This window comes from Heteronotia binoei, chromosome 4, assembly GCF_032191835.1.
Source record: "Heteronotia binoei isolate CCM8104 ecotype False Entrance Well chromosome 4, APGP_CSIRO_Hbin_v1, whole genome shotgun sequence".
In the NCBI taxonomy this organism is placed as follows: Eukaryota; Metazoa; Chordata; class Lepidosauria; order Squamata; family Gekkonidae; genus Heteronotia; species Heteronotia binoei.
In genome coordinates, this window is record NC_083226.1 from 88,570,972 (window position 1) to 88,715,150 (window position 144,179).

A 144,179-nucleotide genomic window follows, 5' to 3' on the forward strand; every position below is an offset into this window, starting at 1 on the left:
CCATGATTTCTGCATTGGGTCACACCAACAGAAGCATCAAATCACATATCCTGTCTGTGGGCAAAGTTTGCACCACAGAAATCGTGTATCTATGGCATCATGGCAACACCATGGAGCCTAAATATGGTTTTGAAGCACAAATCCTCATGGATACTCATGATATCTGCATTGGGTCACCCCAAGCTCACTTATCCAATCAAATACTGTGTCCAAGTGCAGAGTTTGCACCACAGAAATCACGGATCCATGGCTTCGTGGCAGCACCATGGAGCAAAAACACAGGAAGCATGGATCCTCATGGTTTTTGCTTTGGGGCACCTCAAGATCAGCATCCAATCTCATTGTGTCCATGGGCAGAGCTTGCACCACAGAAATCATGGATCCACAGTTTTGTGGCAGCACCATGGAGTCAAAACACAGTTTTGAGGCACAGATTCTCATTGATCCTCATGATTTTTGCTTCAGGCCACCCGAAGCTCACCATCCAATCACATATTGTGTCCATGGGCAAAGCTTGCACCACAAAAATCGTGGATCCATGTCTTCGTGGCAACACCGTGGAGCCAAAACATGGTTTTGAAGTATGGATTCTCATGGATCCTCATGGTTTTGCTTTTGGCCACCCCAAGTTCACCATCCAATCTCATATTGTGTCCATAGGCTGAGGTTTCACCCCAGAAATCATGGATCCACAGCCACGTGGCAGCACCATGGACCCAAAACATGGTATTGAAGCATGGATCCTCATGATTTCTGGACTGGGTCACTCTATGCTCACTACGGTTGCCAAGTCCAATTCAGGAAATATCTGGGGACTTTAGGGGCAAAGCCAGGAGACTTTGGGGGTGGAGCCAGGAGCAAGGGTGCGACAAGCATAATTGAACTTCAAGGGAGTTCTGGCCATCACTTTTAAAAGGACCGCACACCTTTTAAATGCCTTCCTTCCATAGGAAATAATGAAGGATAGGGGCACCTTCTTTTGGGGCCCCCTGGTCCAATCTTTTTGAAACATGGCGGGTATTTTGGGGAGATGCACTAGATGCTATACTGAAAATTTGGTGCCTCTACCTCAAAAAACAGCCCCCCCCCCCCCCCCGCCCAGAGCTCCAGACACCTGCAGATCACTTCTCCATTATTTCCAATGGGAATAAGTCTCCATAGGGAAAAATGAAGTGCCAAGCAGACATTTCCCCCCCCCCCCCAGTTTCTGATGACCCTGAAGTGGGGGGAGGGCCTGCAAACTGGGGGATCCACTGCCCCAACCTGGGATTGGCAATCCTAACACACACTTGCTCTGAAACGAAAGCAAAACAAACGGAGGGACTACTTTGACGAGGTCTGCTGCTGACTCTTCCCAATGAAGTACTTCCTGCTCTTATTTAAAGACACACGCAACATTTTAAAACGGAACCTATTTGCAGTTTCTAAACCTGCCCTAGATCTAGCGGGAAGCCTAATGCTCACTATCAAATCACACATTGTTTCCATTGCCTATGGACACGATGTGTGATTTGATAGTGAGCATTAGGCTTCCCAATCCCTAGGGCCCAGCGGGGGATCCTCCGGGTTTACAGGCTTCCCCCTGCCCCCAGCCAGCTGGCCGGCAGGGGGAAGCCCCACCCCCCACAGCCACCACCTACCTCTAGATCTAGGGCAGGTTTAGAAACTGCAAATAGGTTCCATTTTAAAATCTTGCAACCCAGTAATCACAGATCCACGGATCCTCATGATCTTTGCTTTGGGCCACCCCATGGAACTTAAAGGTTTTTGTATTGGTTCAAGGAAAACTCAGCATTAAACCACATGTAATGTCCATGGTCATAGCTTCTGGAAAACTATCACACATCCACAATTTTCTTGTTCACCACATTCATTATCCACCCAGATATCGTCTATGGCCCGGGTTTACAACATACAACATTTTGAGCACTTTGTGCACTGTCACAGTATGCAGACCTACTTCCAAACAACAAATCTTCATGGATCCTTTGACTTTTCAACTTTGAATCCTTAGGTTAATCATGCATGGTCCCCCTGAAGTCTCCTTCAATACCGTGTCTTTGTTTGTATCCTTCTGGATAAATGCTCAAAACTGTCACCAAGAAAGCACCATAAATTAGGAAGTCTTTATTGTAAAAAATTTCCCAAATTAAATTATAGATAGGTGTGGAAGACCATTCTAGTCCCGGGGTGTCGAACTCATTTGTTATGAGGGCTGGGTCTGACATAAATGTGACCTTGTTGGGCCGGGCCATGGGTGTCGTACAATGTAATCCCAGGTAGTGGAGATGTAAAGTTTATAAAAGACACCGGCAAACATAATTACATATATTATATAGAATCACAGAATGATAGAATTGGAAGGGACATCCAGGGTTGTCTACTCCAATCTCCTGCACAATGCATGAATTCCACAAATATCTCCCCACCCCACACCCATGACTCCTGCTTTTTTATTTTAAATACAAACTTGCTTAAAACATTTAACACTTGCAGTATTTTGTTGCTGATGCCCTCATGCTGACTAGAGTGGGGAATCTGCATAACTAAACTGGAGTGGTTGTCTACAAAACTAGAGTCTTCCTCAAAAAAATAACTACAACTCCTATGAGGCAGTACATTAATGGAGAGAGAGCAATGTATAGTGGTCAGCCTATTATTTGGAGGGCTTAGGTTCAAAATACCCAGTGTATAAAAGGAAATGTGCTGAGTGAACTTGGCCTGCACAGACACTCTCAGCCTAACCCATCTCTATGGCTTGCTTCACACACACACAGAGATGCTCAGTAGCAAGGCTAGGGGGAGGGGGAGGCAGACACAGTTGCAATCAGAACTGCAGCGTAACAAGCCCAAGAAAGACACAGATCGGAACAAGGAAAGCCCATACCTTGAAAGAAATGTTTTTAGGTGCCAGCTTCTCTCTCTCACACACAGATGCCTGAGAAGGGAAGTGGCAGGCGGGGGGAGGTGAGGAGAGTAGGAAGCGGAGCTGGCTCATATCTGCAAGTAAATGTCTTTTTTAGTGCCAGTGGACTCAAAACTTAGCTTGTCTCTCTCTCTCACTCACACACACACATATGCTGGGGAAACCAAGGGACAGGACCACCAGAGAAGAGGCAGGCAGGGGAGGAGGAAGGGGAGGAGGAAGAAGAGCTGACTCATATTTGCAAGTAAACGCTGTCTTTAGTGCCAGTGGTGAACTGAAAACTTAAGTTTCTCTCTCACACACACCCACACACAGAGATGCTGGGGAGGGAAAGAGGCAGGTGGGGGGGGGATTGGGGAGGAGGAAGAGGAGCCGGCTCATATCTGCAAGTAAGTGTAGTTGTCTTTAGTGCCGTGGTGGACTCAAAACTTTAGTTTCTCTCTCTTACACACCCGCACACAGAGACGCTGGGGAGGGAAAGAGGCAGGAGGAGGGGAAAGGGGAAGAGGAAGCTGAGCCAGCTCCTATCTGCAGGTAAATGTCATCTTTAGTGCGGTGAACTGAAAATCTAGCTTTGCACAGAGAGGTGTGGGGCAGGGAAGAGGCAGATGGGGGCTGGGCGGGGAGAGGAAGCAGAGACAAAAGTTGTTCTCACCGCTGCCCAGAGAGTAAGGCTAAACCGTGGCTGGGCAGTTGCTTTCTGGGCCTTTGGCTCCTGTAGTTCTCACTGCTGAGCAGAGCAACATTAGACTTTGTGCCCCATTCCCTCCCTGTGTGGAGGGGGGTTGTGTTCTCCCCGCGGGCCAGATTGAAGGTCTCGGCTGGCTAATTTTGGCCCGCGGGCCGGATGTTTGACACCATGATCTAGTCTATAATGTCATTTCACACAGTGGCCATACAACTGTCCTGTTTGGCCAACAAATGCAGTAAAGAAACAAAGTTCTGTATCTGGTGCTGCCTCTTGGCACTGGGTTTCTGTTAAATAGTGGGTTCAATGCAGTTTCCTTAGCTACGTCATGTCATTTTAGAGATAATGCATCCAAAAGTGCACACACTGTTCCAAATAGGACCACACTACAAAACTGTACAGGGGCATAACAACAGCGACCATTTTCTTTTCATCTTCTGCCTCGATCTCCAGCATGAATTCAGTTTTGTTCAATGCAGCTTCACACTGAGCTGATAATCTCTTCAAGGTACCACTGCACTACCAGCCTAAGTTTCACCATCCTGGCATAATTTGCAAATTTATTTATTTATTTAGAATTTATATCCCGCCCTTCCCACGAATGGCTCAGGGCGGCTTCCAATAATGAATCCAACATAAAAATTAAACAATATTTAGGCATGTAAAGGGTTAAACATTTAAAACAGATAAAACCTTAAAATTAATAAATAATCCATATGTATATAAAAGAGATCTGGCAAGTACGTTAAGTTCTCAAGCTAGGTATAGGCTAGCCGGAAGAGGGTCGTCTTACAGGCCCTGCGGAACTGGACAAGGTCCCGCAGGGCCCTCACCTCTTCCGGCAGCTGATTCCACCATGTAGGGGCCATAACAGAGAAAGCCCTTTCTCTGGTGGATTTCAAGCGGGCTTCTTTCGGCCCAGGGACAGTAAGGAGATTTTGTGTTCCCGACCTCAGTACTCTCTGGGGAACATGCGGGGAAAGACGGTCCTTCAGGTAGACAGGTCCCAAGCCATATAGGGCTTTAAAGGTGATAACCAGCACCTTGTACCGGACTCGGTACATCACTGGAAGCCAGTGCAGGGTCCGAAGGCCCGGCTGAATGTGTCCCCACTTTGGGAGACCCAGTATGGCAACTATATTGCTCACCACTAATTCCTGCTTATATGCGAATAAGTGAAATAATAGTGTTTTTAAGCCTTGTATGGGCACCACCATTCACTATCTTCCAGTGAGATAAATACCAATTTGTTCTAGCTCCCTGCTTGCTATTGTTTGACCAACTTGTGATCCATCTGAGGGTCCAATCTCCCATCCCATGACTGGTAGGACTACTCAGTAGCCTGGTGAGGTTCCTAGCCAAAAACCCCTCTGGAAGTCCCAACACATTATGTCTACCAGCTTACCTTCACGCACATGTCCGTTGACATTCTCAAGGAACTCCAAAGTATTTCTGGACAGGACTTCCTTTTGCAGTGAAGTCATGGAATGCACATGATATGTCACAGTTTGAGTCCAGTGACATCTTTGATTGTGTATGCACATGAAAGCTTATACCAGGAATGCCCATGAAAGCTTATACCAGGAATAAAACCTTGTTGGACTCAGAAGTGCTACTGGACTCAAACTTTGTTCTGCTGCTTCAGACAAACATGGCTCTCCACTGGGATCTATGATATGGAGGCCAATCCCTCAGAGGAAAGGCTTGGGAATGTTCAGTCTGGAGATGAGGCGATTGAGGAGGGACATAATAATAATAATAATAATAATAATAATTTAATAATAATAAATTTTATTTATACCCCGCCCTCCCCGCCGAGGCAGGCTCAGGGTGGCTGACAGGACATTGCAAGAGCCATATTAAAACAATAAAACAAGATTATACAGTTCAATACAGTTAACAATTAAGTATTTAAATAATCTAAAAACAGTCTAAAAATATAATCTAATAGTGCTACTATCTCAGTTATATTAATGATGGCGTGATGTTTATTCCAAGCTCCATCTTAGAAGGCTAGCCGGAAGAGGGCGGTTTTGCAGGCCCTACGGAATTGGCCAAGATCCTGCAGGGCCCGCACCTCTTCCGGCAGCTGGTTCTACCATTGGGGTGCTTTTATAGAGAAGGCCTGTTCTCTAGTTGTTTTTAGTTTGGCCTCTTTTGGCCCAGGTACTTCCAGAAGGTTTTGTGAACTGGATCGTAGTGCTCTCTGGGGAACATATGGAGAGAGGCGGTCCCTAAGGTAGGCAGGTCCTTGGCCATATAGGGCTTTAAAGGTAATAACCAGCACCTTGTAACGAACTCGGTAAACAATTGGCAGCCAATGCAGCTCCCGCAGCCTAGGTTGCACATGTTCCCACCGAGGTAGGCCCAATAGCAGTCTGGCTGCTGCATTCTGCACTAGCTGCAGTTTCCGAGTTCGGCACAGGGGCAGCCCCATGTAGAGGGAATTACAGTAATCTAGCCTCGAGGTGACCGTTGCATGGATCACTGTTGCCAGGTCATTGCTTTCCAGGAAGGGAGCCAACTGTCTCGCCCGCCTCTCTTTAATTATTTCAAAGGTTGTCACTTAGAGGAGGGCATGGAGCTGTTCCTGTTGGCAGCAGAGGAGTGGACTCACAATCAGAGTTTAATATAAAGTTATCAAGGTACCAGCTGGACATTAGGACAAACTTTTTAATCAATAACAGTTGTCCAATAGTGGAGTCAGCTACTGAGGGAGGTGGTGAGCTCCCCTGTCACTGGCAGTCTTTAAGCAGCAGCTAGAAAAACACTTGTTGAGGATGCTCTAGGCTGATCCTGCATTGAGTGAAGGGGAGTGGGTGGGGTTGGACCAGATGACGTCAATGGCCCCTTACAACTCTGTGATTCTATGATTCTAAGTTAGTATGCTGCTGTGAAATCAAGTGGCAATAATGTGATGCTTCAGAAGATAAAGAAATTGAGTCTGTTTTGGAATGGGAGGGATATGAATCGAAGGTAAATAAATAAATAAATTATATTTTACTGTAAACTTCAGCAGACACATGTCTTCTGGGCCTCTCAATGGGAATCATGTATGTGCATGTGTGTGTGAAGTGCGATCAAGTTGTTTCCAACATCTGATAACCCTATGAATTGTTGTCCCTTGAACTGTAGTATCTTTAACAGGCATACTTGGGTCTTGCTAACTGAAGGCCATGTCCTCCTCAACTGAGTCAGTCCAACTCATGTTGGGTCTTTCTCTTCACCCACTGCCTCCACTATTTCCTAACTATGTCATAGACGAATTTCACAGTAAACCTTTAATCCTTGTTTAGCCCTGTCCACAAGTTGACATTCTACATTAGAATAATAGAATCAGATAAACCAACTCTACGATTCTGTGGTTTTAGTGTAGAATGTCAGCTTGGGGACAGGGCTAAACCAGGATTAAAGGTCTACTGTGAAATTGGACATATTTTCCAAGACTCCTGTCTTCTCATAAGAGGATCCATGAGAATCCACGCTTCAAAACCATATTTGGGCTCCATAGTGTTTCCACAATGCCGTGGATCCATGATTTCTGGGATGCAAACTCTGCCCACAGAAACAATATATGATTTGATGCTGATGCTGGCATGACACAATGCAGTTCATGAGGATCCATGCATTGGAATAATAGTTTTCTTGCATGGTGCTGCCACGAACCCATGGATCCATGATTTCTTTGGCGCAAGCTTAGCCCATAGACACTATATGGGATTGGATAGTGAGCTTGGGGTGGGCCAAAGGAAAAATCATGAGGATCCATGAGGATCCTGTAAGGAAAGCCCCCTACTTTTCATACATATGGACATCATGATCACCAGTATGGTTGCCAGGGTGCCTGGAGTTTTGACTCACACATCTGCTCTAAGAAGTGGACTTTGCTTACAGTTTCTAAGGCTTATGTGGATACTATAAGCCTCAGCTTTGCAGCTGCATTCTACATCTCTGATGGGTGTTAGCCAGAACTACAGACGTGCTCCAGCTACTCCTTGTGTGCCCAGTCTTGGCCGCTGCAGGAAAGGAAGCCATACCACCATGAACTGTACAAGCAAACAGTTTCCAGCCTGTTTCCATGAACCAAAGACTAACACCACCAGAATCCATTTTGTTTTCCTGATTCCATCTCCAGCATCTGCTTCAACTTTTGCATAAGGCAATCAAGCTTATCCAGGCATGGATCCTGCCAGACCACTCAAGCCTTTGTCTAACGAAACCCAGGACAAAGACTGGTGTCAGGAAGAAGACTAAGAAAGAGGAAGACCATCTCCTGCATGAGCCAAGTCTTTTGTCTAAACCGGGTGATACCTAGGTCAATATTTGATTCTCTGTTGTCACCTTTTCAGATAAGCCCATCTAATCTTAAGTGTTCCCCACTCAGTAATCACTTCTATTCTGTCACTTTGGAGCCTGCCCCACGGCCTGTTTCAATCTGAAAGTTCTTTCAGGTACACAGGACCCAGGCAAAGTTCATTGGCCAAGAGCAGGTACCCAATTAGGTGCTACCAAGGAACTTGCTATTGGCTCTGCAATAGTCCAGCCCTCCTGGTCATTGCAGAGCCTCCCCTTTCTCCTCCCTCCCATCCCTTGAGGGCTCAAGGGAGTCCTTATAACCTCTGACCCAACTCCACTCGTGTGTGCTTCTAGCAGTATCCCAGTTCCGCTGTCTAGATCCATCCCCAATTCTGACCACAGTTTTGGGTCCATTTCCCCCGTCCTCTTTTGTCGCCATTGGAGCCTTCCTTGAAGACTACGATAGGTAATATTACCCTGTGTGTCTACCCTTATATGTTTCCCTATCCATCTATCTATATTTCTTAGGACTGTGTGTGTGTATGATTGTATGTGTATTTTTATCTTGTATGGAAGACTATATGTTTCTTAATAAATTATAATTGGTTTAACTAAATTAGAGTCCCATTATTTAAGCATCACTTTTCTGGACGTGTATTCTTGTACACATTGGTAAAAGATTCCTAGTGAGCCAGGTGCCCACCTAACTAATTCCCCAACCTCGTTTGGAGGGCATTTCGGCTTACAATCCATGCTTCAAAACCAAGTTTTGGCTCCACGGTGTCACCACAAAGCCATCGATCCATGATTCTGCCCATGGAAATGATTTGACCCAATGCATAAATCATGAAGATCCATGAGGATCCATGCTTTAAAACCATGTTTTGGCTCCTTGGTGTTGCCATGAAGACGTGGATCCATGATTTTTGTGGTGAAAGCTTTGCCCATTGACACAATATGTGATTGGATGGTGATCTTGAGGTGGCTCAAAGCAAAAAACATGAGGATCTCTGCTTCAAAACCATGTTTTGGCTCCATGGTGGCACCACAAAGCTGTGGATCCATGATTTCTGGGATGCAAGCTCTGCCCATGGGCATGATGTGTGATTGGATCGTGAGCTTGGGGTGACCCAATCCAGAAATTATGAGGATCCATGAGAATTCGTGCTTTGGAATAATAGTTTTCTTTCATGGTGTGAGCAAGAACCCCCTATTTTATTCATATATGGACATCGTGATCACTGGCTTGGTTGCCAGGATGCCTGGAGTTTCAGGTCGCACACCTGCACTAAAAATCTTGGTTTTGGCCAGCTGCTTTCTGACAGGCCTATGTGAGTACTGTGGGCCTCATCTATACAGCAGCCCCTTCTCTACTGGGTCCTTGTCTGAGTGAATCTACCTCCTAGACTCCCCATGTGTGCAAACCCCTGGCTGTTTCAGTGAAAGGTCGCACTGTCACCACGAGCTGTCCATGTGGTCTTCAGCTCTCCTTGATGGAAGCCATTGCTAAGGCTAACACCACCAGTGATCATTTTCATGTACTTCCATATGCCATAAGGGAGAAGCGGGAGCCCCACGTATTCAGCAGTTGCTTCAGACATTTGCATAAGGCAATCATGCTTATCTTAGGCATGTATTCTGCCAGACAGCTCATGCTTATTGTCAATGGAATGTCATACAAAAGACTGTGCCAGCCTGAAGAGGAATAAGAGGAAGGCCAACCTGGAGCCCTGTACTTTTGTGTAAGTCAGGTGTCTCCTTAGATATCAATTCAGCCCTCTATTGCCACTTCAGATAAGTTTGTGTAGCTTGTTTTAATCCCTTCATACTATGTCACTTTCTGTAGCCTCCCCTTTTTCTGAGGTCATATACCACATGTTCCAGCATCATGGCCCACCTGACCCCGTGTCACAGGTCCTCGGACCTCCCTCCTTTAAGGGCTCAAGGTAGTCCTTAAAAGATTTGACCCAATGATCCCCAGGTATGCATCTGACAGTACACCTACCTTGCTGTTTAGATACACCCCCAAACCTGATCAGTTAGGGTCCTCCAGGGAGACTCACGGGACGGTTCTCCCTACCTCCCCATCCTTTTTGTCACCATTGGAGCCTTCCTTGAAGACTACGATCAGTAATTATAATTCTGTCTCTCCATCCCTGTGTTACCCTTGTCTATTTCATGCTTTATTTCTTAGATCTGTATGTGTGCTGAATGAATTTACCTTCTTGTATGCTTGCCTTATTTTTTACAATAAATACTATTTGTTTAAATTGACATCTCCTCATTATTGGGTGACTTTCTTGGGAGACATCTCCTGTATACATAGGTCCTGGATCTCGCTAAAGCCTTAATTGCTCACCAAACTAATTCCCCAAACCTCTCTTGAGGGCAATTTGGCTTACAATGGTGAGCCATTTTGGTGTAGCAGTTAAGTGTGTGGACTTATCTGGGAGAACTGGGTTTGACTCCCCACTCCAACACTTGTACCTGCTGGAATAGCCTTGGGTCAGGCATAGCTATCGCAGGCATTGTCCTTGAAAGAGCAGCTGCTGTGAAAGCCCTCTCAGCCCCACACACCTCACGGTGTCTGCTGTAGGGGAAAAAGATAAAGGAGATTGTGAGCCGCTCTGAGACTCTGAAATTTGGAGTGGAGGGCGGGATATAAATCTAATATCATCATCATCATGGTGCTGCACAAAGCTGTGGATCCATGATTTCTGGGGTGCAGGCTCAGCCCATGGACATGATATGTGATTGGATGGTGAGCTTGCGGTGGCTTAAAGCAAAAATCATGAGGATTCATGCTTCAAAACCATGTTTTGGCTTCACGGTGTTGCCATGAAGGTGTGGATCCATGATTTCTGTGGTGCAAGCTTTGCCCATGGACATAATATGTGATTGGATGGTGAGCTTTGGGTGGTCTGAAGCAAAAATCATGAGGATCCGTGCTTCAAAACCATGTTTTAACTCCATGGCGCTGTCGTGAAGCCGTGGATCCGTGATTTCTTTGGTGCAACCTCTGCCTATGGACATGATATGAGATTGGATGGTGAGGCTGGGGTACCCCAAAGCAAAAATCATGAGGATCCATGAGGATCTGTGCTTCAAAACCATGTTTTCTCTGTGGCAGTCACAAAGCAGTGGATCTGTGATTTCTGTGGTGCAAGCTCTGCCCATGGACATGATATGTGATTTGATGGTGATGTTGGCATGATCCAACACAGAAATCATGATCTGTGCTTCTAAGCCATATTTTGGCTCTATGGTGCTGCCACGAAATCATGGAGCCACGATTCTGTGGTGCAAACTCTACCCATTGGCACAATACGTGATTTGAGACTGAGCTTCGGGTGACCTGATACAAAAACCCTGAAGATCTGTAATGATCCCTTCTTCAAAACCATGTTTTTGCTCCATGGTGCTGCTATGAAGCTGTGGATCCACGATTTCTAAGGAAACTCTGTCCATGGACATGATATAAGAATTGATGGTGAGCTTGGGGAGATCCGAAGCAAAAATCATAAGGATCCATGAGGAGCCGTGCTTTGGAAACATGTTTTCCCACTGTTGTGGTGCCACAAATTTGTGGAGGCATGATTTCTCCGTTGCTGCCTATTAGGGATGGGCACAGACCAGAAAATGCCCATTCAGTTTGCAAACCAAACCAGTCTCCAGACCAGTTCACAAACTGAACCACAGCCTGGTTCGTGAACCGGTTTGTGAACCAGTCTGGTTTAATTAAAAAGCCCCCCACTGTGCCTTGAGGCTCCAAAATGGCAGGGTGTCTCCAGATCACTCTTCTCAATATACTCACCGAGTTTGGTCCACATTGGACTTTGGGAGGCTGAGTTTTAGACCCCTGAAAAAGTCACTCAATATAATGCTTTTCAATGGGATGTCACCTCCGCTGGTTCAAGAGTGACAAAAACTGACCTGAGTGAGCTAGAGGCCTTCAACTCACACAGTTCCTCCCTGGGGTGACACTCCACATGCCCAACATGTTGCCTGCATGTCAGATTTTGGGGGTTCAAGTAGCAGACCACCAAGCAGGGTTCCCCCAGTAAACTATTTTTGGGATAGTTGTCCAGCACCAGCTTGACACACTACACTGTGGACCGTGTTAAGCTACAGAGTACCTTCCTAGGGACCACCCACATGGTTGTAGGTGGCTGGGAGCAGCCCCCCAGAACCAGCCACCCAGGCCTGGTGACATGATGACTGATTGGGGCCAAACCTCCCATCCTACCTGGGAAGGCGACAGGGACAACCAAGCCTGACAACCGGAACTCAAGCAGTGCTGTGGGAAGGGGCACTGGTGGACTAGCTGAGGGAGTGTGTAGGTCCCTCCATTGGGGGAACTCACACCCAATCAACCAGACTCCCAAGCTCCACTTTTGAGATGGAATGCTGATCTACAACAACAGTGCCCTCAATGAGGCCAGACATGCATGGATGTTGTCAGGCTGGAGACCAGCAGTCTTTGGAGAAAAGATTGGAGGAGTAAGGTGAGGCATCTGTGGTTCAGACTCAGACTAGAAAATGGGAAGGGTGAGCAAATGATGACCTTGAGGTGCACAGGTTTCATGGCTTCCAGCAGACTCTTTGACTCAGGTCCCACCGACCCAGAAGCATAGTCTGGTTGTGGTGGCCTTGTAGCTGGGGTGGAGGGTGTGTGCAGCTGGGAGGGGGACCTGGGGTGACAGACTCATGCTGAGTACAGTGTCTAAGATCATCAGAAGTCTTGCAGATGGCCAAAACATTAATGATGTGAAGCACGTCCAACAAACTGGTTCCCTGGTGTTTCATTTACCCTGGGCAGCAACTGCAATAAGAGGAGGAATCAGAGATGGCATCCATCAATGTTCATTTTTAGTTTTGAGGGTTTCCTATGGTGGAGAATGGGCAAAGATGTAGAGGACAAGGATTGCTTCTGACAAGTGCCTTTGCCTAGGATGACCGCTGCATGCAGCATCCAAAGATGGGAAGAGTATCACTCACATCCATCAGTGTTTATTTTTAATTTTTCGGAGAGGAGTTTCTTGGAGTGGAGGGAGCATGCAGAAAATTTGAGGACAACGGTCACTGCAGACAGACATGTTTTTGGGTTGCCTGGTTGAGGGAGCATGCCAAGAGGGGGAGGTCAGTGGTCACGTATATCAGTCTGCTTTGAGGGATTCTAGGCAGGAAAAGCACAGAGAGGGAGAGAACAGTTGTTACGAATGACAGGTTTCCTTTTGGGTTCCTTGTGGGAATTCAAGAGGAGGATTGTGATCCCTTTTTTTTTTTTTTGGAGCAATGTTGACATCATGGGTGTTGGCTGTGGGGCAAGCCCAACACCTCCTGGCAGAGGCGACCCTCCTCCCACCCAAGCGCCAAAGACACACCCTGCAGGCAGCATGCTGGGATCACCCAAAGAGGAAGAGAAGAAGGAAAGTGCCAGGGAGACACAAGGAAGGAAGAATGAAGACCACAGACTTACTCCACCCCATCCAGAGCAGGGTAGCCTGCTTCTCCCAGATAAGAGTCCACGCAATTGATAGATTGACCTTCAAAAAGGACAGCTCATCCACCCTGACCGGATCAAGGCAGGCTCGATGTGGACAGAAGATGTCTCCCAGATGTGAAAATACCCACTCACTCTGGACATTTGTTGGAGGGTAGGAGAGCAGATTGATAGCCACACTGGCAAGATCAGGCCATATGGTGGCCTTGCAGACCCAGTACTCAAGTGGGTCTGAGTTGGCAGGCTCAGGAGGCTCAGCCAGGAACTCACGGACCATCACATCAGCAGAATCCTCTGCCATTGCATCTTTGGCACCCATATCAGTGCTCTGTACCTCCCACTTCACAGTGGACAGCGAGAACTCCTGATACTCATTCCCACATCTCCTCACCGCCCCTGCCTCCCCTGCTGTGTCACCGTCCTTGTCCTCCTCACTCTCCTCCTCCAGCTGCCTCCCTTCCTCCTCATCCTAACCCTCTGCACCCTCCTCCTCTGCAGATTTATACCCTGCCCTTCTCTCTGAATCAGAGACTCAGAGCAGCTTACAATCTCCTATATCTTCTCCCCCCACAACAGACACCCTGTGAAGTGGGTGGGGCTGGGAGGGCTCTCACAGCAACTGCCCTTTCAAGGACAACCTCTGCCAGAGCTATGGCTAACCCAAGGCCATTCCAGCAGGTGCATGTGGAGGAGTGGGGAATCAAACCCGGTTCTCCCAGATAAGAGTCCACGCACTTAACCACTACACCAAACTGGCTCGGTGAAGAATCTCAGTTCCTTCAGGGCCTGGCCGCAGCACAGACTCCATTGCCCAATCCAACCTGTGAATTAGGGGGATGACTTGCTCCAGGCTGGCTGTATGGTCACAGAGCACATAGGTGGTGTCCAGAAATGGTTTCAGGACATGCAGCATCTGGGAGAGGGTGAGCCAGTCATTGGAGGTGATACTCAGCTTGCCCTTCCCCTGCTCGATGGACACGAAGGACAGGACATCCTGCACCACACTCTTTTGCTCCACCAAACAGGCAGTCATGGCATAAGTGGAGTTCAACAGGGTGCCAACAACCTGGAGGAGGACATGTTCTGTCTCATCCATATCACCCTGCCTCTCTCTCAACAGCTGTGAAGCCCTGAAGAAGTGCCCTGCCAAGCATCAACAGTTTTTCAGTAAGGACTTGATCTCAGAGGCTCCCATTCCAGCCCCAATATTGCTTCCCATCTTCAGGGAATCCCTTACCACTAGATGAAGCTTGTGTGTCATACAGACAATGTTTTTGAGTTTGGCTTCTTTGGCAGCCTTACGCATGTTTGGGCCACCATTTGTGACCAAAAAGCCATGGGTGATCCCTTTCCCTCCAAACCACTCCCTCAGGCTACTTCGAAGGGTTGCTGCGATTTTCACTACTGTGCACTCCACATCCATACCCTGAGCATGGAGGAGCACCACCTTGTAGCCGAATGGAAGCATGCCTGTCCCTGTCTTCCATTTGCTACCAGTAAGGGATAGGTAGCCATGTGGTAAGGGATAGGTAGCCATGATGCTGGCTGCTGTCAGGTGGACGGTTCGGACTCATGCCTTGGCTAGCTCTGTTTTGGCCAGATGCACTGCGGAGCGATACATGGAAGACACTACTCGCTCATGGTGCTCCTGAAGGGGATGGTGTACCAAGGAGACATGCACTGTAGAAGCCCCCAGAATCCCACATCCTCCACCAGAGACAAAGGCTGACCATCCAGCACGATCATCTGCCCAATGTGCAGAGTGATTGCCTCATGAACCCTGGACCTCATCCTCTGCCCAGTGATGGAGAGGACCCCAGGAGCATGATCTCTTGAAGGGTGGCTTGCCTGAAGGAACTCATGGCAGAGGCTGGGGACCCCATTGTACTGGCCCGCCCCTCCTGGCTCTTCTCTCCACTTTGACTGGGAGTGTGCAGCCCATGCCCAGCAGCAGACTCTGGAAGTCCACTCTCCAGTGGTGTCAAACTGGGGTGTGATCTATGCAAGTGCCTCTGTAGAATGCTAGGGGTTAAGTGATGTGGGTCTCGCCACCTACGAGTTTGTGCCTTGCATTCCTGGCACTCTACCATGCAGGGATGCGAAAGTACCATATTTCCATGCAGGAGACTGGAGCCGTGCCTGAACTTCTATCGCTGGGCTACTTTGCAGGATGCTGCAGTGGAAGTTGATGTGGAGGCCATTGACAAGGTACTAGGGGAGGAGGCCACTGGTGTGGGAGACGATTGCCTTATCCCTCTATCTGTGTTCACTTTGGCCAGTCTTCCCATCTGCCTGCATCCATGAGCACGACCCCTTTTGCTCCCCTTCATGACTCTGCACATCGGACACTAGTAATAGGGACAGAAAAATTATATCACAATATGGAGGGAAAAACAACAATGGTAGGTTGCTGCTTATGTGGCAGAGGAGAAAGGATGCTTTTTTGGAGGAGCAGAAAGGGAACTCACAGCCAAGGGAGAGGCATCCAAGCCTCCCAAATTCTGTAGGTAGGTTGGGGGCCTGAGTGGCAGATGATAGAGGAAGCCTATAGTCTAAGACCTGATCTACAGTATGATGGTGGTTTTATTTCATTTCAGTGTAAAAATGAATTCATGAAGATTCGTGTAGATCCAACTTTTACTTATTTCCATTAAAAAGTTGTGCTTGTAGAAGCGGGGTCCTGACACCCCATACACAATTTTTAAAAAATCCTACTAATAGTGGTCCTCACTGTGTTCCCAGCCCCTCCTCCCTAGGCACACCATATATTACCTCCATAAGCTGTTGGTCGATCTTTTAAATAGACTGCATAAGAAGGAATTGAGAAGATGGTGAACAATATATAAAATGCTTGTTATCTTCAGCTGGCAGCCCTAGTTATACTAGGGGAGCAATCATAAACAGGCTTACAGTGAAATAAGTCCTATTATTCAGTGGGGCTTATTGTACTTACCATTGTAGCCTAAAGGGATCAAAAGCACTATATCTGTGAAGTGCCACCTGGATTTATCATTGAGCTGCAGAGCAACCTAAAGAAGTAACCTTGTGATTTCTATCTCCTTGTTTGTGGATGATGTAAAACGTAAGGAGAGCCAGTTTGGTGTAGTGGTTAAGTTGGGGACTCTTATCTGGGAGAACTGGGTTTGATTCCCCACTCCTCCACTTACAGCTGCTGGAATGGCCTTGGATTAGCCATAGTTATCACAGGAGTTGTCCTTGAAAGGGCAGCTGCTGTGAGAGCTCTCTCAGCCCACCCACCTCATAGGGTGTCTGTTGTGTGGGGAGAAGATATAGGAGATTGTAAGCCGCTCTTAGTCTCTGATTCACAGAGAAGGACGGGGTATAAATCTGCAGTCTTCTTCAGTCTTCTATAGGAGTGGGGCTATTTGTTTTTGTTATATTTCCCACCAACTATGATACAAGCCAATGCAGAAAACTGGAGGCACTTGAAATGCATTAAATTAAGTGTAATCTATTGTTTTTATTGCTACAGAAGCTCTAAATTTTTACATCTATTAGCTTGGAAGGTTAATCGTTAGTCTAATGAATTACATGTTAAAGGAATTAAAGATTCCACAGGTTCACTTCACACTTCCACCAAATCTATTTTATCTATTTTTAATCAGTTTTTCTCTCAACTATATCTACCACAAAACCCTTCTCCTAAATTAATTAAAACTTTTTAACGATCATTTCAATTTCTTAATTCATTATCTCATTCACATAATAATTATTTAGATCATCCTGTTGATAAACTGGAACTCTTAGCAGCTTTTAAACATATTAAACTGAATAAATCGCTAGGACTTGACTGTTTTACTTTAGAATTTTATAAAGCATATAGCACTTTACTCTCTCCTTATTTATTAATGTTTAGTTAGAATGTTTAGTGTTGGGGGAAAACATAGACATTGTGGGAATTTCAGAAACTTGGTGGAATGAGGAGAATCAGTGGGACACGGTGATTCCTGGATATAAGTTATATCGGAAGGATAGGGAGGGAAGAGTTGGAGGGGGGGGCGTGTGGCTCTGTATGTCAGAGAGGGTATACAGTCCAGTAAGACTGAGGTAAAAGAATTAGATTCCCTTCTAGAAATGCTTTGGGTCGAAATAGAGGGCCCAAAAGGAAATTTAACTATGGGAGTTTGTTATCGCCAACCAAATCAAAAGGTAGAGGATGATTATATTATGATGGAAGGATTAAAGATAGTGGCTAAACGTAAAAACTGTGTCGTAATAGGTGATTTTAACTACCCGCAGATTGATTAGGTCAATATGTGTTCAGGTCGAGAGAAAGAGATTGAGTTTCTAGATGCTCTCAATGACTGTGGTATGGAGCAGATGGTCTCAGAACCTACCAGGGGAGGGGCTATTCTGGATTTGGTCTTAAGTAATGCCCAAGACTTGGTGAGAGATGTAAAAGTGTTCACACCGCATGGGAGCAGTGACCATAACATTATTGATTTCACCATTTGTATAAATAGAGAGTTGTCTCAAAAGACCTGCACAACCACATTTAAATTTAAAAGGAATAAATTCTCTGAGATGAGGAGGCATGTGAAGAGGAAACTGAAAGAAAAGGTAAATACAATCAAAACCCTTGGGGAAGCTTGAAGGCTATTTAAAACTACAATCCTAGAAGCTCAGATAAAATATATAGCACAAGTTAGGAAAGGCACAAACAGGTATAAGAAAAGGCCTGCATGGTTAACAAACAAAGTAATGGAAGCTGTAAAAGGTAAGAAGGACTCCATTAAGCGGTGGAAAGCTAGTCCAAGTGAGATTAATAAAAGGGAACACAGGCTGTGGCAAATCAAATGCAAGACTGTGATCAGGCAGGCAAAAAGGGACTATGAGGAGCATATTGCAAAAAACATAAAGACCAACAATAAAAATTTCTTCAAATATATTAGAAGCAGGAAACCAGCCAGGGAGGCAGTGGGGCCCTTGGATGACCAAGGGGTCAAAGTATTACTGAAGGAGGATAGGAAAATGACTGAGAAACTAAATGCATTTTTTGCCTCCATCTTCACTGTGGAAGATGAGAAGTGTTTGCCCATTCCAGAACCACTAATTTTGGAAGGGGTGTTGAAAGACCTGAGTCAGATTGCGGTGACGAAGAAGTCCTACAACTGATTGATGAATTAAAAACTAATAAGTTAGGATGGCATCCATCCAAGAGTTCTGAAAGAACTCAAAGTTGAACTTGTGAATCTCCTGACAAAAATCTGTAATCTTTCATTGAAATCTGCCTCCGTTCCTGAGGACTGGAAGGTAGCAAATGTCACCCCCATCTTTAAAAAGGGTTCCAGAGGAGAGCTGGGAAATCACAGGCCAGTCAGTCTGACTTCAATACCGGGAAAGTTGGTAGAAACCATTATCAAGGACAGAATGAGTAGGCACATTGATGAACACAAGTTATTGAGGAATACTCAGCATGGGTTCTTTAAGGGAAGATCTTGCCTCACTAACCTGTTACAGTTCTTTGAGGGGGTGAACAAACATGTGGACAAAGGAGACCCAATAAATGTTGTTTACCTTGACTTCCAGAAAGCTTTTGATAAAGTTCCTTATCAAAGGCTCCTTAGTAAGCTCGAGAGTCATGGAGTAAAAGGACAGAACCTCTTGTGGATCAAAAACTAGCTAATTAATAGGAAGCAGAGAGTGAGTATAAATGGGCAGTCTTCGCAGTGGAGGACGGTAAGCAGTGGGGTGCCGCAGGGCTCAGTACTGGGTCCCATACTCTTTAACTTGTTCATTAATGATCTGGAGTTGGGAGTAAGCAGTGAAGTGGCCAAGCTTGCAGATGACACTAAATTGTTCAGGGTGGTGAGAACCAGAGAGGATTGTGAGGCACTCCACAGGGATCTGCTGAGGCTGGTTGAGTGGGCGTCAATGTGGCTGATGAAGTTCAGTTTGAACAAGTGCAAAGTAATGCACATTGGTGCCAAGAATCCCAGCTACAAATACAAGTTGATGGGTTGTGAACTGGCAGAGACTGATCAAGAGAGAGATCTTGGGGTCGTGGTAGATAACTCACTGAAAATGTCAAGATAGTGTGCGATTGCAATAAAAAAGGCCAACGCCGTGCTGGGAATTATTAGGAAGGGAATTATTAGTATCATAATACCCCTGTATAAATCGATGGTGCGGTCTCATTTGGAATACTCTGTACAATTCTGGTCACCGCACCTCAAAAATAATATTATAGCATTGGAAAAAGTCCAGAGAAGGGCAACTAGAATGATTAAAGGTTTGGAACACTTTCGCTATGAAGAAAGGTTAAAACACTTGGGGCTCTTTACCTTGGAGATAGAGGTTTACAAGATTATGCATCGGATGGAGAAAGTAGAGAAAGAAGTACTTTTCTCCCTTTCTCACAATACAAGAACTCGTGGGCATTCAATGAAATTGCTGAGCAGTCAAGTTAAAACGGATAAAAGGAAGTACTTCTTCACCCAAAGGGTGATTAACATGTGGAATTCACTGCCACAGGAGGTGGTGGTGGCTACAAGCATAGCCAGCTTTAAGAGGGGATTAGATTAAAATATGGAGCAAAGGTCCATCAGTGGCTATTAGCCACAGTATATATATATGTGTCTGTGTGTGTATATGTATGTATATGTGTGTGTATGTGTGTGTGTGTGGCCACTGTGTGACACAGAGTGTTGGACTGGATGGGCCATTGGCCTGATCCATCATGGCTTCTCTTATGTTCTTATTAGATATATTTAACCACATTTTAACTTCTGGCTCCATACCTCAAATGTGGAACATGGCTAAGTCTTATCATCCAATCTCTCTTTTAAATGTTGATTATAAACTTTTTACACTATTTTAACCCAAAGATTAAACTGGATTATTGGTCTCTATTCCACCCCCACCCACCCCCACCCCCCACAACCAGACTGGATTTATTCCTGGTCATGATTTAACAAATAACATATGGAAGACTTTATATGTAATACACTTTTGTCGGAGTAACTCTGTTCAAAACGCTTTCTTTCTTTAGACATCAAAAAGGCTTTTGACATGGTTGAGCCTACATATCTACAAATTTTGATGCAACATAAACTTTGGGCCTATATTTTGACAAATAATTGCTTCTTTATATTCAGCTCCATCTGTTTTCTGGAAAATTAATAATACTACCTCTTCAACTATTCCTTTATCTAAAGGCACCTGCCAAGGGTATCCCCTTTCACCCTTACTTTTTGCTTTTGCTGTCTAACCCTTAGTGATTTTGATCAGAGATGAATCTTTGAACACTGGCATTATCATAAATAATGAACCAATAAAGATAAATCTGTTCACAGATTATATAGCTTCATACCTTTCTAATATTCCAGTCTCTCTTCTGGTAATTCATTCTCACTTATCTACTTTTGCTGCTATTTTAGGACTTCAAATCAAATCAAATCAAAAAACCTTTAATGGCATAATAGTATTAAAAGATACATTACAACATACACTTCCAGTGATTAAAATCCATCCCAAAAAAGTACAGTTCATATAAAAAGCCTATGTCTAAGAACAACTGCTTTTGCTAAAAATTTAGTTACCATATTAGTGGTTTCTGTGCAAATATTATTAAGCCAATATTGAACTGTGGTATATTGGTTTCTAAATAGGTCAGAGTATGAGTAGAAGTTTATTGTGAGACTCTGTATGTAATTGGCAATTGAACATAATATGGGAAATTGAGTCAATATCAATTGTGGGGCAACTGCAGAGTCTTTCTTGTAAAGGAATGTTATGAAATCGACCCAACAGCATATTAGAGGGGAAGACATTCAGCCACGCTCATGTAAAGGCACTATGATAGTCGAGGTGGCTGAGATTACAAAGGTATCGGGCCATCTGGCCATACTGAACTGATAGGTTGAAGTGAGCTTGGACTTAAAATCAATCTTGATAAATCTCATATCCACTTAATATAGATACAATTATAAATGGGTACGAGACTCTTGGAAATATCTAGGTATCCACGTCCCCTTAGAATTTAATAACATTGTCCAAATTAACCATTTAGAGATCACACACTCCCCAAAACTTTTGCTAAGGCAATGAGACTTCAAACCTCTTTCACTCCTGGGAAGGAGTCATATAATTAAATCATTGATACTTCCTAAATTTTTTTTTTTTGTCTCTGGGCCATTCCTCTTAGTATCCCACTCTCTTTACTTAGATCTTGGCAATCGCAGCTCAACAGGTTCATTTGGCACTTAAAAACCCCCAAGATTAAACTTCTCCACAATTCACAGAACTCTTTCTGAGGGTGATCTTGCGGTTCCAGTTCTTGTTCTCTATCATGATGCAATTATTTTAACTAATCTAGTCAAACAGTACTGAAATTCTTATTATGCTGATTTGAAGTAGATAGAAGGTGCAAGCCTAGCTCCTATAATCTTTTTTGAGGAACTTTGGAAAGTTACTACACATTTTAAGGTTACTCAATGTACAATGCATTCGTTGCTTCTACATTTCAGACATGGAATAGATGTCTTGACTTGCTTGCCCTATGAATATCATTAACTTCCTTTCTAGGCCAAAACTGATTTTTATCAGGTCAGTCTCCTCATTCATTAATAAGATGGAGGCAATCTTCTCTGACTCATTTTATTGATATTACCTCAAATGGTATACTGAAAGAAAAATCTCAGTTGGAACCTGATTGCCATATTCTGTTGCCTTGGTATGAATATTTTTCAGCTTCAGCACTTTTTTAACTCCTCCTTTCAAGTTCTTTTAACTGATTTTGAGAAAATCTTTACCATGAAACTATTCCACTCAAAGACTTGATTTCAAAAATTTACAAAATTCTTCTTTATTCTCAAGCTAAGCACTCTAATTTTTACCAGAGAGCATGGCACATCAATTTATGAATTTAGCAACAATCAATGGTGTTCAATTTGGGAGTCCTCCATTTTTAAATCCAAGGCATTAAACTTACAATTACAGGCATACAAAGTCCTTTCCCACTGGTATTTAACTCTGGTCCAAGTTTCCTATTTTACTTCCTCTACATCTCCCTGGTGTCATAAAGAATGTGGTGCACACAGTACCTACTTTCACAATTGGTGGACGTGCCCATTTATTCAACACTTTTGGAAGCAAGTATGTCATGAAATCCCCACTATAACTGGTTATACCCAACCTTTTCCTCCAGAACTTATTCTTTTAAATCTATGGGAATCCTCTAAAATCCCCTCTCTGATTCAAGAACTCATCTCAGTTATGTTAGTGGCAGCTATTGTGTTGGTATAGAAGAAAAAGAATCTTCCATCATAAGTCACTGGGTAAAGTCATTGGGTAAAGTCATTGAGAGGGCAGTGGTAGTACAGCTACAGGGATTTTTGGATGATGCTTCTGTCTTAGACCCATTTCAGTCCGGCTTCTGTCCGGGCCATGGTCACCCTCATGGATGATCTCTTGAGACATCTGGATTGAGGCGGCTCGGCAGTGCTGCTGTTGTTAGATCTTTTGGCTGTGTTTGATATAGTTGACCACCAGCTACTGTCCCATCGCCTTGCCAATGCAGGGATTCAGGGGTCTGCCCTTCAATGACTTACTTCTTTTCTCCAAGGCCAGGGATAAAAGATGGCTATAGGGGAGCAATTGTCCCAGAGGCACCAACTTGTATGTGATGTGCCTCAGGGAGCGGTTCGCTCCCCAATGCTGTTTAACATCTATGTGTGTCCCCTTGCCCAGATTGTCTGGAGATATGGGCTGGGTTGTCACCAGTATACGGATGACACCCAGCTCTACCCATTGATGGTAGGCCAGTCCAGCTGTGCCCTGGAAGATCTGGACCTGGCATTACAAACCATACTGAAATGGCTCAGGCAGAGTCAACTGAAATTGAATCCAGCAAAGACAGAGGTCCTGTGCCTAAGTCATGGCGGTCTGGGTAGAGAGATCCCTCTGCTGGCCTTTGATGGGTGCCTATGGCAGGTAGCAGCACTGCTAAATCCACATTTTACCACCTTAGGTGGATATGGCAGCTGGCTCCATACCTGGAGTGCAATGACCTGGCAACGGTGATCCATGCGACGGTCATCTCGAGATTAGACTACTGTAATGCCCTCTACATGGGGCTGCTCTTGACGCAAATTCAGAGGCTGTAACTGGTGCAAAATGCAACAGCCAGGTTGCTAATGGAGCTATCTGTACGGGAGCACATTCAGTCTGCACTGGAAACATTACACTGGTTGCCTGTGGCATTCTGGATTTGCTTCAAGGTGCTGGTCATAACCTTTAAAGCCCTATAAGGCCTGGGACCTGTCTACCTTTGGACCACCTCTCCCCATACATACCCCAGAGAGCATTACGTTCAAAGTCCCAAAATCTTCTTAAGATCCCTGGACCAAAAGAAGCTCGATTGTCAACCACCAGAGCCAGAGCATTCTCGGTAACAGCCCCCCGCTCTGTGGAATGCCCTCCTCGAAAACATCAGGGCCCTGTGGGACCTGCCACAGTTCCTCTGGGCCTGTAAGACCAAACTGTTCAAACTTGCCTTTAACGGTTAAGGGGAGGTGGCTGTTATTCCACAGCACTGACAATCTTACTGAACTAACATGACTGAAACAAGAAACATCAGAATAACTAGAACATCAATGTGCATCTTGGACTTTTAATGACTATATAATGGAAATGATTTTGTTGTATATTTTGTTTTTAATTTTATGTTGTTTTTATTTGTTGTTAGTTGTCCTGAGCCCATCAGGAAAGGGTGGGATATAAATTTGAATAAATAAATAAATGTTTCTGGTTGACAAAATTGTGGGATTTTTTAAATATTGGATAAACTAACATACAACATGGCAGAGGCCCAGTTGAATTCTAATGAAACGTTTTTTCTTGAGAAATGGCATCCATTTATTGCGAATGCCCCTGTGGATTGTATTAATATGGACAGCTTTCAATACGCTTTATACCTCTCATGTATACCTCTACATAAATAATTTAATCTACTATACCCTATCTAAAAATTTCCTTCCCTTCTTTTTCTTTCCTCTTTCTCTCCCCCCATTTTTGTTTTGTTGTTGTTATTGGAGACACAATGTTCATGTTTATAGGACTGAGATGTTATATTTTGCATAACTACTTTATTTTAGTGTATACTATTTTCCAATTTATTTTCTATTGTTCTAATTAAACAATAAACTTTGGAAATTAAAAAAAAACCAGTATGAACTGGCTGGAACTGGGGGCAATCAGACTAGTACTGATTGCCTTCCAGAACCTACCAAGGAACAAGTATGCGCTAGTGTGCACAGTCAATATTACAGCCAAGACACACATCTGTCAGCCAGATTGACAGTGCTCCTCCTGAAGTCCAAAATCCTGTTTGTAATGTACTGCGGTCGGCGCAGTAAGAGACCAGAGTCGGAGAGTGATTTCAGCAAGCTTTACTTCAGGAACACACACACAACACACAGACTGAGCTCTGTTCAAACTTCCCGCTCCTTTATACAATTCTTGCCCCCTTCTGATTGGTCCTTAACTATCTACATGGATTGGCTATTTACAGGGCCCTAAGGGCCTATCAGGGTACGGTATGAGCCTGGATGTTGATTGGCTACTTATGTTTCAATCCTTCCCCTGATTGGGCATGCTTAGGCCTTCTCTGGAACCCTGGTGTGGAGTTCAAGCTCTGGCTTGTTCAGCTTCCCTCCAAAAGTAACAGTTCTCCCATTTGAGCCTAGGACACAACACCCCTCCCCCCATAGTTCCAGCTATCAGGTGACATAGTCCTGGAGATATGCTGGAGGGCGGCGGTCTCGTGTCGAGCGTCGGAGCTCCGAGGGGACTGGGCGTTCTGACTCGGTTGGTGGTTCCGCGGCTGCAGAGCTGGAGACATCTGGGACGGCGGCCCCGGGAGACCTGGGTTCAGCTGCGCGGTTGGGGGTCTTCTCCTGCTGGGCCGAAGCAGGCTCCATGGAACCCTGTTCTGTGTCAGGCTCTCGGGGACTTACGTTGTCCGAATCTGGAGCCTCTGACCTTGGCTCCCCGGCAGGCAGGCGACCTCAGAGTTGGTCGATGTGTCGCCTCAGGAGATGTCCACCCGGCGCAGGCTTGTTAAGAATGCCATGGCGGTTTTGCCTGCCTTCTGTGTCCTTTGTCGGAAGTCCCAGTGCCGGGTGAGCTTGGTTGGCTGGGGCTGGAAATACTTCTCCAGAGCACTGATGATGTCGTCCACCGGTGTCTCTGAGAGCTTCCTGGGTTGGAGAAGAGCCCTGGCTAAGTCCACGGTCTCCGTGCCACACGTACTGATAAGCAGAGCTCTCTGCATGATAGTCTCTGTAATCTTCCAGAAGGTCAGGTATGACTGCAAGCCTTCGACCCACGAGTCCCACAGCTCAAGGCGATCGATGCTAAAGGGCTGTAGGAGGTTGGCTGGAGCCTCCATTCTTGTCAGCGCGTCTGGGCGGCTTGCGAGCGGGGGTGTGTGCAGAGCGGAGGTGCGGACCCAGATGGCTTGGATTTAGCCGCCTTTCTGTGTTCCTGGTTCTGTTGCTGGTTCTTACTGGAATCCCATCCTCGTCGCCAGTGTAATGTACTGGGGTCGGCGCAGTAAGAGACCAGAGTCGGAGAGTGATTTCAGCAAGCTTTACTTCAGGAACACACACACAACACACAGACTCTGTTCAAACTTCCCGCTCCTTTATACAATTCTTGCCCCCTTCTGATTGGTCCTTAACTATCTACACGGATTGGCTATTTACAGGGCCCTAAGGGCCTATCAGGGTACGGTATGAGCCTGGATGTTGATTGGCTACTTATGCTTCAATCCTTCCCCTCATTGTGCACGCTTAGGCCTTCTCTGGAACCCTGGTGTGGAGTTCAAGCTCTGGCTTGTTCGGCTTCCCTCCAAAAGTAACAGTTCCCTCCAAAAGTAACAGTTCCCTCCAAAAGTAACAGTTCTCTCATTTGAGCCTAGGACACAACACTGTTCAATTGGGCAGGGATAAATTTTGAAAGGTCTGAAAGCAGAACACCTTTAAGGTCTTACAAACTTCCTAGCCAGCTTCTTGAGCAGGAAGGATTTAAATTCAGGAGAATAAACAAAAAATTATTTCAGCAAAATCACACTTCATTTCAGGATTCATATCTTGGATTTTTTTTACAACATCAAACAAAAATCAAGTTAGAGGGTTTCTTACCAGCTTCTGCAATCTCAGGGCAAAGAGCAAGGATGTACACACTTGCCGTTGACCCAGTAGTCTGTTGTACACCTTCCCTCTGACCATGCTGATCAGCTGAGGCATGAACAATATATCGAAAGAAGCAGTGGAGATTATTTTCATAACTCCCTTCTGACGCAGAAGTTTTTGGGCCTCAGAACTAGTGAAGATGTCAGTATCTCCACCATAGAGATTGGCAAGAAGATGGGTTCTTGTGCAAGAATCAATTTGCCACCGAGACCCTATTTGATGCTAACTGACAGTTTAGAGATTGAATGGGTGATTTTAGAAACATTGGGCCTTCCAAGTTAAGTAGCTGACATCATGGTGCAGTCCAGAAAACCCACTTCCAGTCATCTCTATAATAATACACAGCTGATGTTGAAAAGTGAGCAAGAACTAAAAAGCTGGATCCACTGAAACCTACTTACAAAGACATCATTCCCTTTCTACACGAAAGTGTATACATTCCTATGTACATTCTTGGAATTTAGTGAATGTATGATGCCAGTCTCGGGGAGGGAGACATTAGGGTAGAATGAAAATTTTGTGAGTTTGTTTTGTTGCAGTTTCAGACATGGGGACATTGCTCTGAGATTTATGCAAGCTGAAAACTAAGGCTACCCGAAACTGGATATTATTGATTACCAGTACAGCTTTGCTTCTTTAAGGTGATCAAGTCTGAAGTGGCCAGAGAAGAATACTGTTGGCTGAGCCACACTTTTGGACTGGTTTGATATTTTTTTGTTAAGAGCAACCTGCATTTGTACTGATTACTGCACTGTGTTACACTGCTTGTATTACTTGTTAGTCGAATTGTCCTTGTTAGAGTGGACTTTGTTACTTTACATATTGTTCTTAATTACAGATGTTAAAATACTTTACAGCAGTGGTGGCCAAAGGTAACTCTCCATATGTTTTTGCCTACAACTCCCATCAGCCCCAGCCAGCATGGCCAATGGCTGGGGCTGATGGGAGTTGTAAGCAAAAAAATCTGGAGAGCTATCGTTGGCCACCCCTGCTTTACAGTGTTTTAAGTATTCTACTCTTTTGTTACCCTGGGGATTTTCTTTTATTTTATATCCACCTGGGAGTTGGCTACCCTAAACCTGATTGCTTGTACTGTTTAGCAGCAGCCCCCCTATAATAGCCACTGTGGCATAGGAGTTAGGGCTTCAGAGTGGGGTCTGCCAGACCCATGTTCTTGCTGTGGAAGCTGACTGGGTGATTTTGGACCAGTCACAGACTTTCAGCTTAACCTACCTGACAAGGTTGTTGTGCAGACCAAAGAGGAGAGAGGAGAATGATGTAAGCTGCTTTGGTCTCCCCCCACCCCCACTGTGGAGAAAGACTGTCTTTTTCCTAGGTAGAGACTGCAGGGAGGGGTAAGGCAATGGAAAGCTGAAGTCAGAGGGGCAGATAAAAGGAAGGAGATAGGGTTGCCAACTCCATATTAGGAAATTCCTGGGGATTTAAGGGGTGGGGCCTAGAGAGGGTGGGGTTTGAGGAGGGATGGGACCTCAGACAGGTACAATGCCATTTCCTCCTAGGGAACCATTGTTGCCAATCTCCAGCTGAGGGCTGGAGATCACTCAGAATTACAACTGCTCATGATAGAGATCAGCTCCTCTTGAGGTGAGGAGGGAGTGAATGTCTTCACTTGGATGGGTGGGAAGTCAGCAAGGGTTGGGGGGGGCACTCACCCAGAGCCCTATGTATTTTTCTTCACAATGGGCCTTATTGCTAGTAACGGTAATAAAGCAATGAGCAGCTTTGCCTGCAAAGTGAAATGCAAGACTTAATTTCCCCCCAAAAAACAAAGATTGATCATGTTGATTTAGAAAAACTACACAACTTGCCTCAGTCCAGCAGCAGGTTCCACACAATGTGCGATCTGTCCAGGCCCAGTACACAATGTATCTCATAGGGTTGCCAGCCTCCAGGTGGGGCCTGGAGATCACCTGCTTTTACAACTGATCTCCAGCTGGCAGGGATCAGCTCCCCTGGAAAATATGGCTACTTTGAAGGGTGGATTCTATGGTATTGTATCATGCTAAGGCCCCTCCCCCTCCCTTCCCCCAAACCCACCATCTCCTGGGTGCATCCCCAAGGTCTCCAGATATGTTCCAACACAGATTTATTTATTTTATTTAATAGACTTATATTCTGCCTTTTCCCATTACGGGCTCAAGGCGGATCACAACATATAAAAACCTACATATCAAAGTTAAAACACCAGTTTAAAATTAACAGTAAAAACAATAAATAAAATGCACCACTGGTGGACAGGGCACAGCATATCAATAATCAGTTGCACTGTAATAAGCATGATGTAATAAGCATAACAAGCACAAGGAGGCCAAATGATGGAATAATAGGATGCCCGCTGCCTCAACCATGGGCCCAGCGGAACAGCTCCATCTTGCAGGCTCTAAGAAATGGCAGTAATTTAGGTAGGGCCCGGATCTCCACAGGGAGTTGATTCCACCAGGCAGGGGCCAGGGCTGAAAAGGCCCTGGCCCTGGTTGAGGCAAGTCAGATGTCCTTAGGACCAGGGGTGGTCAGGAGGTGTTGCGTAGCTGATCGCAATGACCTCTGGGGCATATGGGGAAAGGCGGTCCCTCAGGTATGTTGGTCCCAGACCGCATAAGGCTGACAACCCTACTGAATGACTTGCTACTGCATGAATTTTGCAACTTGGCTAGACTTTTCACAACGGGAAGCTTAAAGAGGGAGAGAAGAAAGGAAAACTGAGAGCCAGTGCAGTGTACTGGTTAGAGTGGTAGACTAGGATCTTGGGAGACACATTTTCAAATCCCCACTCTGCCATGAAAACCTAACCAACTGACCTTGCAGGGATGCTGTAAGAAGAAGAGATGGGATTTATACCCTCTCCTTCACAACCCAAAGGAGTGTCAGAGTGATTATAATCTCCTTTTCCTTCCCTTCCCTTCCCCTCACCACAACCAGACACCCTATGAGGTAGGTGGAGCTGAGAGAGTTCTGACAGAAACTGCTCTTGAGAGGAACAGCTCTGCAAGAATTTGTGACTGACTCAAAGCCACATCAGCAGGTACATGTGGAGGAGTGGGGAATCAAACCCAGTAAAAATAACATGGATCCCCATTGGGGAAAAAAGACAGGATATAAATGAGTGGAATGGAGAAAAGGAAGATGGTGAGGATATGAGGGCTGCCAGGGAGAAACAAAGAAAATAATGAGTGGAAGGGAATACAGGAGACAATGAAGTGACCCTGCAATTGGTTCAGGATCATCATGGGAGTTAAAGTGCCAAGCATGATGATCCTGAAGTTGTCAACCAATTTTGAGAGTCCTACTTCATTTTCAAATGAGTTATATTGGCCAAAGATTATATCTTAGCATCCATTAAGAATAGCATTGGTTGGCTTCTGAAGATTACCCTAGCCAGAAGCTTTGAGTCCCTTCATTTTCACCACTGTAGCTCTCATCATCACCCTAAACTGCATGTCCAGTTCTCAAATGCCTAGCTATATTGTCTTTTATGTTGGGCCTACCAGAGACAACCATTCCTTCCAATGCACAAAGTGAGCCCCATTTTGGGAAAGGGCGGACTATAAATCCGCAAAAATAATTTAAAAAAAATTTTTTTGTGTGTGTGTGTAGGTTTCTGGTGATTACATGACCCAGGTTATCCAGATTCCCTTTATGTCTGGCACTGCAGCTTCCATGACTATCCTGAAACCAGTGGTCAATTTTGAGATTCCTAACTGCATTTTGGGGTGGTTTATGCATGCCACAGATGGATGGACAGATAGTTTTATTATTATATAAGAATATTGTGGGGGGTTTTGCGGGGGGGGGGGTGGAGAGAAAAGGAAAACACAATTCTAAATCTGAGATCCCTTTCTTCCCTCAAGGAAGAAAAATAACTGGGAGCAGTAGGGTAATTGCTTTCAGGATTTAGTATATAAAGGGAGTTGCTGACACATATCAATTGCTGAACTTGAAATATTTTAAATTGCATGTTTATGCTTGAGTTACAATTTCATAGAAAACGTTAAACTTCATATGACCAATATTTTTTCTAAAATACTGTGATTATGCAGTGTTAGAGGTTGCCTGAAAGTCCTCCATAGTGGTAACATATTGTTTCTAGAACACGTTGACTTTTCATCCATCCATAAGCAAGTGTGTTCATCACGTCGAGATGTACACATTGAGAGCATGCTGCCAATAGCATCTTCCCATCATGTGTATGTTGGGAAGGCACCTGCATGGTCTTTGCATGTCTGTATCCCAATATGGTGCCGTGTCAGAAAGACATTACTTGTAAAACAGCCTTCAAGGAAATTTTTCCTTGCCTGAAACAAGATGTGTTAGTTTCTTTCTTGTGTATCCTGGCATCCTGTCCTATTGTTGTGACAATTCTCTTCTTATCTTGTTATCTCAACTTCAGACGCATCAAAGGACCTCAATCCAATGAACCAGCAGTCACATGTGGCAAAAAAGAGGGTTTCCACACAAAAGAAAATCTTATCTGACAAATCTAAGACTTCAGAAAAATATAACAAGGCAGAGGATCAACAATGAGAGCAACAATACAATCTGTGCCACCTTTTCCATCATATATCTTCCTGTGGTGAACTGTGTATAAAAGCCCATAGACTGAAAGGAGCAAACATATTCATGCAGAATATGTACATACTGGTTATCCTTTCTCCAAGAAGCAGCTATCCTTCTGGTCTTTTCTCCTGCCTGAATTACTACTTTCTGCGGATGTGTACTTGCAAAGAGCAGCAGCAAAACATTCATTAGTAAGCAGCTTACTCAGAGTATATCTGGCTGTTAGAGCTCAAGTTTTCACTTAATGAATGCAAGAATGAAATCATTAGTAAATAATTACTCAAAAAATAATGAAATTTTCTCTAGGTGTAATCCCCCCAAGCTCACTTTCTTGAGCATAAACTCTATTCGGTAACATGGGATTTACTTCCAATCAGATTTAAGATTATTCCCTAAATCCTTTTCATATTAGTTATGTATTAACATATACTGTGACTTTTAAAATCCATTCAAAATTCTAGAATCAGGACTTTTTTTGTAGCAGGAACTCCTTTGCATATTAGGCCACCCTAGGGTTGCCAAGTCCAATTCAAGAAATATCTGGGGACTTTGGGGGTGGAGCCAGGAGACATTAGGCGTGGAGCCAGGAGCAAGGGTGTGACAAGCATAAATGAAGTTCTGGCCATCACATTTAAAGGGAAGGCACACCTTTTCAATTCCTTTCGGCCATATGAAATAATGAAGGATAGGGACACCAGGGGCAGCAGGGCCGGGGCAGGGCGGCAGTGGTGGGGCAGTGTGGCGGAGAGCAGGAGCCCCGCAGCCAGGCCCAGCGGCACCGCGGGCAGCCCCGAGGCCGCGGCCAGCAGCCGGAGGAGGTGGGCGGCGACGGCGACGTTGCGCAGGGCAGGGGGCAGCAGGGATACCAGGGGCAGCAGGGACGGGTCGGAGCGGCGAGATGTGCCAGCAAGTGGCCTCGGGGCTGCCCGCGGTGCTGCTGGGCCTGGCTGCCGCTTGCTGGAACATCTCAGCCCAGAGGAGGAGGAGGCAGAAGGCCGTCTCTTTGCCCGCTTCTCCCCCCGCTGCCTGCTTGCTGGGGTGGGGGGGGACAGCGTGACTCACACCGCGGTGCTGCAGCTTCCTTGGGGTGCACGCGGTCTTCCAGCAGGTTCGGAATTGCTCACTGTCTTCAGCTCTTCAACCCTTCAGTGAGGAAGCTGGGGCTGCTGCTGCCTCTTTGCAGCACATCTCGGAGGAGGGGAGACTGAGCTAGGACAGTTTGGGGAGAGAGAGAGAGCAGGCCACTCACGCCCTGCAAACAAGGCCCTCCCCCCACCTCCCCTGGGGACTGTAAGAAGGAAGCTGGCATCCCCCCCTCCCAAGCAGGGCCTGCCCGGCCCATCCTGGCTCATCCTTTGGGGGGGAGGGGGAGCAGCCCCTTGCACTGCACCGCGGGCAGCCCCGAGGCTGCGGCCAGCAGCCGGGAGGAGGTGGGCGGCGGCGACGTTGCGCAGGGCAGGGGGCAGCAGGGACACCAGGGGCAGCAGGGCCGGGTCGGAGCGGCAGCGGTAGGGCGGCGTGACGGAGGAGAGCAGGAGCCCCTCAGCCAGGCCCAGCGGTACCGCGGGCAGCCCCGAGGCCACAGCCAGCAGCCGGAGGAGGTGGGCGGCGGCGGCGTGCAGGGCCAAGGGCAGCAGGGCTGGGTCGGGGCAGCAGCGGTGGGGCGGCGTGGCGGAGGAGAGCAGGAGCCCCGCAGCCAGGCCCAGCGGCACCGCGGGCAGCCCCGAGGCCGCGGCCAGCAGCCGCCCGCACGGTTCGAAGGCTATGCGCCGCTCAGCCCCAAGGGGAGGGGAGAGGAGGCTACCTGGGAGCGCTGTCGAGGGCTGGTTGGTGGCGGTGCGGACAGGCCACTAGCTGCCGCCTCCTCCTCTCCGCTCCCGGGTCTGTTGGCTGGTGGGAAGGCCCGGCCCAGGCGCCCCCCCAGCTCTCTCTCCCCCCCCACCCCCTGCCCCCAGATTTTTGGGGAGCGGGAGATGAGGCTGAAAATTCGGGGGTCCCCCGCCAGAGCGGGAGGGTTGGGAAGCCTAGGCCACACACACCTGATGTAGCCAATCCTCCAGGAGTTTACAGTAGGACCTGTAATAAGAGCCCTGTTCAGTTTCAATTTTTGGAGAATGAACTAGTTGTACTAACCTAAAACAGTCCATCCTTAGCAGAAAACAACTATAATTTCTTTAGAAAAATGTGTGTGCTGGAGATGGGGGGAGCGTGGATAACTATGCTTTATAACAATGGCATTCGGTCTGGATTACTTGTACTGCTTTTCCAGAGCAGCAGTGCAATCCTAAATAGAGTTACACCCTTCTACATCTATGGGTTTAGAATGCCATAACCCAGTTTAGGATTGCAGTGGTAAGCAATATGAGAGGGAGGGAAACCTCTCAGCTAGAGTTGCCAGCTTTTAAACCAGTCTCTATAATTGTCCTTTTAATACTGGCTTGATCTGTAGCAATTAGGGATGCCAGTCTCCAGGTAGGATCTGAGGATCCCCTGGAATTACAGCTAATCTTTTTTTTTTTTTGCTTAAACATTCATCATTTATTGAGATTAGTATATATAACAAATCCATAGTAATAATAAGTATTTAACAATTAAACAAACAAAAATTACGTAGTTCATAATTATCCACTCATCCAACACCCTGTGACCCGTCACCCTTGTTGCCCATACTTATCTATCACTGCCTATTGTATGCCTAATACTTGATATAGCTCTCTGGACCACCTTGGCCCCCACAGCCTAGAGGGAACTATGTTCAAAATCACATCCCGGACCCTGTAAATTATTGACAGCCGCCAAAAATGGTGCCCAAATGTCCTCGAATTGTTGTTGTTGCATCATTCGTCGGTAGACCAGCCTTTCATCCACCGCCAATCGCAGCATGTCCTCTAACCATTGCGCCACGGTTCCTGAAAAATCCGTTCTCCACATCTGCATGATTATCCTCTTTGCCGTCATCAGTGCCCGAAATCCCCAATATCGCTGTGGCGAGACAACACCCATGTTGACGGGAAGTGGTTTAAAAGAACTTGCATGGCTGTGAATCTGTGCTGACCTCCCAATACGCGGTTTATCCACCTGAGTATATCGCCCCAGAAATCAAGCAGCACCGGGCATGCCCAGATCATGTGGCTTAGCCCCGCTTCACTTCCCTGGCGTCGCCAACATGCTGATGAAGTCAAGAGGTTAAATTTGTGTAGTCGAACAGGTGTCCAGTAAATGCGAAAATGAATTTTTTGCTGAATTAATATCAAGCGTTGATCTTTAGAAACTTTTCGGATCGCCCTGTTGATTGTGAACCATTGGAATGGTAGAATATTAAGGTTCAGTTCATCTGCCTATTTTACCCGTAATTCTTCAATTAGCTGTTGTTGTTGCATCCCATATCGAAAGTACGTGTACAGGGCTTGCACTGGGTTATCTTGTTGCCATGTCTGCCTTAAGACAGCTAAAAGGGATGGTGGATCAGGGGCAGCCAAGGCATCCGGACCCAGCAACTGCGTCAGCGCCGTCTTTATTTGGTAATAATGTAGCCATTGGTTAGATTCAAGATTATACTTGTCTTGAAGCTCCTTAAATGTCCAGAATTCTTCTCTGTTTGGGTCTCGTAGATGATCAAGAGTTGTTATCCCTTTTTCGATCCAACCCTTCCAGACCACTTGGCACCCTCCAATCCTCAATTCTGGGTTTCCCCAAAGAGTCATTGATCCATGTAAGAAGGCGTTAAAGCCTTGCTTGGTACCTATTAGCTGCCATAATCACCTGGTGGCCTGAACTGCTGGAAGCAATACTTCCCCTTGGTGGTGCTTCGAACCCAAAACCTCTAGCGTAGAAAGAGGGGCCACTGTTGAAGCCTCGAGGGTCACCCAGTCTGGAGATTCCTTCCCTACATCTTGCCTCCACTTACTAACACTTGCCAACATATAGGCCCTATGGTATGCACTTAAGTCTGGCATACCAAAGCCACCTTGATCAATTGGGAGCTGGAGCCTAGCCAAGGAAAGTTGCGGCCTTTTCCCTTCCCACAAGAAGTTTGTTATTAGAGTATTGACTCTTTTAAACCACTTCTGTGGAATATACTGATGGAGACCTCGGAGAACATAAAAGAAGCGGGGGAATGTAACCATCTTGAGGGCATTCACTTTACCCCACAATGACAATGCGATGGGTTTCCATCGGGTAAAGTCAGCTTGTGTTTTCTCCAGGAGCTTTCTAAAATTCATCCCCACTAAGTTTTGACTTCGATTGGGAATTTGTATTCCTAAGTATTGAATCGAGTCCTCCTGAAGTCTAAACCGCCTTCCCACTGCCTCAGGAGTCTTCTTACCGCCCACTTGGAGTACCTCTGTTTTCCCCCAATTCACTTTGTAGCCTGCAAGTTGGCCGAATTCTTCAGTAAGCTTAATAATTGCTGGAAAAGAGGACTCTGGCTCAGTCACCATCAAAAGGGCATCGTCTGCATATAACAGAATTTTAAATTCGCTGAGACCGTGCTTCATACCATATATGTTCATCCTTTGGCGCACCGCCTGGGTGAGAGGCTCAATGCAGATGTTAAACAGGAGTGGGGAAAGCGGACACCCCTGTCTTGTGCCGCATGCCAGATCGACTACTCCAGACTGCTCTCCATTGACTCTAATTCTCGAGGTCGCATTCTGATATATCAACTGGGTCCACCGAAGGAATTCTTCCGGAAAGCCCAGGTATGTCATCGTCTTCCTCAGGAACCCTCTGTCCACACGATCAAATGCCTTCTCAGCGTCAATAGAGATTAGAAACGCAGATTCCGGCTTCTCATTGTAAGTGGCTATTAAGTCAGTAATTAACCGAACATTATCAGCTCCCGAATTACAGCTAATCTCTAAGAACATAAGAGATGTTCATAGCCACTGATGGACCTCTGCTCCATATTTTTATCTAAACCCCTCTTGAAGGTGGCTGTGCTTGTGGCCGCCACCACCTCCTGTGGCAGTGAATTCCACATGTTAATCACCCTTTGGGTGAAGAAGTACTTCCTTTTATCCGTTTTAACCTGTCTGCTCAGCAATTTCATCAAATGCCCATGAGTTCTTGTATTGTGAGAAAAGGAGAAAAGTACTTCTTTCTCTACTTTCTCCATCCCATGCATTATCTTGTAAACCTCTATCTTGACACCCCGCAATCGACGTTTCTCCAAGCTAAAGAGTCCCAAGCGTTTCAACCTTTCTTCATAGGGAAAGTGTTCCAGCCCTTTAATCATTCTAGTTGCCCTTTTCTGGACTTTCTCCAATGCTATAATATCCTTTTTGAGGTGTGGCAACCAGAACTGTACACAGTACTCTAGACCACAGAGATCAGTTCTCCTGGAGAAAAAGAATACTTTGGAGGGTGGACTCTACAGCATTTTACCCCACTGAGGTCCCAGTCCTCCCCAGGCTCCATCCTCAAATCTTCAGGAGTTTCCCAACTTGGATCTGGCAACTATACCTTCAATTCCTCTGCCAGTGGCCAGGTGAACCTGGCAACCCTAGCAGCCATTCTCAGGTTAAGTTATTTAGGTCCCAACCATGAACAGTTTAAGCTGATAAACTCATTTCCACTCATTAAACCTCTATTAAACAGACAGGACAATTTTTTCTTGGTCAGTTGGCTACCCTACCCTCAGCATAATACAAACATAATTACTATATTTCCATTTATTTATTATAGTATATTACACCCACTTTTTAAAAAGTTGTCAGAATACTATGAGCAATACAATCAAAAAGGCACACACTGTCTTCACATGCAGCTTCATTCAGTTTTCCCCCCTGTACTGTTAAGAAAAATACTTTACATGAAGACATCTTGAGTTAGTGATTGTTGTTACACACTCACGTTCAGAGTATTCATTTATTCATTTTTGAGAATGTAGATGGAAAAGCCTAGTGCTGAAAACTAATTTTAAAAAAGGCTTGTGGCTAAAATACATATATATATAGTGCAGAAGTCATTAAGATTAAAAATCATAAAAAAGTACAGAACATAAGAGGAACCTCTGCTTCAGTAAAGTAAATAATTTGTTCTGCACATCAGAAGCAAAAATTGCAAATTAGTACTCTGAGTCAGAGATGCCTTATTATTGATTTATTTCTCTACCCACTTTTCAACAATTGAAGTATTTATTTTTTCAAAACAATATTTTTATTGTGTAGTATTATAAGCAACTACCATCTGTTTCAAATGGTTACTGTTTCATCCAGTATAAGGACTATATTAAATAACATGTGTAAGATGACAGCATTGTAGCTTTGTTATCCTTTTCTTTAAATACCACTTATGCCTCTCATAACAATATATTGTTAAGTATGATGGCATTCATATGAAAATCATGAGGGATACTGAAGCAATGTTTACAAGAACATCCAGCTATACTATACACTCTAAGAGGTAGAAAACAATTAGTATGTGGTGATGGTCAAAGCACATAATAGATAATAGTAAATAATCATTCAAAATATGAACTATAAAATTTCATTAGTGAATACTCTTACCCAGGTGATCACCTTGGTATATCTAAAAAAAGATTGGTTAAAATTTTGTTATCTCTTGTCATGTAATTAGCTGCTGATAATGAACTGCTGATAATAAATAAACATTAAAGTTTTACCTGCCCAGATAGGATCTTATCATGGAGTTGTTTAGTTAATAGAACATAAGATTTTTTAGAATTGTCCAAAAAATAAAGTGGATCACTGATTGTAGATGGATTAAATCCTTCCCCTACCAGCTTAAATTTTTGTTGCTTGAAAGTTCCTGTAACTTCCATTATTTCCTACAAAAACAGAAAAAGATTTTTATTTATAGTAGAATCACTGCACATGTGGAGTGAAGAACAGACTATTTGGTCTACCAGAAATTCTATATTAGTATGCTACCTGAACCTTTCCATGATGATGACTTCTGTTAAACTTGAGAAGGAACTCTTGAGAAAGATTTCTCTCAGCAGTGGCAGAGAGAGAGAACTGAGAGAGGAGCCTCCCTTCTTCCTCCTTTTTACACTGAAAAAGGCAGAAATTTGGCATGGGGAAAGGAGGAAGGGCACTCCCACTGTTTCTTTGGCTTTCCTACACAAATGCAGGATTGATGTAGAACTGCACAAATACCATGATGATGAACAAAAAGTAGCACAATGAAAGAGCTGCCTTCTTCTTCTTCCCTCACATGGCACCCCCAGACTGCTTTTTTGAAGCTAAACATTGATCTCCAGTGTCCTATTCAGTATAGTCCTAAATTTCAACATAAAACTCACTTCACATTGTAGTCCTCCTACCCAAATTCTTGTGTTAAATTACTGGTTTGAATCAGGTTCTAGAATCTCCTAGCTAAAATATGTCATTGACTAAATCCAGAGGTGGAATGTCTTCATTCAAAGATTCAGGAATCCCAGTTGAGACCTGTAGGAGATGTTGTGTTTGTGCATTCTGGCAATGTTGCCCATAATTGAATCAGAAGCCATCATGGAGAAACTCAGTCCAATAACTGGTCTTTCAAAGCACCTTGATTATTTGCAGTATTTCTATTTCCTGATGTTATTTCTTTCTACCCTGAATCTCATTTTATCATTCTCAATCCATGCTTTAATCTCTCTAATCCCTTTATATTATCTTCCCTGGTACAACTCTTCCCAATTTAGTATAATCTGTAGTTTTCATTAGTGTACCATATAATTCCACCTCATTAATGGAAACAGTAAGTAGGGCTGAAAGTACCACTGATCTCTAAAATACCCATTAGATAAATTCCTCTGAATTTATCATTTTGTTGTTTTTCAGTATGTACAAATTAATAGATTGCTGAGCTGATCAGTGATCTTCTACTAGCTATGAAAATGTCTGTAATGCATAGATAGATATTACCTGGTGTCTTAAAAACAGAGGGCAGGCATAACTGGGTAGATATGTCACCACATGTTGATATAGTTTTTCCAAATCTAAGGATTTATTAGGCTTTAAGATGACAGAGGCCATGCCTGCTTTCCCTTCATAACCTGTGGGAAATTATGATAAAATTAATGCTAAACTGACAGTGATTGATACATTTCCAGTGATCAGATGTGATATTCCCAATAATTTCATGGGGGTGGGGATAGTAAAACTCAGGGCTTTGTTTGTAGAAAAAGCCCAGCAGGAACTCATTTGCATATTAGCCCACACACCCCTGACATCACCATTGTCTCACAGAGGGCTTTTTTGTAGAAAAAGGTCAGCAGGAATGCATTTGCATATTAGGCTACACCCCCTGACACCAAGCCAGCCAAAACTGCATTCCTGTGCATTCCTGCTAAAAAAAAACCCGCCCTGGTTAAGCTGATTAAACTGATCTTTAGTTAAATAGATCTTTCTCATCTTCCCCTTTTCACAGAAAGCCCATGCCCTGAAAGTCCTCTGCTGAGGGTCAAGCTTGTTTAAGCAAATGCAGCATGGCATAGGAGTGGTATGGGGAAAAGAGAGAACTGGACATAATTACTTCTGCCTACCCATTCCACTGATAGAGAAAACATAGGTAAGCTTTCCATTGCCAGAGGGAAATTCTCATTTTGCCAGATTCTCCTCCTTACTGTGCTTCCCTCTGCCACTTCATGAAAGATTGTTGGGACATGCAGGAAGCAGCTATGGGTCTGTTCCAAAAAGATCCTGTAACAGACTATCAAGGGTTAATGCCTAACAGAGTCTGAGAACCTTTAAGTGACAGGCAGTTCAAATGGAATTCTATTAAGCTTCCATTAAAAACTGACAGTTGAAAATGAGACAGTTTAGCACTGACTGCAGACTGGGAAAGAGGCTGAAAGTGTGAGTGGATTACAGTAGATCCCCATTCAAGCCAAAAAGGGACAAAGCTTTTACACAATTTAATTTTAATTTAATTTAGTTATATCTCACCCTTTCCCGCAAGCAGGCTCAAGGCAGCTTGCATCAGAATTCAATACAATTACAAATAAATACAAAACATCCTAAAAACATACAGGGTAGAACAACATATCAGTAATAGGCTTAGAAAGGCATGGCCACACAGCAGCATATACGCTAACATCTGACAGCATAACATAGTCACACAGCAATGGTAAAAATATTGGGGAGGTTAGTTGGTAACAAGAGAAGTAATCCTTGCCCAGTGGAAAAGGAAATAGCTAGAGGTGTGCTAAAGAAGGCGGGGGGGGGAGATTTTTCTGATTCATATGTATTGGACCCAAAAAAATTCAGGATTTCCCTCCAAAACCTGAATTCCTATACCGGTATGGTATTCAGATTTAAAAAAAAAATCCCATTTTTTTCTGGTTCCATTATGGCTTATGGGACCATAGTAAATGAGGTATCTATCGGGATATCCAGGGGGAGCTGTATTTGAGGTCAAGACAGAAAAAAGCAAAGCTCATGGCTGTGATTACTGACAAGTTGATTATATTATAAATTCAGAAATATAAACATAAGATCCCTTAGTATTCACAAAGTGTGGCACACACAATAGATTCCTATTATCCCAGACTTGTTGATGGTCTGCGCTAGGTGGCAAAAAAATCTCCATTCAGTCAAAGTCCACTATGCATTCGTAAATTCTCCTTGGGACATCACCCTCTTCTTAATAAGCGAGTGGAAACCAATCATACACAGAGTACCCCGCACATTTTCATAATGGGGCCACAGGCTGGAACTGGCTGTTTCACACAAAATAGCTATGTCAGATGTTCCAAATGGGGTATGAAGACTATACTTAAATTGTGTCAAAACTTTTACACGACGAGTCAAGATCTGCTGGCTCCTCCTAGACGTCCGGACAATAAAAAAGATTGAGTAATTGACTCAACACATTTTTGTTTACAGAGGCAGTATCTGACTGAGTAGGCTGTCTTGTCAACTCTGCCATAAAGAATGGCAGAGGGCATGACGTTACATCTGGCAAGGGAAAAAGCTCTACACTGCTGTGGCACCTGCAAGATGAATAGATATGAGGCCATTTTTCCCAGTACTGAGAGGGATCTCAAAGCTCAGCAGGGAACAAGTTTTCTTAACCAGACTGTATAGTTCTTGGCTCTCAATATCTAGCAACCTGTTTTTAATTTGTTGGACTGCGGCAGTGAAGGACAGCATGTACAGTAGTTCTAGAGATGTAAGCATGTCAAGAAAAAACAGCATAAGTGAAAGATAAATAAACATTCTTACCCAGCACAGGAATCCCATAAACATTGGCTTCCTGTATAAAATCCAACATACCAATTACATCAGAAACTTCTGTAGTGGCAACATTCTCCCCTTTCCATCTAAAACAACACATTTGCAGATAAATATGCATAGTAACTCATGAAAGCTGTAAATCAAATTTTTAATGTTTTACTCATTGTATAAAGCTAGCAAGCATTTTTCATTTTTCATTTTTCAAATGGGATTGGAGCTAAAATTTCTTGAGAACAACTTTTTAACAAGTGTAGGTTTTGTTGCATAATTGCTTGTAAGTACTGATATGAAATTCAGTAAGCAACATGTAGGATTCTTTCTAGAAAAAAAGTTATAAATGTTATTAAAATTACTATATTATATTGTTTAAATTAAATTGTTCAAATTGCCTAAAAATTGGTGTGCTTAAAACAAAAGTACATTTGCTGTTTTGAGAAATCGGCCCCTTCCCAGCCGCACTGGCAATGCCAGTTATAGGCTGGGGGCTGTGCTTTGCGCTCCCGGAAGGAGGGAGGCTGACGCTGGCTTCCCGGCCATCCGGGAGTTGGAGGAGGGGGCATGGCGTCGGGGCTATAAAGCCCCAGCTCCCGCCCATGTCGCAGCAGTTCTCTCGTGGCTCTCGGTAGGGAGAGCCACGTCGTTGAAGTGAGTGTTGGGCCAAGGTTCGTCAGCGCGAGGCAGGGAATAGTGCAGCACGAGCCTTGACAGCTCCGCAGCTGATTGAGGCTGCGAGGAGCGGCTCGGTGCGTTCACGTCGCTCGGTTACAGGGCGGCAAGCATGTGGCTGTTTTCGCAGCGTCGTAGGGACCCAGAGATCAATTGCGGGGCCGGAAAGAGCCTGCATCGAGGGTGTGGGGCATGTAAGGAGGCCTGAGGGCCCCCTGCCCCCTTTTTTCCTCCCCCCCCCGTGGCTGTAGCTAGAGGGGAGGTTTGAGCAGGGCAGGCACCTTTGTTTCGGAAATCATTTTGAGTTGTGGGTAGGCACCCCCCCGCTTGCGGTTTTGAAAAGGGGCGGTTGCTCGGTGCAGGGCACCTGCTTAGTAAGCAGGAGGCCCAGGTTCAATCCTCGACATCTCCAGCTGTAAAGGGTCCAGGCTAATAGGCATGGAGGGCCTCAGCTTGAGCCCCTGGGGGGGGGCTGCTGCCGGTCTGTGTGGACAGTACTGATTGGATGGACCCAGGGTCTGCTTCAGTATAATGGCAGCTTCATGTGGTCATATGCTAATTTACTGCTCCCCCCCCCTTTTTTTACCTATATGTAAGGAGGACTGATAATTTCCATTTCCTCATAGCGGTAGTATTGTGTGTGTACACAACTTTATACCTGGAGCATAAAACTTTGTTGGTCTTAAAGGTGCCACTGGGTTCAAGCATTGTTCAGAGGGAAACCAGCCTGCCAAGAGGCAGGCCCAGCAACCCAGTTCCCCAGGTGACTTGGGCGCGGAAGTCCAGCTCCGGCAGGTCATTAGGTGCCAGAGGGAGCCTTAGGAGCAGTAGAGGGGCGCAGCAGGTGCTCCCACATGGGAAGGGCGTCGCAGGGCGATAGTCCAGTCGTCCCAGCTAACTTTTGAGAGGGAGGTCCTTCTTCATCTTCCTGTGTTGCAGGGCGGAGCTGGGGATATGGACATGTGCATAGAACGGCGATATCGGGGGACATTTATGGGCCGGGGTGTGCTTATGAATCGCCTCAGGGCCAGAGTTTTGTTTGGTGCACCACACAGTCGCCTCCACCGACAGTTACTAAGGCGTCGTTGCAAGGCGCCTCTGCTTCTCAAGCAGAGCCGGGCGAGCTGTCATTGTGGGGACATTACTAGCGGTTACAGCAGGGAGTTTGGCCAGGTTAGCAGGGGGGTGCATGGAGTTATCTTCTGGTCCTTATGGGGCCGTCCCCTTCCATGTATTCCCATACAGTGATGCGGCATTGCCCTTGGAAGAATCACTTTGCAGTGGCGACCGGGATAAGATTTTGTGGGGCGAATATGTGACGTGTTCAGCCCCTCTTTGGAGAGGTGGAATGGCAGGTTGAAGGGGAACCTAGTTGACAAGGAGAATGAGAAGCCGAAACTGGGAAAGGTGGATAGGACTTGGTCCGATTGGCTGACAGGTTTCCGGATCTATGTTGGGGTAATAGCTAAGGTACAGCCTTTACGGGCCACAGCCGTTTTAGGGGGCGATATACTGCACCGCGTATATATGGATCTCACCGGAGCGATCTGGTTGCGATACGATGAGGCATTCAGGATCGGGGCTGCAGTCAACCCAGGGCTCCCGTGGGACCTGATTAAGCATCAGCTTTGGCTGTAGTTGATGTCCCCAGAAGAACCCAATTCAGGTGATAAGGCCGATAGTAGGCACATAGTGCATAATCTATAGTTTAGCATGGGTGCCCGCAGTTCAGCAGGCCAGGTGGGCAGCCCCAGCGGCTATGTGGGAATTTATGACTAAGGGCGTATGCTCCGGGAAGGCATGATAAATTTAAATATGAGCGCCCGCTATGTGGGGTGTCACACGTCTTCTCAGCTTGCAGTAAATCCAAAATAAGGGCTGGGTCAGGACACCTCTGGGGTGAAAGTAACCAGTAGCCACCGGGAAAAAGAGGACTCAGCCTAATATGGCTGAAGGTACTTAGGCGGTTGTTGTGCAATTACCCCCTGATGGTGGATAGAGGCTATTTGATGGATGGTTTTACCCATGGGTCTAGGATCCCGTATCAGGGACTTGGGGCCCTTGTAAGTCCCCTAACCTTTGTTTGGTAGGGGGACCGAGCACGTGGTTAGGGCTAAATAACTGAGGAGTGTGCGGAGGGCGGTGCCCTCTGCCAGTACCCACTTTATGGGTGCCCCTCCCCTCTGGGGCGGGCACAATGAAGCGCATGAGGTATGGCGCCTGATATACCATTTGGCTTACCCAGGGGCAGAGCAGTGTCTGATTCCATTTTGGAGGTGCTCGGTTCGGTCAGGTACACCTCATTTGACCAATCAGTCAAAGTGGTTCTGGGTTGGGGCGTGTGGGCTGCAATGGCAAATGCGGCATTAAGTCAGTGTTGTGCCTTTTGCCCATGCACCCAAAAGATTTTGATTTCCCGGGGTTTTGCCTTTGAAGGAAGTATTATATGAATAGGGCCCCATCCAGGGGATGCTCAGTGCCAAAGTCGCTTGTGAGCGGTTAGTTCCTTTATGGAGTGGGCACTATGGATCAAGTCTGGGTTGAAAGTTACTGTTCACTACCTGGATGCCTACCTTTCATTGGCCCTGCTGGTTCAGGGCAATGTGCCTAGTGGTGCGGTCATTTGTGGACCGGGTGTGGGAGATTGGGGTCCCATGGGCCCACGAAAGGACAGAGTGCTTGCAAAGTTGTGGCTCCTGGGAGGGCTTTCTTGCAACGCCTATGTGATGCCTGGGGCCCCTGCGGTTCCCTCGCCTAGAGTACGAATGACCGCAGGCATGAGGATGGATCTAGGAGTAAGGGTGGAATTTGTGAAATCCTTCAAGGGAATCTCCTTTTTGGAGGAACGACTTAAGTTGGAAGCTGAGCCCCAGATATCTGTGAAAGCGGCGGAGTATAATTTAGGTGACATTATGCACGGAGCAATAGCTCAGCGTGGTTTGACGGTGGGTGTGCCGGGATCTTACTTTTTGCGTTTCCTATTGTAGCAGCCGTTTAGCTTTCAAGGTGAGCAGTTGACCATCCATACAATCCATTTTTGGTGTTATATCATGCCTGTGGTGCATGTTACCAACTCCTGGTGACCCAGGTCGCCGGTGGTGACGAACTTGGTGCAGTCATTTATTTGCAATGCCGCCGTTGGTTTCTGGCTAGGTATGTTCCAGGGGTGAGCAATGCGGTGGCGGATGCTCGTTCTCATCAACAGATCAAGCATTTGGCCAGCTCGCTCTGGAAGCGGACCTGCAGCCAGTGTGAATGCCTCTGGAACTTTGGCAACCTGGGAGGTGGCAGCCGGTATGGCAATCAGACTAGCATTGGCACCAAGTGTTGAAAAACATATTAAGGGGCAGAGCTGCAGTTCCAGGTTGTTAAGAGGGCTGCAGGGCTCAGGGACACCTGGCTGGCTTCAGTGGTATACATTATCCAATTTGTATCGATCAGAAGGACAGAGGGTTAGGTATTAAGTCAATTAAAGGCCAAGTGGCCGCACTGGCTTTTATTAATAAAGCGTAGGACTTTTAGGAGGGCCCCGGTATTTTTAGAGGTAGGAGGATGTTGGAGGGCCTGGCAAGAGAGCGGGGCCAGGTGCAGTTGCTTTTCAGCCAATACCCCCCCTCTCCCTCCCTCCTCCTTAGTGCTTAAGGGCTTATAGGATCTGTGTCTTCCTGTGTGGCCGCTCTTTTCACGCGGCCTCTTTGGTTGTTTTTTGCTTTAGGTACACTTTGGATTAGCGAGTAGGTAGTGCAATGGAAGACGGACAGCTCGGACCGGGCGTTGGATGCTAGGGATGTTAAATTTGTGGGGTGACAGGTGAGACCAACTCTAGAGAGATTAGAATCGGACCAGCAGCAGAGGGGCTCGGCCATTATGGCTGGTTAATGTGTAGTGGCGGAGCTGTGCCCAATCAAGGCTTGGAGCAGTAGTTACTGCTCGGGGGGGAGGGTGTTGGCCCATTGTGTTGTGGTGGTGATGCCCCCCCCCCCGATGAAATATCATTTCTAGGCAGTGTCAGGTAAGGCACTGGCAGAGCTGTGATTGGGGGGGTGTAAAATTTGGAACACATTTGTTTTGAATTAGAGCTGCATCTCTGGCGGCAGCAAGGGGTACACCCCCCCCACCACCATACGTCAACTTAGATGGTGGCGGTCGGTAGCATATAGGTTATGTTTGCACGTTGGACTTTCAGTGAGTGCGTTGGGGGCACGTGAGCAATGGGCGGCCCACGGGCATGACTTTTTCTGGTTTTGACTGTTTTTTCTGTTTTTCAGGTGCTGTGGCTCGTAGTGAGAGGTGGCAAATTCCTATCTGCGGGCACAGCATGGTTCTGGGTGGTCCCCGGGCCATGAGTTCACCAGCAGGCACCCAGCTGGGTCCCAGCAAGTGGGCGACAGTTGAGTGGCTGGGTCTCTGTGGCATACAATGGCCAGGGATCATGCCTCGGTTGTTTCATGGGAGGAGTGTGCCTCCTCCGCACGTCTTGCTTATCCATCTGGGGGGTGATGACCTGGGGGGTATGAAGGGGAAGCCCCCCCTTTTTTTCTTTGCAGGCACAGGGGGATCTGCGGGCCATTATGCAAAGATAGCCACGAGTCATCTTGGATTGGTGACATTTTTGTCAATAGGGTCTGGCGGTCTGCCCTGTATCCTGGGGGGATTGAACATGCCAGACTTATGGCCCACTGGCGTTAAAAAAGCCATGGAAAGGGGGGGGGGGGTTGGACATATTCTTCACCTTGGCCATACGGGTCGAAGAGGCTGACCTGTATAGGTCAGATGGGTTTTCAGTTATTTGAATTGGGTACCCAGGCTTTTTTTTGAATGAGTTAAGGCTGGGGTTGCAGTCCGGTGGGGCGCTAATGCCTAAGCAGAAGCTTGGCATTGGCGATGGCAGGATGAGGTATTGGCTACAGTCTTTTCAGGGGAGCACCTATGGCTCTGCACCAGTGGGTGCAAGTGGTCTGTATGAACGGTAGATGGGCTTTACGGCTCAATTCTGGGAGTGCAGATCATGACAAATCCTCACCGGGGTGGATCTTTCCTGAGTGATTGATGCCGACAGAGGTGGAGGTGGAGTTTGGGCCTGGCCGCTCAGCACCAGTCAGATGGTATTGGCCTCGTGCTGGGGGCAGGGTGGCTCACCCTTCTAGGATAAGGCGGGGTCTGGTGTTTCGACCCCAGGGCTTGTTCTTGTAGGCCTATAGCTCTTGCCATCCTTATTCGTTCAAGTTATGTTTCAATAAAGCGGCCCGGGTTTTTATCCAACACACTGTGTCAGCCTCTGGGGGGGCAAATTTGTGTGAGTTGAGATGATATTCTAACTCCTCATCTATGTATCTATTACACTTACTCTCTATATACTGGATGGATAGCAGGAAAAAAAATTACAGTACAAATTGTTCAACAGTGGAATCAGCTACTTGGGGAGGTTGTGAGCTCCTCCTTGCTGGCAGTCGTTAAGCACTGGCTGGACAAACACTTGTCAGGGATACTCTAGAACAGGGGTGTTAAACGTACGGCCCTGTATCCCTTAATTATATAATAAGTAAAGTGAAGGTTTTGCTGCTGTTGTCATGCTATTAATTTGCATAATTTAAATTTCTAATGTAATAATATTTTGAGATGTTATTAGTATATCATTACATATTTTCTATTTTTCACTTTAGAATTAAAACTGTCAAAGGTTTTTATTAATGGTTGAACAACAACAAAAATGTTGGCAAATGAGTCCTCATGCTCCAGGGTAACTAGCCACCACTAGTCCCTTTAACTAATTCTTCAGCTAAGAGACCAAAGGATAGAGTCTATATCCCTACTGGGTCTTAATTAGAAAGTCAGCACTGCAATCTGAATTCCACAAACCTGTTCCTCTGCAACTGTAGCCATTAAAGGGCTAAAGTACTGGATTCAGATGGAAGCCTCCAAACCGAAAAACACCACAGAATATTATTAATAAGATTTATTAAAGGAATGTGAGATATATACAATATAAGAGAAGGGTACAGTAAGTGTACAGAAAAAGGAGAAAATAATAAACATTAAATATTCTAACCTAAGACATTTTTACAAACATTAGTTCTCTAATCCAGATGTTATCTGACCAGATTGAGTCCAAACAGAGTTTCAAAGTCCCAAGTCCCAGATGTTCCCACCAGTAAGGCCCCCAACCTGGTCCAGAATCAAGAGGTGACTCAAAGGAAGATACAATCCATACAAAGGGTATGGACTAGAATGAAAGATCTCTCTTTGTGCCAGCTGTCCGTATTTGCATGATTTCAGTTGTCCAATTAAATGTGTTGCTAACCAGGTGACCTTAATTAATCAGGTGCGTTGATAGCAGGGGTCTTAACTAATCACCCATGTTTGTAGCATGAGGTCACATACTCTGCAGCTTCATGCAGACCCAATTAAACAAGCCACCTGCCCTCATCCAGGGGTCCTTGCACTAATAAGATGGATTGTATAGGCAAAACTCCATCCCATTTCCTAGCCTTGAAACTTCCAGGTCCCATGACTTCAACAGCACCTGTGCCACATGCCTATCTCTTCCTTACCTTGCTCTCTGAAACCCCAGTCAACATGACCTCAAATTCTCAGAGAGAGATTTTGTAAATATGAAGTAAGAAGCAGAAGAAGAAGAAGAAGAAATGGAGGAGGAGATTGGATTTATATTCCACCCTTCACCATCCAAAGGAATCTCAGAGCAGCATACAATCTCATTTCCCTTTCCCTCCCCACAACAGACACCCTGTGAGGTAGATGGGGCTGAGAGAGCTCTCCAAGAACTGCTCTTGAGCAGAACAGCTCTGAGAGAGTTATGACTGATCCAAGGTCACTCCAGCAGTTGCATGTGAACAGGCCTGACCTAAGAGCACATGGTGCCCCAGGCAGCCTGGGTGCCCGCCGCCCCATGCCACGCCCTCCTGCTGCCCCCCTCTCTCCCAATTTTTAATGCCCAGGGAACCAGCAGCAAAGCGCCAGCTCCTGGGCCTTGTTCAAGGCGCTCCCTCCCCCACCAATCAGCTGATTGGCAGGAAAAGCCTCAGGGAATTAGCGCTCCTATGCCAGCCTTCTGGCACTCTCCAGACCTTCAGCACTGAGGCGGCAGTGAAAGGATGGACCAGCAGGCTGCTGAAAAAGTGACTGCCACCACTGCTGCTTCCTCCCCATTTCCTCCTCTAATCATGTGGGAGGGAAATGGGAAGGAAACTGCAGTGGCAGCTTTTTCAGCGGCTTGCTGGTCCTTCCTTTCGCCACTGCCCCAGCACTGAAGGTCTGCAGAGTACCGGAAGGCCGGCATAGGTCTGCCAGCCTCCCCATGGCTTTTCCCGCTGATCAGTGGGAGAGGGTGGCACCTTGAAAGAGCCCTGGAAGCCAGCACTTTGCCGCTGATTCCCCGGGCATTAAAAATTGGGTGGGTGGGTGGGAGGGAGGGGAAAGCAGGCAGGCAACTAGGGATTTGCCTAGGGGGTGGGGTGGGGGCTGATTTTGGCACCCCTGCCCTGGTGGCTCCCTAGGCAAATGCCTAGTTTGTCTAGTGAGCAAGCCGGCCCTGCATGAGAAGGAGTGGGGAATCAAAACCGGTTCTCCCAGTTAAGAGTCCACACACTTAACCACTTCACCAAACTGGCTCTCACCAACATTCCTAAAAAGCTAAGGGATTACTAGGCAAGCCAGTCTCTTGACACTATCCATAGACATTTTTATTATAAAATGTTCCTTGAAACAGGAGAAATTATGCATCATTGGCAATTTGTCAGAAAATCAGCTGAACCCAAACAAAAGCCATTGGCATCAGCGCAGTAAGCAAAGTACGAAGCAATATTATATACTCATGTCTGTATTTTGACCAGCCAGGTGACAAATTCTGTACCTGAATGTATCTCCTGTCCTGTCCCAAAAGTAAAGGAAGTTGTTTTGATCTTGGATCATCAGATCTCCTGTATTGAAATAGCAATCTTCCCTCTTAAACACATTGCAGAGTAATTTCTTTGCGGTATCTCTCTTATTGCCAGCATAGCCAAAGAATGGATTCTTTGAATTCACTTTGGATATTAGAAGGCCAGCTTCACCTGTGAGCAAAATTATAGGGAATAGAGATCTAGATTAGATTATCTAGAATAGCAGAGATCTAGATTAGTGCAGTCTATGTGGGGCTGTCCTTGAAAAATGTTTGAAAAAATCAATTTCAGAATGCTGGAGCCAGGATGTTGATATGAGTAGGCTGTATTTATTATTATTTATTACTTCCAATGTGAAATGCACCCTCTCCACAAGCGGACTCAGGGCAACTAACAATGGCTGTAGGGACCATATCGCTTCAGTCTCTAGCCAACTGCACTGGCTCCCAATCTGTTTCCTGACTGGAGGTACACCTCACTAACAGTTTAGGTTCATTAAGGTATAGTTCACAAATAACATTATTAGAACCTCTATTTAAAACTTGTATTAAAGCATAACTATTGTGTTCTTAACACCAAATAAATCAACAGAAACTTATACTATCCATCTTTGTATACATAGATCCCTCACTGCTACACCATAACCTCAGAGAAGATGACAGTGTTGTATTCAGTTGATTTTCTGTGGACAATCCTCATCTCATATAAATATCAACAGGAAATAATAGCTGGTCTCACAACAAACTTAACAAGAGATCTTAACAGAAAGAGATAATCAACTGTTATAAATAATTCTCCTGATGTGGTGGCAATTCTGACCATCCTGATTCACTGGGGCTCAGTGGGACTGTACAGCACAAGCCTTTGGCCTGTCAAACTATCAGGGCTCTTTTTCTCGCAGGAGCTCATCGGCATAGTAGCCACACACCCTGATGTAGCCAATCCTCTTGGAGCTTACAGTAGTCCCTTACAGTAGTCCTCTAAGCAATTGGAGGATTGGCTACATCAGGGAGGCGTGGCCTAATACGCAGAGGATCTCCTGCTAGAAAAAGAGCCCTGCAAACTATCAATCAAGAGTACTTGCATGCCATTTGTGGAGTCCGCTCCTCTCTTCTGGCCAAGTGATCATTGCTAGCCAGCAAAGCTGATTCTGTCAGTAAAATGCAACCAACCTAAGTTCTGGCAGTTACTGTGAGAACACACTATTGGTGCATCACACATCCGTCACCCATCTCTGGCCTCACATTTCTTGACTCTCTTGCCCCTACCTCCTGTAGGCTCAGGGATGTTGAATGCACTGCTAAAAGCAGTCTTACCTCAGAGACAGCCACATATTCCAGCTGTTCTCTGTCAAATAGCCTCAGAAAGGACTGCAGAGCTCCTGCAACTTCACAAAAGGTCCTATCAACAGCCCACACAGACAGCCTCCCAGCACACACAGCCTCCGAATGCTGCTGCAATAGCCAGGGAGTCCGGCACTGCCTCAGGGGGCATGGCTGTCCCACCGTTACTGTCTTTCACTCCCTCTTTCCCTCCTCCCCTCAGCCTCACCCCAAGATGATTGCCTGAGAATGAGATAGGGAAGCCTCACAGGGTTGTTGTTCATAGGGGAGAGGAGTGAGGATATTTCAGATGCTATCCAGATGGCAGGGATAAGCTACCCTTTAGGTGGTGAGGGGAGCCAATTCCTTCACTCTACTTAATACAATTTTATACATTTTACAAAACAAATTGTAACAATGCAAATGATATTCCTTCTGACTGTTTTAATGACTACATAGTTAGTTTCATCCCTTCCTCAGGGAAATATGAATTTATGATGTGTTTTTCTTATTGAGAATCTGGTGTCCTTGCTGGCTTCTTCCATCTTGCCCCCACCATGTTCTCACAGCACTGACCACTTCTCAATTGAATGAGTCAAGCTTCTATAACTTTTTTTTTTGCAGGTTTAAGTTTTATATCTTTGAAGGAAAGGAAAGGAAAGGGAAGAAAGAAAGAAAGAAAGAAAGAAAGAAAGAAAGAAAGAAAGAAAGAAAGAAAGAAAGAAAGAAAGAAAGAAAGAAAGAAAGAAAGAAGTTCAAATGACTAATACAATGTGCAACTAATACATGTTAACAAATCAGTTTCCATCCCTATATTCATTACAGTTCTTTTAACAAAATTGACTTTGTCAATTATGTTTGTAAATCAGGTCCTCCTTATCCGATCATATTTATCCACGATTTCTGGCATCCTCGTGCCATTGAGCATGAGCGAGAAAATTCTGAAAATACTATATCCATAATGGAAGTGTAAACACACGTATAAGTTATAAGAGGTAAATTTTGTTTAGCAATTTAATATCTAGTTAGAACACAATAATCTATACAATTATTTTTTCACACAGAGTTTATTTGAGCTCTGTTGGACTTCCTACTTCCATGGTTCCTATAGTTTTGGCTACCTCAGAGACAAACACATATCCAACTCTTCTCTGTGTCCTGTCTGTCAACCGACCTCATGAAAAGTGTTGCCAGCAACAGACCTCTGTTGCCCCATCAATGGCCCACAAGCCTCCCAGCACACACAGCCTCCAAAGACTGCAGAAATAGCCAGGGAACCACTGCCTCTGTAATGTGACTAGGCGGTGTTTCCTCACAGACCATGGCTCTTTCCTGTCATTCCCTTTCTCCCTCTTCCCCTCAGCCTTGCCCCTATCCAGAGGATGTTGCTAGACAACCAACTTCTGTCAGAGACCTCAGGTGAATAGAATGGCATACAGTCCACCCCCCAAAGCAGTTCTTTTCTCCAGGATGGGGAGAGGGATCTGTTGTCTGGAGTTCAGTTGTGATCCTAGGAGATCTTCAGGCTCCACCAGGAGGTTGGCTACCTTAAGCCTGGCAGCACTCTCTGGGTCACTTGATGCCATGTGGATAGCATGACAACTAGGCCTGGCTACTTCCTTCTGTTCAGCAGAAGCCCCTCTATGACAACCAGTGTGACTTAGGAGTTGTCACCTCCAGGTTGGCAAATTCCTTGAGATTTGAGGGGTCGAGCCTGGAGACAGTGGGTTTGAGGAGGAGTGGGACCTCAGACAGGTACAGTGTCATAGACTCCACTCTCTAAACCAGCCATCTCCTCCTGGGAAACCACTGTTGATAATCTCCAGGTGGGGGCTGGAGATCACTCAAAATTACAACTGCTCTCCAGCTGGCAGAGATCAACTCTCCTTGAGGTGGGGGGGAAGTGAATGCCTTCGCTTGGGTGGGTGGACAGCAAGTGTGGGGGCACTTGCTGAGAGCCTCTTTCTAGAGCGCATTGTATTTTTCTTCACAATAGGCATTATTCCTAGTAAATATATAATTTTGTTAAAGTTCAAGAGAAACAAAAGGGTTCACAGTTTTGGCCACCAGATGGCAGCAGTGCTTAGACTCTAAACCCTGCAAATTAAAAAAAAAAACTTTGAAACCATACAGACAAATAGTAATTACATATTTATAAAATATATGTATACATATAGTATACCATATTATGTATCACAAACACCTTTACCAACACTTAAATGACAACTTGGATGTGGAATTAAAAATCTATGATGTATAAATTACAAATAATATAAGGTTAAGTATCTCTTTATTGTTTTCAAGATGGCATGACAATCTCCACAATAAGTAGAAATTGGTGTCCACCCTAACAAAGCTAGAGTCAGAATACATATTTGATCCTTATATTCTAATATATATTTAATCCTTATTAAGCAAGCACTGAGCAGAAGCTCAATTTGTTATCTAATCATGAAGCCATCTTAATTGCAACAAATTTGGAGGTTGAGGCAAGGGGTTGTTCATATGGCTGAAATTAGCCAAACTACTTCAAACGAGTAGTTAACCCTGAGGTGCAGTATGAGCAAATTTTATTTTCCATTATCTCAAACTTTAAATTCAGTGATTGTGTATAAAATGTTCTTACAGATTTCCACAACGTTTTGCTGGAATTGCATGGCCTCCATTCCTTTCTCCACAAGCACCCACCAGAAGTTTGTATCTATGTGCTAGCTGGGCCTTCACATTTAAGCAAAATCTCCTTATCAGTAATAATAATAGTTAGAATCTTCCTACCAAAAATCAATGCTAAAATTTCAACATACTTAATGATACAGCTTATGTTGATATGCTTGGTAAAGCCAGTTACATATTGTTTTCTCAATGAATATGATTAGTAGCCTCCAGGGTTGCAACCAATAGCTGGCACTGGCACAAAATGGGAGGAGGGAGGGGCACATAAGGGGGAGCCAGTATAGCTGTGACTTCTGGGGAAAACCCAGAAGTGACCTAATATCACTCTAGGAACTGCTGGAAACTCTGCAGTAAAACCATAATATTTTCAGTGATACATAGAGCAATATGACTTCACTTCTGGGTTTTCTCCAGAACTGATATTACAACTTCTGTGTCACTGGGGGCCGGAGGGGGGAGTCCTCCTATAGCCCAAAGGAACAGTATAAGTACAATATTTGATACTTTCATTTGTAAGAGATAGCCCATTAATATATATTTAATTACAGAAAATAAATTCCATCTGACTTGACACCCCTTAAAGCCCAGTGCTCTGTAACTGCCCAAGTCACATATATGTTTGAGCTAGCCCTGTAGAAAGAGCTGTCAGCTATTAGTCCTTTCCTTTCGCCACACTTACCAATGCTTCGGCTGTTGCTCAATCCACCCCCATTACCAAAGTGACAAAACAACTGGCCATATTAGGCCTTTTTTAGGGCTGCCAAGTCCCCACCCCCTGGTCCCATTGCCAGGAGGAGGAAAATTAAGGGAAGAAAATGCAGTTTTATACTGGATGTGAGAAAGGATAGCTCTATAGGAAACACCAGAAACTCTATGGTTTTACCACAGAGCTTCTAGAAATTCCTAGAGCTACACTTGTCATTTTTTGTATGAATTTTTGATAAGTACATGAGGCTATATTTTTCTTTAAAGAATTCTTCCATGATGCTGTGCCCCCCACAACCATCCTGCTGGTTGCCAAATACTGCCAAGCACTGTTAATCCTAGGCATCTTTAAGGCCTAATATAAATTTTGCAACAAGATATTGACATTTAAAATTCTGTGCCTATCCTGATAAAGTCCTTACCATTCTTAACTCTTTCACACCATCCATGTTTATTTCTTATTGGCTCCTCTTTTTGAAAGTCATATTTAATCAAGTCAAAAGGGAAAAAAAGCTGAAAAAATATAAATAGAAATAGATTCAGCAATGTTTGTACGATGACAATATAATCATTAAGACTGAATTGATTGTATACAGCCTTTTAATGCCCTTCTATTTAAAAGTAACGTTTAAAAAATTCAATATAAGATGTGCCCTCCTGAATCATACTTGCAGCTTATATAGATCCAAGTGGGCAGCCATGTTGGTCTGAAGCAATAGAACAAAGCTGTAGACAATTTGCACCTTTAAAACCAACTAAGTTTTATTCAGAATGTAAGCTTTCATATGCTCTAAGCAGACTTCATCAGACAAAAATGGAATGGCAAGCAATCCTAAATATAGAGAAAGTGGGCAGTGAGTTGGTATGCAGAGTCCTGGAAACGTTTTTAGCAGACTAAAAGAATCACAAATTGGGGTCTGTGTTTGTTTGTTAGTGTTGACTGGGCTGAAACAACAGTGGAGGATAATAAAAAAAGCAGATTGATGTCATAGGTGTGAAATGCCATAAATCTGGGTATCATTCTGGCTTTGTTCTGGGTTTAAATAGAGGGCATTAGTTTCTCAAAAGGTTATAACATCATTCTAGTTTGCCATTAGAAAAAAAGAATACATTAAAATATAGTGGAAGATGGGTTAGTATATGTAATAAGATAAACAGCCATTATCCCTTATTTGAGTATGTCAAACAAAAAAAACCAAACCCAATATTTTGATGCACTGTTCTAAAAGAGAAATAGGATTAGACAAACTCATGAAGGAAAGGTTGATCAATAATTATTAGCCATGATGGCCAAATGAGATGTCTGTGTCTTAAAATACTATAACTCTGTGCCAATTTCTGTGAGGCAGAGGAGAAGACTTTAGCATATTTGCCCTTTCTGGGTCAGCCACTATAGTAAACAGAATGTTGGACCACTGGTCTGATCCAGCAGAGCTCATTTTAAAAGAAAATATATAGTCAGTAAATTCATTTGAGCTAAACAGGTTTTAAGAACTCTTTCTTATTAATTTAATTATCCCATATTGGATAGTGTCAGTAAACCATAAGCAACTAGAAACCCTGGTCTCTAAAAAGTCTTCATAAGCATAATAAATATCCTTTTCTTGATTTAAAAATTCTTACATTCATTTCAGCAACACAGTAAACAAAATGTTCATAATTATGTTTTCCTGATGTCCAGTAACTACTGTAGCATAATTTAGAAATTGCCATGGAGATGTCCCGGAAGAAGAACTATTTCTTTAGAAAATGCTTTTGTAGTTTGAAACAGATGTCATTCTCTAGTAAACTAGTTAACCCATGTCATATGATTACCAAGAAACAGGAAAATAACACATTTATTTTACGTGACTTAAAATTTTGATTGTCTTTTTGTTATTCAAGGAATTAACGTATGAGAACACAAACTAAGGAAGCTTCAACATTGCCATAATTTGCAGAAGTTTTAGATCTGAACTTGCACTTTTCTGGGTTCAATTAATATGTTGTCCCTGGTTGCAAAAATAGGAGTTGCCTGCTATGAAGCTAATATCATTTTTTAAACGCAGAACAGAGAGTAGGGAGAGAAGTACCATGTAATGATCAAAATCTGGTACAAAATCATATCATCTGGTACAAATCTGGTACAAAATCAGAACATATCATCTTAAAAAAAAAAAGAGTAAGACCCATGATTTCAGGAATCTATACTAGAATCTCCCAGTCATTTGACTCGTTTAGGGGACAGTATAGAAGTTATGGAATCTGTGTGTAGAAGTTATGGAATCTATGGAATGTACAGGGAAGGAAAACACAGTATGTAAATTGATTAGATAGTAGGATATATGAAGAAAGGGGACGGAACTAAAGGAAAGTGGTGACAAGAAAGTAAAAAGTTGGAGATTAATAGGGAAAAGGAAATGTAATTGAATTAGATATATCCTTATGTCCTCCAGTTTAATTGTTAATTGTTAGTTAGTGGTGTGTTATTTGTAGTTGCTATTTGTATTTGTTTCTCTTTTGTGTGTGTGTTGGTCAACCCTTTGTTATGTTAAATAAAATTTAAATTATAATTTAAAAAATGGAGACAGTATCACTCTTTCTGCAAGCTAAAAGAAACACAAGACGATCTAATGAATTGTACAGGAGATTCAGATATCGTAAGATATTATACCTACAAACAGCTCCACTGGGATATTTTGCAAACCTTTCAGAAGTTAAAAAATGCTAGCTTCTTCCCTGTGGGTTGTCCCCACAGAAAAGGAAGTATAATATTTTTCCCCCTTATGGAGCAAAGGTCCATAAGGAGAAAAATTATTGCACTTCCTTTTCTGTTAATTAAGTTTCAATTTATTAAATTTCATTATTTGTAGGAGTAACTAACAATGCTTCAGGACTTACATTATGCTTGTTTTCCTTTCTTGCTACATCTTTTCTTGGCCAAAAACTTGGGCAGGAGAGCAACTCAGTGAAAGATAAATGAGTTTAAGATAAACAACAATAATTTTAAACATATAGATAGGCACATACCTGAACCTGCACCAAAATTCAGTCCAAACTTTGGCCAGTTAACGAACCCTGGTCTGGGGTTTGGGGAAGGCCTTCCCTAAACACTCATTGAACTTCTGCACACTTCAGGTGTTTGCCTCTCCCCGTGTGTGCATGGCACTTCCAGGCAATGTTGGGTGCTGCCCCAGGTGTGCCTGTATCATCCGTAAGTGAAATGAGCTCATCACCCAACATACTCATGTCACTTCCAGATAACTTTGTTGTATTGGGGGCAGCGCCCGATACACCCGGAAGTGGCATGCATGCATGGGGGGCGGGCAAGGCACTTGCATCACTTCCAGATGATGCAGGCTTGCCAGAGCTGGTGCCCAACTGCTTGTAAGTTACATGTGGACATCACCAGGAGGACCCCAACCCAGTTCAATTCGGGCAGGCTTTGGTTCAGGGCTGCCCAGTTTGCAAACCCCAAACTGGGCTTTCCTGGTCTGTGTCCATCCCTATTAAACACCTTTGTTCAAGTGAAGGAATATATAAGTGCCTTTGCTTCCTAAACTTTTTTAAAATGCTTGTTTTAAGGCCACTTTTAAGTTGGTTCAGAACTGAGTTTAGCAAACAATTTTTTTCATGCTCCTCCCCCCAGTCTAATTCTGAAATTTACCCAGAGCTTTTTTTTTGTAGAAAAAGCCCAACAGGAATATTTGCATATTAGGCCACACCTCCTGACCATCACCATGGTTTCACATAGGGCTTTTTTGTAGAAAAAGCCCAGTGGGTCTCATTTGCATATTAGGTCACACCCACTGGTGCCAAGCCAGCTGGAACTGTGTTCCTGTGCATTCCTGCTCAAAAAAGCCCTGAATTTACCAGGAGTACAACAAAGCTGAAATGTAAGGAAAAGCCCCTACTTTTCATACACATGGACATCGTGATCACCAGTATGGTTGCCAGGGTGCCTGGAGTTTGACTCGCACACATCTGCTCTAAGAAGGGGACTTTGCCCATGGTTTCTAAGGCTTATGTGGATACTATAAACCTCAGCTTTGCAGCAGCATTCTACATCTCTGGATGGGTGTTAACCAGAACTACAGATGAGCTTCCAGCTGCTCCTTGCGTGCCCAGTCTTGGTCGCTGCAGTGAAAGAAGCCACACCACCATGAACTGTACAGGCAAACAGTTTCCAGCCTGTTTCCATGAACCAAAGGCTAATACCACCAGAATCCATCTTGTTTTCCTGACTCCATTACAGCAAAGCAAGAAACTCACGTATCCAACAGCTGCTCCAACTTCCGCATAAGGCAATCAAGCTTTTCTTAGGCGTGGATCCTGCCAGACCGCCTAAGCCTTTGTCCAACGGATCTAGGGACAAAGACTGGTGTCAAGAAGAACTCTGAAGAAGAGGAAGACCATCTTCAGCCAGAGCCAAGTTCCTTTGTGTAAACTGGGTGTTACCTTAGGTAGCAATTTGGCCATCTATTGTCACCTTTTTAGATAAGTTTAATAGTCCTAAGAACACCTCCACCCAGGAATTTCCCCCATTCTTTTCCCCAACAGTCATCCTGGAGCCTCCCCCTTGGCCCATTGCTACCTGGACAGCCAATCAGGTAACTAAGGCCAATTCCACTCATTGGCTAGCTATGACCATCCAATCAGGGGTTGCCAATTAACTGGCTATTGGCTACTGCACTAGTCCAACCCTTATGGTCACTGCAGAGCTTCCCCTTTTCTGAGGTCATGTACCAGCTGATCACCTGTCATCCACCCCTGTACCTCCCATCCCCTGAGGGTCCAAGGTAGTCTATTTAACCTCTGACCCAGCTCCACTCATGTGTGCATCTAGCAGTACCCCAGTTCTGCTGTCTAGATTCATTCCCGATTCTGGCCACAGTTTTGGGTCCATTTCCCCCATCCTCTATCGTCATCATGGGAGCCTTCTTGAAGACTATGATCGGTAATTATCACCCTGTTTGTCTACCCATGTGTTGTCTCTCTCTCTCTCTCTCTCTCTCTCTCTCTCTCTCTCTATTTTTCTTAGGACTGTATGTATGATTTTATGAGTATTTTATCTTGTATGGAAGCCTATATTTTTCTGGAATAAATTTTTACTTAATTAGAGTCCCTAATATTTTAAGCATTAATTTCTGGACGTGGAATCCTGTATACACAGGTAAAAGATCCTGATTAAGCTAGGTGCCCACCTGACAATTCCCCAACCTCGTTTTGAGGGCATTTTGGTTTACAGAAATTTCTCTTTCAGTCCAGTCTCCCTGTGAACTGCCATATCTTTCCCCCCTTCAATACCCATATATCTAACCTTCTGGCAACTAAAGCAGGGTGGTCAATGTAGAAGCATTTGTTCTGGATGCTGGCTGGAAGTGGTATAGTAGCATCCCAGATACCAAGGACCATAGGTTTTTCCACATCCCTGAGTCCTTAGCATTGATATCAAAACCCCTAAAATTGCACATCCAAAGACTTCTTGTACCTGGAATAGCTTAAGGAACCCTGGACTATGATCTTTCCAGGAACCCAAGCACTCACATGGAGAACTCGGGGGTACTAGAAAGGTGTGTCTTCTTGTGGTAGGAGCTCTAGTTTAACAACAACAACAACAAAGAAGAGTCAAGGATGCTCCAACACTTCTCAATGAAAAATAAAAAAGATCTTTGGTAGAATCTAAATAAATATGAGCCAAGAATAATCTCTTCTTTGAATACCAAAAACTGCAAAAAATTCACATATGTGCAAAGTGCATTTTCCCTCAGTGCACAATAACCATATACCTCTAATTACTTAGGTACTGTAGGATAATTTCTATGTTGGAGAGAGTGATTCACAAGCAGCTGTAACTTGGGAATATTTATTTAATAATTAAGGTACTGATTTGCCTCATTTCCATCTTTGCCAACACAGTTTTTAATCTTAACCCTCAGTCATGCAACTTCTCCTGAGAAAAGACTATAGATAAATGCTAAATCAACAAGGAACTCAGTGTGTGATGATAAGCAAATAATTTTTCTCTGGATAGCTGGTCATATATCGTATTACATATATAGCTTCTATGCATACCTGCTTGTGGTAACTACTGAACATGTAAATTAGGCTGTAGTTTTCACACTTTCCTAGGAATAAGCCTTATTGAATAAATTCGGCTCCTTCCTGGCGGCAGGCTGAACAGCCATGCTGTCGGGCCATTTTTGCCTCCATGTAAGAGAAAACTGCAGGGCACCCTGGAGACAAAGCAGGGGATGGAGCTGGCATGTAGTAACAGCTGACTTTGTTCCCGCTCTCTTCATTCCTTGCCTCACGCTCGGCTCGCCCTCCCACCCTTTAGGCAGTGCGAGTGGAAGCAGGTCGCCCTTGTTTCTTGGGGACCGGGTAGGAATTTTTTCACCTTTTCCGTATTAGCTGATGGACAAGGTGTTTTTCGCCTACCCTGCACTGCTTACAGAAGGGATTGTGGAATTGGCTGGGCTGTGGCTGTTTTAAGGAAGGCTGGTCACTTTTTAGGTGGCAGAATTCGGCCTAGTTATTATTTTGCAGCTCGGTGAGCACCATTAGCACCCCATTTTGGGGGAGGGGATCTGACTGAATCCTTCCTGGAGCGTGTGGCTGGGTTAAGTGATGAAGCAGACTGCTTTGGCTTTGCCTGGATTGATCCATCCCTTCAGCCATGCGGCTGGGGTTGGAAATCCAGGGCATAGCCTTTTGCTATGCCAGCCAGGTATGAGCCATTGAGTTGGCTCTACCTAGGGGCAAAGTGGCTCACCCATCATGCAGCAAGGGAGGGGATGTTTCAACCTCTGGCCCTGCCATGCTGCTTGTTATGTTTATCACCCTTGCTGTGTTAATCAATAAATAAAAAATGGCCCTTAGTTTACCAAAACCCTTGTGTCCATCTCTTCCTTCCATCTATGGGGGCAAAAGGTCTACTGTATAGAATATCTACTTGGAAGTAGTCCTGCTTAGGCTTGCTCCCCTAGAGGTGAAAGGCAATAATCAGATGACTAACTGTTGACTACAGAGCTGTGATAATGTAGTCAATAATTAATTTTAACAATATCTATTTCACTATTAAGTCTAACTTATGGCACAATTTATTTCCATAGAGAAGTCCTACAGTGCTAGCCCAATTAAGACAAAACCAGTAAGCATTAGCAGCTTAGAAGATTTAACAGTGGTCATATTTAATGCAGTAGTAATGTATGGCTGTGAGAGTTGGACCATAAGGAAGGCCAAGTGCAGAAGAATAGATGCTTTTGAGCTGTGGTGCTGGAGAAGAATCTTGAGAGTCCCCTGGACTGCAAGAAGATCAAATAAGTCAGTCCTAAGGGAAACAACCCTGACTTTTCCCTGGAAGGTCAGATGCTGAAGCTGAAGCTCAAATACTTTGGCCATCAAATGAGAAGGGAGCACTAACTGGAGAAGACTCTGATGCTGGGAAAGATGGAAGGCAAAAGAAGAAGGGGATGGCAAAAGATGAGATGGCTGGACAGTGTTACTGATGTAACTAACACAAATTTGAGCAGACTTCAGAGGATGGTAGAAGACAGGAGGGCCTGGCGTGACTTTGTCCATAGGGTTGCAAAGAGTCGGACTCAACTGTGCAACTGAACAACAAGAAATATTTAATGCACAGAGCGTCTGAAATTTCATTCTGTCGTACAAAATAGCAATACTTGTTAAACTTAGTCTATGTCTATAGAACTCTACTCATATGTCACTTTTAGTCTTCCACAGTTTGTCACTTATTGCACCAATTAACTGGGAACGACTCCAGAATGAAAACTAGAAGGGTGACTTTGTTCAGTGCCACAGGAATTGAAGACTGCCAGAATGCTAATTGTATTACTGATGCGATAAGTAGTTTCTTTTCAATTCCCCCATGACACAGAGAGACAAAACAATAAAGAGCCTTCTATTGGACCAATACATTTTGAATACACAGTCTTCAAGCTGCAAAAAAAGTACCATTTTTAAAAGTTTCACAGAGGCTTTCTTTTACGGCGTATGCCTTTTCTTCAATATACACAATTACTTCTTTATCTCAAGGCCCATAACAGAAAAAGGGAAAGGCTGTTTAAGCCTTCAACTACCACTTGGTTTTATTAAATTTGAGTTCAGCAACACCTTAGAGACCAACAACAGTTTCAGGGTGCAAGCTTACAAGAGTCAAAACTTCCCTCATCAGACACAGTAGAATGGAAGTGGAGATATCAGCCCATTTATCCTCTTCAAAAGGTGGGAGGGGTGTTGTAAAGAATACTTGTAAACAGGAGTCATTTTGTAGAAAAATGGATGGTGGAGCTCATTAGCATAACATTAGCATATGCTGCCCCCCACCAGCCAAAAGCAACCCAATGCAAGAAAGGAGAGCCTCGGGCAAGTGAGGCCTGCTTGGGCTGACTAGAGATCCAGCCAGCCTAAGCAGCCCTCGCTCATCTGGGGCTCTCCTTGGCTGCCCCCCCCCCCCAGTCCAAAGGCAAGCAAGCCACCTGCTGCCCAAAATCACATAAGAAGTGGAGAAACAGTGGCACAGATTTCTCCAGGGTTAATGAGGGCTGCTGAGGGCGTGGCAAAGCTCTTGATGGCTGCTGGCTGGCTGCTCTCCTAATCCAGGGATTGTTATGCAGCTGCACCTACTATTCAATAGACAAGATAGGTGGGGAGGAAGCAGGGGAACCATCAGAAAGGTCCTGTGAGATCCTCCTGAATCCAAGGCCTGCTTGTAAAGGATTCAAATGTAAAATGTACAGTGGTTTGTTAAGCAAATGGGAGGGAAACACTATTATTAGCATTTTAAAGGGGGGAACGTTTGATTATTTAAAACCTCTCATTTTCCCTTTGAAGCACTGATAACAGTGTAGGGTTTACAGTTAAAAGAAACTGTAAGGGATTGAAAGGCTAAACATCATCTCCCCTCCCTATTTGGTCCTAATCCAAATTAGGGTTATGTATATTTCCAAATTGCTTTTTATGTATGAATGGGGATCCCTGAACTTTGTAATGTCTAGACTGGCCCTAAACATACAGATAGGCAGGGGTCGTTTTGCAGAAAAATAGGTGGTGGAGCTCATCCAGGGATTGTTATGCAGCTGCACCTCAATGGGCAAGGTAGGTAGGTGGGGAGGAGGAGGGAGAACCCTCAAAAAGGTTCAGGAGCTGTGTTCCTGTGAGGTTCTGATGAATTCAAGGCCTGCAGATAGGGATGTGTGCTCAGATATATCTGGTCTGAAAATATATTCAAAAAACACCTTACCAGTATTCCCCCCCCTGGTATATTCCAGATCCAGGTACTCACTACAGATTCTTGGTCAGTACCAGGGATATCTGGGGCTGGCATTTTAAGGCATCAAGCCTAGCAAGGTTTGAGGGGGGGGGGTGCTTTTTGCAGAATTTGTGGGCAACAGGAAGGAGAGTGGAGAGAGGTAGCTCTCACAGGCAAATGAGATCTCACACTAGGGAGTTTTCCAAGTTGTTTCTGCTGGAATTCTCTCATTTGACATTGGTTCTCTTGGGTTTACACTGTAACTTTGGCCTTGGGTTCTTCTTGGCTTCTGTGGTTTGACATAGGTCATGCAGGGCTGAACTCCCTTCCTTTGCTTCAGATGTTTTGGCTTAGATTACCTGATTTGACATTGGATGTGTAGGGCTTGCCACTCTGGTCTGTTGTTCTAATGGGATTCTCTGGTTCTACTAGTTTTGTGGAGCTTGTTGCTTCTGCTTGCACTGGGAGTCTTTTGCTTCTCTTTGCACTGGGAGGCTTTTGGCCAGTGGCTGCTTGCTCTTGTATGTTTGGCTGTTTGTTGACCTGGAAAAAATAATGGAATTCCCTCCCCCCAGGAACCAATGAAGGATGGCTGGGGCATCTTGTTCAGGATCCCATAGAATTGGATTTCTTGGTACAAGTCACTTGAAACTTGATGGTCTTTTAGTAATCAGGGAGAAGCAGCTCTGCTGCAATTTTGGTATCATTTGATTAAAAATCTGCCCGTTCTAGCCCCTGGAAATATTTCCCCATAGAGAATAATTTACCCAAATAATTTTTTAATCCCGCCCCTTTGCTGAATCCAAATCTGAGCACTAAACCAATATGGGAGACATGAGTAATCTAGAACACTGATAATTATGGCCTCTATAAAATCCAGATTAAAAAACAACAACAACTTTTTTTGGTACGCATTCCTACATACAGAGCAATCCTATCCCAGTATTATGTCTCCAGTGTTAGTTTACTTGGAATCCTGTGTTAGCTCAAGATTTATCCTACCCCCACACTAGCTAGGAGTATTCATGTGACTGATTATTAAATTAAAACACAAGTGTCAATAGACAGCCAAAGATTACTAACTCTCCCCATTAACCAGCTGTATTCAAAGATAGGATTCTGACTGTGATCCATCACTCATAATACGACACATCACTTTTATCTCTTTATCTAGCTAGATATGTGAAGTTGCCAGGGCGCAGAAGAGTAGACCCTCAGTGTAACTACAATGCTGCTTATGCACACCAAACAGCAAAGTAAAAAAAAACTCAGTAAGTGTAGATAGGATTAGCTATGCCATGCCATCCATAGTTTCATTCTGTTAGCTGCTAATCCAGTAGAAATCTCATGATGTTATCAGATATTTTAAAAGTTTACCACAATGCACTGTTATAAATTAGGCTTGTTTACTGCTCGCTATGCTAATGAGGCACTGAGAGCTCTCTGCTCAAACTATTTATGCTCCCACACAAAGCCTTCTTTCTACAAGCTACTGTGCAGGAATTCCTTCTCTGTAGGAGTCATAGTGCTGTTTTACAACTAACAAGTTCCTGAGAGGCACTTCCGAGGCAAGTGTAAAAACAAAGCAACATACAGATTTATGAGCATGCTTACAGTTTTCAGCAGATATAAAGAAGGTATGCAGTGGATTCAGTGCTCTCAAAGCAAGTGTTCTATGAAATGCTGTGACACAGAAATTTTTTTAAGTACAATGGATCACCAAAAGTGTAGGCTTTCTTCATTGTTAGGTTATGCAACAAATATGTACATTAGCATGAACATTTGTTTATGTATCATCTAACAAGAATAACTTGTATTGTCCACTAGCTCAGTATCTTCAGTAGGGAAGCACATAAAAAAAATGAGGATTTTTTTGATTCAGAGATATTGGACCCCCAAAAATTCAAGATTCCTAAAAAAAACGAAACCCCTGAATTCTGATACTGTATCTGGATTCCGTTTTTTCCCAAAATCCTGATATTTCCCCCACTCCATTATACATTTTACATACCAGATTTAAACATTATACATACCAGATTTGCTGACATTATACTCAATGTCTATATATCTAGGGGTATCCGGGGGCCTGGGGAGGGCTGCTTTTTGAGATAGAGGCACCAACATTTCAGCATAGTTTCTGGTACCTTTCTTTAAAAGACACCCCCGCCCCCCAGATTTTAAAAAAAAAATCTGGTGGGGGGTATCTGGGATTGGCTATGTTCAATAGCCAAAAATGCACACCTGTAATTTTCAGATGTAGAACCCACCTTTAATACTGTCCTGGATGGGACTGGCCAAGACTCGTGCCACAGCCCCCCCACCTCCCGATGGAGCCCAGCAGCCCTGCCACCCTGCTCCAACAGGCCCCCAAGAGATCTACTGGGCCAGACAGCCTGCCAGCTGAAGAGGAGCTGCTATGACACCAGGAGACTACCGCCCCAGGCTGCCAAGCCAGGCCCTGGGTCTGGGCAGAATTTCGCCCAATTGCTCAACAGCATTGGGGAATTTCACCCAATAGCATGGGGGAGAAAGCAGCTGGGGAGAGGAGTGAGAACCCCACCAACCCACCTGGTCATCCCAACAGCCCCCAGAAGTAACCCTTGATGCCAGCATGAAGCACATAAATGCCTCCTGGATCATGGCAGACCCACAGGGCCTGTCACAAGGAAGAGACTGCGGGACAGGGGCAGGAAGAGGCGTAGCCATCTGGGCATCTGGCCTCATATAGGGGTGCAGAGTGAGCGAGCTGGGAGGCTGAGAGGGATATAAAGAGGGAAAGCAGCAAGGATGGGGCCGATGTAGAGAGACGGTGGAGCTGGAGACTGGAGGCAAGCAGACAAGTCAGAGAGAGGGGAAGCCAGAAGAGCCATTCAGCAGACAGACAACCAAAAGGGCGGACTGGGTGAAGTTAACCTGCCCTCCCCACCCAGTCTGATGCCCTAGCTGCCACCCCGAGGAGGGAGAGCCTAGCCAGCTACCGGGAGGAAGGACACCTGAGGAGGCAGGGCATGACAAATACTCAGTTGCCAGCATGGGATCCACTGAAACTCAGAGGAAGAGAAGGAGCCAGATATGCAACCTTGCTTGTGGAAAGGGGGGAGGTTTGTTTGATGCAAGCACAAATGGAGAATTAAAGGAATGGCCAGAATAGGGAATAGCCATATCAGGCCAGAGTAAGAAAGAGAAGGTAAAGGTGGTGTCTCTGAACCTGCGTGTGCTAAGAACAAACAAAGAAACTTCTCCACTGCTGGGTGAACTCTTCTTACTCCTCTCCACAATACAACAAAAATTAACAACCAAGACATCATGGAGGTTCATGACTCACCTGAGGGTCCAAAACCCATGGGTTGAAGACACTGTGCTAGCAATTTAGAAAGTTCAGAACTTGATTTTGTAGTTTCTGTTTGAGAGAGTCATACCAGATGTAGTATCTTGTGCTTGGTGGAAGCACCGCGCGGCCATGCAGCAATGGCGACCAGGGGAAGTCCCTTGGTCGCCCTGCGCAGCGCGGGAAAAGACACCGCCTATCAAGATCTGTGGCAGGAAGTTTGACAGGCCAGGATTGGGCTGGCCAGCTGGGGGGTTGTTCCGGGTATAATATATATAAGGCGGGTCCCGGCCCACGTGTTCCCTCTCTGTGATGTACCATCCAGTAAAGCATGTTGCCTTCAGCACGTCTTATCTCTGAGTACATTACACTGGCGACGAGGATGGGATCTAGCTAGGAAGGCTTCCCCGAGTGGAACCTGACCTGGCTGGAGACGAGAAAGGCGCAGGGCCTCAAGAAACTGAGATGCCCGCCGCCACAATGGCAAACTCTAGAGTAACAACGGGCCATCTTGCTGAGTTCAATCCTGACCACCCCGAACGATGGGAGACCTACACCGAACGGGTTGAGTGCTACCTGCGGGCCAACATGATCACGGACGACAACCACATGAGGGACGTCCTGTTGAGCGTCTGCGGGGAGGCAACCTTCGAGATCGCATGTGGTCTCTCTGCCGCCGCGAAGCTCACTGAGAGGACATACGGGGAGGTCGTCAGACTCCTCACAGGGCATTTCTCGCCCCAACCGTCCATTGTAGCTCGCTGATTCCTCTTCCACAAGAGGGATCAGAAGCCCGGGGAAACGGCAGCAGTCTACCTGGCCGCTCTCCGGCAGATCGCAGGGAACTGCAGTTTCGATAAGCAGGAGGAGGCCCTGAGAGACCGATTCATCTGGGGCCTCTGAGACGAAAGGCTGCAGCAGAAGCTCTTCGCCAAGGAAGAGCTCACCCTCCAACAAGCCTTCAACGAGGCGACAGCCTTCGAGAGAGCCACCAAGGCATACAGCCACCCACGTGGCGAGGCCGTCCACCAGGAGGAGATGGCGCCCGGCAGCCCGGAGGACGAAGAGGCTTTCCAGCTCCGGCGGCCACAAGGAACGGAACCACGGGCCCCCACGAGACAGCAAGCGACGGAAAGACCCACCACAATCAAATGTGCCAGTTGCGGAGACCCCCACGAGCGGCGGGACTGCCCATACCGCAACACGGACTGCCGAAGTTGTGGAAAAACAGGCCACATAGCGCGGGCTTGCCGGGCTAAAATCAGCCGCAGGCGAACGACCACCCACCATGACTCCACTGAAGCCCACACAACGGCGTCAACCAGCCTACAGGTATTGCCCCTCTCTGCCCCCAACAAGGTCAAAATGTCGGTCCTCGTTGAGGGCACCCCCTTTCTTATGGAGGTGGACTCGGGTTCCTCCATTTCCATTATTTCAGAGGAAACCCTAAGGAAACTATGTCCCCGCCGCTGCCTCCAACTGAGGCCGGCTGACTTCGTTCTGAGGGATTTCCAAAAGAACCTGGTACACATTGTGGGCTGGGCCCGGGTGCGACTCGAGAGAGGGAACTTCAGGGGACCCCTGGACATTCTGGTGGACAAGCGCCAACTTACCACCCTATTGGGGCTGGCCTGGTTCCAACCACTAGGGATCCAGTTAGTGGGGGTGGAGCACGTGCAGGCTAGTAGTTTCGATGACGTCTGCCGGGAGTTCCCAGCGGTTTTCGACGGGTTCCTGGGGAGTTACAAGGGTTCACACATCACCCTACCGATCGACCCCATGGTCAGACCGATCCGGCTCAAGGCGAGGCGTGTCCCGTTCGCCTTAAAGCCGAAGATAGAGGCAGAACTGGACCGCCTCACAGCCCAGGGCTTCTTAGAACCAGTGGCAGCCTGGGAAACCCCCATAGTAACGCCGGTTAAACTTAATGGGGACGTGAAAATTTGCGCTGACTACAAGTGCACGATAAACAAAGCACTCCAGGACAACCTCTACTCCGTCCCGGTGGTCAGCCACATCCTAGCGGCTCTGGCTGGGTCCCGGGTTTTTGGGAAGCTGGACTTGGCTCAAGCGTACCAGCAACTACCGGTCGACGCCAAGACAGTGGAGGCACAGACTATAGTGACCCACAGGGGGGCCTTTAGGGTTAGAAGGTTACAGTTTGGGGTTAGCGTAGCTCCGGGGATCTTCCAGAGCATAATGGACTCTCTCCTTAAAGGGATCCCCGGAGTACAGCCTTTTTTTGGCGATGTTTTAATTGCCGCCCCAGACGCAGGAGAGTTCAGCAGCCGCCTGCGAGAGGTACTCCGCCGTTTCCAAGCAGCGGGACTGAAAGTAAAGAAAGAAAAATGCTTGTTAGGAGTTCCACGGGTAGAATTCCCGGGATTTGCCGTGGACGCGGCGGGAATTCACCCGACGGAGGACAAGATCAGGGCCATTGTCCAGGCCCCTCCCCCCATGTGCAAGGCGGAGCTACAGAGTTTTTTGGGCTTGTTGAACTTTTATAATTCGTTCCTGCCCCACAAAGCTGCTGTGGTGGAACCGCTGCACAGGTTGCTGGACAAACAAGCCCCGTGGGTTTAAGGCAAATGCCAAGCCGCAGCGTTCCAAGCGGTGAAAGACCTCCTGGTCTCGAATGCAGTGCTGCACCACTTCGATGAGGGCCTGCCGCTGATCCTGGCTTGCGATGCTTCCCTGTACGGAGTGGGCGCCGTTCTGGGGCACCAACTCCCGGACGGGAGGGAGGTTCCGGTGGCATACTATTCGAGGACCCTGACCCCTGCGGAGTGCAACTACGTGCAAATCAATAAGGAGGCGTTAGCAATAGTGGCGGGGGTACACAAATTCAATGACTACCTGTATGGTAGACACTTCACCATCGCCACTGACCACAAGCCACTCCTGGGCCTCCTCGCCCCTGATCGTCAGATCCCCCAAATATTGTCCCAAAGAGTCCTAAGGTGGAACCAATTCCTGAACTCTTATACCTACATCCTAGTGCACCGCCCGGGCAAAGCAATGGGGCACGTGGACGCCCTCACCCACCTGCCGCTTCCCTCAACGGACCCAGACCCCGCCCTGGCCCACATGGTGATGCTCCTAGAGTCCCTGCCCGAGCGCCCCCTCCACGCTGCGGAGGTAGCTAAGGCAACAGGCAGGGACCGGATCCTCGCTCGGGTTTTAGACTGGGTGGGAAGGGGGTGGCCCACGGGCAAGGTAGACAGTGAGTTCCGGCCATTTGCATCGCGCAGAGATGAACTGTCCACTCACAAGGGATGCATACCCTGGGGCAGCAGGGTGGTGGTCCCCCCCCCCCATGCGCAAACAGTAGAACCTCTTCACGAAACCCACCCAGGGATAGTGAGGATGAAAGCCCAGGCCCGGAGCTATGTATGGTGGCCAAGCATGGACAAGGAGATAGAGGGGTGGGTGAGAAGGTGCCAACCATGCCAAGAGTCCAGGCCAGACCCGCCCTCAGCACCAGTACACCGATGGCAGTCCAACCACTGGCCGTGGTCCCACCTCCACCTAGATTTCGCCGGGCCGTACCAGGGTCAAATTTTCTTCATTCTGGTCGACGCCTACACAAAATGGCTAGAGGTGATTCCGGTAGCGTCCACCTCTACAGCAGCGGCCATCAGGGCCTTGCGGAGGGTTTTCTGCACGCACGGGATCCCCGATACCCTGGTTACAGACAACGGCACCGCATTCACCTCCCGGGAATTCCGGGAGTTCATTGGGAGGTACCTCATAACACACATTAGGTCCGCCCCCTTCCATCTGGCCACTAACGGCCAGGCCGAACGTATGGTACGAACCACTAAAGAGGCTCTGGGTCACATTGTCCAAGGGGACTGGGACCACTGCCTCGCAGCCTTCCTGTTCCATAACGGGATCACCCCCAGCCCAACAACAGGGTACAGCCCTGCCGAGCTACTCATGGGGAGGAAATTAACAACCAGGCTGGACAGGCTACACCCGGACAGAGACACCAATGTCCGCAGCTCCCCAGAAGTCAGGGAAGTGGTGCGGGGGTTCTTTCCGGGTGATCCAGTGTATGCGAAGAACTTCGCAAGCGGCCCGGACTGGGTAGTAGGCCGGGTCCTTAGGGTAACGGGGTCCCGATCGTACGAGGTAGCGACCGAGGGGGGCCAGGTACTGAGAAGGCACATCGACCAGCTACGCCGCCGCACCTTGCCGGAGGAACCACCAGAAGCGGGGGAAGAGATGAGCAGGGGGGAGCCAATGGTGGAACCCCAAGAAGCAGCCCCTCCAGAGCCGAGCCTGCCGGCATACGACCCCCCGGGACCGGCCGATCCGGACCCACTGCGAGAGCCGGCCCGCCAGCCATCGGGGACCAACCCCCAAGAAGAGACCACATCTCCAGGGGCCGTTTCCGAGCCGATAGCCACCCCGAGGTGATCCACCCGGGAGCGCAGGATGCCTGCCTATTTGAAAGATTATGTAACTTAAACCGGGGGGGGAGGAGTGTAGTGTCTTGTGCTTGATGGAAGCACTGTGCGGCCATGCAGCAACGGCGACCAGGGGAAGTCCCTTGGTCGCCCTGCGCAGCGCGGGAAAAGACTCCGCCTATCAAGATCTGTGGCGGGAAGTTTGACAGGCCAGGATTGGGCTGGCCAGCTGGGGGGTTGTTCCAGGTATAATGTATATAAGGCGGGTCCCGGCCCGCGTGTTCCCTCTCTGTGAGGTACCGTCCAGTAAAGCATGTTGCCTTCAGCACGTCTCATCTCTGAGTACCTCGGTGGGGTAGGACGGGATATAAATCGAATAAAATAAAATAAATACATTACACCAGATTTGCTGACTGAACTATGTACGCAATATGGCACTCCTTCACATATAAATAATTACCTGATAAAATAAATTGGTTCGGCCCACGGATCCCACTTTGCCTGTGTGATTCATGAAACAAATTGTTCCTTCAGTTGCACCATACAATTCACATATTTTAATGTTGCCAAATCGGAGTAAAAACTCTTTCCAGACATCAGGCCTTATTCCATTTCCAACTGCAAGGGAAACTTTGTGATGTTTTTCTTCTTCTTTCTGTAAGGAATTTAAAAAGATCAGATAGTTAAAATGAACCCATTACATCTTTATTTTAAGAACATAAGAAAAACGATGTTGGATCAGGCCAACACTCTGTGTCATACATTGGCCAAAAAGCCAGGTACCATCAGGAGGTCCATCAGTGAGACCAGGACACTAGAAACCCCCTTAAGCACCAAGAATACAGAACATCACTGCCCCAGATAGAGAGTTCCAACAATATGTTGTGGCTAACAGCCACTGATGGACCTCTGCTCCATATGTTTATCCAAGCCCCTCTTGAAGCTGGCTATGCTTGTAGCCACTACCACCTCCTGTGGCAGTGAATTCCGCATGTTAGTCACCCTTTGGGTGAAGAAGTACTTCCTTTTCTATGTCCTAACCCAACTGCTCAGCAATTTCATTGAGTGCCCATGAGTTCTTGTATTGTGTTTTCCCTCTCAGCCTTCTCTGAATGTCCATCTTACTATAATTACAGAACAGAAACTAGAGTCTCATCCTGCATTACACTCTGCTTTTCCATCCATCCATATTGAAATCTGAGGAGCTCTATCTTCTAACAAGTAATGTTGGAGAGAGACAATAGTTTATATCATAGTGTTAGACAGAATATGACAGGGACATTATTAGTTGTTATGTATATAGTCATTCAATTTTTATTTCCAGTAAATAAGTTTTACAAGTTGTAGTTAAAAACCCAGTGACGCTGGAACAAAAAGATGAATGCATACATAGAAAAGGCAAGGATGCTTCTATCATCATATCACTTTGAGCTCTCATACAAACAGCTGTATCAGCTGTAAAATGTAGGTCCATTTTCATAATATTAAATTACAGCTAAATTTGCATATGAAGCTTCATTCTGTGTCTCAGTACAAGCAGACTTCATTCACTTCACCAATAATTCATTTTGTGGGTACCAAGACAAACCTGGCTGCATGGAAAAACATAACATCTGGTCCTTAAAGTATTTTAATGGAAAGGAATCATACTCAGAGACAGACATACTCTATGCTTTAGGTCAAATTCCTGCCAACTTCAACTAAAAAGATCATATGCACAAGAGATCAGATGAGAAGATATCAAATTTCCTAACAAATTCAACTTCATTTAAAACAAGTGTGGGGAGGGAGAGGTGAATTGAACTGAAGCCGAATGCTAGAATAGGGTAGTTTAATTATTTCCCCAAGCAGCTGCAGAGTAACTGGTCTTCATGAGTAACATGCCTATTAGAGAAAATGCATTGCCAGACGTTTCCCCTACCTGATACCACAAGGCAGGCAGAGCCATGCACATTCTTCTAAGTAGTGAGAGTCTAAATACAAGAAGCTGATTTGAGAGTCCAGTTTCAGAGTCAAGAGCTGAGAAAGACATTACCGGGGGGCGGGGGTGGTCCAAAAGGCATAGTCAGACAGCCCAAAGATACCTCACAAGCAGGGATCAAGGGATGATGTCAGGAGCCAATCCAAAATCACACAAGCCAGACAGGGTCTGATACAATAGTCACAGAGTCAACAGCAGAATGATTTGTTGCTTCCATGCCAGCAGCCTCCGTCTGCTGGTTTTTATAGGCATGTTTCTAAGGGTCAAACTTGCAGCCAGCTGCTCAGGAGTAATTCTGCAACTACTCAAGCAGCTGGCATCAGGTCAGAAGGCAAGCACTTTTTTTTAATATGTATATTTTTATTATTAATACATTATCCGTTTCTCTGCATGGTTTTTGATATCCATTTTACATTTACCCCCAACCCACCCCCCCTTAGTCTATACATCCTTTTCTTCTTCCAGCCAGGGACAAAGGACTCGAAGCTTCCACTGAATGTCGACTCTCCTTTCTTCCTTCGCCCATTTCAGATACGTCAGCCACTTTTCTTTAATTCTTGATCTTCTTTCTTCCCATGATTCTTCTTGCAACATTATAGCGGCTATATCTGACTGGACAAAATCAAAGAGATAGTTATGCCAAGTACTTTCCTTCCATTTACTTTTATCCTTCCATCCTGCCGCTATTACCGCTTTACCCGCTGATATCATTGCTTTTAGTAAATGTTGGTTGTTCTTCCCTATTTTTTCATTCCCTAATAAACTCATCTGCATTAGTTCAAAGTTAATTCTCGGCTCTACCTGAAAGAATTTCTTTATCATTCCCACTACTATATCCCATAGTTTCTTGGCCTCAGGACACTCCCACCACATGTGGGAATACCATCCCTTTTCTTTCTTACAGTGCCAACACTTAGGGCTCAACCCAGGAAACATATTGGCTAAAGTAGCCGGAGTTCTATACCATTTAGTGAAAAATTTCAATTCCATTTCTCTAACCTTATGTATCTTAACTTTTTTTAAACCTTCCATTATCTTCTCCCCTGTTCGTTTCGTTATTTGGCCTTCTAAACTCCATGACCGTTGAAGGTAGCTTATTGCTCCTTCGTTACCTAAATTCATGCTCCTATATAGGATGCCTACTAATCCTTTTTTTGTTTTACCCATTAATTTATAAAACTTTTCCATAGGTTCTTCTTCATTTAAGTTACTCTTCTCCACTTCCTTCTTAACTTTAGTATACAATCCTGTAGCCTTAAGCCAGTATTGTATTCCTACGACTTCTTGAAATTCATGTAATGGTTTTAACTTATCTAGTATTAACAAATCTTCTACCCTTCTAAATCCTTTAGCCTTAAGTAGTTCGCTCCACCTATGCTCCTTGTCTCCTTCCATCAACATTTCTAATGGCGTCCATCTAGATACCCGATTCAGCCATTTCGGTTGCCATTTCTTCCAAACATTTAGCCCATTTTTCCTTGGTCCCACGTTTAAATTAAGTTCCTTCGCCCCCATGTTCGTAAAGATGCCATGTTTTCCTACCCCATTATTAGCTTCATTCTCAAACCTTATCCATTTCTGGTCCCCTTCCTTCTCTATTTCTAATAATGCTTTAAGCTGAAATGCTTCATAATAATTGACTATATCTGGGACTCCCCATCCAAGTTCTGATTTATGATTGTATGCCAATTTTTTTGGAAATCTAAGTTTCCTACTACCAAATATCCATTCCCTTATTTTAGTGTTCCAGTTAGTCATTTTTTGCTTATCTAACTCCAATGGTATCGTTTGAAAAAGGTACGACAACCTTGGCATCCAAAACATCGATACACTCTTTATTCTAGTGGTCAGGCTCATCGTCCTTTTCCCCCACTGCTGCATATCCCTCTCTATTTTCTCCCAGATTTTATTATAATTTCCCTCCACTATCCTGTTAATATTTTTATAAATTTCTATCCCTAGATATTTAAATTTCTTAACTCCCATCCCCATATTAGTTATCCTATTAATCTCTTTCCTTTCTTCCAAACCAACATTAAAGTACATTATTTCAGACTTTCCCATATTTATTCTTAAACCTGATACTGCTTCAAAATCTTCTAAAATAATTTTCGTTTCCCTAATGGCTTCTTTCGGGTTAGATATTGTCATGATTATGTCATCTGCAAATAGATTGATTTTTATTTCCTCCTTTCCTATTCTACAGCCTTCTATTCTCCCTGAATTCCTAATCCTTTCTGCTAGTTGCTCTATCGCCATTATAAACAGGGATGGGGAAAGTGGACACCCCTGCCTCACACCTCTCTCAATTGGGAGCTGATCCGTATGTTCGTTGTTTACTCTTACCACTGCTGACCCCTCCCTATAGACCTCTTGAATGGCTTTTAAGAATAGTGGCCCAATCCCACACTTCTTCATTATGGACCATAAGAATTCATGGGACAGCGTATCAAATGCCTTGTATACATCTAATTTAAGTAAAGCAAGTTGCCCAGGACGTTTATGGTACAATACATTAAATATATTCCTTATAGGATGTGCAATACTCCTATTCTTTACAAAGCCATATTGATCCTCTTTTATTATATGAGGTAATATGTTCCTTAACCTATTTGCTAAAACTTTAGCGAAAATTTTGTAGTCCTGGTTAAGTAAACTTATTGGTCTATATGAACCCACTTCCCGAGGATCCTTCTGGGGTTTTAATATTACGGTTATTTCAGCCATTCTCCAAGAGTCGGGAGCTTTCCCTCCCTTCAATATAGCATTAAACACTTGTTGTAATTCGGGGATCAGTAACTCCTTCATCTCCTTATAAAAATCCACAGTAAAGCCGTCAGGCCCTAGGGATTTACCCACTTTTAAATTGTTCACAACTTCCTCTATTTCTTGAACTGTTATTTCCTTCTCCAAACTCTCTCTATCTGTATCTCCCAACACTTCTCCACTTTCTTCAATATGTTCTGTTATATCCCTCCTAGCGTATAACTCTTTGTAGAATTCTTGAAACACTTGCCTAATTTCTCTCGGGTTCTGCGTGACCTTTCCTTGTATCTTAATACTTTCCACCTTTTGCTTTTCTTTCCTAGTCTTGAGATAATTAGCCAGTCTCCTAACGGAGTTTATTGAATCTCTTTGAAACTCATTTCTTACCATGGTTTGTTTTTTCCATAATGCCCTCGAATCCATAAAGTCCAATTGTTTCCTAATTTCATCGATCTTTTTTTTCCTATCAGGGCAGAATCTAATACCTTGACTGCTCTGCAGTGCGCCTAATTCCTGGAGTTTCTGTGTCTTGTTAGCATACCATTCTTTTTTTATTTCTTTCTCCTTCATCATACAATGACCTCTTAACACTGCTTTTGCTGCTTCCTACAAGATATTTGTGGCCACTGTTCCCTTATTTTCTCTAAAATATTGTTTTACTTGATTTTCCATATATTGTCTATTTTCTTTTTTTAATAAGACCATACTGTTAAATCTCCAAGTCCTTCTAATTTGTTCGTTTTTTATCACCAGTTCTATAGTTAGTGGAGCATGATCTGAGATCCATATTGGATGGGTTGTTACTTTCCTCACCTCCCAATTATTTGATTTTTTAAGAAATATATAATCTATACAAGAAGCTGTCTTGTGTCTACTTGATAAATGTGTCGGCTTTGGAACCAAGCCTAAGGCCTCATGCGCTTCTACCAAATTCCTTTTCCACCTAGCCTCCTTCTCCTTGGTCATATCTATGTTAAAGTCTCCTGCTATAATAACTTCTCCCTCTGAGAATTTCTGAACTTTTTGCATAACTTTATTCAAAAATCTCCTCTGTCCTGTATTTGGGGCATATATATTTATAAGCGTTTTTACTCTATTTTGAAACCTACCTTTGATAAACAAATATCTCCCTTCCCTATCACTAATGAGATCTAGTATCCTAATATCGATCCTTGTGTGTACTAAAATTGCTATTCCTCTCGTCTTAGTTCTACTTCTTGCTTCAGCCAATACTTTCCATCCTGGGTGTTTAATCAACGGTTTAATATCATCCTTTGCCTTATGTGTTTCCTGTAAATACACGATATCTATATTGTGTTGTTTTGCCATTCTTGTTAATCTATATCTTTTCAGGTCTGAACTTAGTCCGTTGACATTCAGTGAGAGCATTTTCAAAGTTTTAGCCATAATCATTCACCTCCTTTCCCTTCCCTGGCTGGATAACAAAGTCTGTTCTGCCTCTCCCCTTTCTCCCTTCCCCCCTCCCACACCCTTTCCCCCCACTCTTCCCCATCATCCCCCCTCCCCTCTTCTGGTATAGGGCTCACTTTTGGGTTGATCTCTCCACCCTCCCTATACCTTTAGGTGGGCACACCTCCCCCCCCTCCTGGATCTTTTATTATTTCCTTCCTTCACTTAAGACCGTGATATTCCCTCCCTCTTATTTGTGGGGTACTTCCCTTTTTTTTTTTTGAAGCTCCTCCTTTTCCTTGAACGTCTTATAGTCTCGTCCTCTGTCGTTTCTCCTGATGTGTAGAAGGCCCCTCCTCTGGTTCGTCGACATTAAGCTCTTCCTCTGGTTGAGTTCCTGTTTCTCCTGGGTCCAGACCCATCTTCTCCAAGAGTTTCCTTGCTTCAGCTGGGTTCCTTGCTGTGAGTCTTTTGCCTTCTTTGTAGATCACAATAGTGGCTGGGTAAGCCCATGTAAACAATATCTTGTTCTGAAAGAGTTTATCGGCAAATGGCTTCATTTGTCTTTTTTCTTCCAGTGTTTCACTGCAAAAGTCTTGTCTCACATATACCCTTTTCCCTTTAAATTCCAGCGCCCTCTTCTTCTTAAAAGCCAAAAAGACTTGCTGCTGCACTTTTTCTCTTGTGAATTTGACTATTACTGGTCTCGGAGATCCTCCTGACCTTCTAGATCTAAGCCTATGGACTCTCTCGACCTGGTCAGCATTAATCATAACACCTGTTTGCTGTTCTGAGAGCCAATTTATTATCCCATCTTCCAAGTGTCATGAGTCAATGTCTTCTGAAATACCATGAATGATAAGGTTTGCCCTTCTTGCTCTGTCGGAGAGGCTTTTAATCTGCCCCTTTAAATAAACTATTTCCTTCTGATTTGTTGACGCTGCCTTATCAGCTTTGTTGGCCAGCTGCCTAATATCTTGCAGATCCTTGTTTATCCGGCTAACTTCATTTTTAATTTCAGCAACAGTCTCCTCTATTTTGTTCTGAGAATGCATCATTAAAGCTTGAAACTGTGCTATCTGTTCGGAAAGCTGTTTCACTGTAATGGCAGCCATTTTAACGGTGCTAATCACTGCCTCCGGTTCTTATCTGTTTTCCAAAATACTCCCTTTTTCTCAGTGCTAGCTGTCTTCTGAGCACGCCTTTAACTTCTTTGACTCTCTAGCTTCACTGCCAAATATTATGACCCCAAAACTTCAATATTTACTTATCTTTCAGTCCTAATCTCTTTTCTTGTCCGGAGAGGGGCGAGCCGAGGCTGCTACTCTTCAGAGCGTGTGCATTCCACCAGGAGGCAAGCACTTTGTGATCTCTCCTGTAGTTCTGCTCAAACCTTCTGTCTGTGGTGCTCAAAGGGTGTGGATAATACTGGAGGGTTGGGAACAATTAACTTAGTTTCACCTGGTGAATCAGGGCTGGTGGTGTTGGTGACCCTGCACCAGCAGTTGACTGTGAATCTTGACAAGCCTGCAGTTCATCTTTCTGCTTGCTGGCTTCAGAGCTGGCTTGCACATAGCTCCTCTTCTTCTGAGGAGTCCTCTCTGAGCCCTTACTGACCCATGACAGCTGGGGGCTAATGGATGGATAGACAGATCTAGATAATGGTTGAAGGAGAAGGAACTTCCCTGTCATGCCATGGTCTTGATCCAAAATGGGCTTCTCTGATGCTGTTTTTAAATGAAAATAGGTTAAGTATCAAGACCCTGGAGATCTGCCTTCATACAAAGCAAACAGTATTAAGGTATAGAAGGCTATGATTGTAAGCTACCTCATGTCTCTGGAGAGGCGACATAGAAATAATGATCTAATTCAGTTCATGGCAGCTTCATAGATAATACAGTTTTGATTGTACTAAACACTCAATAATTCTTAAAATTTCTTCAAAAACTCATGAGCCCTAATTCAGCTAAAGCTTCATTTTGCTAAATTCCATTGAAACAAATGAAGCTAAAATCAGTTGTGACAAACATGTTTAATGGTATGTAATCACAACTTCTATTGCTTGTTGACCTTTTGGCTTAAGATCAAATGTAGTAATCACAACTAACTTAAAGTAAACCAGACTATCATTGTGGAAGCAGGTAAGCGCAGCATTGTATTCTTGCTCTAACTATATCATTTTGCTTATTTGTAACTAAGATAGACTTCGTTGAGGTTTACTTTATGAAGGATTGCTTGCCTCAATGAAACTCTCAAATTAACATGTTAGCTGGTCCCCTTCAGTTCCCTTTACTGAGTGAGGTCACTGAGTACTTCGGTATTCAAATGTAAATCTTGGTAACACCAGACTAAACACAAAAACAAAGAGACTTTTATTGTGACCTTTTGTTCAGTAACGAACAAAGGAAGGGGAAATAACCGAACTCAGTTTGAATGGCACATTCATAGCCTACAAAAATTGAAACTCTCTAGTGACCAATTTAGCATGCAGGTAAACTTTGTTTCCATTTTTTACTTTTCATGGACAAAAGAAAGATTTGTTGATTCTAAATAACTCACATAAGGAGCCAGATTTTTTTTTTAAATAGCTGCTGCAGTGTTTCCAGCCTTCATAGTGTACAAGTGATCCTAGAGCAATTCAAACACATTTTGAGACAGGAGATATGTTGAGGTTAGAATCAAAGAGAAAGACTTGGGATGAAATAAGCAGAGTCACGTCAGGAAACAGGAATGCATAGCCAAGTTGCAAATCTGCATGCATCATGATGTGTTCTGGAAATACCCTGAAGGCACCTTAACAATACCCTGAAAATCATATTGAAATGACAACAGCTGGGCAACATGGCTTCCACAAACAAATCAAAAAATGTGGACAACAGGGCCAGCCACTGTTATCTTGTATGGTCTGTATTCATATGCCAGAAAAGCATGTTTCTTGTGTGAATGAGCCCAGTTACCAAACTGGACTCAGTCACACAAAATAGTCAAGCACAGGAAACAAAGGAAACTGCTCCGCTGCCATCCTTACTTCTCATCTCTGCAGACGCTGCTAGTTCAGGTTTTAACATTCAAAAACCTGCAGAGAAACCAACACACTTCTTTAAGGAGCTTTTCACAAAGTGAAGAGATTCTTACATTTTGATTGAAGATACAAGAATTCAGTAGAATAATTAAAATTTATTGGGGAAAACCAAGGTAAAAGCATGCCAGAATAACATTCAAGTATATAATGATACACAAGAATACACATCCACTTGTTCCATTTTGCAGCATTCTCACAATATTTACTGACAGTATATATCTCAGAAATCAAAGGGGGGGGGGGTGAGGAAAAACAGCAAGGGGGTTGGAAGAAGATTTTATCCCTTTCTACATTGGAATGTTGTCTGAGATGGCCTATATTATAGAGTCCAAATATCCAGCCAGACCTTGAACCAATACCAACTCAAAGGTCAGAAAAGAGAATCCGGGAAGAATTTCAGGTAATAAACTCACGAAAAGTCCAGAGGGTAGATCATGTGGAGCAGACTGAAAGGAAAGAAGCAACCTTAATCCCATACTGAGCATGAGGAAGAAGGGTAAAGGCAGTTTTTGTTATGGGACTTGAATAATAGACACAAAAGTTTGATTTTTGCAGATTGGCTAAGACGGGTGTCAAACTCATTTATGAGGGTCAAATCTGACATGAGACCTTGTTGGGCTGAGTCATGTTGGGTCGGGCCATATATGTACTTATTTAAGATTAGGTAGCAGATATAAACTTTATAAAGGACACAGACAAGATGTCCTTTATAAAGTTTATAAAGACAAAGATTTAAAAAAAAAAACCCTCAAAATAAAATGTGCTTAAACCATTAGCACCCATTGGTCTTAAAGGTGCTTTCTTTGTATCTTTCCCATGGGATCCAGGGAACTGGGCAAGGGGAGCTCTGGCTCCTTCCTTCCTTCCCCAGGGGAATAGGAGGCGGAGGGGCCTCAGTGAATAGAAGGAAGAGAGGCTTGGCTCAATAGCTCTGCAGTGCAATTGAATGAGCCTTGCAAAGCAAGCTCTCCCCCACTCCTTCCTCCCCAAGGGAGGAGCCTCAACCAATGGAGAAAATTGAGGTTTTGCTCTGTATCTCCTGTGTGATTGAGCAAGCCTTGCAAAGCAAGCTGTTATGCAGAAGGAAGCAAGAGAGAGGGAGAAGGAAGCAGATGACAGCCAGTTGCTCGGAGGGGGGGGGCTGATAGCAGCCCTCTGAGGGGTCTGATTCAGCTCCTGGGCTGCATGTTTGACACCCCTGGGCTAGGAAGAAGAGATGTCCTGAGGCACAGAGAGAAGGTGTGTATGGTAAGAGTCCTCAAAATGAAAGTTTGTTGAGGGGACAGGATGTCTGTGCATGCCCTGGAATGACAATCACAACCACCGATCAGTCCTGATTCTCCTTGAAAGGGGTGTTGCTGTAGTCCTCCTTTCACTGACCCACATCCTGCATGTGTGTCCTCATTACCAATATCCCAGTCCTTTTAAGAGAACACAGGAAGCTGTGCCTGCTCTTGTGGGAAAGTAGAAGCCCTGAGAGAACTACTCTTGTGAGGCTGGATACCTTTCTCCACTATGTCTATGGCATCACCTTGCCTCTCTCCTTAACTGCTACTCAGCTAATGAGTCAGTAGCGATTTCATAGCCTTCTTCATTGTGATGACCTCCTCTTCTGCAGCCTTCAGAAACAGCCAAGTCCCTGTCCCCAGGCAGGCTTCCAAATAATGGTAGATGTGTCAAGCATTAGGGCATCATTGCAATGGGTTCCTTTAGTTATAGGTTTGAGCTTTCCTGAGATTTGTTGGTGCTGTTACGTGAGACCAAGCTGCAGCAAATAATAATGGTAGTGCTGACTGTTTCTGGTTGACTCATCTCTGGCTTACCTTTTTTTTACTAAGGTTTCAATTTCCTATGGCTGAATTAGCTGGCCATTATATTAAATGACTACTCTGTGTGAGTGAGTGAGAGAGGGGGGGTGCTTTCAAGGTGAGTGAGAAGCAGGTTTGCTATTGCCTTACTCCACAGAGTCTTTCTTGGTGGCCTCCCTTCAGAGTATTGACCCTGCTTAGCTTCTGAAGTATGACAAGATCAGGCTGCCTTCCCTCTTAATGACTGCATTACATCATAAAAATGCAGTCCACTCCTGCAATTGGGTTCTCCAGTACAACTAACAGCAGTGTGCAGTATGTTCCTGGACTGCCAGGAACTCATAAGACATAGAAATGACTGTTGCTTATGAATGTCCAAGAACCCCAAATAAAACTTTCCCAGTCTTTTGAATTGTAAATTTGAATATTCTGAATGGCTGTTATGGCTACTTAAACTCCCAGGGGACACAAGTTCTGGTTCATATCAAAGGTTCTCATGAAGAAGCTTACTATGGAGAATAAAATGTTGCTTTTTAATAAACACTCACAACCACTTTTTAATGACAATGAAGAAACTAAATATATTTATAGTTTAGCAAAGAACCTTCAATTCTGCATGATATATAATTTTGTTTAAACTTACCACAGGTTGTTTGCAGAGGTAACGACACAGTTCCCCAATGTACTGAATAACAGTAACATTATATTTTTTGCAATCACTCCAGAATTGACTGGCTGAAAATTTCTTTCTTAGAACACATGTTGCACCTTAAAAAATAAAGCCATACTTTTATCATTAATTATCTAGCTTGCCTAATGTATAGCAAGCACTTCAAAAGAGAACAGAAGTAGATCTGAAAGGCAGCTTACAGGGGGGATTTTTTGTTCTTATATTTTTGTTCTATGGTAATTAGAATTTTTAATGCTTATGCTAAGTAATCTAATAATGAATATAATTATATAGCCTATTGAAATTCTTCATCTGCCATAATGCTGTTCCCAGTGCTGGCCCTGGGGTGCATGGCACTCCAGGCAGGCTCCCTATCCAGCGCCCACCCCACCATGCTCTGTCTCACATGCGCCCCAACTGCCACCGCTGCTGCCCTCCTCCTCTCCCCCACTTGCCATGATGACACTGAACCCTGCCTGCCTGCCACCACCAGACCCCACCCTTTCCTTCCCTTCTGCCGCTCTTCCCCACCCCAGCTCACTACGCCAATTCTGAGCCCTACCAGCGAGGCAGCTGCATGTTTTTCTAATGCAGCACTGCAGGAGTCTTCACTCCCCCTCACTTCCAAAGGAGGGGGGAGAAGCCTCTTGCAGCGCTGCATTCAAAAAAACATGCAGCTGCCTCGCTGGTAGGGCCCAGAATTGGCGTGGTGAGCTGGGGTGGGGAAGAGCGGCGGAAGGGAAGGAAAGGGTGGGGTCTGGTGGTGGCAGGCAGGCAGGCAAACTAGGTGGTTGTTTTGGGCACCAGGAGGGGGGGAGCCCAATTCAGCTCCCCTCTTCCTGGCACCCTAGGCAACCTCCTAGATTGCCTAGTGGGTGAGCTGGGCAGTTCCATAAAATGGCAGTTCCATAACATACACTTTCCATCAATATTGTTAGATTGTTCAACCTACCCAATTCAATACATCCACCAATGCCAAGGAGAGAAGCTGCACTGTGGTAAAGAGGAAGAGTTATATAAATGATGTCATCTGGAGTTGCACCAAATGCCCATAATCCAGCAGCACCTTTTAGGACCTGCATGTGACTGATGACTGCTGCCTTTGGCAAACCTGAAATGGACACACACACAGGTACACACAAAAACTGATTAATTATTTGATATTAGTGGCTAACTTTTCACATATGTGTATCCATAGATAATGTCATTTGTATAAATTAAGTTGTTTAATGTGTTTTTTAAAATGTGCTTTTTTAATAGCTAACCCTTTTAATCTACTCTTTTAAGAAAACTGGCTTGGATCCAATGGAGGATTTCTGCCTTCAGAGCAATACTTCCTTGCCTCCCCCTTCCATTGCAATCCAAAATGGCACCTGAAATGCTGCTCCTTGGAAACCTTGCCATTGGGTCCAAGCCAGTCCTTGTATTGTGTGTACATGGCCTACGAAGTTGTATCTCAGAAGGCTGCCAGTTCTATAATGCCTCAACTCATAAGGCCGTGGCCCAAATTTGATCAATCTCATCCCTTCCTTGGAAAGTACTTTGCACAAGAGATAGGAAGAAATTTCATTCTTGATTAATAACTTTGAGATAGCAAACTCAGCAGGGTAAGAAGGGAACTGGAAAAACTAACTGAACTTTATATCTAACAATGACTGCATTAGCATACTTCCTTTGTTCACTGAACCAATCAGAGTACCAAGGGCTGAACTACTGGATCTCAACCACTAATCATTACATTTTCTGTCTACAGTTCTGAGGTGATCTAGAAGATAGCTGACTGAGGGGGGGGGAAAAGCCCTGATCATACTCATTGAAATTAATGCAGAAATGTTAGGGAACATTTCCTAGACTGGTTATTGCTAGGCTGTAAAACAAACCAATACAACTCATAATGCTGGCATAAAAAGTACCCAAAGGATGAAGACAGATATAATATTACTAAAGCAGTAAGGCTGATTTGGAAGAATCATCACCAATTAAAATAGACCTCTTCAAGGGTGTGCTCTGAAAAAATAGTTCTGTGAAGGGATCATTTTGTAGAAAAATGGGAGATGGAGCTCATTAGCACAACTCATTAGCATATGCTACCCCCCACCAGCCAAAAGCAACCCAATGCAAGAAAGGAGAGCCTCAGGCGAGCAAGGCCTGCTTGGGCTGGCTAGAGATTCAGCCAGCCCAAGCAGGCCTTGCTCGCCTGGGGCTCTCCTTGGCCACACACACCTCACAGTCAAAAGGCCAGCAAACCACCCACCACCTAAAATCACATAAGAAGTGGAGAAAAGGTAGTGTGGGCTTCTCCAGGAGTTAATGAGGGCTGCTGGGGGTGTGGCAAAGTTCCTGGTGGCTGGCTGCCCACTCTCCTAATCAGGGATTGTTATACAGTTGCACCTAATATTCAGTGGACCTTGTCAGGGTGGTGGTGATAGGGGAAGAATCATCCCGAAGGCATCCACTTACATGTGGTGTGCCACAGGGTGCGATTCTGTCCCTGATGTTATTTAACATCTATATGCACCCCCTTGCCCATATTGTCAGGAGGTATGGGCTGGGATGTCACCAATATGCAGATGACACCCAGCTGTATCTGTTGATGGGTGGCCAGTCAAACTGTACCAGGGATATCCTAGACCTGGCTCTCCAAGCCATAGTATCTTGGCTCAGGCTGAGTCGGCTGAAGCTGAATTTGATGAAGATGAAGGTTCTCTATCTGAGCCAGGGTGGCCCAGGAAGGGAGATCCTTTTGCCAACTCTTGACGGGGTGCCACTAATACCGGCCCCTAATGTCAAGAGTTTGGGAGTGCTCCTGGAGTCCTCTCTGGCAATGGAGGCCCAGGTAGCAGCCACTACCAAATCCAACCTATTTCATCTTTGGCAGGCATGGCGGTTGACCCCTTTTATGGAGCATAATGATTTAGCAATGGTGATTCATGCTACGGTCACCTCGAGAACAGACCACTGTAGCACTTTCTACATGGGGCTGCTCTTGACCCTGACTCAAAAACTGCAGCTAGTGCAGAACACTGCAGCACAGTTGTTAGTGGAACTCCCTCGATGAGAGCACATTCAACCAGTGCTGAAAGAGCTGCATTGGCTGCCTATTGTGTTCCAAGTCCACTTGAAGGTGTTGGTTTTGGCCTTTAAAGCCCTATATGGTTGAGGGTCTGCCTATCTACGGGACCGCCTTTCTCCATATGTTCCCCAGAGATCACTGCATTCAGGGACACAAAACCTACTATCCATCCCCGAACCAAGGGAGTCCAGACTGTGTTCTACATGGGCTAGGGCCTTCTCAGTGGCAACACCAGAAATGTGGAATGCCCTCATGGAGGCCATAAGGGCCCTGCAGGATTCTTCTGAATTTTGCAGGGCCTGCAAGACTGAATTATTTCAACAGGCCTTCAACACCTAAATTGGGAGAGGACTGTCTGCCACCCTACACTGCTGAGGAACTATGATCATTATAGGATCACTGCCATAAAAAAGAAAGATCCCGCCTATATTGAAGTTGAGACAGCACCTTAAAATGAATTTAAAATTGTTCTTTTATCGTTTTTAAATTGTAAATGTAAATGTTTTTGAATTGGTTGTCAGCCGCCCTGAGTCCACTTGCGGAGAGGGTGGAAAATAAGACTAAGGTAATAATAATATAAAATAAATAAGGTAGGTGGGGAGGAGGGGCATCAGAAAGGTTCAAGAGCCTCTGAAGAGCACACTGTTTTAGTGGCACTTGGATGCTTTTGGGTTGAAAGCGGCCAAGCAGCACCTTCTGAAGGCACCGCACAGCCATTTTCAACCCAAAAGCAGAAGGGCGCCACTAGAACAGTGCACTTTTCGGAGCCTTCCAAGGAAGCCTCCGAAGACCATAGTGCACTGTGCAGCGCTCCTTCAATCCTGCCTTCAAGGCAGGCTCGGAGGTGTGCTCTGTGCAGGCATGGGGGAGTAAGGGGGCCCCAGGCAGCTGCCTACCCCACCAACTCCCATGCGCCAGCCCTGGGTGAACTACCCCTGAGGGACAACCTACATGTGAAGCAAGAAATCCATAATTAGGATCTCTGCTATGATTGCCAGGACTGGAGATCTCCCAGGATTACAACTGATCTCCAGGTAACAGATCCATTCACTTGGAGAAAATGTTCCCTTTGGAAATTGGACTCTATGGCATTATACCCCAGTGAAGTCTCTCTGTTATGTACTGGGACAGGAACTTGCCTTAAGGTTTTACCAGAGACTTTGCTGAGTTTGAAGCTTCATAACAATAGCCACCTGGACTCTGGGAAGAGGCCAATCAGGAGTCATTAGGCTAGCCCTTGTACCTATAGTTACGTGTGTTGGATTTGGGGTGGGATTATTTGCATGTATATAAATTCAGTTTCTCTCTGGCAATGGTGTAATCACTAAATAAAGAACTGAAATCACTCTTTCACCAGCATCCTCATTCATCAAACTCAGTACTTTTCACTCTTCCTTCCCAAGACTCTGTTGTCCTCAGGCTCCACCCCCAAAATCTCCAGGTATTTCCCAACCCAGACTGACAACATTAGATCTCTCTCTTTTAAAACTAGAAAGAGGCCCATGGTGCAGAGTGTTAAAGGTGCAGTACTGCAATCCTAAACTCTGCTCACGACCTGAGTTCAATCTCCGGTGGGTTTTCAGGTAGCCAGCTCAAGGTTGACTCAGCCTTCCATCCTTCCAAGGTCGGTAAAATGAGTATCCAGCTTGCTGGGGGGGGGGGGGGGAAGTGTAGATGAGTGGGGAAGGCAATGGCAAACCACCCTGTAAAAAGTCTGCTGTGAAAATGTGAAAGTAACATCACCCCAGAGTCGGAAATGACTGGTGCTTGCACAGGGGACCTTTCCTTTTCCCTTTTAAAACTAATGCAGCCTCTCTGAAGATCAAGGAAGTATCATGTGAGAGGGTGTTTACCTCTTTCTTTCCATGCCCCCCCCCCCATTTAAATAGCTCTCACACAGAGACACACAGAATTTGCAATTAGATCTGCAAAAGGACAGATATTCAACATGTAACCATCTTTTTGCTTTTGCAGAGGCAATTATAGCTTTAAAGTGGGATAAGTGATTTAAATACTAAATGGAGCATAGGAAGCAAAGATTACATATTTCTTTCCTCAATTCAATACATTTGCAAAGCCACTACTTATGGTTAAAACCAGTGAACGATCTTAATCCAGAATCTTTCATACCACATCTGCAGTGGCTATGCATCAGGATTACACAAGAGCTCAATACACACCGCTTGCTGGGGAAGGGACAGCAGCAAAGGGTGCTGCTGCCTTTTCCCCCTGCTTGCAGATTTCCTGGAGACATCTAGTTCACCACTGTGTGTAAGAGGAGGCTGGACTGGATGGACCCTTAGTCTGATATAGCAGGACATATTCTCATGCTGCAATATTTGTAAATTCTCTCTACATATCAAGAGTGGCTTGCCTAAAGTTGTCTAGTATGTTAATGACTGAATCAAACTAATTATTTTCTAATCAGTCATTTATCTGCTATAACTGAAACACCACATAGGATGCTTCAGCTTACTGGATTTGAATGATTTCTGGATTTCACATCAGTGTTAATCTTCTGAAGTAAGAGGTGTTGAGTTTTCAAGATGCATCTACTTGAGCTCCATCTGGGACATAACAGGCTTGTATTTACCACTTATTCAAAAAAAAAATCCTGATTAAGGGAAGAAATCTGAAGCTCAGGGTTTTTTTTCATTGTGCAGTCTTATATACAGCACAGAGGACAGAAATAGGGGTATGGTTTTGGGAGAGAGGCTGCACTTTAAAATGTACCACTACACTACTTCCCTTGTAGTGGCTCTACCTTGCTCCTTGATCTCTCAGGCACACCTGAGAGGTTAATAGGGAACCAGGTACAGCGAACTTTGTTCATGCCCAGGGAGAAATGTTAATCTCAGTAAACATGATTATTGGTCTCTGCGCTCGAGCACATACCATGCTCTGACCAAACAGTTTTGTACATGTCAGCTATCCACCTCAGACAATGATTCATGATTATCTTGTATGACTCAATAAAAGGCTAGAGGAAGACCCTAGCAGGTCAGCTCATGATTGCGGCCTGAAGACAGACTGACTCTCGAATCATTCTTTGCTACATTCCCTGAATATTTTTTTTAAATATTATGTCTGTCTTCATCTACCAACAAATGCAACTTATTTTACTTAAAACAGTATTTGATCAACATGGAATTCCTGTATACAAATCAGTTAAATGCAATGAACATTCCTTAATCTAAAAATAGTTCTTCAATAGAGTTGTTACCTGTATCCAGGCCTCAGATTCAGTGGGAGCTGAACCTTTCTGAGAGTTCCACCTCCTTGTCCATTGAATAGTAGGTGCAGCTGCATAACAATCCCTGGATAAGCTCCACTGCCTATCTTTCTACAAAATTATCCCTATCTATATCATTTTAAATTGCCCAGGGTCTTATGTTAACATTCAGGCATCTTAAATATTCAGCCTCAATGAATGGTAATGGAAATTTTAAAATTGCACTCCTTTAAATTAGTTATTATGAACAAATACAGGATTATGTAAAATTCCTACTTTTTACTTTTTATCTATTTTTGATCTTATACTGATTTTTACTGATTCTAAGGATGCTTGTCTAAATTCTACTGATATATGCACAATTTAAGAAAGAAGCACTCATCCCATTTATTTCAATATTATGTACATTTACTTTAATATTATCCATTTATTTCAATATTATCTGCATGTACATGCTCTATTACAGCTCTAAAATGGATTCGGAGATACTGGTAGGAAAGGAACTAAGAAAGCTTCTGGAATCAAACATGTCAGTAAAGAAGGAAAACCCTGGCAAAAAACTGTTCATATGTCGCAGAAACATCAAAAAGACTTATTTTAATCAAAATATAAGACCAGTTCTAACAAACAGGACAATCAATCTTACATGATATTTAAAAGTTAATTATAACTTAATAATGCTGGGAAACTAATAGTTAAAAAAATAACATTTTAGAGATGAGCCACTATTAATGTGGCTTTCAGGTAAATGAGAAATAACTATCATAACAATCCATCCCATCCCCCCACTTTTCAGTCACAGAATACTTTTGATAAGGACATCACCCTGTGTTCATTGAAGGATAACTATCCTACAGGATAAAAATAAGGAGACCTTAATACAGTGGCCTGGAAAAATGTTTTTTCTCCCACCTCCTCTATTTTGAACATCCAGTCTGACAAAGAGTTCAGAAAACTCAAAAGTTTGCACACTGTTTTTTCTCACTTTTGGTCCCAATATAAAGTATTGTGTGCAGATGTTGCACCCACAACCTCTATCATAACAAAATTGTGCTTATTTTCTGTACTCTGGCAAGAAGTATTTCAAATAACAAAATAACAGTCTTAACTTAGAATCTGTGCCAATGGCAATAAATTGAGCCATCTGTTTCAAAACTAAAGGGCTAGTTGGTAACTTAACATTATTTTCTTTCTCCACAGTACCCTTTTAGAGATGAAATGTTTCCTAACATATATATAACATATTTAGAAAGGAGAATGTAAACTTTGTGAAGCTAAGTGAAGCACTTTGCAAGACATTATTTATTTAATAATTTAAACACTGACTTTTGAAGAAAGAAAAATCAATGCTATCTAGGTCAAGCAGAAAAGAGATCCAGTTATCCTTAGAAACAGATTATTCCTGTCTTGCAGCTTCAGTGCTTTCCATGAAATGGCAGTGTACAGACTTTAAGAATGAATGTACATGTAAAAGTAGGAACATGTCTACAAGCTAAATATCCCTTATATACATGTTCAGCAGAGGGCATTAGACAGCTTTGTTAAGTATTGTGAAATCGAACGTTTGGTAATAATTTTTGAAAAAACAAAAGTGATGGCATTTGGTAAAAAAGCCCAGAAGAGGTATTGGACTATGAAAGGGGAGAAAATAGAAGTAACAAAATTTACTTATTTGGGAATGATAATTCAGGATACAGGAGCCTATTCTGAACATTGTAATATGAGGGTGGAGAAAGCTGAGAAAACAATGTATGCTATCCTGAGATTTTTTCGTTCTAAGGGGGGCTTTTATGTTCCGGCAGCACTGAAACTGTTCCAATATAAAGTTTTAACACAACTGCTCTATGGTATTAACCTGGGCATCTCGGCTAAAAAATTACAGGCTCTTGAGAAAGTGCATTCTAAATTTCTCCGTAACATCTTGCAGCTCTCGCCAGGTGTGCCAAATGCTCTTTTGTGACTAGAAACTGGGCAAATGAGGCCAGAATTATGTTGCCTTCGGCATACCAATGGCTAAGAATCTATACAAACAAAAAAGGCCTCTTTCCTCTAATAACTCAAGACCTCTATAGGCCAAGGTGGCTGCAATTGGTTGAAAGCAATTTGGGAAGTATAGGATTCTCACTTGAAAACCTCTTGATGCAGAGTAATGCCAAAGCAAAAAGTATTATCAAACAAAGAATCTGTGATATAGAGAGACAAAGGGATCTAGAACAGGCCCCTTCTTTCTTGGCGTCTACCGAGACCAAATATGTTATGAGGATGGCCAAGTACTTTTCTTATTTGGAGGTATCAGCTCACAGAAGAGCCTTTACATTGGCTCGATGCGCAGCCATGCCCTCAAAAGTGTTAGAAGGGAAATATAGAAAAGTTCCGTACGAAGATCGACGCTGTTCTTGTGCTATGGGAGAGGTGGAGTCGATGATTCATATGTTTTTTCGATGCCCATTCCACCAAGCATATAGGGACAGGTTTGTTTCCCTGTTTGTAGTCAGACCAATAGCAGATGTGGACTGGGCGTGTTTGGAGAAACTTTTGGTGGATGCAAGTCCATTTATCTTTAGACAGATAGCTAAATTCTGCCATTACCTTGTGAAGTTCCATACTAAGAAACAAGAAATTGTAGGTTTTGTATGATCTGTCTGAATTTTAGGTTATAAACGATTTTATATATTCGGATTTAAAGGATTTTATATTAATTTGAACTGATTCAGGATTTTAAAATTGGTTAAATTATATTTTAGTTATCCCCGACCTGTATAGGTGCGGAAAAGTTTTATGTATTTTATTGTATTTTATGTATTTTAGGAGGGTTTTTTTACATGATGTGTTATAGTTTTTACATTGGTCTATGACCGTAATAAAAAGTTTGTTCGTTCGTTCGTTCATTCATTCATGTTCAGCATGATTTGTAGGCTCTATTCACAATAGGATTGCCAGGAATTCCCTGGCCACTGGTGGGGAATAAGAGGATAGGGTTGCAAGAACCAGGCTGGGAAATTCTTGGAGATTTGGAGTGAGAGCCTGGAGAGAGGGGTAAAATGCCTTAGAGTCCACCCTCCAAAGCATCCATTTTCTCCAGATCTCTGTAGTCTGTAATGAGCTGTAATTCCAGGGGATTCCCAGGTCCCACCTGGAGCCTGGTATCCCTAATTCACACTGATCATTCATGGATAACATCAATAGACATGGTTTTATTCCCTTTCCTGTACATCACACACACACACACGTACAGGCCTCTCAGTAAACATTAACAGCAGAACATCTCCTTCTGCTTAACTAATAGTCTGTACATTCCAAACCCATGTCATTTAGTCAAATGCTGTACCTGTTGTTCCTGAAGTAAATATGTAGAGGAGAGGATCTTTTAGACTCTTAGCAATACGGAGATTATCTGGTACAGGATCATCAGAGACATCATCCAGCTTGTCTAAAATGGTGTCAACATGCGGCAAAGTGGTTTCTTTTGTCATCAACCATATTTTAATATCATCTTGGAGGCTAGGAAGAATTTCTTCTAAGGTCCCAAGCATATCTTTAAAATAATAATATTACAATATAGTTAGAATCAAATGGTGTAATTGCAAAATGCTTCTCACATCCTAGTGAAGGGAAGGATGCCAAAGAAGGATAATATATTGCAGAAAAAATATGCTCTAATCCAGACACTGGTGGTCCACAGTGAAGTAACTGCCTAATTTTGCCCCATTCAAACATGTCCCAGGTGGGTTTTGTACAGCAGAATTCAAAGGGAGCCATAGAAAATTAAGCCCACTTTCCTCATCAGAGCCCTGTCACCTCAGCAGTAAAGACCCACTTGTTGCTGTTATTGCTGCTGTTACCGAGTGTGACAATACAGTCTATATCCAGGCCTTTTATATATTTCTCACAGGCATACATTTGTTCAGTAAGGCTATAAGAATGGTATTCATATCCAAATTCTTAGTGCAAAATTACCTCACTTTCATGTCTCCTAAATGCGGTTTATACAGTTTCATGCAATTCTAAACAGGGTTACACCTTTGTAAATCCATTATAGTCAATGGGTTTAGAAAGATGTAACTCATTTTATGATTACACTGTTAGTTCCTAAAAGAACATCACAGCTGCTCCCATTCTCTTGGAGAGATGCCTTAATATCTCAAGGCAGTTACTATATGCCAAATTGTATCACTTTCTAAACTATTTAAATATTTACCTTTCAGAAAATGTTTCATTTGTTAAATAAAATTACTTTTGCCTGCTTATAGGCTTGTCAGTCCCCAAGTTCCAGTAGGGGATCCTCCTGTTTTGCAGGCTCCTCCCCACCACCAACCAGGTAGCTGGTGGGGGGAAGCCCCAACCCAACAACCATGATGTGCCTTTCCACCTCAGAAGGCTTAGAAGAAGTTTAGAAACATAGAAGAAGCTTGGAAGGTTTGTGTGCCTTTAAATTTCAGTAGGAGCAAGGCTTAATGGGGGCAAGGTGAGCCAGCAGAGCCATGTGTTCTCAGTGAGTCTGTGAAGCTGTGAGAAGGGAAGAGAGTACGCTTCCCAATCCCCAGGTCCCAGCGGGGGATCCCCCTTTTGACAGGCTTCTCCCCGCCCCCAGCCAGCTGGCCGGCGGGGGAAGCCCCACCCGCACAGTCATTCTGCAGATTTAGAGCTCCTGCAGGTTTAGAAACCTGCAAACAGTTTTTAAAATGTGTGCCTTTAAGGCTGAGCAGGAAGTAGGGAACAGGAAGGGCTTCATGGGAAAGGAGCAGTGACAGTTTCCTCAGAGAACGGCCCCTTCCTTTCTTTTGCGTTCGTTTTCAGAGCGAGTAAAGTTCTGCAGGAACAAGACCCAGTAAGTATTTGTGTGTGTGAGAGAGGGAGGAACAAGACCCAGTAAGTATTTGTGTGTGTGAGAGAGGGAGGGGGCAGGGGATTCCCTGGTTTGGAGGCCCTTCCCCTGCTTTAGAAAGTGTGTGGGGGGGAGGGAAATGTCTACTGGACACTCTATTATTCCCTATGGAGAACGATTCCCATAGGGAATAATGGGGAATTGATCTGCGGGTATTGGGAGCTCCGGGGGGGGCTATTTTTGAGGTAGAGGCACCAGATTTTTAGTATAGCATCTAGTGCCTCTCCCCAAAATACCCCCCAAGTTTCAAAACGATTGGACCAGGGGGGGTCCAATTCTATGAGCCCCAAAATATGGTGCCCCTATTCTTCATTATTTCCTATGGAAGAAAGGCATTTGAAAAGGCGTGCCATCCCTTTAAATGTGATGGCCATAACTCCCTTTAAGTTCAATTATGCTTGTCACACCCTTGCTCTCGGCTCCGCCCCAATGTCTCCTGGCTCCACCCCCAAAGTCTCCTGGCTCCACCCCCAAAGTCCCCAGATATTTCTTGAATTGGACTTGGCAACCCTAGAAGAGAGCCCAGCCCCTCCATTTATTTTACATTCCTTTCAGAAGTCATTTGCATAGTAAAGAGTACACAAGAACCTTTCATTTCTTGTGTTAGTCTGAAGAAGTTGGTGGAAATGCAGCAGATGAGTGAATTGCCCCAGTGAGATCACAAAAGTGTGTGCTTGCAAATTGCATTTATTTTGGCCGTTTTGTGAGTGTGTGTGGGTATGTTCACTTTAATTTAGTAGAAATGCTGCCAGCTGCTGAGGGACAAGGAAATGAAGACTGTATTCAGGGGAACTGTACTGTTATGTTTTTGTTTGTTTTAGGGACAGGAAAGGCTCCTTCTCCAGCCCCAAAGTCCCCAGGTATTTTCTGAGTTGGACCTGGCAACCATAGCCTTACAGTACAAACATTCAATCTCCTTAATGCTATAATATAAATTTCTTCAACTGAAATCCTTCCTTCCATAATCCTTTAATTTAATCCAGTCATGGTCATCTGGTAACACGCTGGCAAATACCATTTTCAAAAGAAAGGACTGAGGTTTTTAAATCATAAAATTAAACCATAAAGTTCTAACAGTACAACTCCAGATGTCATCAGTTTATATTTTTGTTTCAAAATCTGTTTTAGAGTGCTACATGCCCAACACTTCAACCTACAAAGCTAATTTCAATAATTTATGCAAGGTTCAATATTTACCAAACTGAATTTTTCAAATAAAATCATAACACCTGATAATTTTTTTTAAAAATCACATAACCTTTCTGCACATTTGTGCACTAAGCTTTATTCTTATCTATCTCAGGAAAATGCAAATAGAAAGATAAGAATGGATTACCTTTGAAGCATTGAGCTAAATGATGTTGACCCCTAACACTAAACATTACTTTGCACAAGAAAAAAAATTCTTCATGAAAGTGAACTTGCAAGTAGGAAACTATCTCACAATACAGTCCTAAAATTAATTTGTAAAATGTTTAAATGGCAGCTAAGCCCCATGCCCACATAACTTGGGAGACAGACAAGCATCGTGTCCTGCCAATGCCACCCTGGCACAAGAGGCCATAAATGGATGACGTTGCACTGCACTGGGGAGTACTATGGCTATTTGATATTCTGAAAGAGTGCCTTGTTGGTGCCATGCTTTCAAATCCACACCATCTGCAGAGCACTTGAGCTCACTGACTGTCTATTGCAACTACAGAACATTACTTGTTACTGTTGCCCTTGTTATCTCTTTTGCCAGTTTCCAGAAAGCTCCACCTCCCTAAACAGGAATAGCAAAAAGGATGAATTCTAATTACAGTTTTGCACTGACAATTTCTTAGCCTCCAATATCTCCAAAAATGCCGCAATGTGTACATCTAGCTGCTCTGGTGGGTGGTTGCCAAATATCTTGTTCTAGTCTGGCCACTATGCAGTTACAAGCTGTATAGCAGAAAGTTGTTTGACTACCACCTCTACCTATTATGGGCTTGTAGCGATATGGATAGCCTGTAAATAGAACTTTCAAAACTACAAAACTTTGCTAAATAAACAGAGTTGTCAACTCTGCTCCTGATAATCATTCAATAAATACTTCGATTGTATTGTCTCTGACTGCTGAGCCTCTGTTTCAGAGGGTTCTGGTAAATAGGCATCTACAAGTATGTGAAGTTTCCCATCCCCTTCCTTGAAAGCCTCTCCTGTTTTCCTATTTCCTCCTTTTCCAGTCCACCACCCAACCTACCTTTATCTGCTCTCCTGGTTTCAAGTTTCCCTCCCCGTCAACCTCTGTCTGGAAAATTATGGCCCAGTTGCATGGTGCCAGATGCTGGACTGGGTGCAATTACACAGTGGGGAACCCACAAGGACCTGCAGGGGGCACCTCATTTTCCCCTGCACCCCCTTCCCCACACTATTTCCTCTTTCCCTCCTCCTGGCAGTCCCCATATCCTCACCTCTCCATGTATCTTTCTTTCCTGCACACCCACCAACCAGCCTTTCTTTTTAACTGCTTGCCATTTTCAGCTATATTTATTATTTTTTAGAAGAATAAGAGATTGGATTTATACCCCACCCTTCATTACCCAAAGGAGTCTCAGAGAGGCTTACAATCTGCTTTTCCTTCCCCTCCCCACTACCCTGTGAGGTAGGTGAAGCAAGGCCGGCCCTAGGGCACATGGCATCCCAGGCAGACACGCCGCCCACTGCCCCCCTGCATGGTGCTGCTGCGCTGCCTTTCTCCACTGCACCTTCTCCTCTCTCCCTTCCCTGCCATTTCAATGCCCAGGAAGGGGCAGTTGAGTGCCATGCTTCCCAGGCTCTTTAAAGATCCCCCCGTTGATTAGCTGATCAGTGGGTAAAAGGGTGCCAGGGGTTCGCACCTACTATGCTGACCCTCCGGCACACTCACGATCAGTGTAGGGTTGAGCTTGGGGGCAGCAGCAGTAGGAAGGACAAGTAAACCACCAAAAGACAGCCGCTGCTGCCTCCTCTCCCCCTTCCTTCCTGGATCATATGGAAAGGAAGGGGGGGAGGTAGCAGTGGCAGCCACTCTTTAGGCGGCTCGCTCATCCTTCCTGCTGTTGCCCCCAGGTTCAACCCTGCATTGATTATGAGCATGTCGGAGAGCTGGCATAGGAGCCATGAGCCTCCAGCGCCCTTTTACCCATCGATCAGCTGATCAGCGGGAGGCTTTAAAAAGCCCAGGAAGCACGGCACTCAACCACTCCTCAGGCACTGTAATGTTGGGGACGGGAGGAAGGAGGAGGCATGGCGGAAAGGGGCAGCGGGGCAAAAGAAGCATTTGCCTAGGGAAAGGGAGAAGGGCTGAATTCAGTGCCTCCTGCTGGTGCCCTACACAAATGCCTAATTTGCCTAGCGGGCAGGCTGACCCTGTGTTGAGCTGAGAGAGCTTTGACAGAAGCTGCTGTTGAGAGGAACAACTCTGTGAGAACTTGTGACTTGACTCAAGGTAACATCAGCAGGTGCATGTGAAAGAGTGGGGAATCAAACCCAGTTCTCCCAGATAAAAATCCATAAACTCAACCACTACACCAAACTGGCTTATAAATTATTTACATTTACATCATTTATAACCCACCTTTATCCATAACAGAGAAGGGGGGAGAAGGAGAAGAATTGGATTATACACCTCCCTTCACTCAGTGTTTCAGAGTGTCTTAAAATCACTTTCCCTTCCTCTCCCCACAACAGAAACGCTGTGAGGTTGGTGGAGATGAGAGCTGTAAGAGAACTGCTCTTTAGAAAATATCTCTCTCCAAGGTCACTCAGAAGCTGCATATGGAGGAGTTGGAATCAAACCCAGTTCTCCCAGATTAGAGTCCATGCACTTAGCCATTACACCAAACTGGCTCTCCAGAGACTCAAAGCAAGTAACTGTATGAGACAGGATGCTGGACTAGATGAATAGTTAATCTGATCCAGCAGGGCTCTTCTTATGTTGTTAATAGTAGCAAGCCATGGCAATCCAGCAGAAGGGCTACAATGATAGGTGTTCAGCAAGAATATTTGATTCTGAGGTGGGTGATCATTGTGAGTGATTGGATCTAAAGATGAAAAATCTCTCCTGTGCCTGGAATTCCTTCCAGGACTACAAAACTCACAGAATTGTAATTACATGCCCTTGTTCTTCATATTGTTCTGTTGTGGCAGGGGTGGGGGGGGGATAATCTCACATGAACAGTTGAATCTTCTTTTATTGAGACCTTTGGTCTACCAAGGTTTGTACAAACTAATTTGACAGGCAGTAGTGTAGAATGTAGATTCAGATTTGCACTAGACCATGCGCAGAGTGCCAGAGAAATTTGCACTAATTCTGACCATAAAACTCATTTGTACTAACCTCCCTTGACTGTTACATTTAAACTATTACATTCAAAATATTATATTTGCAGAATCTGCCTTAAAGTATATGAAACAGCACCTTTTCCTATGGGTTATAGTGGTCTTGGGAACAAAGAACAATGACTTCTATTAGAGTCTTTGCTAAGCACATTAGATACCTCTTCTCTAGCAGAAATATGCTATCACAAGTTTGTTCTGTAAACATCTTTCAGTAAAAAGTAAACTATCTTCTTACCTCTGGAAACATATCACTCTGCAAAGGTCATATCAATACTAAAGCAGGAGCTGTGCTTTTTACATGTTTTCTGGAACTAGACCAGGTGCCGACACAGGAGAACAACAGGAAGGAACAGGAAGGGAGAAAACCACAGATGTAAGATATAAGTAAGTTAGACTTGGGGGTACCCCATGTGATATCAATTCATCTCTCGCTTGGAAATATGATTTATTTGACCAATTAGTGTAATCAAAATGTCAGAAGGGAAGAACTGTGTAGCTAATCTGTAAATTGGCCTTTGTTATCAGAAATGTATAAATGCTATGACTTTGGAAACATGGCTTTGAAGGAAAATGGAGGAAGGGTGAAAGTTTGTTTTCCTTCCCACATAAATGTGAAAACAATAAAGACCTGCATATCTATCTCTTTACACCTCGGTTGCTGAGTCTCTTAATTGGGTGGAAAAGGGACTCTGCCGTGTACAACAGTAGCTTCCCAGGGTACAGGTCATTCATATTGCCTACAACCTGATTCTTTCAGTTGGAGATGCATATAAAATACTGACTAAACTTTCCTGGTGATGTTCCAGTGTCCACAATTTAGAATTGTGCAGATTTAGCTGTTAGTTCATTACATTTGGACACATAACTATAAAGAATGTTACTTTCTACCTTGCATGTGAATGGCAAAAGGGATACGTGTCTATTTACCTTAACCAACAAATGGCATGTGAGATTAATGCAATTTCAACATGAAAATGAATAGTGTATAGGAAATTAGGATTGCATCAAGTAAAAGAAAAGATTTTTTTTACAAGAATAAGAGATTGGATTTATACTCCACCCTTCATTACCCTAAATGTGCCTAAAATGATTAGTCATTAGAAAACATTATAGATTCATATAACTGATACATTAATCAATGAAAACTTACTTAGAATCTGTTGTCAAGAAGGTGATTTATACTTGCTGCTTTTGCATCAGGCAGGGACTTCATAGGAAAATAGTAGTGCAGTCCTAAACAGAGTTACACTCTTCTGAATGCACTGACTTCAGTTGACTTAGATGTGTGTAACTCTCCTTAGGACTGCACTGCACTGCACATATGCTGGTTTTCTATAAACCTTGTAGAAAGCTTCCTTCCACAGTGTTCTGAGATTTAGATACCAAATTGCTTTGGCAGTAGAGAAAAGTTAGCAACCACAGTCCAGTGGGAATGGCTAAGGGCATCAGGCTGTGGCATCTTCTGCAATGGACCACCTATCTAGTCAACTTTTACCCAGATGACAGCAGCCACCAAGTGCTAACAATGTAACAGACTAAGACAAGACAACCCTGGCATGTGAAGTGCAACGCAAGTAAGTTCTTCTTGCTCAACTAATATAATTTTTAAAGTAGCCTTTAAACAACAGACAACAGAGAGTTGGAACAAAGCAGTAAGTCTTCCAATTAACATTAAACTAATGTCTAGACTCCACGGTTTTAGACACCTACAGGCTCAATATTGCTATCTAGATTTTGAAGTAAATATGGCAAGGCGATGAAGAACTGGAAGATCATACTGACCAGTTCTCAAAAGAATGATAATGCAGTCCTAAAACACTTTCCCAAGATCACGACTTATTGAATAGATATGAGTAGGATGAACTATTTCCTACATAGAAAACAAAGCTGAGGTACACCTTACATGGTGGTCCTGCAGCCCTGATAAACTGAGGGCCATCTGTAGGAGAGAAAAGATGGTCAAGAGCAGGGGTGTCAAACTAATTTGTTATGAGGGCTGGATCTGACATAAATGAGACCTTGATGGGCCAGGCCATATCAGGCTGAGCCTTGTGGGTTCCTATTTAAGATTAGGTAGTAGAGATATAAACTTTATAAAAGACACAGACAAACACAATTAAATATATATATGGGAGGAATACAAAGAAAGCACCTTTAAGACCAATGAGTGCTGTTTTAAGCATGTTTTAAGTTTAAATATATATATATATATATATATATATATATATATATATATATATATATATATATATATTTAAACTTAAAACATGCTTAAAACAGCACTCATTGGTCTTAAAGGTGCTTTCTTTGTATTCCTCCCATGGGATCCAGGGAACTGGGCAAAGGAAGTTTTGGCTCTTTCCTTCCTTTCCCAGGGGTCCAGGAGGGGGAGGAGCCTCAGGCAATAGAAGGAAGAGAGGCTTGGCTCAGTAGCTCTACTATGCAACTGAGAGAGACTGGCAAAGCAAGCTGCCCTTCCACCCTCCTCCGCAAGGGAGGAGCCTCAGCCAATGGAGAAAATAGAGGTTTTGCTCTGTAGCTCCTGTGTGATTGAGCAAGCTTGACAAAGCAAGCAGTGATGCAGAAGGGGGCAAGAGAGAGGAAAACAACACCCCTGGTCAAAAGGCTCAATCTTTCCTTGCCTACTAATTCTTCTCTTCAAATACCTTCCAATTTTAGTATGTTCTTTCCACAACCAGCTTTCAGACCACAAGGCAGTCAGCAGAGGTCAGAATAAAACAGGGATTCATATGCTGAGTAGAATTGGTGGAAAGGTTAAAGAGCCCCTTCTCCCATCTGCAAACTCTCCCTTGCAAATGTTCCCTTTCCCCACATTCACATTACTTGGGCAAAACCAGATTTTGGATCACACACATTTGCTAAGGTAATGTGTAGACCTGTTCTGAACTTCAGAGAAGGAGACCATTAAGAAGTAGAATAAATGTCTGTCTACTTAGGAAATTTAATTAACAACATTGATTATATCTTCTATCTACATTGCAAATGTAAAAAAATATATTTATCATCCTTTCAGAACTTTATTGCAGAATAGGTTAAATAGCTCAGATGCATGAGGAATCTTAAGGATGTTGTCTCTGTTTCTGTTGCCCAAAATCATTTCATCGATGGGCAAATTATACTGCCTATTCTATCTAGCCTTTGGCAGGAACACCTTGCCATTTTTGTGAATGAAGTTAATACAGCATCATCTAGTTTATCTTCAATTGTGAAATGTAAATATCCACACCCTACTTTTATTCCTAATGGGGACCCAAGGCTATTTACAACAAAGTTTCCCCTTCCATATCAGTATCATAATTTGCACCCTCTGTGGGAGATTAGGCTGAAAGAAAGTGACTGGCCTAAATTAATCCAATTAGCCTCCATGGCAGAGTGAGTACCCACATCTTCCAGATCCTACCTAGTCCAAACTGTAAGCACTATACCATGCTGGCTTCAAAATGGCAGAGCTTTCCCAGGGCTGCAGAACTTCAGGCTGCAAGTGCAGGTTCACACATTTCACTGTTCCAGTTATCTAAAAACAACAGTTCCCTAGACACAGAAAACTAGATCAATAGTCCTGTCAGCCACAAGAATGTATTTTCTATTTACAGAGAGCTTTTTCACTGGGAAGTATTCAGACATAGAATTCCTGGCCTGAAATGATACAACCCTAGCAAAAATTCATGCTTGGTAATCAGGAGCACAAGAAAGGTGTTGGACATGTTGGGGGGGAAAGGAATAAAATGAGACAGGAGAAGGAATACCAAGATCAGTTATACAGTACCTGCTCCCACTACCAGCATCTTGGAGGCACAGCTGCTGAGGCAGTGCAGGAGGGACTTGGAGCGGATGTTGAAATTGAGGAAAGCCACAACACAGCCCAGCTTGGTCAGACCAAACCACAGGTGGATGAAATCTGGCTCATTGCTCATCAGCAGGGCTACTGTGTCTCCTCTTTTCAGTGTCCCTTCTTTGAGGAAAAGTTGGGCTATCCTGTTGCTCCTCTTGTCTACAAACCCATAGGTGTAAACCTTCCCTTCATATAACAGGAATGGTTTACTGGGCTGCTTTTTAGCCAGCTTCACAAACTTGTCCAGCACAGAACAAATTCTGCCCTGCAGTCTGTAAGTCTCCACAGTCAGCCCATACTTCAGCACTTTCAGCAAGAACTTCAGGTCAGCCCAAAAGTAAGGGAAGAAGAGCTTCTGCAGGAGGTGCAGGGAGGCGAGTCCAGCTGCCACCCCAGCTATCCAGAAGGGTAACATTGGTTCAGCTGCAGCAAAAGAGAGCCTGGCACCGTGGCGAGTCTTCACCCAGCCAGCCACCCACACACACCGCCTCTCCTGAGATAAGAAAAAGCGTCTCAGACCGTCTAGAAGCAACTCAAACCAATGCAAAGAAACGAAAAGAACGTCCGCGCGCGGGGGGGGGGGGTGGTTTGGAGCGCTCAACAGAAGGCAACAGGTGGAAAAAGGGCTTCGTGAGACAGTCTTTGCCCTCCCCCAGCGAAGGCTTCGCAGAGCTTCAGCCACTCAGAGAGACTCGTTTCTCACACAAAGCAGGGCGAGCTGCTTCTCCCTTTTGTAGCCACCGGGAAACGCTAAGGGGCAGCTGCTTTCAGCGCTTGCCGGAATCGCGCAGCTTGCCTGGACACCGGAGGCACGAAGAAGTTCGCTCTGCTTTTGCATCAAGGGTCAGAGCTTTCAACTCCGCCCTTCAGCAACGGCGGTCAGTCCCTCGAGCTGGTCGCCGAGCATACCAAGCAAACGGGCGCAGCCCTCTCATTAGTGAGTATCCGAGCGGATGGCGCTTTCCTCACTTATTGGCCACAACCGCTGACTTGGGCTGCCAGGGAATTAAAGTTTGCCGGAGATGGACAGCAACGCAGCCGTTAGTGAGGCATTTTCTTTCTCTGTTGTGTAATCCTTTCAGGATGGCCAGATGGCCTTTGTTTGTTGTCGAATGCCAGACACCACTACAGTTACAAAGGGTTTTTTCACACATGGCACTTAACTTGGTATTTTGTTTTTGCACTTCATGCTTCTATATATTCAAAAGGGAAACATCGTCTACAACATACACCAGGTTTTAAAATATTTTCAGCTTTTTGTGCAGCGTTCACACCTATCTATAGGTTGCAGAAGATATTCAAAAGGCAGTTCTGTGTCATATATGCCAAATGTTGACCAATCCAACCTTTGTGATAGTGTTAGTTTAGTAATGTGTGATAGTTTTACTTTAGTAATCATGGTGGTAGGAGTATATGCAGTGTTGCTTTCCATAACTAGAAATTTGTTCACCTATTCCCCATTTCTCTCTCTTCCTTCTCCATTTCCTTCACCTAAAATCCATTTGATATCCTGAATAGGCTTGCCAGTTTCCAGAACAGCAACTGATTTCCACACCGTACAGTTCACTCCCCCTGAAGAAAATGATAGCTTCAGAGTCTGCACACTGTTGCATCACATCCCCACTGAGCTCCCTTCCCAAACTCTGCCCTCACCAGGCTCTGCCACAAATCTCTAGGAATTTCCCAAGGTGGAGTTGTTATTTATTAGATTTGTGAATTGCCTTATTCTGGCCGATGCTAGGCTCTAGGTGATGTAAAACAACACACACACACACACACACACATATATATATATATAAAATCAGTAAATCCAATTAATTAAAAAGAGTTTACAGTGTGATGACATCTTTGTAGCTTTTGAGGCATCGGGAGCAGAGAATCCCCCCTTGTGGGGGAAGGGGTGCCACCCCAACAACTGTTGCTGTCCTCAAGCAAAAGCCCAGTGGAACATCTCTGCTTTGCAGGCCCTGCAGAATTGTAGAAGATCCCACAGGGCGCTAGTATCTTCTGTCAGAGCGTTCCACCAGGTTGGGGCCAGGACTGAAAAGGTCCTGGCCTTCGTTGAGGACAGCCAGACCTCTTTGGGGCCAGGGATCACCAGTAGATTTTTACCTGTAGAGTATGATGCCCTTCCAGAGGCATAGTGGAGGAGCTGGACCCATAGATGCGTTGGTCCCTGATTGCTCAAGGCCTTAAAGGTCATAACCAGAACCTTGAATCTAACTCTATACTCAACTGGAAGTCAGTGTAGCTGGCGCAGCACAGGTAGAATATGTGCCATCCTTGGCATTCCCATCAGGACTTGTGCAGCTGCATTCTGGACCTGTTGGCATTTCCAGGTCAAAGTCAAGGACAGACCAACATAGAGCAAGTTACAGTAGTCTAGCCTGAAGGTGACCATCACATGGATTACTGTAGCTAGGTCCAAGTGAGGCAGGGGGGGAGTTGCCTAGCTTGGTGTAGATGCAAAAATGCCACTTTAGCAATATGTGTGACCTGGGCCTCCATTGAGAGAGAGACATCCAGGGTCACTCCCAGGCTCTTGGATAGTTGGTGCTGGTGTTAATAGCACCCCATTAGTAGGCAATCTGTGCTCCAACTGCAGCCTCAGTCATCCCAGCCACAGAACCTCTGTCTTTGAAGGGTTCAGTTTCAACCTACTCTGCTTTAGCCAGTCCATCTTGGCCTCAAGACCCACTGCCAGAGATGATGGGATTGAGGCCAACCAGTCTCCCAACAGCAAATACAGCTGAGAGTTATTTGAATATTGATAACACCCTAGCTCAAAACTCCATACCAGCTGTGCAAAGGGGTGCATATAGACGTTAAACAACATTGGGGAGAGGAGTGCACCTTGAGGGACCCCACAGACCAGGGAGTATCTTGAAGACGCATCCTCCCCTTGTGCCACCCTTTGTCCCCAACTGTGGAGAAATGAGGAGAGCCATTGTAAGGCCAATCCATGAATTCCCATGTCAGCAAGGCAGTGAGTCGACAGATCATAGTCCACTGTGTCAAACACTGCTGTAAGATCTAACAATAACAGTAGTGCTGACCCACCTCGATCCAACTGCATTTGGAGATAGTCTGTTAGAGCAACCAGGAAAGTCTCAGTCCCATGGCCAGGGCGGAAACCCAACTGGAATGGGTCTAGCACCGATGTGTCCTTCAGGAAGCCCTGGAGCTGTTCAGCTACTGCTCTCTCAATTACCTTACCAAAAATTGTAAGTTTGATACTAGGTGATAAGTGGCCGAATCTACAGGATCCATCATTGGCTTTTTAAAGAGTGGTATGACCACTGCCTCCTTTAGGCCTTCTGGAAACACCCCAGTCTCTGATAATTGCCTTCATAGGGCCCCGGATCCTCTCTTCACCAGCCATGAGTCTAGAAGGCAAGTGGTAGGGCTAACAGCTCTCAGGACTTTGTCAACATTGGCAGAAGAGAGCAGATTGAAAGAGTGACAAACTGGACCCAAAGATGGCCAAGGAGCCTCCAGTTCACTCACTGTAGCAAAATAGGCAGGTAGGTCATGATGGAGTGACATGACTTTATCAGCAAAAAAGCTCATAAACACCTCAGAATCAATGGCCAAATTATTATCTCTCTTTGAACCTCTTGCTGTGAGGGATGTTAAAGATCGAATTATCCTAAACAATTGAGCTTGACATGAGCTGGCAAACATAATCATGAATATACTACAAAATATAATAGGTGTGTACATGCGATCTCTTAACTTAGAAAACTCATTTGTCTCTCTTCATTGATTTTATTCTAATGAAATCAAAAAGCAGGAAAAGAGTGGAATCTAATCCCCTTTCAATAAATGCAGCTGGGGTTCCATTATTAACTATAAATCAACTTTAGATTGCTGACAGTGTATATTCAGTTGAAAATATATGGTGTGCATGGATCTGGCAGGACCTGTTGGGGACAAATCCACACTGACTTCCCTGGATCACCAAGTTTTCCTTCAGATGTTTGCAGATTATTATTTATTCAATTTAGTCAGCTAGTATCAGGCTCTGGGTCATGTACAACACAAGAATAAAATACATACATTTAAATCAATAAAACCAGTTACATTAAAAAGAAATTATAAACCCCTATGGCATCTCATTTAAAGTGCTATTGTTCAGATTCCCAGTTGTTACATCAGAGGCAGGGGGGAAGAAAAGGTGCCAGCATGGCAATCATTGTCCTTATGCAAAGGCTTGGCAGAACATCTCTTCCTTACAGGCCCTGCAAAACTATAAAAGATTCTGCAGGGCCCTGATGTCTTCTTGCAGAGTGTTCCATCAAGTGGAGGCCAGGACTGAAAAAGTCCTAGCCCTCGTGAGGTCAGGCAGACCTCTTTAGAGCCACCGTAATATCCCCGTTTGGTTGTGGGTTTCCAGGTTATAGTACTCACTATACCCCATTTATTTCTCTTCCTTCTCTCAGTTCTCAGATCCATTCAGCAGAGACAAGCTGGCTCGAAGCATCAACCCTTTATTTGCAAGGATGCAACTCCAGCAAACAACAGCTTCAACTGGCCATACAAACACTGGAAAGTGAAACTACTTGAGCTCCACTCCATTGAAATACATCGCAGTGCAAAGTTGAAAGGAAAACATGGAATAGATTTTCCATTAACGTCTCTGGGCCTATATAGACTACTAGTCTATCTAGGTCTGAGACCTTAATGGAAAATCCACTCCCCATTTGCTTTGCAAGCCAAAAAGAGCTTCCTGCTGAAGCAGGCAAAGACAAGGCAGAAGGAGCCGGGAACTTTGGCAGACTTGGAGCTTCAAAGGGTGAGGACAGGAGAGGGAGGAGGGGAGAGAAAAGAGCCATGGGCCTAATTAAAGCCCTGGGTGGGCCAGTTGCGGCTCGTGGGTCATAAGTTTGACAACCCGATTTAGAAAGTCATCACTAAAGCCAACAATGCCATCTCTGTTCCATACACTGTCCTGAAGCCAGGCTTAAAAGGGTCCAGAGAAGATGAGTTATCCAAGAAGACCTGATCCACTACCTCTGTCAATCATTTTGCTCAGACAGGGTAGATTAGAGATTGGGTGACTATCTCAGTCTTTTATTAATGCTCAAAGACCACCAGGTCATCAGTACACAAAAGGATTATATTAGTATACAGACAATATAAACAATATAAAGACATAATATGGAAAACATAGATATAGAATTTTACATAAGGAAAAGATGCTATTAAATACTATAGACAAAAATTTTGGAACTGCCAGGGTCACAGTTGGATCAATATCTGCTAATAATCTTGCTACAATCTCTTGTTTTGTGGCAGAACTCCGTTGTTGGATATAGATTGTAATCCATTTGAACTGGGTGATAAATTGATCACATCAATGTTCTGTAGGGATGTTTTCTAAGTGTGAGCAGATAACTTCTTTTTAGTGGCCGAGTGAAAGTACCCTGAGCTGATGATTGATTTATGATGGATAGTAAGGGCTCATTGATGTGATCCTTACATGATTTTAGCAGCCAGGGCACAAGTAGAAGCCTTCATAGATCCCAGGATATTGCCAACATCCATCATGGAAACTGGGTTAAAATGATCCATAAATAGACCATGTGGTGTATTAGGCATTTCTTCAGATGGACCAGTGTTACAACTGGAGTCCAGGTCAGAGCATATTAGCAATATTTTATGAGAAAAAAATTCAAAACTTTCACAACTAATTGTATTTTTAAAGACAATTTCATACATTGTTGGTGGCTTTGTAAACATATCCAACAATTTTGGATACAAATAATCCAAAAGATTAAATAAATAACATTGGTCAAATTGCCATTACTACCAGAAATATTATTGTTGGGTAATTGGTCTGATTCTAGGGGTAATCAAATAAGAAATGAAACTATTCATATATTATTATCTGTAGCATGTACAACTATAGCCTCACAATGGATAACTTATACCAACTATTATATCTTGGCAAAATAGATTGTGGGAATATTTTATAATCTACAAAATCACATCTAATGTAACACCATCCATTACAGAAACTCAAGACTCTAAGTTAATTGCGATCTGGTATCCAATTCTTATCAACATGATGTTTAAGTTGTGTTGACAGCTACCAGCAGCCTACATGCTGTTGTGTGGTTTTGCTGCCAATATTTGAACTATTGTTTACTGTGTTGCCTCTGATTTGGTAATACCTGTTTTTATGATGCTGTTTTAATTTTGATATATGGTTTTTAGTTTTAATATGTTGTTTTTATTGTTGTAAGCCACCCCGAGTCCTCTTGTGGGATAGGGCAGGGTATAAATTAAAAAAAAATTAAATTACATTAAATTAATTGAATATCTCATAGATAAAGAGGTTATACCAAACAATTGGCTGAATAAAGAATGATGTATTTCTGAATATTTGTAGTACTTTTATCTATGTAATCTGGTTTGATTGTGCTCTTTTTGGAACTGTGTCTTTCTCTTGAACTATTTAGTTTGTATAGAATGTTATTGTATTAATAATAAATAAATTAATTAATTGTATGTTCCTGAGGCTCAAATTTAGAGTTAGTAGACTCTACCTTGAACAACTGGGTTGGTATGAACTACCTGATGCAATAGTAGCAGCAAAGTAACATTTTTTTGGTCACTACCACTTTGTAAGTTTTCCAATGGGCTCTATAGTGTGAACTGTCAATTCAGTAGAAGTTTCCTATCAGCATCGTTCTAGACATCTGCTCTCTTTATGTTGCCCAGCTCTAAGCAGGGAGTCAAATTCCATCCCAAAGGTAGGAGAGGTCAATGAAGGGCAACTTTGTTGACAGCATCAAGTAACTTCATGTTCCAAGCTACCACTGGAGCCTGAACAGGGTACATATTTGGAACTCTAAAAAAAACCCAGAGCATTCTAGAAACCAGTAGGATTCATGAGCTTCCATGGGTGGAGCATTTTAACCCAACCCCATTTCCAGGGGGGGAGGGGTCAGGGCAATTTTTATCCTTGTCTTGAATAGACAGTAGTCAGACCATGGTTCAGGCTAAATCTCCAACCCTGAAACCCAATCTTTCTTCAAAGTTTCAGTGAAAAAAAGTCCAAAGGGTGACCTCTTTCATGATATGGGCCCATCACAATTTGTGAGAGGCTCAAGGTAGTCAGAAAAGCTATAAGGTCCCCTTGGCATGACTACTGAAATCAATCAGTCTAGGTGTCTACAGCACCACAGCTGAGAGCACGTCCACCAACTCAGACAAGGTGCTTACCAGGGAACTAGAAGTCTGGTAAACGGAATAGTATGCCTGATCTGTCCTTAAGAAACATACATTCAATGCCAGTAATAGATTGCACAGGGAGTCTACAGAAGTTGAAGGATGAGGATCAAAGTGGGCAAATTCAAAGTAGTGCACACTGGAGCCAAAAGTCCTAGCTATGTATACATTGATGGGGTCTGACTCTGAGCTGGCTGTAACTGACCAGGAGAGAGATCTTGGAGTTGTAAGGCAAATGCTATACTGGGGATTATTAAGGAGATTGAAAACAAATCAGCCAGTATCATAATGCCCCTTATAAATCTATGCTGTGACCTCATTTGGAATATTATATGCCATTCTAGTCACTACACCTCAAAAAAAGATTATAGTATTGGAAAAGCTACAGAAAAGGACAACTAAAATGATTAAGGGGATGGAACACTTTCCCTATGAACACAAGTTAAATAGGCTATCTTGGAGAAACAATTGTTGAGGGGTGACATGACACGAGTTTACAAAATGGTGTATGGGATAGAGAAGGTAGAGAAAGATGTACTTTTCTCCTTTTCTCACAATACAAAAACTTGTGGGCTCTCAATGAAATTAATGAGCAGTAAACTTAGAACAGATAAAAGGAAGTGCTTCTTCACCCAAAGAGTTACTTACTTACTTATTTATTTATCACTTTGCATTTCTATGGAATTCACTGCCACAAAAGTGGTAGCAGATGCAAGCACAGGCAGCTTCAAGAGGAAATTGGATAAACATATGGAACAGAGATTCAGTGGTATTACCCACAAGGTATAGATGGAACACTGTGTCTGGGGCAGTGATGTTCTTTATTCTTGGTGCTTGGCAGGCAACAATGGGAATGCTTCCAGAGCTCTGGCCTTCCTGGTAGACCTCCTGATGGCACCTGGGTTTGATCTGCTATGTGACAGAGTATTGGACTGGATGGGCCATTGGCCTGATCCAACATGGCTTCTCTTTTGTTTTCCTGTGGCCTTCTTCTTTGAAGTATTATGTTTAAGAGCCTTTGGTAAACAGTGCTTTATCATAACCTTCCACAGGGAAGTTCTTCTATTCATAACCAGTTGAAATGATTGGGAGCACTGCAGTATACTGTGGGAAATACTCTTTTGGCTCCTTGATATTCTAAGTGTATGCACAATTTTACCTTTTAAAATTATATATTTGAAACTGCAGTATTTCATGTTGGAAAATCATTTACTTTATAAGATTCTTAATGATTCCTTCAATAATGCTGAAAATAGGCAATGTAAAACATTCTGATATAATATCTGAATGACACATGATTTTATATTGCATTGCCATTGCTTTCCTTTGTGAGTACTTTAATTATAACTTATTTTTTAATTTTGGCAGTTATATCATTACAATATAAATAAGTTATCCTTATTTGCTAGATAAAAACTTCTATTTTTGAATAATTTTTCTTTCTTTGAGACAGCAGTCCATTGAAACATGGCAAAGACAAGCCTGCATTATTCTTCCACCTGCTGGATAAAGTGAGAAAGCATTTGTTTCACAGTAGAACTGGGAAAGAAAGAAACTGCTCCCACAGAATGCTTCTCTATATCAGAACAGTTTAAAAATGTCACGAAAATTATTTCTTTTGGTCAAGAGGTAGTGAATTTATTAGGTTGTTTCCATGTGTAAATTTTGCTCCAGTTTGGTATCCAAACAGGAGTGTTTTGTTTTTATTTTAAAGAATCAGCACTATATTATTGCCTTATAATCTATTTTCCAGATTTCCTCCTGCTTTGATCTGGTTTGATAACGGTATTTTGGGAAAGATTACAGTCAAAGCATATATGCATCACATGCCATAAGGATGGGAACTGCTGTCCAAATTGGCACCATTTTCCCTGCCTCTTCTGAGGGCTTTTTTCAGCATTAAATGATCTTGTGTAGGGATGCTTGAACAGTATAGCTCACATCCTGTTTGCCAGTCACAAACATGGTAATAGGTATTTATCATCAGTTTTATTTTATTTTATGGCTGTTTTATAGGTTGCTTAATTGTATTCCATCCTAAACATGCTGTAAAGAAATGCATTTTTGGAGGTTTGAACTGAGCACAACCTTCACCATGGGTTTAAAAAGTTTTTCTCTCTAAGCAGAGTACAGGCAGGAAGGGGAAGTCAGTTCAATTGCTTTCCAGCTTCAACTCAGCCACCTTGTTAGAAATGGTAATTGGTCTATCTAGAGACAATGGGATGGTCTAGTTCCCCCCCTCAAAAAAAAAAAAGCAGGAACAGAGATTTGGAAGTATTAAGTACTATAAAGAACACAAGAACATAAAAGAAGCCATGTTGGATCACGCCAATGGCCCATCCAGTTCAACACTCAGACCGTTTTCATACACAGCTTACCACGGGGTCACATTCCTGTTCTCTCCACAGTGTCCATCGGATTACGTTTATGTTTGCTGAGCAAAAGCCGCGGCACTTCCTGTAACTCTGGTGCAGATAATGAGAAATCCGACAGACGCTGCGGAGAGAACAGGAACATGACCGTGTGGTAAACTGTGTGCAAAAACGGTCTCTGTGTCACACAGTGGCCAAATAAACCAGGTTCCATCAGGAGGTCTGTCAGTAGGGCTAAGGCACTAGAAGCCCGCCCACTGTTGCCCCGCCTTGCAAAGCACCAAGAATACAGAGCATCACTGGAGACCCTGGAGAGCCGCTGCCAGTCTGAGAAGACAATACTGACTTTGATGGACCAAGGGTCTGATTCAGTATAAGGCAGCTTCATATGTTCTTCATATGTTCACTGCCCCAGACAGAGAGTTCCAACAATACGCTGTATTGTTCTATTCTGCATTTAAAGAATTCAAAAAGACAAGAAAGGGGAAGGAGTGTGGCTCAGTGGTAGACCATCTGCTTTCATGCAGAAGGTCCCAGATTCAATCCCCAGCATCTCTACCTAAAAGGACCAGGTACAAGGTGATGTGAAAGACTTCTAGAGAGCAGCTGCCACTCTGAGTAGACAATACTGCTCTTGATGGACAGACAGTCTGACTCACTATAAGGCAACTTCATGTGTTCCTGTGAGAATCAGGTCCAGCAGTCAAAAAGAGATCTTCGTCATTTTAATTAAGATAAGGAGATGTAAATCCAAGGTTAAGTACAGTCAAGGTCATACATCTGAATGTACCCAGTATCAGTGATAATTAAGAAAATGAGGTACCATGGTCATCATCATCATCATCATGGTCCAATGGCAGAGCATCTGCTTTGCACACAGGTTCAATCTTGAGTTTAAAAGATCAGGCAATAGGTGAAGTGAAAGCCTGAGATCCTAGACAGTCACTGCCAGTCCAAGTAGAAAAAACTGACTGATGGATCTATGGCCTGATTCAGTATAAAGCCATTTCATGTGTTTATGTGACTTTATAAAGAAACTCCTGGAGACTTCAGGAAAAGTTTCTTTGACCTGGCCTGACCTGGTCAGAGGGAGGAGGAAGAGAGATGATAAAACTCCCGGGACCAAGGAGGAAGGTCTTTTTTTTTCAATGCTGATTCCATCGAGGGAGCTAGAACTCTTAACTGAGGTCTGTGGGAGGCAGCCATTGCCATGGGCTGGCCTGCACACCTGAAAGAGGCTTGAAAAGTAATGGGCCCTCTGCAGAACATCCAGTAACTTTTCAACCTGCCTTATATTGAACATCTGATAGTACATGTGTAGAGGAAGGGATAAAGGAACTGTATTTTGTTCAGGGCTTTCCCAGCAGGAACTCATATTAGGCCACATCCCCAATGTCACCGGACATCAATAACAATAAATGCTCTCATCCATGGCCTCAGGGCTTTACTATTAGCAAAATATTGGAAGGAGAACCCAAGACCTAATTAAACCTAGACAGGCTTTACAAAGTTTGGGAAATATTCAGTGTTATAAAACACATTGCATATCGGAAGATGAATATTAAACTTTAAAATATCTTGAATATTTAGAGATCACCAGCTGAATATGTTACAAATAAATTTGGAACCACATGAATTAAATTAGATCTTTTGAGTTTGATTTAATAATCTTCTGTAACTTTTATCATGGACTATATTATTTTGAGTGTTTAATAAGAAAATGAAATTAAACTTTAAAAAATTAATTGGACATACTAGCTGCAACATTTCAAACCTTAGAGATTTTTCCAGACACAGGTATAAGAGCCAAACCAAGGCTGCAATCATGAAAACACTATCCTGGGAGTAAACATCATTTAATAATTGGGACTTACATTTGAGTATGCCAGGTTAGGATCATTTCCAGAATAAAGGAATAAACCCTTATTGAACGGCAGTTACACCATCTGTCTCTTCTTCCCTCCCTCTTTATCAATAATGATTTTAAAATGTCCAGAACAGCAGTTGAAAACCTAAAATATTATGGATTTTTGCAGTTTACAGTAGAAATGGCAGATTATTTCACAAACAGAGAAGTTGCTGATGAATCTATATCTGGTCTAAACCTTCACTAAACCAGGATTTAGCTGTCATCAGGGATTTTTTGTAGCAGGAACTCCTTTGAGTATTTGGCCACACACCCCTGATGTAGCCAATCCTCCTGGAGCTTACAGTAGGCCCTGTACTAAGAGGTCTAGTAGCTCTTGGAGGATTGGCTACATCAGGGGTATGTGGCCTAATATGCAAAGGAGTTCTTGCTACAAAAAAGCATGGGCTGTCACAGTTCAAAAGTTCATTGGACAAGCTTTTAAAAGTAAATGGTATTCGAAGACCTGTTTTCAAGATCCTGCTTGTTAAATACCGGGTTTGATGCATTAGAGTTCAAACAGAAACATGCTTTATTGATAATTACATACTAAGACAAAATGGCAGGGCCTCAACCCCACTTATATGCATGCAAAAGAACCACCCCCAGATCCCCATACCAAATCATGGCAGTCAAGTTTCGCCCAAAGACTGCTCAAAGACTGCTTAACGTCTAGATCTAGCGATGTATCAAAGAGTCTCTAGCAATCCCACTGTTTCCCAGGCATGTGTGAAAGCTTCCCACCAAACATAATGTCCAGTACATAACACTCCTTCCCCCCAGTTCCAAAGTACTTAACACACATAGTCCTCTAGGTACTCTGGTCGGCGACATTCCCTCTGTGAGCACTGGGGTTTGGCCTGGGGAAGAGGTGTTGTAGGTGCCAAATTAGGGGCAGCTGCAACCTCACTTAGCTGAGTTGGGAAAACAAGAATGCTCAACTGTGGAATTCGTCAAGAATTTCCCCGGCTGGGGGATGAGGATCTGCTTCTCTGTGGTTCTTGGGCACCAGACTGAGTGCTGCTGGCTCATCCCCAGTCTGTGAGAATTGGGCTTGGCCTGGAGAGGAGGTGTTGTAGGAGCCGAGCTAGGGGCAGCCACAACCTTGCTCAGCTGTGGTGGGGAAAACAGGAACGCTCGGCTGTGGAATTCGTCAGGAATTTTCCCAGCTGGGGGCTGAGGGTCCGCTTCTCTGTGGTTCTCGGGCTCCATACTGAGTGGTGCTGGCTCACCCCCAGTCTGTGGCAACACTGGCTCTTCCCTGTCACTGTCTTCCCTGTCCACTGGAAGCATACAGCGGTGCAGCTCGTCAATGCCAGCAGATCAGTTGGCCCCCTTCAGTCAATACTTCATAGGAATGGGGGCCAGTGACTTGGATCACTCTGGCTGAAACCCATTCTGGGCTGCTAGCTAAGTTCTGGGCATACATGGGGTCACCTAGAAAGAATCCTCTGGGCACTTCTTGACTCACTGGTTTTTGGCGCTGCTCTGGAGCCCCATCAGGATGTAGCCGATCCAGCTGTGTTGTGAGGCACTGCCCCATGAGGAGTTCTGCTGGACTGCAGCTGGTGGCCGCACTTGGGGTTACGCGATGGCCAAACAGGAAGGCAGCCAGCCCGAGGACCCACTCCCCATGTATGATTCGGCAGAGGAACTCCTTGGTCATGAGCACCATTGTCTCCACTTGCCCGTTGGTGGTCGGGTGGAAAGGAGCGTATTGAATGTGCCTAATTAAATAGCACCCCAAGAACTCCTGGAACTCCTCAGAGGTGAAGGCAGTTCCGTTGTCAGTCACAACCATTTCAGGCAGGCTGTAGGTGCTGAAAATCCATCGGAGTGCCCGGATGGCAGCTCGTGCTGATGTGGAGGCAACGGGTATCACCCCCAACCATTTGGTATAAGAGTGCACCAATATGAAAAATATCTGGCTGTGGAATGGGCCTGCAAAGTCCAAGTGTAGCCTCACCCAAGGTGTGCACGTAGACTCCCACCTGTGCACAGGTGCGCTTGGGGGATTTGGTCACATTTCCTGACAGGGTTGGCACAGCTTCATCCACATCTTGATCTCCTTGTCCAGCCTGGGACACCACACATAACTCCTGGTGAGGGCCTTCATGCACATGATCCCTGGGTGTGTCTCAGGTATGCCCTCTAAGACCTGTTTTTGCAGCAGTGGCTTCCCCAGAGTAGGCAGCCTTGTGGGCCAACAGTTCGTTCTTGCAGGAAGTAAATTCTGGGCCCACACAGCTAGTGGGCCATCCCCTCCCCACACACAGTCCAGAACATGGGAGAGGATGCAATCCCAAGCCGTGTGTCTGACAACATCCAAAGCATGCAGGGGCCAATTGGGCAGGTTTTCCAACAGAATGACCTGGTGCACCGGGGCTGGGGCTGGGTCAATGGAGCACAGTGGAAGGTGGCTGAATGCGTCAACATGGCCATAGACTTTCTGGGGTGATAGACAAAGATGTACCAGTAGGTGCCCTGGAAGATATTCCAGCAAAGAACCCGTGGTGACAGGATCAGCAGGATTAGCTTGCCTGGGGTGAGCAGTTCGAATAAAGGCTTGTGGTCAGTTGCAATGGTGAAGGATTGCCCATAAAAATAATCATGAAACTTCTTCTCCCCTGCCGCAATGGCAATCACTTCCTTGTCAATCTGGGAGTAGTTCTGCTCCACTGATGACAAGGTGCAAGAGTAATAGGCCACTGGCACCTCCAGGCCATCTGGCAACCAATGCCAACAGCCCCAATACCATAGGGAGAAGCATCACATCCAAGGACCATGGGCAAGGACTCATTAAAGTGGTGCAGGACCTCGTTGGAAACAAGAAGGTCCTTGATGGCCTGCAACGTGGCCACCTGTTTCTTACTCCAGACCCATGGAGGCTTCTTGTTCAGCAGATGGTGGAGAGGCTCTGTGAGAGCAGCCTTGTGGGGCAGGAAGGAATGATAAAATTCAATAGTCCTAAAAAAGCCTGTAATTCTGCCCTGGGGGCCCACACTATGGTGCAGATCTTTTCAGGAGTCAGGTGGCTCCAGGAATTTTCCAGAATCTCATGGACTCTCACCCTGAATTACAGCCACTTCACTTTAAAGGCACCCCAGGGGGTGACTATCATTTGTACCTCAGCTGTACTGTCACCTGCACGGAGTTGCTGGTAGGCCTGTGCTAAGTCCAGCTTCCCAAAGATTTTAGTGCCAGCCAGGAAAGCCAATATGTGGCTGACCACCGGGACCGGGTATTCATAGTCCTGTAGTGCCTTATTGATTGTGAACTTGTAGTCTGCGCAGATGCGGATGTCCCCATTGGGCTTCATTGATATCACTATTGGGGTCTCCCAGAGGGCATGTGGGACTGGCTCTAGTACCCCCTGGGCTATGAGGCAGTCTAGTTTGGCCTCTATTTTGGGCTTTAGCGTGAATGGGACGTGCCTAGTCTTCAGCCTTATGGGCTGTACAGCCAGATCAAGCTGTAGGGAAATTGAAGGACTCATGTAGTAGCCGTGAGCTCCATCAAAAACCTTGAGGAACTCTTCACAGATGTGTGTGAAACTTGGAGGCTGAATCTGATGTTCCCCTATGATTTCTATCCCAAGGGGCTCAAACCAGGCCAGTCTGAGTAGACTCGTAAGCTTGCTCCCACCACCAGGTCCAACATGCCATCAAAGTGTTTGAACTGCACTTGGAAAAGGTCTCACCTTTATGTGCACTGGGTTCTTTTGGAAGTCTCTCAGGATAAACCCAGCGGGCTGTGGCTGAGGACTTCCTTTGGGGCAAAGCTTCTTTGTTTAAGCCAATTTTATTTGCTGCAATATATTGTAATAATACTTATCATCTATTATTAAAAAGTTAATACAAATACATTACATTTTTTTCCTCCCTCCCCCCCTTTTCATGACCCCCAACGGTGTATTTTAATTAAATTGCTAAAAATAAAAGGTAATTTTATCAATTAAAAAATCTTCATAAAAAAATCTTAAAACAAGAAGAAAAAGGAAAGAAAAAACCATATGTTATAATTATAATCCCTCTTCATTATAATCCTTTAGTCATAAAAAAATTGAAAAAATATGTTCACATAGTCTCACTTTTTGACTGTAGTCCATTTATTATTCCTCTAAGTTCAACCATTGTCAAAAATTGCCAAATATCCTTTAACCTCCAATTGTTTTTCAACATATTTTTGAAATTTTCCCCACTCATTTCCAAACCTCTCTAGATCATATTCTCTCAAGATTCTTATAAGCTTGTCCATTTCACTCCAATGCATAACTTTTAAAGTCCAATCCCACTTTTCTGGTATTTTATCTTGCTTCCACATCTGCACATATAATGTCCGTGCAGCTGAAAGCATGTACCAAACTATTGATCTATCTTGTTTCAGAAATTTTTTCATTTGTAATTCCAACAAAAAGATGTCTGGTGCTGTCTTGATGTTATGAGCAGATTCAGGCATTCTTCTCAAACGTATCTGATTTTCTATTAATTTACAGTCTTGTAACACTGCTTTCTCCTGCATTTTTTTAATAGTGGAATCGACTATATCAATTCTTGAGTCTTGGTCTTTCACCTTTTCTTCTACCTCCTGCACTTTCTTTAACGCTGCTTGGGAGTCTTTCCTGAGATCTTCAATTTCTTTTTTAATTTTGTTTTTAACCGCCACAGCACTGGATTTAGTGTCTTTTTAAAATTCCTTCTTACTTTCTGTTATTGATTTCTTTATTACTTTTGCCAATCTTGCCTCTGTAGCTTCTATTGCCTCCTGCCATTTAGCCATTTTTGCTTCTTCAAGTGACCTAGCCCTCATATGAATCTGCTTTGCTCCTGATTTATGCACAGACATCACTGCCTACCCATTGCTATAATAGGCTCTGAAGTTGACCAAATCAAATTTCAATTGCACAGTCTTGTAGATTAAAACATGCCCTTTTAGATGAGCCCAAAATCACCATTTCCAGAGGCTCCTAAGTCAAGATATTAATTTTTTAAAGTTTTATTTTCTTCAAAATGGTGTCTGCGGCTTTTCTGCCCCCCCCCTTTTTTAAAAAAAATTCTTTTTTCTCCTAAAGTGCTCCAAAATTAGTTCCAAGCATATAGTCCAATAGATTTCACCTTTTAATGATGATATCTGCCAGCTCCACTTTTTTTAAAAGTCGACTTTCTCTTAATGGCCACCGGTACTTTTCTATGATTTATGGTCCTTGAGAGGACTAGGAGGCTTGCAGTTTTCCTTTCTCCAAATGGCTACTTCCTTCCTTTCTTGCCACAAAGTCTCGTTTTCAATGGTTGAGAAGTCTCACGATATTACTATGACACCATTTCCTGTGACATCCATCAAATCAGCAGATCTGTTGTGGAGGGGGTTGTCTGGCCCGACCACGGGTATTCAAAACATAATCCGTTTTTCGTCTTTTAACCTTGTTTCTTAAATTCCATTAGTCCCAAATTTACCCCCTCCTTTATCTTCTTTACTTTAAAATAGCATAGTTGGAGCTAGACCTTTGTCTTTTTTTCAAATAAGTCTTATTTTAGTCCCGGAGTGACAGATAAAGATCTTTTACCTTTAAAGTTGTTATCCTTGTGAACACCATTCTCTTCAAAGATAGATGTTACATAGTTCCAAAGAAGCTTTGAATCCTTGTGAATTTAAGTCAATTTAATGACCCCAGAAGTCCTCTGTAGACATTGGAATGCAATCCTTCTCCGGGGACCCTTCAAAGCCAAAAAGGAACCCCACTGGAATTCCTTGTCAGCCAAAGTAAATCCCGTCAGAATTTAATATGCATGTCTTGGGCTTCTCCTTGCCTGGGAGAAGTAGGCAGCAGGCATTAGGATCGCCTTCTCTGACCAGAACAGAGGCTCTGGTCTGCTCCTCTTCTGAGAAGCAGCTCCATCTGCCATGATCCAAACCTGGAAGTCCGGGGCAAAGCTTCTAAAGGGTTTCCTCCGAAATGATAAGAACATAATAAGAGAAGCCATGTTGGATCAGGCCAATGGCCCATCCAGTCCAACACTCTGTGTCACACAGTGGCCAAATATATATATATATATATACACACACACACTGTGGCTAATAGCCACTGATGGACCTCTGCTCCATATTTTTATCTAACCCCCTCTTGAAGCTAGCTATGATAAGAACATAAGATAGATATAGAGGACCCAGAGTCTGGATGGGGAGTCAGCCAATCTAATTACAGTGGGAAGAATGGCTGATTGTTTTTCCCACCATTGGGAGCAATGGGCCTTTGGGTGCCCACAGATTGGAACCCCCTGGTCCAGTCTTTTTGGGACTTGTAGATTCCATGGGGGAGAGGCTCCTGCAACTGCCCTGCAGTTTTGGGAGCTCTCCCTCAAACACTCTGCTCCCCATAGTCACTTTTCCCATTGTAGTCACTTTTTCCACTGATTGCTTTTTTCCACCATTGGGGGAAATTGGTCGGGTGCCACTACAGTGGGAACCCCGCCCCAATCTTTTTGGAACTTGGGGGTTCAGTGGGGGAGAGGCCCCTGCAGCAGCCCTGCAAGTTTGGGGGCTCTGACTCAAACCCCTTGCTCCCACGATGCCATTCATTTTACCCTATTTTGCCCATAGGGTATAATGGGTCACATATTTGACAATAGCCAAATATCTCCCATATATTTGACTATTGCCAAATATGGTATTCGGAGGTATTCAGCTATGCCAAATACTTTGGCCCTGAATGTCTCCAAACCCAAATTTTACCGATTCTTTTTTGTTGTTGAATAGTCCTAATCCAAAGGTATTTAACAGGTTGGTTTTTCATTGGAATTAAACAGACTTTAGAAATACTATTTTTACAAGTATTACAAATAAAGACCTAACCATTCTGATTTAGGTTGCAATCAGATGAACAGATTTAAAGGGCACTGTCAGACAGGCACAGCTGCCAGCTGTTCCCCAATCATACTTACACTACTCTCCAATGACTTCAAGAAGCATTAAAGAGCCACAAGGTGGAATCAGGTGGCAGCAGCTCCCCATGCATTCCTCTCATGTTTTCAGGCATCTGACTGTGGGGGAGTGCAAACAAAATGGATTGGCAGTGTGAACTCACCAATCCATTCCAGGCATTTTTCTTTTCCCAGCACAGTTCTGTAATGTGCTTCTGTGCATGCCCAAGGATTTTTAAAATAAAAAACCCTTCCTGTATGGATGGTATGTAGCAACAGTGTGACTCCTCCACTGCAGTCCAGCATGATCTAACAGTGCCTCGTCTGTCCACAATTTTCTGTTCCAGATTGGAACTGAGATATTTGCAACACCTGCAAGTCTGATTGTAGCCTGCCAGTTCAGTTGCAGCCTTTTTCGAGTTAACTTTATATCCAGAATTCTTACTAAGCACAGAGATTACATCCCTTATTTTAGTTACAGATTCTATTGGTCTAGTTAACTAGTAGAGTATCCTCTACTCTGTTGCCTATACCATCAGCTGCCCTCCCCCACAGTGATCTATCATCTGAACCTCTATATCTGGGTCACTGAATGATTACACCTAAATTTGCACTATGTGCCGCCCGCCTCTGTTATCTATCACTCCAGGTGATATCATCTGAATATAAGGAGCTGGGCATGTTTAGCCTGGAGAGGAGGTGGCTGAGAGGTTATATGATCACCATCTTCAAGTACTTGAAGGGCTGTCATATAGAGGATGGTGTGGAATTGTTTTCTGTGGCCCCAGAAGGTAGGAGCAGAACCAATGGGTTGAAATTAAACCAGAAGAGTTTCCAGCTCAACATTAGGAAGAACTTCCTGACAGTTAGAGCAATTCCTCAGTGGAACAGGCTTCCTCGGGAGGTGGTGGGCTCTCCTTCCTTGGAGGTTTTTAAACAGAGGCTAGATAGCCATCTGACAGCAATGAAGATCCTGTGAATTTAGGGGGAGGTATTTGTGAGTTTCCTGCATTGTGCAGAGGGTTGGACTAGATGACCCTGGAGGTCCCTTCCAACTCTATTATTCTGTGATTCTATAAATATAATTTAGACATTTCTGTCCAAATGAGACTTCATGTATGTTTGATTATTCCTAATACCTATTGCCAGAGGTCCTCTCATCAAAACAAAAAGAAGTGAGGATAGTGAACATCTTTGTTGTACAATCTGTAAAGAGGACGTTTATCTGAAACTTTTCCATTAACTAGTTTGGCAAATGAATGCTTGCATATAATTGAAATCTATGTTTTGAAATTACTCCATGATTAAAAGCTTCCAGGACCTCAACTAGGTAATAATATTCTATCCTATCAAAAGCCTTCTCAGCATTAACAAATATCAACATTGTTTCTTCCAAGGTAGTATTAGCCTTATATAAAAAACATTAAGAATTGTTTTGATTTTAGATTATGTACCCATTGCACCAATAAAACCTTTTTGATCAGAATGAATATACTTACTAATAATCTTTGCTATTATAAAGGACCAAATTTTAAAATCTATATAGTAATGGGATAGGATAAGAACCTATCTAAAAGGAATGTTTTCCTGGCTTGAGAATAACAATAATTTTAGTTTCCCTCAACAATGCCGGCATACAGTATAAAGTATCAATTTCAGTCAGTTGGTTGATATTTAAATTTATCCAGAAAGATCTTATAAAATTCTGGTCAAACTATCCATTCTTACGGCCTTATTACTTTTAAATTGTTTAACTGAATCTACTTCCTCTGTGATAGAGATAGGGAATTCCAAAGGAGCTAAATCCTGCTGATCTGCTTTAGGAATATCCCTTTTAAAAATACCTTTAGTTAAAGAAAACTTTTTATTTATTGTTACAAAAGTAATAAAGTTTTCCCTTCTTTTCCAATAAATCTAGAGACTAAGTTGGATGGTTTATTACAAATTCAAAATACTTCTGCCTAATTTTGCCCATTTCCAATTGTAAAATATTTTTTTCCAATTGCGCTTTCAAAAAAGTTACTTTATCAAAAAATTTACTTTGTTTTCAAAAAAGTAACTTGCTTATGTAACTTTATCTAAAGTTTCTTGTATTTAATTTTGATCTATACATTTATGTCCTTGTAACAGCCTTTTTTTTAAATGTGGGGCCTAATTTAATAAAGATTCCCCTTATATAAACTTTAAACATATTCCTTTGGGCCCACAGGAGCCAGAGAAATAATACACAACAAATCTGGGACATATCTCTTCAAGTTTTTAGAGGTTGGGCATGCCTTTATCAAGTGATGGTGAATTACACTAACCTTTGTGACAGTGAACCACCTCTACACCATAGAACTCCCCAAATACCACAAAGCCTTCACTCTGGCTTGGTTTAATCTTTTGGCCTCAGCACTTTTAGAAAGGAGATACACAAGCATTCTATACTCCCTGTGTCTTTGACCCTGTTAAATCTGACTTGCACTCTATGTACCTTACCCTTATTCTATCTAAGTTGCACAGTAGATTGGATATATTTTACACATCCCTCCTCACAGATCATTCAAATATGACCTCCATTCAAATGGTCAAGTTCTATGCTAAGGTTCTTATTCATAAAGAAGATGATATTCCAAACCTTTTAGCACCTAGTAATTATAAGAAGGTTTTCTTTAAAAAAAAAAAAATCTAATTTTCCTTAATGTTTATGCCTATATGCACTGTGTACTAAATGGAGGATCTGAATGCTATTTAGTCTCTGGATCATAAACAAATAATGAAATAATGTATGTTAACGTATCCCAGATTATTGTCCATGTAATATAAGGGGTAGCATTATTTATGAAAAATCCATCTGCATTTTAATTGCTTCTTGAACTTGTTCCCTCTGGAGAAGCCAAATTGACATTCCCAATTGATTAAAAGAATTACTCCCAAAACTCCAGGTCATTAACACTGGAGCATGATAAGCTTAGACCATTGGCTTAATATTAGCATTGGAATCTCAAGCAAAAAGCATTGGAGAGACACAGAATAAATCAATTCTGGAGTATGACCTATGTGAAGATGAATGAAATCTGCAGTCTCTAGGATCTGGATTCAATACTCTCCATACATTTAACAATTGACATTGCAACAATGTTTTCAAAAGAGTTTTAGGTAGAGATTTAACTCTTTGTTCAATAGATGTTTTATCCATTTTAGATTTCATAATGCCATTAAAATTGCCACCTGGAAGGACATGCCCATGTGCAAAAGTGCCAATCTTATTCATCACTATCTTATCAAATTTTGCCTGTACTTGATGTGGACCACAGATATAAAAAAATATGTAGATCTCATTATATATTGAACATTTTGACCTTATATATTTTCTTTCACTATCTTGTTCACAGTGGCCTTACAGTGGCTTTCCTCCTTTCTCCATGGTCAGGGACAATGGGTGGCAATTGGTGAGCAGACCTCTTGGCGGCACCCACTTGAATGTGGTGTGCCGCAGGGAGCTATTCTCTCACCAATGACATCATTTAATCTATATGCGCCCCCTTGCCCAAATTGCTCAAGGTTTTGGGCTGGATTGTCACCAATATGTAGATGACACCCAGCTCTATCTATTGATGGACAGTCATGCGGACTCCGCCCCAGACCATCTGACCAGGGTGTTAGAAGTCATGGCAGATTGGTTGCAGTTAAGCCAGCTGAAGCTAAATCCAGCTAAGACGGAGGTCCTGTGTCTGAATTGGAAGTGGGGGGGGGTCAGGATCGAGCATCCGACTACCCACCCTAGATGGCACACCTTTAGTACCAGCTCAGAAGGTAAGGAGTCTGGGGGTGACACTGGATGTCTCCCTTTCTATGGAGGCCCAGGTCACAACAGTTGCACGATCTGCCTTTCACCATCTGCGGCAGGCCAAACAGCTGATGCCCTATCTGACATCCCAGGACCTAGCTACAGTGATCCATGCAACGGTCACTTCCAGGTTGGACTACTGTAACTCGCTCTATGCAGGCTTGCCCTTGAGGCTGATCCGGAAACTTCAACTGGTGCAAAATTCAGCAGTGTGGCTCCTAATTGGATTGCCTATATGGGCAAGCAGTCGACCAATGCTGTATGCACTGCATTGGTTATCAGCTGAGTACTGGATCTGTTTCAAGGTTTTAGTATTGACATTCAAAGCCTTACGTGGCCTGGACTGACATACCTGCGGGACCATCTCTCCCCATATGAGCCCTGAAGGGCATTGCAATCGGCCAACCAACATCTTCTGGTTATCCCTGGCCCCAAGGACGTTCGTCTTGCCTCGAGTAGGGCCAGGGCCTTCTTGGCCCTGGCCCCAACCTGGTGGAATCAGCTCCCAGTGGAGATATGGGCCCTGCCAAATTTGTTACCCTTCCGCAGGGCCTGTAAGACAGAGCTGTTCCACCAGGCGTTTAGTTGAGGCAGGCAGGTATCCTCTATTCTGTTGCCTACACCATCGGCTGCCCTCCCCCACAATGATCTATCATCTGAACCTCTATATCTGGGTCACTAAATTTGCACTATGTGCCGCCCACCTCTGTTATCTAACATTGATGTAATGCTGTTGTTTTAATTGTATTTATTGATTTTATTGTATGTGACTGGTTTTTATCTGTATGTGAGCTGCCCTGAGCCCGTCTGGGAAAGGGCGGAATATAAGTGAACCAAATAAATAAATAAAATGAATATAATATTTATGCAAGGATTGCAATGCGTAATTGCCACTGTCATTTCTTTTATCTGGAAGAGAGGACTCAGAGACTGTGCCTAAATTCATATATCTCAATAACTTTTTATCTGTTTCTCAAGTAATTTTCTTGTAAGAAAAGCAAATCTACTGATTCATTCTTCAGAAGTCTAGCATACTTTCCCCTTTTATTTAGAGAATTAAGACTTTTATTATCTAAAAAAATACAAGTAAACTAGAAAGATAGGGAAACTAGGAGGATAGGGAAATGGTTGAGAAGCTGAATGCATTTTTTGCCTCCGTCTTCACTGTGGAAGGTGAAAAGTGTTTGCCCACTTCAGAACCGCTAATTTTGGGAGGGGTGTTGAAGGACCTGAGTCAGATTGAGGTGATGAGAGACGAGGTCCTAAAACTGATAGACAAATTAAAAACTGATAAGTCACCAGGCCCGTATGGCATACATCCAAGACTTCTGAAAGAACTCAAAGGTGAACTTGTGAATCTCTGACAAAAATCTGTAATCTTTCATTGAAATCTGCCTTCGTTCCTGAGGACTGGAAGGTAGCAAATGTCACCCCCATCTTTAAAAATTGGTTCCAGAGGAGATCCAGGAAATTACAGGCTAGTCAGTCTGACTTCAATACCGGGAAAGTTGGTGGAAACCATTATCAAAGAGAAAATGAGTAGGCACATTGATGAACACAAGTTATTGAGGAAGACTTAGCATGGGTTCTGTAAGGGAAGATCTTGCCTCACTAACCTGTTAGAGTTCTTTGAGGGGGTGAACAAACATGTGGACAAAGGGGCCCCAATAGATGTTGTTTCCAGAAAGCTTTTGATAAAGTTCCTCATCAAAAGCTCCTCAGTAAGCTTGAGAGTCATGGAGTAAATGGATAAGTCCTCTTGTGGATCAAAAATTGGCTAATTAATAAGAAACAGAGAGTGAGTATAAATGGGCAATTTTTACAATGGAGGATGGTAAGCAGTGGGGTGCTGCAGGGCTCAGTACTGGGTCCCATGCTTTTTAACTTGTTCATTAATGATTTGAAGTTGGGAGTAAGCAGTGAAGTGGCCAAGTTTGCAGATGACACTAAATTGTTCAGGGTGGTGAGAACCAGAGAGGATTGTAAGCACTCCAAAGAGATCTGTTGAGGCTGGGTGAGTGGACATCAGCATGGCAGATGAGGTTCAATGTGGCCAAGTGCAAAGTAATGCACACTGGGGCCAAAAATCCCAGCTATAAATACAAGTTGATGGTGTGTGAACTGACAGAGACTGGCCAAGAGACTGCTCCGCTGATACCGGCGGGCAGGGTCAAGAGCCTGGGGGTGCTATTAGAGCCGTCCCTAAAGATGGAGGCTCAGATAGCAACCACTGCCAAGTCCGCGTTTTTTCATCTCAGACGAGCAAGGCAGTTGGCTCCCGTCCTGGACCGCGACGACCTAGCAACAGTGATCCATGCTACCGTCACCTCGAGGTTGGATTACTGCAATGCCCTCTACATGGGGCTGCCCTTGTGCCGGACCCGGAAATTGCAGCTGGTGCAGAATGCCGCGGCCCGGTTGCTATTGGGCCTCCCAAGGTGGGGGCACATCCGGCCGGGTCTTCGGGCTCTGCACTGGCTCCCAATAACATACCGAGTCCGGTACAAGGTGCTGGTTATCACCTTTAAAGCCCTATATGGCCTGGGACCTGCCTACCTGAGGGACCGTCTCTCCCCACACGTTCCCCAGAGAGTACTGAGGTCTGGGACTCAAAATCTCCTCACCATCCCTGGGCCTAAGGAAGACAGGGCTTCCGGTTAGCCTACGCCTGATTGGATAAATGTAGCCTGCTAAACTGCTGTGTTTTATACTGTGTAGTTTTAATGTTATAATGTTATAGTTTTTAGGTTTTTGAATGCTTAACTTTTAAATGTAATAACTTTGCTTCTGTTTTATTGTTTTATCGTTTTGTCGTTGTTGTGAGCCGCCCTGAGCCATTCTGTGGGAAGGGCGGAATATAAATTACGGAATAAATAAATAAATAAATAAGTAGAGATATATTCATTTTGTCCATCTGAAGATCAATTCACAGCAAAGCCCTTTCTGCCCAAACCCAAGCCTGAAGCCAGATTAAACAGTGTTTTACTTCTTTTCATGTAAATTGACTTTCGTTATTACTTACAGTCTACAGAATCATAAAAGCATTGGATGAGAAGGTGATATATGATGATCCTTTCAACACAGATGTCACTGCACAATGTAGAAAAGTTCGGTAACAATTTTTTTTCAGTGTTGTCGTGACATCTGTATTAGACATTGTGCCATAAATGGGATGGTATGACTTCATGTAAAATAAGATTATTAAGTTTGCCTCTCCTTTTCCATATCCACAACAGCTTTGCTGAGCCTGCTATTTGCCAGTTAGCTAACACAGTTTGTGTGTGTGTGGGGGGGGGGGGTGATAAGAACCATGCGGAGACCATTCAAGTATTGTGCTGGCTTTTGAACAGCTGCCAGATGGTTGTAACTTTCCATCACTACCAACCTGGGCTAGATTCAAGCAAATTACTCTAAGTAACTTTTGTTTAGATGCCAGCATTGTTCAAAGACATTCAGTATTCCAGGCAGAAAAGTCAATAAGAAATCCCCATTAAATATTTTATTTAAAGCTTTAGTATAAACTTACTCTTTGCTTTCTTTCTTTCATTCTTATGAATTCTGTTGTGCACCAAACTTCTGACCTTTAAGATGTACTGTTTTAGAAATTTTTTAAAAGGATATGTTTGGTAATGGCAGATAATCTATTCCTGATCCAAAAAATCTTGTTTTCAGACCTCTTAAATAAGTGCTTTATACAATTAGGTTTGACAGCATTGCCTGCTTTGGGTGGAAGAAAGGATCTAAATAAGTCCTGCACCTTTATATAAGGGATAGTTCTCTCAGAATTGACAGAACTGACCACTCCTGATCTAGGAAAGCTGACTGTATGGATATCTCCAGATACTGGTTGTAAATCCCAGTAACAGGTACCTAATGTGTTCTTTGGTGCTCAACCAATTCAATCAAAAGAAGCCCACTGTATTTTGCACTAAGAAAGCCTATATTCCATAGTCCTAGTTCATTGTATATAACACATAAGATATGGTAAATAACATATGATAAAGAAAATAAGCCATCTACATGCTTTGCAGCGCAGAAGGAGGGGTGAACTCAGTAAAAGCCTTGGTTTCCTGCAAATAATTGATGGAGATTTGTTGAGCCTTACAGGGAGAAAGTCGTTGTGTGAACTCAAAATATATTTTGAGTTTACTTTCTTTCTAACACTTTCTTTCTTGCTAACACCAACATTGAGGAATTTACTTCCTTTAAGTCTATTTATCATTTTAAAGAACTCTTGAAAATGCACATCCTCACAAAAAAGTTAGTGTAATAGCACTTTTAACTTTACTGACAAACACTAAAAATAGACCCTTTGCCATATAATTCCATCTGTTCTTAAGGCTTGTTTCCCTCCAGAGGGCACTCGTGTGTTGGAAGTTTTTTTAAGCATATGAACAAAGCAGGAGTCGAGTTGCACCTTTAAGACCAACCAATTTTTATTTAGAACGTAAGCTTTTGTGTGCTGTTAAGCACACTTCATCAGATGAGGAATCCAGCACAGTGAGCAAAGCCATACATAGCTGAGCAGAGCCATACATAGCTGGTAGGCAGTGACCCAGAATGCAACATGGTACAGATTTAAGAACCAATGACAGTGAAGTAAAATTATCTGGTAGTTAATTGAAAGTATAGTTAACTGGCGGAATGCCAGGCTGTTTCACTAAAGGGTTGCTCTGTGGATTGCTTTTTCTCTTTTCCAGAACTGAAATTAACAAATGTGATGAAGTAAAAGCTAAGGTAGCTGCCATTATGTGGTTTACTGAGGACAAGAAGCAACAAAGAGTAGTTCACCTAGGCTCAGAAACCATGACCAGGCCTCCCCTCTTTCCCTCCTCTTCCTCCTCTCATTTTCAGTTTCTACAGCAGACAGCAATGGTCGGCCAGCTGATGGGTATGAAAAGAGTCTCTTTTGCCCTCACCACCAGCCTCCTTCTTCTCTTCTTCCTTGTATCCAACACCTTGGATGTTGTTTCAGCAGTGTCCAAAATATGCCCAGATTATACTCTGAAATGTAGTCTTCATCTTGCCCTAGGCATTCTCATAAACTGCCAACACAGTATGTAAAGCACTAGATGACAGGATGGGGAGGGCTGTCTGGGAGGGATGGAAAGTTAGTGCCAAACTGCTTTACATGTCTGACCATCAGTTGGGTCAGGGTTATAGTGACCCAACTAGCTTTCCCCGCAGCCACACGCCACAGTGCCTGGTTGAGATTGGGATTGTGGTACGTGGGATGAGGGGCTCCAACTTCATGCCTACCATTTTCCTTTGCCAAAATAGCTGCAGGGTGCTTTTTGACCCATTGCAGGGCTACATGTTCAGTATTTGGATTAAGAAAGATATCATCAAAAAAAGGAGTGCACCTATATTGCTAACACCAACATTAAGGAATTTAAAATAGCTAGAAAGAATCCTTCAGAAAATTGTTGCCTTGCTCAAATGTGGAAAACAAAAAAGAGCAGACACTGACAAAACAAATGTAAGTTATTGATAAGGCAAAAAATGAGAATTTGAAGTACATACTGCAAAAATCATTAAGATAAGCAATAAGCAGATAAATGAATTTCCATATTTTAAAGGTGGAAATTGTGTCTACCTCAGAAGTGCTATTTTCAAGAAAAGTATCTTAAAATCTGAGTTATATCAAGGTCATGAGAGATTAAATTCTAGCGCTAATGACAAAAACTAACAGGACAGTGATCTAACTTCCATGCTAGAGATTATTAGGAAATGAACTTAAAATATAACAGTCTCGTAATGCCCATAGGGACAAGCTATTTTTGTAATACAGTGTACAGCTATGGTTTCCTCATCTCAAAAAGAATATCATAGAGGTAGAAGACATGAAGCTAAGTGCAGCTAAGAAGATGAAGGGCAGGAACATCTTAATTATGAGGAAAACAAAAACTTTGGACTTTTCAGTTTTGAAAAAAAATTGGCTGTGGGAGATGAGGCTGTGAAATCATTAAAATTATGTATTCTGTAGAAAAATGGGGTAAAAACCATTTTTTCCATTCTCCAAATATTAGAACATCTTCACACAATCCACAACTGGTTTGTATGCAGTGATGGCTGCTAGCTTAATGGATGTAAAAGGGGATTAGACACATTCATGGAGAATAGGTCCACCATTGGCTAGTTATTAGCCATGACAGCTGAACTGGCTCTTCATTTTCAGTAGCAACATATCTCTACATTCCAATTGCTACCATTAACAGCAGGAAGATGTTGTGAATCACTGTCCTCCTGTGGATCTTCTGGAGCATCTGGTCAGATATGTGTGGTAACAGGATGCTGGACTAGATGACTCTGATCTAATTCAGCAGTGGTCTCCATGTTTTCTCAAGTACTATTATTAGTTGTTCAATATCGTAGAATCATATTACCAGGCATAACTGGGTAATTTTCCTTCAGGTAGAGCTGGTTACCTTACTAGAAGGCAATTATGACATAATTGTCCTCTGGTACTTGTAAAGTTCTGGATGTGTTTCCACTTAACATCAGTCTCCACTGGAATGCATTTGGTATTATTCCTAGGGAGGTACAAACACATGGAAAACATTGTGTTAAACTGGTAATTCACATGGAGAGTCAATGAAGGCTCTTTAGACAAGAAGATATACTCCTGTCCACAGCACACACTAGGAAAAAAAGTCCAACAACTATATATGACATTATATTTTCCATTAGAACATTTTCCCAAAAATGAGGAGGGGGACAACAAACATTATGCTGGAAGAGGTTGTCTGTGACTACTGCAATGGCTGTTTACAACTTATTCTGGTAACATTTTATTGAGCAACTGAAGTGTTATGTATGGTCACCAGATGTCTGTGACTACAGTTAGGTTAAATCTAAATTTATGCCTCTCTCTCTCTCTCTCTCTCTCTCTCTCTTTCTCTCTCTCGTCTGTATTTAAGAGAAAAAGATTCTAGCTTGGCAACAAGGCTGGAGGCATGGGACGAGAATGCCATGCACCATTCTAAATTGCTATATGATTTAAATTTTAAAGGCATAACCTATAGAAAATAATTCAAAAAATAAAATTCCTTGAAGAAAAGTTTTGAGAATCTCCTATACATTCCCACACTCTGGCGGGAGAGAAGGGGGTTCCTCTACAAAATCAGATTTTGGTCTGTTTTTCTCTAAGGTAAACTCATACTACTTTTGAATGCAGTTGAATTCTTATATGATAGAATCCCTCCCCCTGACAAATTCCTGATGTCTAGAATATTTAATCAAATTAAAATGTTATAATTGATTAAACAGTTTTCTTCCTGAAGCCAGGAATTTTTTTTTTCTAGTGCAAAAACTTGGAGATAGGCACATTGCCAGGAGTATTACCCTTTCTTTCTCATATTAGGAAATCCATCTTCTAAAACGGTGGCTGCTGTGACAGGTTTACCTAATCAGATTTATTTCTTTTTTGTCTTAAATTATTGTTTCAGTCATATGAAAATTGAAGTACAAATCTTTATCAATTAATTGAATAAATTTTAAAAGTTTAAATTAATTCTCCAGGGTTTATTTATTTGTTAGATTTGACTTTTAAGCCACCCTTCCCTGAAAAATAGTACACAACTGTAGTAAAAATTACAAATATGTCAAAGTTAAAATAATACATAAAGTACATAAAATATATTAAACAGCAACCTAAACCAGTCTGATGGCAATGATTCCAAGAAAGTGCTATTGTGTCAGGAGGGAAGCAGAGGAAGAGAAATGCCACTCTATATGGGGAACTGTCACTGTCCTCATTCAAATGCCTCGTGGAACATCTCTGCCTTAAATGCCCTGTGGAACAACCAGTCCTGCAGGGCATGGGTGATGTTCAGCAGAGAGTTCCATTTGGTTGAGGCCAGGGCAGGAACAGCCTTGACTCTGCTGTAACCGTCTTACCATGGCCTCCAAACCCTCAGCCAAATTCGCAGGAGTGGTATCTGGCAGCCCACCCATCAACAGGTATAGTTGAATGTCATCACATACTGCTGGCATCCCAGTCTGCAACTCTTCCCTAGTTGGGTGAGGTGGCAGCTGTAGATATTAAATAATACTGGGGAGAAGATTCCCCCTGAGGAACCCCAAATACTAGTTTGTTCCTAGTTGACACCCTCTCTCTCAGTGCTACCCTCTGTCTCTGACCATGGAGAAATTAGGTGAGCCACTGCAAGGCTGCCCTGCAAGCTCCTACATCAGCAAGGCAGTGGGTCAATAGATCATGATCAACCATGCCGAACACTGCTGCAAAATCAAGCAATAACAGCAGTGCGAATTCGCCTCGATTCAACTTCCTGCAGAGATTGTCTGTGAGGTGACCAGAGCCATCTCCATTCCATGGCCAGGATGGAAGCCAGACTGAAATGGATCCAACATTGATGTGTCATCCAAGAGTTTCTGAAGCTCTTCTGCTGCCACTCTTTCAATTACCTTACCCAGAAATGGGAGATTTGAGACTGGGCAGTCATTGGAAGGATCCATTATTTCAACAGCAGCACAACCATAGCCTCTTTCAGTCCTTCTGTTGGACCCCTGAACCCAGGGACAGATTGATAATGTCTACCAGGGGACCTTGTATTTCCTCACCACTGGCCTTCGCCGGTCATGAAGGTCACAGGTCTAAGAGGCATATGGTTGGCTAACAACACCCAGAAGTCTATCATGAGAGAGCCAGCTGAAGCTGTCGAATACTAAAGACAGCCAGTTCACATACTATATTAATATTGGCCAGGAGGTCAAGACTTTAGCTTCAAAAAAGCTCACACAATCCTCACAACCAATGGCTGAATTTGTAACATTTTGGGTTCTCTCAATGAGAGAAGTTAAGAATCTAATTACTCTAAATAATGGTGCTGGGGAAGAGCTAGCAGATTCAATGGAGGTTGCATAAAATTCTCTTTTAGCAGCCTTCACCACCACCTTATAGGATTTCATAAACATCCTATAACATTTCATCAATGTCCTATAAGATGCTCTTGCAGCTTCGTCATGAGTACATTGCCAACTGTGTCTCTTTAACCTTGCTCAGAGATTGCTCAGTTTCCTTTCTCCCCAAGGCTATGCAACTTCTTGGCCATGTCTCATATGGACCACTTTGAAAATAGAAGAATCTGAGGTTCACAGACCCAAATAACAGCTTAAAAAAATCAAGCAAGGCTTTGTTCATAATTTGCTTCCTTTTTGCTGACAAATTGCACCTTGTTGAAAGGGCATGTATTTGCGTGAATATCAAAACGTGCACATTTCTGGGACAACTTTAAAGTTAATATCACAGATGCTAAATAATTCAGACACCATCTGCTGCAGCCTCAGTTTAAAAAAAATATTTTTCAAGTACATTAAGAAAGACTATTCATAAGTCAGTGTAGTGTAGTGGTCAGAGTGTTAGATGAGGATCTGGGAGATCCAGGTTCAAATTCCTACTCTACCATGGAAGCCTACTGGATGACCTTGGGCTGGCCAGTCACAAACACTCAGCCTAATATACATACTACATCTGGCAGTATTAGGGATGGTGGGCCTCCTGCTGTAAAGAGAAAAAGGGGAATGAAAATGGAGCATGCACACTCTATGGTTAAACCAAAGTATGTAAGTTCTAGAGTGCCTAGTTGACATCACTTCCTGTTTTTACTTTTTTCCTCAGCACACCACTGGTACTCCAAGCCCTGTTCCCAATTTTCCTCTGGGATTACCTGCTATAAGGGTGCAGAGGGGGAACCCAGGAACAGCCCCAAGACAGAATGACTAGTTGCTAGGAGGAAGGAAAGGTAAGACTGTGCAGCAAGGGCACCCAGGGCGGAAAGGTTCAAGTACAACCTCCTTGTGGATAAAGGCTACCTCAGGAATAAAGACCTCTTTGGGAGTAAAGGCGTATTCATACATAGCCTAGCGAGCCAGGGAATGGACATGTCAAGAGGAATATAAAAGGGCAGAACATAAGGACAAAAGGAGAGGGAGCCAGGAAGCTAGACGGCTGGTGCCTTGAAGGACAAAAGGGACCAGATTTTCCTGTCAGTCAGGGAGGTAGCATTCTGTACCAGTAAAGCATGCAGAACTTCTTTTGGAACCATATACCTAAATGCCCATCCCAGTAGTAATGCTGCAGTTGCTACAGGCGCCAAATAAAGGAATCCTGGGAGCATCACCAGAGCCTTCACAGAGATAGGCAGAGGCACTAGGGAATAGGTTGACCTCCATCCTATAATCAAACATGTGAACCTGGGACTCTATTATTTCAGATTAAATGTGCAGTACACCATAGCCTTAACAGTCCTGATGTCTGCCTCGTATTGCCTCTAAATGATTATTTGATCCACTGATCCATCGCACTGTTTGAGATAAATAGAATTTCAAACAGAATTCCCTAACAAAATTGATAGCAGAGCAGATGGTTCTGGTTTTTGGCGGTTTCCGTTTGCGCCGCAAAAGCCGCGGGACTTTCCGGTTCTTCCGGGTGCTCCACGGCAATTAGTGCAAAATCCGCGCCGATCCTGCGCAGTGAAGAGGGGCGTCGCTGCTGATTAAGGTCAGTGCGAAAACACCGACAGAGTCTCACAATAAACTTCTACTCATAGACCTATTTAGAAACCAATACACCACAGTTCAATATTGGCTTAATAATATTTGCATAGAAACCACTAATATGGTAACTAAATTTTTAGCAAAAGCAGTTGTTCTTAGACATAGGCTTTTTATATGAACTGTACTTTTTTGGGATGGATTTTAATCACTGGAAGTGTATGTTGTAATGTATCTTTTAATACTATTATGCCATTAAAGGTTTTTTGATTTGATTTGATTTGAAGTCCTAAAATAGCAGCAAAAGTAGATAAGTGAGAATGAATTACCAGAAGAGAGACTGGAATATTAGAAAGGTATGAAGCTATATAATCTGTGAACAGATTTATCTTTATTGGTTCATTATTTATGATAATGCCAGTGTTCAAAGATTCATCTCTGATCAAAATCACTAAGGGTTAGACAGCAAAAGCAAAAAGTAAGGGTAAAAGGAGATACCCTTGGCAGGTGCCTTTAGATAAAGGAATAGTTGAAGAGGTAGTATTATTAATTTTCCAGAGAACAGATGGAGCTGAATATAAAGAAGCAATTATTTGTCAAAATATAGGCCCAAAGTTTATGTTGCATCAAAATTTGTAGATATGTAGGCTCAACCATGTCAAAAGCCTTTTTGATGTCTAAAGAAAGAAAGCGTTTTGAACAGAGTTACTCCTACAAAAGTGTATTACATATAAAGTCTTCCATATGTTATTTGTTAAATCATGACCAGGAATAAATCCAGTCTGGTTGTGGGGGGTGGGGGGGTGGGGGTGGAATAGAGACCAATAATCCAGTTTAATCTTTGGGTTAAAATAGTGTAAAAAGTTTATAATCAACATTTAAAAGAGAGATTGGATGATAAGACTTAGCCATGTTCCACATTTGAGGTATGGAGCCAGAAGTTAAAATGTGGTTAAATATATCTAATAAGAACATAAGAGAAGCCATGATGGATCAGGCCAATGGCCCATCCAGTCCAACACTCTGTGTCACACAGTGGCCACACACACAGTGGCCACACACACACACACACACATACACACACACATATACATACATATACACACACAGACACATATATATACTGTGGCTAATAGCCACTGATGGACCTCTGCTCCATATTTTTATCTAATCCCCTCTTAAAGCTGGCTATGCTTGTAGCCGCCACCACCTCCTGTGGCAGTGAATTCCACATGTTAATCACCCTTTGGGTGAAGAAGTACTTCCTTTTATCCCTTTTAAGCTGACTGCTCAGCAATTTCATTGAATGCCCACGAGTTCTTCTATTGTGAGGAAGGGAGAAAAGTACTTCTTTCTCTACTTTCTCCATCCGATGCATAATCTTGTAAACCTCTATCTCCAAGGTAAAGAGCCCCAAGTGTTTTAACCTTTCTTCATAGGGAAAGTGTTCCAAACCTTTAATCATTCTAGTTGCCCTTCTCTGGACTTTTCCCAATGCTATAATATTATTTTGAGGTGCGGTGACCAGAATTGTACAGAGTATTCCAAATGAGACCGCACCATCGATTTATACAGGGGTATTATGATACTAATAATTCCCTTCCTAATAATTCCCAGCATGGCGTTGGCCTTTTTTATTACAATCGCACACTATCTTGACATTTTCAGTGAGTTATCTACCACGACCCCAAGATCTCTCTCTTGATCAGTCTCTGCCAGTTCACAACCCATCAACTTGTATTTGTAGCTGGGATTCTTGACACCAATGTGCATTACTTTGCACTTGATCAAATTGAACTTCATCTGCCACATTGACGCCCACTCAACCAGCCTCAACAGTTCCCTTTGGAGTGCCTCACAATCCTCTCTGGTTCTCACCACCCTGAACAATTTAGTGTCATCTGCAAACTTGGCCACTTCACTGCTTACTCCCAACTCCAGATCATTAATGAACAAGTTAAAGAGCATGGGACCCAGTACTGAGCCCTGCAGCACCCCACTGCTTACCGTCCTCCACTGCGAAGACTGCCCATTTATACTCACTCTCTGCTTCCTATTAATTAGCCAATTTTTGATCCACAAGAGGACCTGTCCTTTTATTCCATGACTCTCGAGCTTACTAAGGAGCCTTTGATGAGGAACTTTATCAAAAGCGTTCTGGAAGTTAAGGTAAACAACATCTATTGGGACCTCTTTGTCCACATGCTTGTTCACCCCCTCAAAGAACTGTAACAGGTTAGTGAGGCAAGATCTTCCCTTACAGAATCCATGCTAAGTCTTCCTCAATAACTCGTGTTCATCAATGTTCCTACTCGTTCTGTCCTTGATAATGGTTTCTACCAACTTTCCTGGTATTGAAGTCAGACTGACTGGCCTGTAATTTCCTGGATCTCCTCTGGAACCCTTTTTAAAGATGGGGGTGACATTTGCTACCTTCCAGTCCTCAGGAACGGAGGCAGATTTCAATGAAAGATTACAGTTTTTTGTCAGGAGATCCATAAGTTCACCTTTGAATTCTTTCAGAACTCTTGGATGTATGCCATCCGGACCTGGTGACTTATTAGTTTTTAATTCGTCAATCAGTTGTAGGACCTCCTCTCTTGTCACCTCAATCTGATTCAGGTCTTTCAACACCCCTTCCAAAATTAGTGGTTCTGGAATGGGCAAACACTTCTTGTCTTCCACAGTGAAGACGGAGGCAAAAAATGCATTCAGCTTCTCAGCCATTTCCCTATCCTCCAGTAATCCTTTGACCCCTTGGTCATCCAAGGGCCTCACTGCCTCCCTGGCTGGTTTCCTGCTTCTAATATATTTGAATAAATTTTTATTGTTGGTCTTTATGTTTTTTGCAATATGCTTCTCATAGTCCCTTTTTGCCTGCCTGATCAGTCTTGCATTTGATTTGCCACAGCCTGTGTTCCCTTTTATTAATCTCACTTGGACTAGCTTTCCACCACTTAAAGGAGTCCTTCTTACCTTTTACAGCTTCCATTACATTGTTTGTTAACCATGCAGGCCTTATCTTATACCTGTTTGTGCCTTTCCTAACTTGTGGTATATATTTTATCTGAGCTTCTATGATTATAGTTTTAAATAGCCTCCAAGACTCCCCAAGGATTTTTACTGTATTTACCTTTCCTTTCGGTTTCCTCTTCACATGCCTCCTCATATCAGAGAATTTACCCCTATTAAATTTAAATGTGTTTGTGCTGGTCTTTTGGGGCAACTCCCTATTAATACAAATGGTGAAATCAATAATGTTATGGTCACTGCTCCCAAGCGGTGTGATCTCTTTTACATCTCTCACCAAGTCTTGGGTATTACTTAGGACCAAATCCAGGATCGCCCTACCCCTGGTATGTTCTGTCACAATCTGCTCCATAGCACAGTCATTGAGAGCATCTAGAAACTCAATCTCTTTCTCTCGACCTGAACATATATTGACCCAATCAATCTGTGGGTAATTAAAATCACCTATTACAACAGTTTTTACGTTTAGCTGCTATCTTTAATCCTTCCATCATATTATAATTGTCCTCTATCTTTTGATTTGGTGGGTGATAACAAACTCCCATAGTTAAATTTCCTTTTGGGCCCTCTATTTCGACCCAAAGCATTTCTAGAAGGGAGTCTAATTCTTTGACCTCAGTCTTACTGGACTGTATACCCTCTCTGACATACAGAGCCACCCCACCTCCAACCCTTCCCTCCCTATCCTTCCGATATAACTTATATCCAGGAATCACCGCGTCCCACTAATTCTCCTCATTCCACCAAGTTTCTGATATTCCCACAATGTCTGTTTCCCCCCTACACTAAACATTCCAATTCACAAATTTAACTTCGAACACTTCTACTGCTTGTATACAAATGTCTATAATTTCCCAGGCAAGCTAGGCCCGCAACCTTCCTCCTGCTGCCTTGAGACTTTGGCAGGCAGCCCATACTGTTTGTCACCATCTCAGTGGACAACTCTGATCCATTACCCGGTAGAAAAGTAACTGCTAACCCTTCATCTCTTTGAGATGAGTTCTCCCGAACCAGAGACATTTCATCTTCTGTCGGCTTTCCCCCAAGATTTAGTTTAAAAACTGCTCTGCACCTTTTTAATTTTAAGCACCAGCAGCTTGGTTCCATCTGGGGACAAGTGGAGACCATCTCTTTTATACAGCTCCCGCTTGTTCTAGAAAGCATCCCAGTTCCTAACAAACTTAAACCCTTCCTCCCTACACCATCATCTAGGGTGACCATAATGTCTGAAGGCCAGCCAGGGACACTGGGGGGGGAGGTAGGGAAGCAGGAAACAGGAAGTGACGTCACTTCCGGTGACGTCACTTCCGGTGACGTCATGCCACCACCGGAAACAGGAAGTGGCATCACTTCCTGTGACATCATTTCCCCCGCGTCACCTGCCGGAAACGGGAAGTGACATCACTTCCTGTGACATCATTTCCCCCAAATGACATCATTTCCCCCAAATGCCACTGCCGGAAACAGGAAGTGACTTCAGAGCACTTCCTGTGACGTCCCCAAAAATCCCCCAAATATCACCGCCGGAAACAATTTTGTTCTCAAATCCTGTATATACTTCATCAGTATATGGGATAAGGCACTTTCTCAACTGTGCTGCATAATGCAGCCTATTTATTTTGTCCTGTTGGCTCTGTTGGCTCCATCTGCGCCACCTTCATCACTTTCGGGGTGTGGATCCCCCAGTGGGGTGGTCTCCCGACTCCCTCCGCTAACTGTTTCTGATAGCCCTGCGCCCCCTCTTTCATTTGATATGTGTCCCGTGCGGGTGCCACCCTCCCGCCGGGAGATGCCGCAAAATGAGCCCCCTTGAGGCTTATGGCGGCAGGGCTCGGGGGAAGCGAGCTAGACTGCTGTTCTTTTGAGGGGTTATAGAGTGTTTCGAGCCCGTCCCTGTGGCATCGGTCCCATCGTTGTGGGGCCCAGGGGGCCGGCGCAGCGGCCCGCCGAAGCAGCCTGTCACTAATAACACCGGTCGAGATGCAGGACAGGAACCCGGAAGTGACCGACAGGCTGCTTCAGCATGCCGCTGCGCCGGCCCCCTGGGCCCCACAATGATGGGACTGATGCCACAGGGACGGGCTCGAAACACTCTATAACCCCTCAAAAGACCAGCGCGGGCCTTTCCGACGCCCTCCCGGGCCTCCGCCGCCACCGCCGGGCCCCGTGCGCGGGCGGGGAAGGCAGCGAGTAAGGGAGGGAGCGTCCCTGCGCGTGCGCAGGGCGATCTGCGCATGCGCAGGGTCGCTCCCTCCCTCACTCGCCGCCTTCCCCGCCCGTGCGCGCGGCCCCCGGCTCTCTGGCTAGCTAAACCGGGACCTCTAATGGTCCCGGTATACCCAGCCCAGGAGCCGGGAATTGGGGGCCAGAACCGGGAAAGTCCCGGGAGACCGGGACGGTCTGGCCACCCTACCATCATCTCATCCACACATTGGTCGTTTTCGCACTTAGCGTTTGCTCCCCTTATTCCTCGGCGCAATTATGTCCGGATCATTTTCCTCGTTTTCGCACATTGCCTCTTTAGTGGAGTCGCTTTCCATGAAGCCCCGGCTCAAATCGTTTTTGCACTAGCATCGACTTGAGTTCGATGCCCTGTCAATCATTTTTTTTTAAGCGCAAGTCTAATTGCGTAACAACGTAACAACGTAACAACGTAAACCGCATCACGTGTGCCGCTTCTGCTTATGGAGTGGCTGCAGCTGTAGTATCCTCCACAGCCCTTTATGTATTAACAGAAGCATTCACAGTGGAGAATCCCAGCACTAGATTTCCCCCCCCCCAACACAAATTCCAGAGTTGCGTGTGTGTGTGTGTGTGTGTGTGTATGTGGCAGCTTCTTCCTTTCCCAGCCTCGCTCCCTCCCGGGTGGTGAAGCTGGGATTTCCTCCGCGCTCTTCCCCCTCCCCGGCTGGCGCTTGCAGCCGCAACGGGGACCTGACTGACTCCTGCTGCCAGAGCCCCCCCCCCGCCCCATTCTCTCCTTCCCCTTCTGTGGCGTGTGTGAAGAGCGACCTCGCGTCTATTTTCCGGAGTTGCGAAATATCGCAATAACGAAGAGAGAGAAATCGAGGGGGGTTTTTTTGTGTGTGTGTGTGTGTGACAGCTTCTTCCCTTCCCAGCCTCGATCCCTCTCGGGTGGCGAAGCTGGCATTTCCTCCGCGCTCTTCCCCCTCCCCGGCTGGCGCTTGCAGCTGCAACGGGACCTGACTGACTCCTGCTGCCAGAGCTCCCCCCCCGCCCCATTCTCTCCTTCCCCTTCTGTGGCACGTGTGAAGAGCGAGCTCGCGTCTGTTTTCTAACCGAGCGGAATGTAGCCAGGGAGGAGAATGCAGGACTCCAACTTCCCATTTTATACATGGCGATTTTGTGCAGGTCCAGAAATGCTGGTGGCACAGCTGAGGGAGGCATTGCCTTTTTAAAACACACACACATGAACGCTTTGGCCCACGCCAGCACTAGATTTCCCCCCCCCCCCAACAATGTATAATGTATAATGCAATTTCGAAGTTGCGAAATAATGCAACAGCGGAAAAGCAATCTCACATACCCGCCGCTTCAGGAGGGTTTTTTTTTCTATTTGTTAATTTCGAAATATCGCTATTACGCAAGAAAGATGAAGTTTTTTTAAAAAAAAATGGCCGTGCAGGCACTTTTGGGAAGCGCCGCGAACGGCTGATGATTGGCCAAGGGGGTGGATGGGGTGGGAGGACGGAAATGGAGAGGGTGACGCCCACAAAGCAGTCGATCCGGCGTGGATGGATTTCCCACAGCAAACTCCGAGGAGTGGATCCGGTGTGGATCCGGAGGTTTTCAAAAACTCCGGAAGGAGGTGGATCTAGATACTCCGGCGTGAAACTCCTGCAGCACCGGAGCAAGACGCAGCGCCAGAGCAACAGGTGCGAAAACCAGGAAAAGATCCGGAGGTAAATGGGGTGCTACGCCGGAGTAAACGCTAGTGCGAAAACAGCCATTGAGACTTCTGCTTTGTGCCTGTCTCTCCAGCCCTGCACGTGGAACAATTAGCACTTCTGAGAAGGCTACCTTGGAGGTCCTGGTCTTAAGTCTCCTGCCTAGCAGCCTAAATTTTTCCTCCAGGACCTCAAAACTGCATTTTCCCACATCGTTGGTGCCAACATGCACCATGACCCCTGGCTCCTCCCCAGCACTGTCTATCAGCCTATCTACAACATGCGTAATGTCCGTTACCTTCACACCAGGCAGGCAAGTTATCATATGGTCAGTACGCGGTTTTGCCACCCAGCTGTCTACTTGCCTAAGGATTGAATCACCGGCTACCAAGACCCTCCCCCCCATCTCCCTGCCCAGGGATGGTTCCTTGGTGCGAAAGGATACCCACTCACCAACTGAAGATGAGGTCCCTACTGAGGGCACATTCCCCTTATTCTCAGCCCAGTGCCCTGTTCCCTCTCGACCCTCATGCTCCCTGGCAGCAATGGGGCTGCCACGTTCAGAGAGGGGCTCATCTAATATGTCTCTGAGAATCTTCTCCAAGTGCCTAACTGACTGTCTCTGCTTCTCCAGGTCAGTCACCTCGGCCTCAAGGGTACGAACTTGTTCCCAGAGGACCAGGAGCTCCTTGCATCAAGCACACATCCAAGACTTCTGTCCTGTGGACAGATAGTCATACATGTGACACTCAGTGCAAAACACTGGAAAGCCCACACACCCCCTGCTGGCATTCTACCTTCATGATTGCTTTTTTCAAAAATATATAGTCCCCCTTTAAATCCTGTTTGTTTATGTGGCTCTCCTTCTGGAGGGTCTACTTACCTTATTGGGAACACAAGGAAAATAGGGATCTGGGTTCCTGGTCCTTACAAAGCCCCCAGGTTAAGAGCCACAGGCCAAGAGCCATTTAGCTCTCGCCCTTCGGCTCGCACCAAAGGCTCGCGCCTTTGGCAAGGTGCAGCTTAATAATGCAAAGAGGGTGAGGAAAATAGTCACTCCTAATCAATCAGCAACAATCACCTTCAGCACACTCAAACCAAACAAACAGCAGTTCCCCAGCAACCACAAACTCGGAATTTTCAGCAATCACACAGTCACACAAACTCAGAAATTCTCAGCAACTTCCCTAGCTGCTTAAAAAGCCAAACCTCATCCTTGTAGCACTTCTTATCTGCTCTCTCTCAGAGCTCTGAAATGTGCTCAGCCTCTAGCAAGGCGCAACTTGGTTGCCTGTAGTGACCACTGGTGAACCAGCAGGTCTACCTTCTGAAGACTCTACTGAACCAGAAGGGGAAATGGGGACCGCACCACAGGGAGTGACAGAACCTCCACTCTTTTTAAGATGATCAGAAAGGAGCACAAAAGGGCAACCACCACAGAAATATGGATACTGTGAGATCTATAGAGACTGTGAAACCTAAAGAGGAACCCAAGAGCTGGAAACAAGTGTGTGATTTACCTAATAAAGAAAAGGAGAAATGGATTCAAGCAATGCAACAAGAGATGCTATCCATTTATGAAAAAGATGTATGGACTCTTACAAAGCTACCTGCAGGAAGAAAGCCTGTTGGAGGCAAATGGATCTACAAACTAAAGTACAAAGATGATGGAACTATAGACTTGTACAAAGCAAGCCTAGTAGC

At 44.0% G+C, this 144,179-nt stretch overlaps 1 protein-coding gene across 1 annotated transcript; it reads right to left on the reverse strand.

The window, feature by feature from the left end:
- Positions 1-36,992: 36,992 nt before the first annotated feature.
- Positions 36,993-103,229, reverse strand: SLC27A6 (solute carrier family 27 member 6). The gene is made up of 10 exons (XM_060235518.1): positions 102,694-103,229; positions 93,003-93,209; positions 84,322-84,480; positions 83,343-83,467; positions 72,113-72,307; positions 55,082-55,172; positions 49,932-50,130; positions 41,384-41,481; positions 39,083-39,213; positions 36,993-37,998 (listed from the first exon to the last, which is right to left on the reverse strand). The coding sequence occupies exons 1-10, from the start codon at positions 103,172-103,174 to the stop codon at positions 37,822-37,824; spliced, it is 1,863 nt and encodes a 620-aa protein (XP_060091501.1). The 5' UTR covers positions 103,175-103,229; the 3' UTR covers positions 36,993-37,821.
- Positions 103,230-144,179: the final 40,950 nt, after the last annotated feature.

Excerpts from the sequence above, each read along its gene's own strand:
- SLC27A6 (XM_060235518.1), bottom strand. The coding sequence starts at position 103,174 with ATGTTACCCTTCTGGATAGCTGGGGTGGCAGCTGGACTCGCCTCCCTG. Across the intron at positions 55,173-72,112 it reads GAACCAATTTATTTTATCAG|CTTTTTTTCCCTTTTGACTT; the intron begins GTAATTATTTAT and ends ATATTTTTTCAG. Across the intron at positions 39,214-41,383 it reads TTATGGGATTCCTGTGCTGG|GTTATGAAGGGAAAGCAGGC; the intron begins GTAAGAATGTTT and ends AATTTCCCACAG.